Source organism: Battus philenor, unplaced genomic scaffold (genome assembly GCF_028537555.1).
Source record: "Battus philenor isolate CCGP_79_NKW_IND1 unplaced genomic scaffold, ilBatPhil1.0.hap1 SCAF_4, whole genome shotgun sequence".
Taxonomy (NCBI): Eukaryota; Metazoa; Arthropoda; class Insecta; order Lepidoptera; family Papilionidae; genus Battus; species Battus philenor.
In genome coordinates, this window is record NW_027181704.1 from 7,321,071 (window position 1) to 7,465,249 (window position 144,179).

Sequence of the window (144,179 nt, forward strand, 5' to 3'; positions counted from 1 at the left end):
CACGCAGAAACATGTTTTAATGGGAACAAGATAGGTTATTAACCCCAGCAACTATAATCAATTTAAAAATATCTTTATTCCAGTAGGCATTAACATGTAGTTTTAAATCTTCAATTAAATATTATTATTAAGAGTATATATAGGGTTGAAAGAATAATTATATTCTATTATTCAAGAAGGAACGTATGTTTATTCAAGAAGTAACTTAGTTATAAATTATTTTGGTCTTGGATCATTATTTCAAATAATGTACCGCTAGTTTCTGAAGTACTTATAATATTAGAAATGGAGATTTTAAATGTTTAACATTGTAACAAAATCTCGTGGATGTCAATCACAAATTAGTAAAACCGCTTAAAATATCTGTAATTATCGCCACAGTATGTTGTGCGTTCAAATCGCAATTTTTAGAGAAAAAAAATTTAATTTTTATTTTTATGGAAAATAATTAATAATTCAAAGGTTTGTGACCAGAAAGATTATTTAGACCATATTAAGTAAATTTTGTTAAATATATTTCATAAGTAATAAGATATTTTGTGTTTTCAGCTTAACTTGGAAGACGTCTTGTTCTTTGAAATAGAAATATCGATAGTTAAAAGCATTCCGTCGCTTGTTGTTTTATTACTTTGTTATTAAAAAAGGTAACGAATGACAACGAGTGATCCGAACCACGTTCATAATGGCGTGTTCTGTAACTTTTATTTTTATAAAGGATTAAACATTTTGTATTCTTTATAACTTTTGTTATCAGTTTCGTAAATAATAAAATTAGAAGGACTCGTGTCAATAATTATTCTATTTTTTTTTCCAAAAAATGGTTAACTTTTGTCTACCAATTACTAAAGGATATAAACTGTGAGGTAGTTTATATATACCTGACTATATTTAATTATATTATATATTACAGCGCTAAGTTTTGTTTTATATTACATAATAACAATAGTCCTCATTTCCGCCAAACATCCAATACTGAACATGACCCTCCCTGATTCAAATCTATCTTAGATTGAAAGAGCCAGTATACAACGTCATTATGTATTGTATAATATCTCTGATATATACCAAGTATTACTTATTTTTTTACACTGGCAGTAGCTAATGTTGTGACCATAGCCACAGATTGCATGCTATGTTAGAAAAAAAAAGAAAATAAAAATGGTTAAATATTTTCACGATTCGACCTCAATAGTAAGGTAGGTAAAAATGTACGTTAATTAAAACTGAAGGCAGCGTCTTAGCCAACGAAACAATTATGAATTTAATTGTACATGTATACTTATTACAGCGCCAACTTAAACAAAAGCTGAATCACAAACTGTTACAATTTGATCAAAGAATTTGAATGATTATTTTGTACGATAAGTTAAATTTCTAATTAACAAAAATGTAACTTCGCCGCAAGTCTTTTTTAATATTTTTTTTTCCATTTTATGACTAATACAATGACTGTTTGTACTATTTAGAAATTCATGTTAAAGCCATGAAGTGTTTGAAGAAGATGGTTGCTGATAAATATTACTAGGAAATAATATGTTAGCTTACTTGATCAAGATTAGAGCGAAAAATCTTTAATATAGAGATGGTCTTATTGGTAGAACTAAGAACCTAGGGTTACGAATTAAAATTGCATTTATGACTTTTATTAAATTAGTATAAATTAATATAACCACACCAACAGATAACATAAAAATTTTCACATATAAAGAACGAAGAGAAAAAGATCCGACAGAGTAAGCTAATACATATTCACAAATAATAAGAGTAATAGACATTAAATTTTGTTTCCTAGAAAAAATAAATAACTTAATACATAATAATGTTCATTTTTATTTTAATTTTAGCGGACTTTATGTTATATGTATAATTAATAAATTACGGCGATATTTTAAGAATACCAGATAATTTTTTTCGCGGTATAAAGATCAATTTGTTGCTAAATATTGGTGTGCAGACTTTAATTTTTTTTTTATTTTAGACCGCTGAAGTCAATAAAAGTTAGACCGAGAGACGTAGATAATGTTATCTTAAGTTACAATGGTTATGTTGCCATGGATAATGAATTAAAAAGTCAAATTGTTAATTTCATAAAAGCGAAATTTAAAGATGAAGCCCTTTTTGTTTCACGACTTTCTGCTATAAAGTTAGAAATAGTTTTAAACGGATTTCTTGATAACTTAATCTCGTGAATCTATATTTGTTAATCACTGTAAGTATATAAAAATAAGTATATAAAAAATTTAAAAATTTAAATTGGTGGCCACAGGTCCGTTTTATAAATGTTCAATACGACATCCCAAAAGATTATGTAGCTGATAGATTTGACAACAGTACTATTGTATCGAATATTTATTTAATTGTACAATTCTCAATAATCTATTTTTAACATAACGAAGTTAGAACTTTAGTTTTTTGTTTTTTTTAGAATAATCTAAAGGAATACTGAAAAAAAATTGAAAAGTAGCGTTTCATTATACTTTTTTATTATTTTTTTTTCTATTCGCTAGTTTGTCACTAAACTACACTACAATCCTTGAGCCTACTTCTTTTACAGTTTACACGTCACGACTATTGCAATTATTTACTATAAAAACAGAGCTTAGACGTAACAAATGTAACGGTACATTAATTAAGGCTTCATTTAAGTTTCGGGGCAAATGTACTAATGCCGAGTTAATATCACTAAGGTCGATATTTAGATTATGTAATATGTTAACATTTTGAGATCAAACCTGATGTTGTTAAGGATTTTGCAGCCCTGAATTGTTATGTGAAATTATATAACACTGTTCTTTGGAAAGAGATACGGGTCACACAAATAAAAAAAGTATTATTTTTATTGACCGTTATTTGTTGATACCTATTGAATTATCTTTTCCGCCAATATCTGAATACTTACTTAAAATATATTGACAGACAAATGATAAATACAAGAATCAAAAATAATCTCGTAAAGCATAATTTTTTTTTTAAAAAGTTAGTAAATCCTTCATCGATCTAAGTGTCAGCTTATATCATATAACAAAGTTTCAAATATTTTAGACCAACTTTTTCTTTGTTTTATATATACAATAAAAGTATTAAATAAAATTTATTATATCAATCAAGAGTTTTTAGTTGATCGAAATGAGTGGAATTTGGTTTCTTGACTCATAACATGGTTGATATTATTGTGTATATCAAAAATCGTTAAATTTCGTTTAAAAAGAGTAACTGTTGTGTTTCTTGCCGGTTCTTATCAGCATTCTGAACCGGTGGTAGCTTAGTACTTATAATGTTAAAATAATTGTCAACTCAAAAGTGCTTGTCAACGACTAATTTAATAAAGATATTTCGAATTTGATTTTGAATTTTTTACTTGAATTATGCGATACTCTCATTGAAATTTGTTGCAGGCTGTCATAGATGCCATATCGTAAAAGGGAAACATTAATTTATTTTTAATGTTCTTAATTTAAATCAAGTCCGAGAGAAGGTTATTTTTTTCTTTGCTAATGCGAAGCAAGTTCGCTTAATTTTATCGGATCAGTTTGACGCGTCGTCCGGCTTAGTTGCGTGCCCGTGGAGGAGTGGCCGTGGCGCTCCGCCCCTTGCGCGCCAACTGGGCGGCGCGTGTAACCATAATGCTCGTAGATACGCAATGTATAGTCACATCGTAATAGGATTCGAACACTTTTCTAAAACCACTTCCTTTACAATGAAGCTCGCCCGCTTTAGATATAAAAATGGACGAATTACATCGTGCTTACTTACCTTGCCTGTTGAAAAAGTGTGTTTAAAAAGAGCAAGAAATTTATTAATTTTTATTAGTGGTTAGATCCATTATTTAATGAATCGTAAAGGTTTTTTTCAATTACTGTGATTAATTAAAACGAAAACGAAGATATCTTTCTACATTTGTATTTCACTTATAATCTACTAGAAATTAATTCACATTCATTAATTTAAATCAGAAAATCATTTAAATATTTACTACAAAAGGTCGCTTTGTTACTGTTTTCATTGTTGCAATAAAGTATGGTACAAAATTATTAGGTGAACGATGATTTTGAAAAAATCTGAAAAGACATTTTTATTACAAAAATATTGCAAGTCAACAATAATTAATTTTATAACATTGGAATGTTACAATAAACGAAATTTACCGGTTTATTTTTCTTATCCGTTTTTTAGTTTTTCTATTTAGCGCTTTCACGAATATCTGTATTGCTATTTTAAATGTTTACTATAGAAGATTACTTTAACTGATGTTTAGTTTATTTAATTAAATTTGTAATAGTTAAGTTGAATCATCTTTTTTAGTGAATCTGACATCTTGGAAACACATAACACAGGTAACGTAGTTTCGATTTGAAACAGTGAACTCCCGTTGGAAGCGGTCACGTGAATAGACGTAGGGCAAGGGCTTTGTTCTATCAGGTAGAAGTCAGATCGTATGACACACCACTTGGGTGGTCTTTGATGGATAGCACAAATATTTTGAACACATTATAATGGAAATGGGCGATGTCTGTTCTGTTGGCACGGCTTTGTCGTATAGACCACGACTAATGTTGTGTGTCGCGCCTTCATTTAATACCAATGTAAGAAGAACTTAGAAGCTACAATGATAGGGTGATCATGTATGGAATAATTAGTTTCTATGCCTCGTAGAAGTGTCAAGTTATCCTGGTTGTGGAGAGCTGTACGGATGGTATGTTGAATCTCTATAGCAATGTGTTAGTGAGGCCACGTGCTGCTAATGTGGGAGACCCTTTGCTCTTTAGTTACGTGTGACTGGAACCCCAGAGACTATGCAAAAATGTACATTAAATATATATAATATTTCATGGTTATTTTTGTATATGGTTAAAATGATAATTTTGGAAGAGGTGCAAGAGAAAATAGGATTTTACAGCTCAGAGCTTGCAGTTTCGGATAATGCGAGCTTTTTAGCAAAAAGCTGATGACATGGGCATCACCAGGACGTTTATTTTTTAAACCAAACACCAGTGAATAAGTATTACAGTAGCCCGGCTATAATTTCGTACCAGGCTACAATGTGTTATCTGGGTATTTTATTTATTTCTATTAAAACAATAAATTACCAAACTACTCTATGCGTGTGATATAGCCAATCTAGTTGTTGTTAGTAATTTTAATTGTAAACGGTACAAAGAAGATATAAAAGTATTATTTGATTGAACAGAGCGTTAGGTGAGTGAAATGTAGAATGTCCCTAGACTGAATCAAAGCCTTTGCAATGGATTATCTTGAATACTCTGCCTCTTAAAACAACAATTTGTAGGCGTACACTTGCCTAACTTTAAAACTGATCTATCTTGTAATGCTTTAGAATAATTCTGCAATTGCTTTAAAGAAAATAAAGCAGAAAATAAAAGCTTGGGGACGAATTTATCAATGGTATTAATAATTTTTGCAAGAATGATCTCCGATCAGTCGGACTTTGCAACCTTCGTGCTGTAAAGTTTAAAGATATCATTATAATGGAATTCTATCAGATACTAGTTTTTGTCAATATAGACATTTATTCTTTAAATACAAGAGTACTCACTATATTACAAAGTGGAGAATAACGACAATGAAAACAAGTATCTTCTTTTATATACACAATGTATATAGAAAACAGAGACTATAATTTTAATGGTATGTATTTTTGTTTAACTACTAATGTAAAATAACTTTTAGGAAGGAATGGAGTATGATCGCACATTCATGCATCTTCGGGATTGATTCTAAAAGAAGATTAATTTACTATTAATAAATAGTATTGTTCAGACAATTTTATTAAGACTTACATAAGCATGTTCCCAAGTATTAAATAGGTTACTTAGATTTAGTTACACAAAATTACGTTTCATTATTACAAATACATGTTAGACATGTTATTATAATTGCACTTTCCAAATCTCCACACGCAATTAATAAACACTTTTGCTCACAAATTAAAAAAGATAACGCTAATTTTAGTATTAAGAGCGCCACAAAACCACTTAGAATTCCCCACAGTTTTATCGCGCGAACGAATTGATAGGAACAAAACCTACTCAAACTTGTCCAGTAATAGGGAGGCACCTTACGGCTCCCAGATAGGGACTTGTCTCCCGTTGGTGTCAGATAAAAGTCGGCGAGCGCGCCATCACAAATAAATATATTCATTAGGTTACACCCACGCCGTATCTCGGCACTAAATTCAGCCCGTGTCGGCGCCTGTCCAAGGAAGCTGGGCGACACAAGCCGGCTACAAAAAAAAGTATACACTCCAATAACGACCTTACTGATGTCATTAAATAATACTCCCTTTGAAAGTTGCCTACCTATTACCTTTGTAATTTAGAGAGGACGCGATAAAGTATCATTTAATTGAGTTTAAATTTGCTTACTAATAATTTAGATGTTTGTTTGTGATTTGCGTCATGTTTTTGTGCCTATAATTTTATTGGTCTTGATTGTAGAGCAACTTACAGTTATGGCGCAATGTACATGCACCTAGAGAGGTGTAATTACATTGGCAGTAAAATAATTGTATAATCGAGTCTCTTGTACATATTTGGTAACCCAACTCGCCATTAAGCTTAAACACTGTTGTAATTTATACTGGCAATATGCGTGATAGGATCTTCAATATTACTTTTCATAAAATAAATTAAAACAAAGAACAGTGATAGCTCAGCGCTAGAGAACTGAGACTTGGGATCATAAGCCGCGGGTTCGCTTCCCGCGATACACTATTGCAAACTTTGTGCATTTATAGCATAGGATTGTCATTGCTCACAAACAAGTTTCAAAAGAATGAGCAACTGCGTCTACTGCATACCCTAATATGACACTACGATTGCCAACCCGTCTGCCAAGCGTGGCGATTGTGGTATATTCCCTCTTAGATACCTATGGGAGAGGCGTCTATGGGCTCAAACAACGAATGTGTATTATAAATGCACAAATTGTGAATTATTTACAAGGCTGTATACTGGAAATTGAACTAACGACCTACGATCAGAAGGCTCAATCATTTACCGATGAGCTACCACTGCTTAAAACGAAGTAATGACTTTATATAGAGTATTATAATACATATTAAAGTCAGGTTATGACGTATGAGTGTATTATTATACAGTACACAGTAGTCCATAAAATAGTTACTTATTTTATGAAGCCTTATGAAATGCATAACAAGTTTATCTTTATTTTTAGTGCTAACCTTATTAATATATCTAATTTTTAAACATTAATTGATTTTTTGAAATTCATTTACATTTGGTGTAAAATATAATGTAGCCATAGGTATTTACTAGTTTCATAATATGTGGTTAGCAGGACATTGCAACTTACGTTAATTGAGACTAATAAATGCCATAGATATTAAGCGCTGGTTTATGAGTATTTTGAACATTTTAATGATGTGAATGTTTAGCAGGTATTAGAGAATACGTATCCTTGACAATGATTGGAAATTAACTGCTATAGTTTATATTTAAAGCTTGTGTGTACTGTGTAACCGTTTATTAGATGGATTCTGTAGACTCTGTAAATTTTTGTCTATAAAAATTAAAATCTTTTCTATTTGGTATCCCTTTTTCATAAAATGCAAAGATTTTTATTTAAATAATGCTTCTTAAAATGCAAATATTTAAATAATTCTCGGTTAATTGATAACAAAAATAATACTGGCCGGTAGCGAATATACAGTAATGAACGTAATAGACATAAAAGATAACGCAATGGTACGTCATATATTACAATTTACTTTAGAATCCAATAAAGGCGTTTTAGAATTGTGTAGAGATGACATGTTTAGGCAGATAGGCAATTTTGGAATAACTTGTAGAAATTATTTGCATAAAGGGATATCCTTTAAATAAAATTAGCACGATTCTTTTTTCTTATTGTACCTATTTTAGATTTTATTTTTTGTTGCGTGTCATGTAATAAATCCAGTATCGTTTTTTGCACGGTAATGAAATAAATTGTTATTATTATTAATTATTTTATTACTACCACCTTTTTAGCTTGCAGTGAATTTTTAAGACCTTTAAAACATACCACTATTTCCATGAGTCAACCGATTAATACTTTTCGCTTGTCAAAAGCTAAACATATTATTTGTCTCATCAGCTTATTTTTAAAAATAAAGGTATACGAGAAGTCATTGAAATTTTTAAAATACTGGTAGTTAGTCTTCGAAATCCCAAATGGGGTGAAGCAACGCTGTTTACTGGACCATAAGTTCGTCGACAATTCGTTTCATATTACATACGCATGTAGCTATTAAAAAAATAACAAGAATCTACTACGCATAAGGCCAGATACAGGTTAAAAATACATGTCGGTCCACTGGCTATTTTGAACGAGTGAACGACCACGCCGTACTGTTATCTGTATGCGAAATTATGAGTCGTACGTTAAATTTCTAGTCTCAACAAAGAATCTGTCAATAAAGCTATGCTAATATAAAACACCGCCTATTTTGTGCGCTATTATTTATTTCCTTGTATGATAATAGCTTAATAGCCTATTTACTGTAGGTTATTCTGAATAGTCAGATTTTTTTTTGTTAAAAACAAATATTTGACCATTAAAATTAAAACTTGATTTATCATCGATGGAGTTTACTTTTTATATAAAATAATATAAGCTTGTTAGTTATTTGGTACTAAACTATATATTTTATATATTAATACATTTATTGATACAGAAATGATCCTTCGGGTTATTTTGTCAATTTACTTAAGAATATAGAATTCTGATTATATTTTATGTAATATAACTATAATCAGGATACTCTAATCTATATCAATTTTGTTAAATTCCAATAATATTTTATAAAATGCTTTCTTATAGCAAAATACTTTAATGAAATCTAATACTTATCGTACACCAAATTGAGTAATATCACAAATATGCTTTAAAGATTGTTTTTAATAAAGTTTAACAGAAAATATCTATATGAGAGACAAAAATTGAGATATTAGTATTTTTTTAACAAAATAGATGTGTAGGCCGATAAAAGATAATTTCTCTCAGGCATAATAGTGTTGTGATATACAGATTTTTGGAAAAAAAAATACTGCGTAATGCTGCGTTTGTAAACGGTACATACAGACACAACATATAACGTCTCATTAGGCCCTTAATTTCAAACAGAAAAACAGTATTACTTACACAATACTGTTCAGCGGCGGAACAAGATGATACCGACTTAGACGGCCTCCTACAAAAGAACTTCGCCGCCAGTAATTATGTAATTAATTGAAATGAATTCTTGTAAATTAGTATACGATACCTTCTAATTGTTATAATTAATTTTTAATCACAGAGTTATTAAAAAACGTTAAAAACTTAAAAAACATGTTATAAGAAAAGTTTTAAAGAGAAATTATAAACTTAAAAATTTTATTTTGTATCTTCACATGTGAAATTTTTCTAAAGTAATTATATACGAAAACAAATGCTAGACACACTGTTTAACACTAAATTTATGATTAACGATTCATGATTATTTATATGTTTATATTTTGTTATAAATTACATAAACCAATATAATTTGTTTGTGATTATTTTCTTAATTTATATTAACTAAAAAAATTTTTCAACAACGAGAAAAAATGAGCAACTTATGGATCAAAAAGATTTGTGTTATGTTTATTTATAGATTCTATAAGCACTGTGGTAGATGCGAATCCATCTAAATGTTACTCGAAGAAGAAACAGTTAATTAACAAATGTACTATACAGAAATTAGTTATAATTTACGAACCCCAAAGGTATAATTATGTAAATCGTACTGCCGATATTGAACATTACTGTATAAGCAAGCGGAAACCACAAAGATCGAGATTGCTACAAATTAAAGAGCCACTACAAAGAAAGTGTATTTACGATTAAAAGGCTCGATTGAAAAGCCACTTCCTTGCATGGCAGTTGCATTTCGGTCGAGACCTTCCGGCGATCCTTTTTCCCTGTAATTATAAATAAAAACGCTGCACTGATAACGTCGGTGCTGTATTCTCGCTGTATTAATTATTGCTTTTAATATTTCCAGAATATTTAATTTGTAAATAAACCCTAGTTTAATCCTTAGCCATTATTGCAACAGATTGCGTATGAGAAACGCCATATGACTAGCCTTTTTTGTGTCTTTTAAATAGAGGGTTAAATGTTTGTGTATGAAAGATGAAAGATTTTTATTTTATACTGCCTCATTTCCATACAATACGACAAAATGTACACCTTAATAATAAACTTGGTACATAGGTAATGCATAAAATTTTATAACGATGTCTTTACTCTCCCACTTAATTAAAGTGGAACACGGCGTTACTTCAACTATTATAATGCTAAGCATGGTTAACTAGAGCCGATGTTAATTAGGTAACGAGTCATTATTATCTTTGTCCCTGTCTGCTGATGTAGTATTGAGTCAGAGAGAGTGAGAAAAATATACATTTACACCTCCGTTGTAAAGAAATGATAAAAGATCACCTGTGCTCACTACCGTAATTCTACCACGAAGCGATAGAGCACCTGTCCCTTTCATACGATTCAAGCTTAAGCTGAACCGAACGAGTGTGAGTAGGAGTAGTTCCCACTCGACTTACACCGAAAACATCTTATACATTTGAAATCTGCTGTTGTAAAATAGACTTAAAGTCGAAGAACTTAAGGTGAAATATTTATTAGCGAAAGGGAGGAAGACGACGGAAGGCTACAAATGAATCGAGCGTTGCTGTAGTTTTGACGCGTTCGGAAATCGAATTAAAAGCGTTAGAGTGAGAGGTATGTGGAGGTTCGAAACAGTGGAGGTAGTTCTTTGTTATTGTTCGACGGCGGAGATTTTTTTCAAGGCGTACTAATGGGAGAAGGCGCGCGAGTGGGCGCGTCGGCACAGCAAGCGCGCTCTTCAGTGTTCTGGCTGAGCTTCGAGCGAGCGCGTGCTAGGCAAGTGCCGTTCGTCACATGCTTCAAACGTTGACTTTAAAAAAGTTGCGGCTTCGCTACTGTGAACTGTATCATCTGAGTGAACTGTTTGTTGCGTATGCTGAGGTCGAATAGTTCAAAGACAGCGGACGTGGCTCTACCATGTTGATATCTGCGGGCAGCGGCCCAACGCCTGAGTTTTCGCCTGCCTCGTGCTGCGCCCCTTGGAAGATGGAGCCGGCGCCACCGGCGCCAGCGACCATCACGCAGCCGCTCAATATATCACCGAATGGTAAGTTACATTGCATAAAGTTGTCGAATGTAAACAGTTAATGTATTCGAAATGTTTCTAACATTGCCCCCTTTCAATAGTTTAACTGTTAATATCAAGTTTTATATTTAAAATGTAATCAAATAACAAAATAACAAAAACAAAATAATCAAATAACGCATTAGATATATACGCTTACACTTCATCAAAAACCTAAATAAAACTATTTGACTAATGTGAATTGGTTATAAAGTTTTATTTAGATTTTTTTTAGAAATACAGTTTTACTAAGAATTATTTCACAGATTATATTATTTTTTTCTCACAATATTTGTTAAGATTTTGAAATCCAAATGCCAAAAAATATCCCAGCACACTAGATATTTAATTTAATATTAAGTGTGATAGTATAATCAAAGCTGAAATTAACAGATCAAAAAGGATACGCGTATGTTCTTATAAGCATGAATTTTTTTGTAGAAAAAAAGGTAATACCACATTATTCACAATGTTTATAATCCAAATAATAAATAAGAAAATAAAAAGACTTCTACGATTTACACAAACTTAAGTTAAATTAAGTTGACTTTTCTAATCGGATGATGTCAGTTCCCGTCGCTAAATAGATATGATTTATAAATTACGGAGTTAACTTTACTGTATAGAATAGCTTGCTGTTCGTATTATCAATCCCGGTTTACTAATTAATAGAGGCATCGGAATAAAGTGTTCATAGAATAAAAGATTATGAATGTATGAGAACGGAAACAATATCAGCCGATTTTAAAAGACATTATATTGGTTCAAATATATACTGCAATTTACGGTACATGTACTATTTTTTTTTATTTCCTAACGTTTCTCGTTTTTTATAGTAATGTTTTTAATACGTATGATTAACACCGAAGCAATAAATATTTTGTAACTTTTTGAAATAATAATATTAATAAGTATACTAATATGATATAATTTAATTATATATACAGGATGATTGGTTGTATGTGTAAAGCTTTAAAGGAGTAAATAATTATCTGCTGTACGGTACACGTTTGGTGCTGTACGGTCAATGGTTTCAGAATTAATAAATATCGTTATGAAAATAAAGTAAAGAAGCGTTTTAAAAATGCGAAAGTAAAATAAATAAATAATTTCTTGTTTACTATCTGTCTCTGCAGATATTTTTCGGCCAGAAGTCATTGGCCTGTCGCATCTTAATAAAAAAATATTGTAATGTATTTACAAGTCATCACTTTACAAGGGGATTGGAAATAGTTGTCAAAGCTATAAAGTTTTTCGCCGACAAGTAAGCTAAATAAGCTAATGTGTGAATGTAATCATTTCAAGTTTCAACACCTATAAACAACATGATACAAATATAAACTAAAAAACAATAAAGGATCGAACACAAAATTATATGAAACAACAATAAAGCCAAATGTTACCATTATTAATATATAAACATTGTAAAAACAACTTTTCTTATCAGATAGATCTACAAAAAATATAACACTCACAAGTAAAAAAAAATTATTTAAACATTAAACCTATAAACCAAAATCTACGACATTTTACAGATTTGTTATCCCATATTTTCAACCCACTCAAAATTACCAAGCTTTATTAAAGCAGGAAACTGTGTCGGAAGATGCGGTAATGTGATTTATGTCTGGTTTGAACAACTTAAAAATATAGAATTTATTTTAAAGGAAATAAATTAATTCGTTAAGATCATAATTTTCATGCTCCTCGTGTTGTGTTCCACAAATTTAATGTCCATTTTATGCTCATATCGGACCGTTGTACCTATTAGGTCACATTAACGGATTAATATTTTAATTTGCTCATTTTTTATTAAAATTTAGACTGTTAATATAAAACCAGTAGCATAATGTAGTAAATGACGAATCTTTTTTTACTCATATATATGGGATAAACCATTATGTATTTAAAAGCCGTGATGATATATGGCAGCACAAGAAATGTATAACGCTAAAAGACGCTAGTTTGCGGTATCTATATAGTAAAAACATTTGGCCGCTGGGGTCTCAAGTTTATGGAATGGAGAACACAGACAGACAAGCGTAGCGTATGATGTCCAACTACAAGTTCAATAGACGGCAATGTTAAGGTCATCGAAGGTGTTAGATGCAGGCAACTTTCAACCGGTATTATTAAAATATTTGAGAAGGTTTATGTCAAGCAAAAAACGTAAAGAACGTTTACTGGCACACATATGGATAAAATGATGATATAGTTTAGAAAATATATTTTGTACATTTCAAAGAACTCAGAACAATAACAGGTCTTTCTAATTGTAGTGGATAGGTAACGCGGTGTCTAATTTTGATATTGTGTTACACACATCATCTTTTATGTTTCGCAGAATTTTTTGTACCAAACGATAGGGTTACACTACATTGTTTTTGGTAATGCGTAACGCATATCATCGGTCTTCACATTTAGTCACCTTATAAATGAAATATTACAACTTAAATTTTACAAAATTGCTTGTATAGAATATCATGTCATTTTTTAGCGTGTCATGTAAAGAAACAATTCTTTTTTATATACAATTACTGTAATAATTAAAAGCATAGACATAAGATATAGAATAACGAAGTTTGTACTATCATCATTACCGTAATTTTAAGATTATCGCAGGACCTCTTCTGCTAAACGTCCTACTTACCCACCCCCACATAGCTTCCCTCCAAAGTCCAATAGGAAGTGGCCAATGAAATATTTTCTGACGACCTGAATATTGTCGTTTATCTACCTTATCATCTCCGGCTCTCCTCATTCCTGAGTGGACTAGATCGACCAAATAGACAATATTATGACCCCAAGGTAAGCGCAAACCCAGCGCGACATGGAATTTTGTAAAGGTTAAAAGTTGATAATATCATTCTGACGTCTTGCAACTTATTGTACAAATACCAATTTATAACTTATAATTTTTTTTTATAATATTTCGAGGTAGCGGTGTTGTCTTTTGTTTCACAAAATTAAGCGGTTCATTACAGATATCTGAAATTGAAGAGACAAACAAAATTTCAATTTAAGCATTGACATCGAACTCTCTACTATTGTTTTCATTTACAAATACTATTTGCATGTTGGCATTTACAGATATACCTTATTACAGTTATTAAGCTTGAGGGTTCCCACAGGAACCTCGGCTTGGACTGTCACTCGAAACGCGTTTAGTGTTTATGTATATTTTAAAGTGCGCCAGAGGACTCAACATCGGCCAAATCGGTTGCTATTATTGTATACGAGAAGAAAGATAGGCGAACAGACCTAAGGAAGAATAATTGTGAAGAATTATTAATATATTAAAATATGAAGTAAGTTTCATGATCCTTTTGCTAGTTTTAACTATTTAAACTTTTTTGGTCGTTCTGAAATGTTTGGACCCCATTGGTAAACTCAGTCGCTTGGCAAGCCATGAATTGAACTATGTATGGAATTTCTACGAGATCAAATCAAAGATGAAGTGATCCGTCGACAAATGAAAGTGCGCAAAGTTTAGCGGATTTAAAAATTGAAGTAACAGTGGGCAGACCACATGGCATGCAGAACAGATAGCCACCGAGGCCTTAAGTTTCCGGAGTGGAGATCATGATAGGTAATCTCATTGAAGGACAGATCCACAAGACGCTGAGTGCAGGCTACTTTTAATGAGTCATTAATATTAAGAAATATTTGAAACTATTTTGACCTTATTAATAGTTTAAATTTTTCAGTTAAACAAAACCATCATATAACTTTAATTTTTAAGTACTAAATGAATTAAAAACTAAAAACCATGGTTTCTTTTAGATATTTAAGATAAGGTAAATACGTTGTACTCGAAAAACTTAAAATTCTTGTAAAATCGAATATATCTATTCTTTCTTAAATTTTCACAGCACATGAGAGAAATACTGAAAGGTTTCAGATACAAAATAAAAGAATCTTGTAGGCAACGTTCTTTTAATATTTTTAATGAACTGTCCATAACGTTAAAACGACAATTTCCAAATTAATTTTTTATGTGGCGCATTTTATTACGTTGGAATAGGACTGTTTTTTTTTTTTTGTAATTTAGGGAACATCATCACACGGTGCAAATTTAGGGCATGAAGTCGTCATCCGCCCAAAACTTTTACAGGTGCAGAGTTAAAGAAGCTTCTTTACCGCTGAATGCACGCGTGCTTTGATTTTATGGGGTGCACAATTCGATATATGTTTAACAAAGGTCCTTGAGTTAAATATGGTGGCTGCTACCCTATTTTATTTCATAATAGCAGTCAAAGGCTCATTACTTCTTTCTTCATCCTTCAATTAGCTTAAAGTCACCTTATTTAAGTTCGTTAAAGTACACGGTTGCTTTAGAAGGCGTCTTGTTTATAGAAGCTAATTGGAATCGCAGTTAAATAACTATTCATCAGGTTTTAATTTGGACTTGATGTAATTAATAATTTTTGCACAATATTCTTGATACATATTCATTTCTTCATTCTACGACTTACTATAGATTCATTACGCTATTTAAAAAATTACATGGAGATTAAAATTTGTAACAAAATTATTTTCTTATTTTAAATTCCCATTATGTACAAAGTTTTTTTTTCCAAAATTTCTGAGTGGCGTGGTATAGGAACTGTGGTAAAATTTGACTTTTAAAAATTTACTTTAATTTTTATGATACAAAGGATAGAGGGGTGTGACCTTGAGGCGCCTACGGCCTAGAATGATTGACTACACCGTCCTTTCCTTCACTTAAGAAAATAGCTGTTTACGTATATAGATAGCATTAACTTTGCGAATATAGGAAGAGTTTAGGCTTTTACAATTGTTACACACTTAATCAACATAAATTAGTTTGTGATTTTCTTTTTACAGCTATTGCGAAGTAAATTACCAGTTTTTGATGTACCACATATTTAGACACTGCAACGTTGATGAAAAGAGATAATAACTTCCAGTACGGATTTATAGGAAAGCATTTCCGTTATATATTTGTGACATAAAGCCTTTAATGTAAGAGTAACTATAAAAATTATACCGATTTATTAATCAATTTATTTATTTATTTCACTGTCTTAAAATTTAAATACACGGTATGAAATTAATCTTAGATATATAAAGACACCTTTGATTCTAACCGTGGACAAAAAAAATTAAAGAGATAAAAAGCAACATCCCATGCCACTTAGTAAGAATTAACTCGTATTATAGTTATATACACCTGAAGTATCTGGCCTCACCTTTAATATTCGGAAACCATAGAATTTGTAACTTATAACACAGTAAAAGTTTGTATTGCGAAGGTGTCAGTACAGGAACACGTTCATAATGATTACGATTTATATTTGAACGTCAATTTTTTTTTAACGGCAAATATAACACTATCCTTGTAAATAGTTTACACACCCAGAACAACTCTGCGTACGGTTGAATGAACTTTTAACTTATTTTGGCCTGTCTCTCACGGCTGCCCAAATGGCATTTGCAGATTCCGCAGTTTCCAGACGACAGGGAGCAGAGGGCGCCAAGCCGTTTTAAGGTAGTGAAGCTCGAGGGCTCACGCGGGAGTTTCGGTTCGGGTCACAACATACCATTATTTCACCGAATTGCTCAGATTGGGCAGATATATATTAACTAGAGATATTTATCGTTTCTGACGGCCACATATTAACAACCACTTCCTCGAAAGGCATTTTCGATAAACAGAGACAGTTCTTTGGACTGTTTCGAAACAACACAGCGAAGCTGTTTGTCATTTATTTCGTCGCGAAGCAGAGACAGCTGCCGCGATGAGTGAGCGAAAACCGCGATCTAACAGGACATTGTATGCATTGTATTGCCGATCGAAGTAATTAATCGATAGATCGGTCGCTAGATTGTCCGGTAGCGCTTCCGGTGAAGGTTGCTCGATATTCACTCGACTATTTTGTATGGCAATGATACGCATGAACATTTTTATTTTTAAACTGTACTAATAAGAACAACATATTTTATCTATCAAATTATCTTGTTCTTGTTAGGCATTGTTAAGCTTAAATTTATACAGAAACCATTAGATTAGTTATTTGATTTAACTACAATTTGAATTCGTCTTTTGAGAGGTTAGATTAATATATGTGATGAAAAAATTCAAGCAATTCAAGTCACCATATGAACAATTTGTTTTTTTTTTAACAAATGTTTAGGACGATAGCAGTTTGAGTTGAAGTTGTATAAGAAAAGTTGAATTACCGTATTAAACCCGAAAAAATTTATGAGTTTCTTTCATATGACAGAGTTCACATTTTTTACTTAATTCAAATGTTGTTTATCATTTTAAAACACTGGTTTAGTATTAAAAATATGTCCAAACGTAAAATATAATATTTTTTTAAGGAAATTAAGCGCTTATTGTTTAGTCTGTAAGAAAACTACCAATTTGAAATCAACAAAATTTCTTTAAAATTACTTAACGTGAAGAAAAATTATTATATTTATAATTAATGACTTCTAAGATTAATTTATTGAAATGATATTATTTTTAGAGGATAACATCGTAGTAAATGTCATTTTATTGCTTTGTCTATTATCGTCTCTAACGTTCTTTCCTCTCCATAATTAGGAGTACCACGCAAAATGTAATCTTTCGATATTCATAACAAATTTCATTTTATTAAAAAATGAAAAAAAACCTCCCAGAATATGTTTCAAGTACGTGGTAAAAAAGATACAAAAATATTTATAAAATTTATGTGACACACACTATTAAAAAAGACAAAACTTACTTATAATATAATAAACACATATATATATGTATATATATGTGTATGTATATATATATATGTGTATTTATATATATATATATATATATATATATATATTTCAACGAGAGCGTTAATTCTGTTTTTATTTTTAGCGCCGTTTGAAAAAATGTATCATCCTTACCCTTTGCAGAGAAGTAAATGGAATACTTTAATCCAATGAAACTTGTATTGCAAGCTAAAACAAAATGTATAGAGATTACCAATAGGACCCCTGGGATCCGGAAAATGAAATACTATTGGGATGCCTTGTAGCGTTGGTACACTACGGTTTGGTAACAGAAGTGAGTCAACATTTGTTTTTTAGCTATAGACATTAAGGAAAAACCACTTAGCTAGAAATGACTTCCTTAGTCCTTTCGGGAAATACTAAGTAGATTGATCACTTTTACAGGAAGGTATGCAATAACAGTTTTCACCACAAGATTTTGTAGTACAAAACTATGTATGGTACTAATGCATCTGCGCTTATCGCCTAAGGCCATCATATCGATAATACATCCTATTCCATTAATTTTACTGGGTATGTAGCTCTTAATATGAGATACAGTAATTGGTTTACAGCATCGTTTAGCGGCTTATAATAATGCTAAAGACACCTAACTGTATATCTTTTTGTAAATATAAGAAAAATATTTAATTTATGTGAAAGAAAAAATTATTTATGCTTAATAAATATAGTAAAGAATTAAAATAAAAAAAAAATTATGCAATGATGTTTTTGCCTTATAAAAAGAAAAGGATTTTAAAAAAATAACCCGTGTAAAGGTGAACCAAGTTTATAAAACTTTCAATATAGTATTATATAAAAGCTACAAACTACAAAAGCGTAACTAAAGTCCATTGATAGCCAGTGGCCGTCTTCGCTACGCGTGTTACATTGCTCAATTTTTTCCGTGAATTTAAAATGATTACGATTAGACGAACACAAAAAATAGTACTCAATGAAATACGTCGGGCTTAAGCAGAGTATTAAAGCCATTTAAAAATTCCGCAAGTCATTTTGTGAAGGAATCTTTTGCCGTAAGTTTTTCCACTAGTTTGCTTCCAGAAAACAGGTCTTAAAAACCGTTAAGACAGCAATGTTTTTTTTTAAGTTTCTGACATTAAGGTAAAATGTTCAATACCGTCGCAAATTTAAAGAGATAACGGATTACACTTTTCACTAGTTGAAAAATAAACTTTTTGTAATCAATCTATTTTGTGCAGGGGCTAAGAATCGTGAGAGCTCCTGTAATATACTACGTTTTGATGTAAATCATTTACATGCAAATTTTTCAATGATCCAGGCCACAAACAATTGTAAATATATATTTTGATAATATAGATATATATTTTTAGTACAACTTACTCCTTCAATATTCTATTTTCATCAACAACAAGATGTACCGCTTTATCTTAATGTCTTCTTTGTAATGACTGTTTACTAAGTAAAGTACACAAATTATGTAAGAAATACATGTAATAATATTTATTCATAATTGTCTGTGATCGATTTTTTTTCAAAATATTCCTTGTTCTACTTTAGTGTACGTTTCGTCATTTCTGAGTATAGCTTATATTATTTTAAATCCTAGTTGAGAACTACCCATTCATACTTTTACTTTACTTTTGATTACGACATGTTCTGGGTCAAAACCTTACACCAGCTAGAATAGACTTAACAAAAAGTTTAGTGTCTTTTTTAATACTAAAAAGTTACAATATGAACAGTGAGTTTACTTGTTGGTCAATAAAACTGCTCGTCAATAATGTTGTGATGCTAAATATTTTTTGTCATATGCATGTAAAGTAATAATTGATTTAAGCTTATCCATAAAGTGATACGAAGACTGTAAATATATTTTTAGTTTTTCTATCTAGTATCTTCTATACACATGCATATACTTCTGCTTAGTAGAATTTCGTACGTGCCTTAAACTCATGTCACCGTCTTTTCAAAACACACCTGTCCTACGTTACACTCCCGTTTGTTTTCGGAACCAGTAGTTTATAGTTTACCACTAGTCCGTTTAGCTTTTTCCACCTAAGGATACAACAATTTTGCTTTTATTCTTTATACGAAACAGTTCTTTGATTGCATAATTCTAATTGATGCTAAGTACACTGTGAAATATTTTTGTCCTACAATTTGGTTTGTTATTAATTTTTTATCAGTGTTTCTTACGTCGCTGTCTTTTCTCAGTGGTGATTGTTTTTGATTAATACGAGGGTTTCCTCTGGAGCCTGCGTACGGTCGATGTCACGTAGTGAATGTTCCTCCGGATTGCATATTTTATATAAATATAATTTTCTTGTAACTTGCTTATCTACAACTGCCTCATCGAAAAACCTACATAGTTATTGCTCTAAGATTAAAAAAAAATCTTACATGCTTCTATAATTAAAACATGCGACAATTCATTGAAATTTACTTAGAAAATACCTGCCGTTATTCAAAGAGCTTTAGACGCGCTTTGTAATGATATAGTTTTCTTTTTATAAATGACTTCAATAAATAATAGTAATAAATATTTCTCCAATATACTTATGTATGAATAAGTATTTATAGACTCGTTTGAGGATTTTCATGCGTGTCAAGATCCAGATTGAAAAAAGTTGTCTAGATGTTCACCAAAACAGGGTTTATTCCTCTCTTCGGGTCGTGAGTTCTCTTCATGGTTTGATTCGTTTATACTAGTACATCTTTTAAAGGGGATATTATTATAGATATCATTCCAGTCAGTTAAATGACTGGTTATTTATTGTACTTACTAATAATTTTAATCGTTTTACGTGCAACGATAAAGAAATAATTTTACAGTAACTTTAAAATAAAATGTAATACAAAATTTCTCTTATCTTTTTTTAATGTTACATATAACAATGATATTTTAATAATCTAATTAATGTGTTACATTTGTAAGTAATTATATATTTTATTTAATTATACAACTATTGTAAATATATTCTCCTTAACATCAAAATCCGCTCGCACTGTCAAACAGATTTGATCAGGTGCGCTAGTAAATCTAATTAGCATTTAAATGATGAACACGCATAATAATCAACCGGTTTTTTAAACAGCGACGAGCTTAATTAAATGAAAATTGCCTTGCGGGGCGTCAACTTGGCTAAAACATAAGTACGTTGCATACTTCAATAAACTAAAGAACACTTGTTAAAACTCAGCGGCAAATGTTTGAAGTGACGCAAGATAGTAAACGAACGCCTTCAATGTCGTCTTGACATGTTTATGATCGAGTTTATTTGAATACTATTAAACTAAAAATTTAGAGAATCGAATATTTATTGAAACTACTATGAAGTTTTTTTTATTCTTTTTATGCCTTTAAGTAACAAGTTGGGCAAGGTTTTCACCTATTGGTAAGTGATACGATCTGTTTATATCAGTGCGATGCTACAAATGTTATTTCAATACCATTCCTTGAGCTATAAAACCATACTTTTCTTCTTGAGACATCAGGTTATAGTTACAGTGATACTGTTGCGTGATTATAAATATTTTATGATAATTTTAAAATTGCAAAAATCAATAACAAAATAATTCTTTAAATATCTATAAATCACATGTGTATGCTTATTTTCCGTTTCGTTTCCATTTCTCTTTAACAGTTTGACAGGGAAATTAATGTAAATGTTGCTATCAACCAAACTTTTTTTTCTAGAAAACTTCTAAAGTAACCTGTTTACTTTAAAAGTTTAAGTCATATACATTCCAGATCGGATTTCAAATATGAGCAGATTTTTTTCTTTCCTTTCATTTATTATAATCACGATAACATGTCTCTTTTTATGAGTCCGAAGTGTTTTTATGATCGTACAACTGTAATAAATAAACCAAATTTCTTCTTACTCTAAACTTTATTGTCAAGTTGACATACTGGATGAGGAAATAAATAAGCTATAGTGAAAACCGTGAAGAAATTTTATTGGTTTTTTGCTATTAATATGTGACATGTTATTACTGACCAGAACACATATAATGTAAACAATGTTACAAATCTGTCAATAGTATCATGTTTTCGCAAATGTTAACTGTACCTTTGTACATTTTACGGCTATTATTCTAAAAACGTAATTTATTGAGGTCGTAGAAATTGTCAGGGCGTAATTGATAAACGATTTATAGCTGTTTATGTATTAAGATCCTAGATATATGATGGGCCGTTTATTTGAGATCCGGGGTAATATTATTTTAGCACGTGAAAGTTATAATAACGGATGTCTTGACTTTAAATGATTAGTAATGAAACAAGTCAATGTGAACCAGTTTGAGATGTTTTTGATAAATATGGATTTTTCGTATTACCAAGACATTTATTTTAGAAGATGTAACTGTTTCAGCTATTATATTATAAATGACAGAGTAACAAAAATGGAATGCGTTAAGGAAATTTTCATTTAGTATAGCAACGTGGTATGTACATTTGTCCATTACCATAACGAGCTTGCAAAAAGTGCAGTGCGGTAGGCAAGCTCGTTTGATTTACTTATTCAATACTCAGTTTCTCCGCAAATTTATAGACTGTTTTATATTTTTTCGAGTTTCATTTGCTTCAATTAATGAAAATTTAGAGCTTAGTCCTTGGTTTAGATGTACTTAGAATCTGCTTGCTTACCTGATTTTCAAATCAATCAGTACATTTGAGTTCATTGGATACTTTTCGGTGTACAGTTATTTTTTGACTGCATCTGTTCATATTCGATATATACTCTGACAAATGTACAGTGATCTTTAAGATTAACATTATAAACACCTACAGGATATGTTTCAGTTTAAAAAAATATATGGCTAGTACGTAGAAGGAATCTAATTGGTCTATCAACCACTAGTTCAAATCTATCCAAGGTATTCGGTACTTAAGAAATAATTTAGGCGTAAGTTTATTAGAATTATATCTTTAAATATCGGTTGAATAACTAGAAGTGGAGATAGGCAGTTATACTTTGAAATATAAAGTATATCAATCATATACTTATTTGTACTTTATTATATTTTTAACAAAGAAAAAGAAATATTTTTTCTTAGACGTAAGATTTTAAGCAATGTTAAGTTGTATAAAAAATAATTATGATAACGCATGAGTTAAACAAATAAACGTAGTAAGCTGCTAAAAGCTTGCTGTTAAAAGCACCTCCATTCTTCTAAGCATATTTCTATTAACAACAATCTAAATTAGGAATCCACTGCCACCAAGCATACTGTCATAGTTTTGGATTTGAGCCCCTACCTTTTTAAATAACATTATAGTTAAAAAGTAAGGTGAATTTGTTTATAAAATGTAAAATATTTTTTACTCTTCCAAATTTATTTCCCTTCGAAGTAATCCCCGTTCGATAAACGCACTTTTGCCAACGCTTTTTCAAAACAGTCGGAATAGTCTTTTTTCGGTATATAACTTCAAGATCTTCGATTTGGGTTTTATCTCCTCAATTGTGTCAAAACGGTTTCCCTGCATTGACCTTTTGAGTTCGCAGAATAGCCAAAAGTCGCACAGAGCCAAATTGAGCGAGTATGGTGGTTGCGGAATAATGTCGAGTTTTTGATTCCTTTTTTTTTTTCAAAAAATTATGCGCACGAAACGTTTGACAAAAATGCGAGTGAGTCAGAGATAAATAAACCTTTTGACAAAACGGCGCTTGGCAAATGTTATACATAATCCTACCAACTCAAGAAAAAAATTACCTGCTTTCCAAATTTACCTAATTTCCCCGGGAGTTTTAAATTACAAATTCGCCTTATTTTTTGCTCATAGTACACATGGTTTTTAAATAGATTAGATTATCGTATATCAATAAGAATTATTTCACAGAATTATATACTTCAGGAAATAACATATATTCCCCCACAAAGAAATGGCAACAAACTTACTATTTGTTTTCATTTTAGTCCTCTTTGATAAAAGATTACTCCAGGCCTAGTTCATTTCTCTCTACTTTTTTACGTTTTAGGAGTGTTCTGCTTGGGGAGTGAGAGTGCTATCCACCAGGTGGCGGGTAGCATTAAGTATATGTTGTGTTTGTAGTTTTCCTCCTTGTCTTTTCCGATTACTTGCTTTCCATTTAATCTTTTGATTGGTATTTGTACTCTTTTGATATTAATAAAAGTTATTTTATAGTTGCAATAATAGTGACACTACTATGAAAAACTGTATTCGAAATGAAGGTTAGTCAAATCTTTTTGGAAAAATAGTTTTAAAATTTATTTTAACATATATTACTATTTTCGTTTTGTCATATTTTTTTTCTTTTTTGGCCCCCGCTATAGGGGACCTCTCCTTCCACCCCTATTTAATTGGGAGCAGAGTTTTTGTATTTCTTAATTATTTTTTCACTTGAATTTTTATTTTCGTTCTCGTCTTCCATAGTTTTTCCTCCTTCTATCATTCTGCAATTCCATCTTCCTTTCTTAATCATTTCATTCCTTTCGTACATCCTAAAACACTTCAGTTATCTATTTCTATTACAGTATCACAGTTTTAATTGGTTTATTTATTTTCTCGTGTACATCAATTTTATCCTTTTCCATTATAATGGAGGTAAGTGTTGCCTCCTTTATCTTTTTGCCTAGCCGGCATTCGGTCTCATGTCGGAGTCCTTCAAATGCGGGACATCTGCTACCAGGTGGATCGCGGGCTGGTCTACGCCCGGTTCACATAAGCACGAGGGGTCCTCCTGTAAACCTATGAAGTTACTCAGAGAAATCCCGTGCCCCGTGAAGAGCTGGACCAAGACCGCGTCCGCCTAAATGCTACGGAGCGCGTGGTAGGCCGCGATGGCGTCCGGGTCGAACTTTCGCGTTGCCGATGCCGTCGTTTCCTTCATGTATCTGCTATTCCATTCGTCAAGCGTTCCCAGCCTAAGCTGTCGCTTGACAAATGACATAGGGCATTCGTCGTATTCTGGTCGTCTTTTACTTTTCAGGGCCGCGTCCTTGGCTAGTTGGTCCGCCCTCTTGTTTCCCTCTGTCCACGCGTGCGCTTTGACCCAATAGAAACTAACGCTCTTGACATTCTCTCTTGCTTTCATACTCGTACAATTCTCTTTTACTCTTACCACTAAGGGATGCAGGGTGTCCGATCTTACGACTGACTGTGTGTCTGTCCGCTAGCCGCGTACCCTGTTGCTTCCGCTAAAGCCAGCAGCTCTGCCTGGTATACCGTGCAGAAGCTGTCCAACTTGAGCTTCTTACTGTAAAGCTATGCGGCGTGTAGCATAACGCAGAACGCCGCACCCACCTTGTCCTCAATGCGGCTGCCGTCGGTTTGTCATATTGCAAATAAAATGAACGATTTTCTCAGTTTAAAAGCCGTGTATCCGTCAAGTTATTTAAATCGCATTTCATGAAATTAAAGGCGTCCGGTGAGCTACCACGATTCTGATCTACATATCGTTGTGAAATCTAATGAACGTGGATCAGGTTTTAGTATGGATTCAACAAAATCCTAGAGATCTGGAATAAATTGTCAGGTAAAAAGTGTACACGTTATTTTATTCAATTTCAAGAGAATTCTTGTGATATTATTATTTGTGCTCCCTGTACAACACTTATGTCAGCTTTAAAACGTGTTAAATTGCAAAAAATATTTGTTTTTAAAATACAAAAATTTAAAAAGAACATATTTTTTATGTCCTGTTAAGTATGTTATTGGCATTGTAATCATAGTAGAACTATATCAAAAAAAGTAAATAAAGTAGTAATAATGAAGCTTATGATATATAACGCTATTATTCTCCTATCGACATCAAATATTAATTCACCCACAAGGCTGCTGGCTCTCCTCAGTGGGAGCATAATAAAAATCTTCTTTTTGTTTGTGTTCTCTCGGATATACTCATTGAATATGCCTAAAACAGCAACATTCTTGTCATAGGTAGCATACACACTGCTCCACTTAGATAAATTCAAGCGTCGCCCCTACCGGTTGCTGAGACTTGTGCTTTAGCTACCGGATGATGCGACGTTTATACCGCGGGACCAAATTGAGCAGCTTCGTACCCAGATCGCACACCGACACATACCAGGAGGACCTATAACGAGCTCTCTTCATGGCGGCTATAGCGACCAGTCGGTACGGGGCAATAAATAAAGAATATAAAACTACAGAAGTCTAACAACCATATATACTAGGATCAAAAAATAATGTGGAAATTTGTCATTTAAAACTCTACAACATTCACATATTTTTCTTTCATGATTTTAAATAATACAAATCGAGCAGTGTTGTGGCAACATAGGCCTCCTTCTTACTATATGTTTGCGGTCCAACCCGTCGTTATAATAGTACACAGTTTTTTTATTGTTACCGTATCCGCTGTACCGCGTTTTAGGGATGCGTATAAAAACGGGGAGGCAGTATCGAGCTCTTCGTTCCGTCAGTCCTCCATCAACGCTTGCGACAGTGGCGCATAAGATTCTTTTGGGCCACCACCTCATCGTACTGAGGTACTGTACTGTGGTTTTGGTAAAATGATTTTATTTTGAATAATTGCTTAATTCATATTGATTATTTACTACCCGTATTTATAGAAGATCCCTATAATAAGCAATTAATAGTTAAAAATACGAAATGTGGAATTTTTTTAGAACGAAATTGTTCTGGCTTGTTAATAAAGACTAAATGTTAAAAATCAAAATACAAAACGGGGTTTCTTGTAGGAAATAAAAAGGTATAACTCATCACCTATTATCATTTAAGTTGTAATACATCCAAGGATGGAAATATGCACCCCCTATAGATTTCCGTGAAGACCAATAGGAAGCGACTTAGATCCAGCGTCTTCCGGCCACCCCAATAAGGACTAGACAGTCAACTTATGAATGAAAGCCCTAGCTGCGCCTGCAGATCCGTGATTTCCATTCCATAGCCTTGAAGCTCCAGCGGCTAAATGTTCTGTGCTTCTTACAGCCTGCACGTTACTACTTCTTCTTCTTCTTCGTTGTTTGCCTACATATCTCGTCATTAATGATTGAATCGGTAATAAAGAGGGATAAAATGGACTTAAAAACGAAGTAAACGTGATCTGATTTTGATAAAGAAATCTTCCAATGAAACCCTGTGCGTAATTATGAAAAGGAAAATTTGTATGCATAAGAGATTAAAATTATAACATCAGCAGGCGAATACTATAATTGTTTTGCTTCACGAAAATTCACATCGTTCTAAAACTCTACTTGAAACAAATATATTGCAAGAAACTCCAATAATAATAATTGATCCCAAATAATTTCATTATACTTTTTCTGTTTAACTGAGTTGGCACAGAAACAAATTCTTATAAGCTGTGTTCATAAGTTAAATATAATTATTAGCACGAAAAAAAATATATGATAGTTACCTAATTTAAAAACCTGGGGTCAAATTACAATCAGTGTTGTAAAGAAATCAGGGTAAGCGGTAATAAAATTTAAGCGTTGAAAGATCGTTCACAAGAGACATTCCGTAACTTCGCAATAACCAACTAAGGTAGAAATTTCGCAGTTCATTTATTGAGAGCTTGTTGGAAAATTTTATGACAACGAAAGGCGCTGATGTAAAATAATAAAATTAATACGTAAAACTATATTGCCGAGTAGGTACGTTTCCAATCTGTATAATAATAAACACTTAATAAGTTCAGCTTGTTAACCAATTCGAATTATTGAAGTCTTTCAAACAAACGCAAAATTCAGGTTAAATATTCAATAATCATAAGCTTATAAAGATAAAATTTACAACGTGTTCCGTATAAGCTGTATTGTAATCTCTTTAAAGCATCACATAAAAGAAAAAGTTCATGTAATGACTTCATAGGTGTTTTGTTTTTTGCTTTTATCATATATATTAAGTTTCCGGAGCTCAATATTGCCACTTTATTACTAATTAAACTGATTTCTTGTTAACAATTGACCAAAGAGTATACATACGTATATGAACAGAACAAAGCATATTGTCATTTTTTGTTAATTACGACTGGGCTAGCTGTCTTTATTCATTTGGTGATTTAATCTGAAATTATGATGCATAAATAGCCATGATATGTTCGTCTCATTCTATCCACATACACTTTCAACGGGCAATTAATTACAAATGCAAGTAAATACGTAATCGACTGTTAAGCGAAACTGCCAGTCTTCAATACGGATGATTCTGCAGACAAATTATTACTGCAGCTAATTCCTTTCCAGACAAAATAAATAAAATGTATTTAACACAAACAGAGATATAAGATTGTTGGTTAAAATCGACAGTTGATTTCACAGTATATTTCGTATAGCACAAATTACATATTAAAACTTTTAAACGCGGGAATTCACCACACTCATCATCATAATGCGTATGAATTTCATACAATGGTTTGGTTGAATGTTATTCGCAACGTTACAAGTGTATGCGCGACTGCACTTTCGATCTTACATTAAAATTTGCAAGAAGGGCAATAATTTTCCGGCCAGTGATGGCATTAACAGCGGCAAAACTGACGGCTAAAACACCGTTGTTTTTTTTTGCATAAAAGTGCTTAACATTCGGCCGAATGCATCCTGGTACGCTCCCCTCGCCGCACTGCATTTGTATATATGCATTTATAACTGCGCAAGTATCAGCATTACATTAAAAAAGCAAAGACGGCAAAAATATGTGAAGTTTTAATTTTATCTATCTATCTTCATTTACATAGATTTGCATTCCTGTAGAATTTTTTATTCCTGTACTCATTATTGCTCCAAGTATATAAATTTCATTATCTCTAATTAAAACTACCCTTTAAAGTTCATAATCCATAATTAATTAATGACTCACTCTCAACTCGAGAAACATTTATCGATCTGCATCTTATGTTAATTAAATGAATATCATTATTACTAGTTGAGGTGATCGAAGAAAAAAAAATTAAGTCATAAGAGCCTAAAAGCAGGCCGGTGTATAAATAAGAGAGAAGATCGTGCACCCGAGTCAACGCCAGTCAATACATTCTAATCAATGATTTATTGCCCCTAATCCTCAGCTCAGCACAAATAAGCTATCTTGTCGACTTAATGTTGTATCAGCTCAGGCGTGAAACTCCCGCGCACCACTAAGTGGTCCTTCCAGTTTCCACTCGAAATATTTTAATAAGGCCGCGTTGCTCACGCACCCAAATAAAAACAGGCACTCACGGACACGAACCATCTAAAACCCCGACATGTTCGTGCTCTCTTTATTTATAATAGTAGCGACACTAAGGATCTACATTTTTGCTCTAAACGGTGTTAATTTATTGACCGTGGGCAGATAATATCACTTTTTTTTTCTTTCATTACTAAAACGATTACACCAGAAATTATACGTTGAAGTCACTTCTGAGCGCTCGATCAATTGTACTCATCCATGCGAATCTACATTTTACTGCTAAGGATCTAAGTCGAAATTCGTTTGCTCGAAATTCAAAGGTACAACCAAATAATACCTTACTTGACGAAATCGCCGTATGGACTCGCTAATAAAAAGTGTTAAGTTATGAGCAAGTTATGCCACTTGCATTAATTTCGATGCTTAACCTGATAAACAAATTATGGTATATTAAGTTAATAGCTTAATTTATAATTGAAAGTATTACGATGCATTCATAAGAAGGTATTGTTACGATCGCCTTTAAGGTATCCGGTCGCAGTTAACGACAAATTGCCGGGATAAAAATATCTATATGCGTTAAGAACGCGACACCTTAAATGTTCGAGGATGTTTTAATTTTGTCTTTGAACCGTCTTAACGGACCGGATTGCGTATAAAATTTTATTGGTATAACCTTTTACTCGCGTATACAAAACAGTATTTGAGAGCATTATTTTAATGGTTTGAAATTTTAATATGTTTCGTTGTAAGTTTTAAATACCAATTTCAATTCTACTGAATAATGTCCATATTATAGCGAGTGTACGCTGTATTAAATCATCATCTGTGGTAAATTCACCATGTGAAATTTCCCACGTTGTTAATTTTTAAGGCTCCCTATTATTTGAACTTGTAATAAAGTTGTTACTCATATGCCATTGAAATAAATATTGGTCGAGCAAATACCTCCACGATTGACCATTACACAGTAATTTGACATAACATAATGCTATCCTGGAGGCATAATGTACAGAGAATAAAAAAGGTAATTGTACTAACATTTTTACAGATATAAAGTTAGAAATAAAATAACGTTACCATTCTCAACTTCTTGTATTTCGTCTGTTGAAATTTCTTTAATAAAATATTTTGTTTCAGGCACATTTTCACTTAATATTATAATAATGATATTCTATAAAATATCACTTGTATTAATGAAGTGAGTAGTGGCAGTCCAGCGGTAGAGGTCTGAGACTTGCGATTGAAGGTCACTGGTTTGATTCTCGGAATACAATCTTATACAATTCACACTATGTGCATTAATTATGGTGATTATGGTACATACTCCCATAAATATTTTTGGAGGAGGTTTGCAGTGGATAGCTATGGGCTGAAACAACTACGACAAGATTATAATAAATTACTTAAACTGGCAATAATAGCAAACCACGATTTTTTTGAATACAAGAATATGAAAAACCCTTTTTTCTCGTTTCTGGGTCGACCTGTATCTCTGTGTTTGCGATGATAGTGCGCTACAGGCGTTTAAATAAACTCGAGGGGTCCATTCATAACATCGACGCTTACAAAATTGGGAGGCTTCCAAGCACTTAGTTCACTTAGGCGGAGGGTTCATTCCTTGCCTGGGCGCTGTAACCAGATGTAAGATGGCACTTCAGTTTGAGCTATTCAAGTCGCTTTTATTAACCTACGCACCTGTTTAAAAGTGTGAAAGTTGTGTCCATTAGCCATTAGGTAAAGTTTAGGTTGATCAGTTCTTCTCAAGTTATTTATTTATATCATTATCTACATAGTACCACTTACAGTAAACACTAGTGTACGTAGAAGGCCAGAAGACGCCAATATGTTAAAAATGAAATAACTATTTATGAATAACAACTTAAATTTTAATTATTCTCCTTTAACTAATATTTTAAATCATCCCTATTCGAAAGTTTTTTTTTATTATTCCAAAACAAATTGCAATCTTGCCTACTTTTTTCATATGTTATTATCCACTAAGCGTCGTTAAATAGGATAATTTACACTGCCATTATTAAACAAGCAGAAAAGACCAATTTGTCAGAAACAGACGTAGCTACTCTTTAATGATTAATTCTTTCAACTTAAAACTATGAGGATTTCAAACGCGTCCTGATTTGACAAAAGCCGCCACAAACTCAGACGTGGTTTTTTATAATCACTTCCACAATATTTTTCATTTAGTAGTAGGGACATTTATTACCGAACTCTATTAATAAAAAATCTTTCAAACTACAACAGTTTTTTTTAAATCGTGTATAGTTAATCACATGTAACATGAGTTTTATCTTAAAATATCCTCTTAGATTTTTTAGTTATTAGTGTGCACACTGTATCATAGAGAGATCTAGGACTTGAGCGGCGGTGTCAGCGTTATCCTCAAAGTCAAACAAAACAAAAAAGTAAGCGTCATCAAGAAGTAGTGGTTTTCAAGATTTTCTTAGAAAAATTTGAGGTCACGTTCATAATATTAAATCATGATAAAATAAAATAAAATAAAATTGTCGCTGTGTTCTGATTGTTCATACATATTTCTAAATATTGCTTAAATAAAAAAATGTTATTTTTCTTTTTAAATCTTTATTGTCATTACATATAAATATTTAAAAAGAACGAAATATGTGTTGCTTTGACTACACACTAACTTGTGTTTGTGATTTTTGTAATGAAATAATTTTCAGTCGTATGACGTCTACTGCTGAAAATAGGCTTCCCCATAGATTGTCAATGAAATCTGTTGGAAGAGCCAGCGTTCAGCGTTTTCCGATATTCTTAACTAAGTCATATTTCGACCTTGTAGTTCGCCAAAAGTTGCATGTTAATTACCTGGCTGAACGTGAAATAATAAATTTCATGTTCCCAGTTGACGACTTCAGACTACCTTAAAACTCATTTTTTATTGTATCAAAACTAGTAGATTAAGATTAACAGTCTCTGTGCATTTGCTCTAGCACGCCGATTTTAAATGAACTTGTTAATCGTTAAAGAATCGTATGTACACACAAACCTATGTAAATCCAATGTAATATCCTATTTATTTAATACACTTTGACATGAGCGCTTCGTCTGTAATCCTATAACGTTGTTAGCTAACTACGCAGTGTATTCCAATTAATACGCATATAATTATTGTTACAATTTATATGTAGCACAAGTGTTGTTCATTTATGTCAGTAAACGGTTAAATATTTAAGATGCGCTTTGTATTAAATAGTTAAACTCTTATTGTAGATTACAGTAATATTTGATACTTTACAAACGCAAAATATGTTCAGGCATAGGAGGAATTTCTGTACTATTTAACTATTCTGTTTTTTATAACATTAATAAACTGCACAAAGACAAAGGCGCAAAATAATAAACATAAATCTTACTGGTGGATAACCAAACGTACTGTCATACTTTAGGTTGTCACGGTAAGGGTGAACAAACTGATCATGTTCTCATATTACGCTTTAAAAATTATATTACGCGCATCTTTATTGCAGAATACCTGAGCTTCACAGGCGTAAATCGTTCAATGTTTATATAGTCTTAAATTAAATTAAGATCGTAACCGACTTTAAGTTATTTGATGTTTAAACAAAAAAATTTCTTTGCAGTACCGGTGTCTCCGTCGTCAACTGGCGGCGCAGGCGGAGGTGCGGGTACTCCGTTGTACCCCGGTGCAGCCACTCACCCTCTGTCGTCCCTTCTCTCGCAGCAAAGATTGTTAGAGCTATCCCGATTTGGGTTGAGGCACTACGACATCGCACACCACGTACTATCCCAGCAAGGTGCTGTAACTAAATTGCTCGGTAAGAGTTAATTATAGATATAAGTGAACACGCAACGTCAAAAATTCTAAAAATGAAGAACAATAAAGTAATGTTCGATAATTTCATGTGCACAATTAAAAAGTTTTATTTTATATTGAAATTTCCTGATAAAATGTTTAATAAAATGTACTTCATTTTATCAAAATTTATTTTAATTAATATTGGCCATGTAGTATACATCTATCGGCTGATGATGATGATTTGTTTAAAATTAGACAATATTTTTTATTTGAAATAAACTTGTAAAATTTTTTAAATTTTGTTCGAAATTAGTGTAAATTCATATAAATTTAAAAAAGGAGTTTTGTTTTACGAAATGTATATTTTATGTGGACATGTATATGAGAAGTCTTTGAAATTTGTTCGTATTCATTAATTGATAAATCGACTTATTTCCACCGGGTATCGTTTCCACTGCAATTATCGCATATTTCATTTATACAGAAGACTAGGGGGCAGTTTCAATATTGTGTTGCGTTATATGCCTGATCTTTAAAGGACTGCGTCGTAGTACATAATTGTTTGCTATTAAGCTATCCAATAATTACTTAGTCGCCCATCTAGAAAGGTGTTTGAGTTTCAAGTTAACAGAGTTATCTTTTGCAAGAAGCTGTATTTTATTAAATGAATAAAGCTTATTTTGATTCTTGCTATCACTTGATGACCGTCTTCACTATATTTTCTAATTAACCGAATCCGTCCAATGGTTGTCAGGTAGATATTGCCGCCTGAGACAAGACCACCTTTTGTAATTCATATTTTGCTTATTTCAACTAATTCCCTTTAATATCTTATGTTGATGTATAAATAAAAGATAATCAAAAATGATTCATCTTTAATTGAATCAATTAATATATAATTTTAGTTACAAATGGTTAATGTGTTGAATTAACTGAAACTACCACTTTTTACATTTTGGTTAAACCCTTAAAGTTTTTCACATTAAAATTTTAGAGGACAAAAATTATTATTAAAGGGGAATTAATTTTTATTACTAGCCATCATTTGTCATTCCAAAAATAAATATTTATAACAATATTTTTAAACGTACGTTAAAATATATAAATGTTCAAACATGGAATCTTATTAAGTGCAAATACAAATGTGATCTACTAGTCGGTACATTATAACACAGTTGCGAATATTTTTAACCATTCCTTTTAAGTAGCAAAGATTAATGCTCACATTTAACATGTTTCAACTTATCAACCCACTCTCGAACAAGAAGAACCGATTATTAGAAGCAAATTATAATCGATACCTCAGATTCTCAGCATTCAATGACCACTCGGTGATTTGTCGAAAGCGACGTGGCTCGATGCTGCATTTAACTTTGTTCTAATTATACAGCTGCGGCAAAAATCTCAATCGCTATTAATCAACGATAAGCCATCGGCGTGCCCGCTACGAGAGCCCCCATTGACGAAAGCTTAGATCTTAATCGATACATAAAACTTGCAGCGTGTTAATTATAAGCCACTGGGCTGCGGACGGACCCGGCCGCCGCGAGCATTCACTCCGATCCCGAGCGATGTCAATCCTATCTGCACCAACATCGATGATTCCTCACATTCGTAATCGTTTGTTTGACCGCGTACTTTGTTATTATTGCTGTTGCATTTTGAAGCGATTGTTATCTTTATTTGTCTGTGATATCCGAGCAGATTCTGTTGCGGTTTTTGTTGTTTTAGGATGAATTTTAGCAAAATGAAAAACTTTTGAGCAAATATTTCTTATTGATTCAGTTTATTTCGAGCCTAGTATTAAACTATATCGAAATACGTAAACTGACAGGTTACTTTTGTTTTATGCATTTTTTTCTTTACGAGACCTTCCCAGATACGTTTTCTCTTTTCTTTTTAAATCTTTATAATTTGCTTTATCAATTATACAAAAACATTGTTTAATATGTCTACTACAGATATATTGTATGACAAAATTCAAAGGTTTACAGTTTGTGAGTTCCTAACAAAAGTTATTTAAATAAGCAGATATAAATGCGTTGCATGCCTAAGTTTTAACTCTGAACAGCAATCGTTGCTTGTCACTGTATATTTCAAGTTCAATATTGCCTTATGTTTTCAATGCACACGGGTTCTTCAATTCCAAATTATTTAGTCAAAAAAGTAGCTCGTGTTTCTACAAAACGCATTATTTGTAACACGCTCGACACGCAAGACTTGCAGCGGTACTATCTTGAATCAAATGTTTGTCATTAATTAACGTAATTATTTTATTGCTATTAATTGCTCTCACATTAACGTGAAAACTATGCTGATTAGAATTCATTTCTGTAAATTATTCTAACACTTATACTCAGTGAATAAATATTACAATACTATAGAATATATTTTATATTATAAAAATAATATGATCTGAAATGTTTACAATTGAATAGAATATAAAGCTCTATTTAATTGTCTTAGAAAAACTATTCATCTCTAATGATATCATAGTTTAGATGTGTTGATTCGTTTTTATTGATTTATTATATTAGCACTTTCTGTTAGGCTGATAAGTAAAATATGAAGTTGATATTTCGTGAAAAGAGTAGCCAAATCGAATAATTGAGTTGAGTAATCTTTTAGCACAAAATTAGAAAAATAAGAATAGCTACCAATTTTCTTAAACTAATCATAGTAACAGGATACTACACCCATCATTTGATTTGACACGTGGGAAATATTTTTCGTTAAAATTATTAACACTGTGTATATGTATGTATATTATTAGCACTGTATATAGTGGTTAAACACAACTATTTATAAAAGATTAATATTTGCAACGTTCCAAATCACATTTAGGATACTATACTACGTTAGGTATTTATGACAGTATTCAAATAATGAGTAGAAATTAACGCCCTCAAGATTTTTTACTGAAATTCAATTGATACATTACGTATAGTTCAAAACACAAAGAATAATCATATATTATTTTTCTTGTCCCAAACAAAAGGTATTGTGATATCTAAAAATTATTGTTGACACGCCTTCTCTGACTTATAGCAAATATATTGCTACCTACATTAAAAGTGATTGCGAAACAAAACTTTATCAAGATAACATACTTTAAGACACTCTGAGTGAATATTTAAACTGTTTGATATTTTGCGTAATAATTGTTAGCAAAATGTATATCTTTGGTATTGAAGGAAAAGGATATATTGTTCGTTAATAATTGTGAAGTGGATACAAATATCAAATGGAATAATTCAAATACCGCTGTCTTATAATTAGTTCAATAATAAAGGGAGATAGCAATTATTCCATTCAATTAAACCATTATAGTGTCGTTCCATGCAAACCATTCATTAGGTCTGACGTAGTCGCAAACACTTGGCCTTATTCGATTAATTTAAGGAATTAGATTCACAAGTTATATAATTAATGTACATGCTCGCTTTGTATTTGTTCATGAAACGTGAAAAGGCGATTTCAAAAGCACTGGTGCGTATGTAACTCAACGTATAATCATTTTGAACGTCGATCTCACTTGCGCAACTGAATGTGTAATTCGTAGTCCTGAGTTTCAATTAATTCCTTCCTGCGCGAAAACAAACATAAAAATAAAGTCTAACTCATGCATCGTTTTTTACTTAGCTTATGCCTTGACTCTGTTACCCCTTAAGGTTCAAGATAACAAATTTAAATTAATTTTACATCAAAAATATTATTTTTTAATTAATATTCAATATCCATATTCATTCTTAGAGGCCTAGCTTAAAAACGAAAACAATAGTTATATTGTTTTGATATTAAATAATGATATAATAAAACATAAGAAATTTTGGAAAAATAACTTAGTTGTTTAAGATCTCTAACAGTTCATTGGATTTTCGATCGACTTTATTTACTTAAGATAATTTAAATTATTATATTTTACAATAATTTACATCCTTATGTACAAAAATTATATTAAAATATAAGATTGTCGAATACTAATGTTAAAAAGAAAAAAAAACAATACCAGTTGCATAAGTGTGAGTTAGTAATGTCAATCAATTTTTGCCGATGGTGATTTCGTAACGTCACGTGTCGAGTTCCCACGGAAGCCGGGCTACGATGCGCCGTAGGCTGTCATGTCCAACCACTTACGTATTTAACGTAGGTACATAGCCTTAGCTTAAAAGTCATTATCTAGCTCAAACAAATTGCGAGTTGACGGCGTGGAAATGGGCACGCTTAATCATTATAATGTTCTTTCGTTTCACCTCAATTTTACGATATTTATACGACTTAGATTGAATAAATAAAATTTAAAAGACTCAAGTTTACGAACAGTGTGAAATTACAAGGATGTAATAATACGTTACCGATGGATACAAACAAAGCTCAAATTTGTGTAAAATTGATTTAAAAATTTAATAAATAAAGTTGTTTTTTAAACTTATTAAAACCAATAAGTTCACACTCAATATTTCCATTTTTTCACACTTAATATTTCCATTTAATTATTAGTAAAAGAGAAATCTGAAAATGATTATGAACATTATATATTTTGTAACATTTATTGTGTGTACAGTCAACTGATTTAAATACCTCTTTTACCGATTTAAAATTTATACTCTTCAAAATATTATTAGCTCTGAACGTAATTGAGAAAGATTGACCTATCTAACTCAAAGAAATTATTTACAGACGTACAAAGCAAATCAAAACCACGAAGTGAGTAATTTCACATTAAACCAGTCATTTTATTTTGATGTAACGAAATTTTTGTAGGTAGCTAATGATACCTACTCGAGAAGATTGTCCGCGGATCGCCGCGGCCGGTAATGAAGCCATATTTAGGCTTTGGTCCTATAATCAAAATTGAATTACCGGGGTTGACATTCTTGCTATACTTGTGACTATTTTTTCTTTTTCCGCTCCAATTCTCGTAGGTTGATTTTAAATTTATAATGTCCTTCGCTGTTGTTTGGGCGATATTTTTAGTAGTGTCGCATGGTTGAATACGTCTAATGATAGCATATTAAGCCTTTTGTTTTACGGTTTTAAAGACCTATCATTTTCTACTCCAGCTTGACAGGTAATAAGGTAGAAAGACATCGATGAAACATTTAAATTATGCTTTGATTTTAAATTTAGGTGGAAATATTAGTAACTTATACGCAAAGATTAAATATTTGTATTTACATTCACCTAAAGTTTATGTGTTGGTTATTATGAAAAGCACCTTGGTAATGAAAAAAATCCAGGTTTCAAATTGGATAGTGTAACGGATAACTACACCTATTTGTGCGAGTAAGGCGACAACCTGCACGTTTTTTCGCAAAAGGAAATTTCGACAACAGTTATTCTAGTTAATTCATCTATTATTACATCTAATTCATTGAATGCACCCCCAATCTAATTATAAAAAATAATTAAAAGACATAACTACACTAAATAATAATTAAATCTCAATAAACGATCGGTATAGGAAGCTCGCTTCGTTTTATTTAGAATTTTTAGGTTTACAATATAATAAAATTATTAATAAAACATATACTCAACATACATTCACCTACACTTACACACTGTCATAATACTATTTCCCATATTTCGTTTTTTAATCTTACTATCGTAATCTAGCTTACTGGCTTATCTTATACTACTGTTATAGATAATGAATGTATATAATAAATAAGTTACTTTAAACAAATATCCCAACCCTGATTATAATTTTTTATTTACTTCTGTGATGGGTTATTGCTTATCTAACAAAATACTGGACTCGGGGAACCGAAAAGGGAATGACTAAAAATGGTATGAACCCTTAACTTTTTTAATTACATTTAAAGTAATGACGTTTTGAAAGTTGGAGTAGTTTTAGATCCAAGTATGAAAATTAGAACCTATAAATAAAGTTATAGTTTAATACATAAATAGAGAAGATCGTGATAAATAACATTGTTACACAAAATTTATTTTTGATTTTGCTTTAATATCCATAACATTAATTTTTGGAAAACAGCACTGTCATCAGCAGCGGATACGTGATTGTAAGTGAAACTAAATGCTAATGAATAAAAAAGAATATTTGATTATTGATAAACCGCTTCCACAGAAGCACAGCGCTCTATATTTTTTAAAAAATCCATTAATCACTGAACCAGGCATCGTTAACACACGCGTTGCATTAACTTCTATAAATCAGGACCACTTTACCTTTAAGATTCTGATCTATTAGTTTCATGACGAGGCAGTTCCCGCTACAGTTAGCGCCGGCTAATATAAACCGTCACTTTTTAATACAAATTTAATCAACCGAAGTCGAACACTTTCTGCATCGTTTACAATGTTCTTGTTCTGCTGTACAGAATCACCGTATAATGACTTTAAGCGCCCATAAACCACTTTTGTATGGAAATTTATTGGCTGGCGTTTAACGTTATTAGGGTATTGTGCCGTTTGGGACCCATACTTCCTTCACCGCTTTGGTGTGATTAATCGTTTGACATTGTTTTGCACCAACATAATAGAATTAGATATATTTAGACAAGATATAATTTTATTATTTAATAGATATATTTACATATATATGTATATACACATAGGGTGATTTAAACTTATGTACTGACTCGTCACGATACCACTGGAAGCACAAGACTTGAAACTTAAAACATAGTAGGAATATTCCTTTTACTGAACAGTAGTCAATCAAGAATGGATTTTACAAAATTTCACCTGCAATGGAGAGATAATTGGACAGCTAGAAAACAAAATTTAAAGTCTTTTTTATCTTACTTTACGTAAAGCGCGCAGCCGACAGCTAATACTATCTAAAATGTTTACTGAATTTATACTTTTTAAACTTTATTTGATTAAATATAGTGTAGGTTTATAGTTATCGTAGTAAAAGAAGTATACAACAAAAGTGTGATGATGACCGCACGCTTTAACACTTTTAATATCTTTTATAACTGGAAAATTTATTATGTGAATACTAAGACATTTTATGAATATTAGAAAACGTGCATTGTGAGTCGTTCAACACGTAGCTGTGTAAGAGCACTCTGTCTGTAGCGGATTGAACGCGCCAGGAGCATTTGAGTTTCACGCAAATAATAACAATTTCAGAAGTACCTCACACGATCCGCCTGCCTAGCCAACTACGGGTAATTGGCTCTGGTCATGCGATTACGTTTCTAGCCGATTTAATTATCGCAAAATGATCAGTATGCCGGCCTCCCGCAATTTACCTATCAATCAAATAGAGAGTACGGTTCGCTTATTGGCGTTCAGACGCAAACAAAACCACGATATCGGTTTTCTATCACTCTTGCAAAATACAGACTGCGAACTCTAAAGCCGCGTTGCCGCGTTTCAAGCTAGAAAAGCAATATCGCCTTTTATACTGCATCGTAAATAATTACTTAAACACTTTTTACATAATTATATTAAGTTTGTGTGTGCAAATGAAAAGCCTTTGTAAGAATCAGTGACTGAATAGGCGATTTTTGGTGATTACATCGTGACTATGTATAAAAACTAGATGAAGCCAGTTGGCAAATGGAGCTGGATAGAAAAGGAAAAGCATGAATACTAAGCATATCGTAAAGGTCCCAAATAGTCTTATTAAAATTATAATAATTATAATCGGAAATTTTGTACGAATTTTCTACAAGCAAATCCATAAAGGTCGGGCATTTATCGTAATATATCAGGTCACAATAAAAGTAAAATATAACATATTATTCTAAAGGAATATAAAAGTAGAAGTTTTTGCTCTGAATTTTGCTTTTTTTCAAAATCCCGGAGGTGTATTAACATAAACTTAAATGTTTGATGCAATTCTGCGTAAATCTTCACCTATTTTGATTACTAATTGGAAATCATAACTTAATTTGAAGTCAGGTCCTTTGCAATATTTGAATAATATGTATGGTTATTTTTAAAATAATTTAGTGTTTGTGTTGAAAATGTGTTTGAAAATGTTCAATTTTTTAATTTTTTTTACTAAAATACAAATTAACATATTCATTTAACCAAATATATATGAACTACTAGATGAAACTTTTCTGTACATGTGATGAAGTAATTCATGTAATATTTGCGGAGATAAAAAATATTTTACTACTTGATTTAAACAAGAAATGAAATCTATAGACATTATTCAAAATCCTTTTGAAATTTCGGTAACTGTCTAGTTATTTATTTGCGGGGCCGTGAACCCGTCATAACAGAAGTGGCCTGCATCAACGTCTTACAACGACCTTACCAAATCTCCTCACTTCTGATAACATCTCTTTAAGAAATCACGAGCCTGGGAGAACGTTTTACGGCTGAAATGATGACGACGAAAGTGGTTAGTATTTATTTAATATATACAAATACGAAATTAAGCTCTACGAGAAATTTATTAGGGCATAGATGGCAAATCTTCTTTGAAAACATTGAAAAATCGAAATAATAATAATATTTAAACTATTATATAATATTTCTTCGATATCATCTCATGCTATTGCAAATATAAATGATATGCCTATTTACCGATCTCGTGTGTAATATACGTAAACACCAAAAAATATTTTTTTACTGCTAGGTAAAAAAATACTGTTATTGTTACCTTCATAATACATTGAAATTAAAAATGTTTAAATATGGGCGACACAGAAGTATGTGATAAATGTGACCTGTGATGTTTTTAGCAGCCAACGCCATTTACGGACTTAAGCATTACTTTTATCAAGACATAAAGACCTTTATGAATTTATCTCGGATGGCGTTGACAAAAATGAGAATATAAATAATGTTGAATTATTCAGCGTGATCTGTATGGAGGCCATCGGTTCCAGGACTGAACAAAAACATTTCGCGCGCCCGACTGCTGGAATGCAACGCACGATGCGTTTTTGTAAGATTGTCCCTGGGCACGCACTCATCCATTATCTAACTGAATTAGGAATTGCAGCGGTCTTCTTTATACTCAGCTGCTCGGTTACTTTACCAATAACCGCATAATTTTGAGCTCAAAGTTATTCATAGATCCCGAATTCTTGTCATGCCTGCTATGGATATCAATGAAGTTGAAAAGAAAAACAGCTTAATTTAACAACTCTATAAGTGGTCTGTGAGATTATTTTGCTAGGCGGCCTTGAAATGTTTCAAATAATAAACCGAACTTATTTTGTACCATTGGAAATCTTTGTTGAAAGTCATGTCCAACAGTGGACATCCTACCAAAAGTCCTACATTCCTTATCATGGTGAGGAATATATATAATTTTAAAAGTATGGTATTTGTCAGATAACGTGTTATTTATATATATATATATATATTTATGTATATATATATATATATACATATATATATTTATATATATATATATATATGTAAATATATATATTTATATTTATAAATATATATGTATGTATATATATACATACATTTTTATTTAAAATTTAACTTCTCAAGTTATGTTTTATCGGATTTTGTAGCATTATTTATAATTATGGAACAAATCAATCTGTTGTTTGACAGACGGTGATATAAAATATAACTTTGTATTATATGAGCCAAATAAGAAAAATGAATTATAAATTCTGCTCTCGCTGCTCCGACTTCATTTTGTCGATTTCATTGTTTCTGTAATTAATACTAATTTGCAGTTCCATTGTTATTCTATGCTGTCGTTCTGATTATCAATTTTTTTACCTTTGTTAGTCCACCTTCCCTTTGAATGTTGCGGTAGCCACAGTTAGCAGTAAGAACAATGCTATTGGAGTTTGAGCTCTGAGCCTAGAGTGATTAGTATTGACTGGTCAACGAGGTTATTTTTGTATTCTTAAGTTTTATTGCTTCGAGTCCCCATCGCATACTCACGTTTGGCGCTCAATGAAATTGCATCAATTGCTAACGTGTTGCAATTAGTGGCATCTTCTGGAAGGATTTTAAGTTGAATATAACGTTTAGTTTTGTGTGCACGAGAATGTCGCAGGTGTCACTTTTTTGGTCGTTGATATTTTTTTAAATATTTCTGGTTACATGTATTCCATTGACAAAGATGTAAGCCATTAAGTAATTTAAAACTAAAGATAACTCTATCCTAATTGTTTTAAACTTGAAGAAGGGTATTAGATATCCATTATTTACGATTTAAAGCATAAATACATAATAATCATGAATTGTTCAATTCGTTTTTTTTAATAGTGAAACTATATGTAGAACAGATCTATAGCGATGGCAAGGCAGTACCTAAATATTTTCATTCTTATTTGTATAAATAATACCCAAATTTTAATTAAGCGAATATAAATTTGTTTGTATTAAATAAATGGTTATATTTCAGGCACTCTTCGACCGCCGGGACTTATTGGCGGAAGCAAACCGAAAGTAGCGACTCCTGCCGTTGTGTCAAAGATAGAACAATACAAAAGGGAAAATCCGACGATATTCGCCTGGGAAATTCGTGAACGACTCATATCAGAAGGTAATAAATATAATATAATATAATATAATATAATATAATATAATATAATATAATATAATATAATATAATATAATATAATATAATATAATATAATATAATATAATATAATATAATATAGTATAATTTAATGAAAATATAGTCAAAAATAACATAAATATAACAATAAATAACGTGTCAAAATGGTGTGAAACCGGCCGATACCAATAGCCTTATTATCATGAACGAAATTTGCGTAATCAACCAACCTTTGAATATAATGACAAAAATTTGTTTATGCCTTAAATGTTTCCCCCGTTGAACACAACAAACGCCAAGAGCAATCACGACTGTCGAGATAATTATGAACAACTGTGCGTTCGTTTGCAGTTATGCACGTACGTTAAAGAAGTATTTACTCTTAAATATTTTAATATAAGTTTATTCAATACTAATTGTGATCGAACGTTTGATTTATTTTCATAAACAGTCAACAAATTATTTTTGTGTATTTTCACAACAGTAAGAATTAATACATATCTAAGGAAATAACGAAGACATGAAAATTAATTAGTGTCATCGGTAGTGGAGGTGAAAAACGCAATATACTTTATTGCGTTAAAAGTCTGATGCGGAGTTAAGAATGCCATAAATTTGATTATTTAGGGAACTGACGAAATATATTAGATGGAATTTCTTAATCATTGACAAATGCTATTTGACATTCGGAGATAAGATTTTTATGGGGTTGAAATGGTAGCGCGCTATAGATGTCAGGTTACTCTTTACAATTGCATATAAGCTATTATATTATTCATTTCAATTAACTTGTACATAGATCCATGTTTATAAATTTTAGGTTAACACTCCTGATCTCTGTTTTTCGATAGTTTTTTTCCAATTTATGGTGTCTTGAAAATAAAAAGACAGCAAGCCTTGCGTTTTGGGCCGGAAGTAGATACTGTACCATCAAAACAGTCTCTCGCAAAAAGATCCATCACGGGTAAACTTTTCTTCGTCAATTTCAATCAAAAGTATCAATTCTATAAAAATAAGGAAAAAGCTCGTTAAAGCGAAGCAGTAAATTGCATGCAAATACTTTTAGAATTTGTTTCTTAAAAAGGAGAATATCTGCGATCTCGTCTTTAACAGCTGCTGATCCCGCTATTAAATTTTTGCCCGCGTACAAAAACTTTGAGTAAAAAATTAAGTCGCGTAAACGAAATCAATAAAATGGCAAACTCGGACAATGACTTCGAAATTTTGTAGTAGTTTTTATTGTACATGCCTTTTTCTTATTTTGAGAAATGGTACTGTAAATTATAAATTTTATGAACTTTGGTTATAAGTAATGTTATAAATTATAGGAATAATCGCAATACTAACTGGTCATATGCATAAGTAATCGCTATATAATATAGCCGAGGTAGAAGAACAAAACTAGAAATGGAGAAATATTAGAGAAAGTGTTTTTGAGTAATTTGTACTTGTTAAATTCAACAAAGCTTTTTTAAGAATTTATGCAATTTAAAAGTTCATTAAACTATGAAGCTGGTGTTATACTTACGAGTTAATATATATTGATATAATAATTAGACTGAAATTGCTATAGTAAATAACTATGTACATTTTATGACTTTAGTAAATAAACTCATTTACTAAAGTCACATAAAAAAATATGTAACGATTTTTAAAAGTTTGCTCTTTATTCAAAATATAGGCGGCAAAGTTGCTACTTTGGATGCGGAAAAATTCTCCACTTGTGAGGGAGTAACACTTGCGTGGAATTAGTAATTTGTTCTAGTATTTATGCAGAGGAAGATAAAATAACTAGGTACAAGACAACACCGAAGCAAATTTCTAATTAAATTAAAACCAAAGTCCAACCAACTAATGAGATTTCTCGCGTAGTAGGCGTTAGTTTGCGAGCGTTTCCCTCAATACGCACATACGTAGTTAGGTAATCGGATTTAACTATTTGTTTAATGAACTTTATGTATTTAGTGTCAAATAGTTTTCGGGGAGGTCAGTAGGAAAAGCCGTTGAAGTGCAACCCCGAATATGGTCTAATAGTATCGTAAACGGCCGCCGGCTTACCGACAACGGATATCGTGTAACCTGAGAAGCTATATTGGTTTTAATGCTACTATGAGCAACAAAACTGCTTTGTCCGTTATTTAACGTTCTTTATATAAATCATTTACAGCGTGGTCTAAATTTGTCGCCAAGATACGTATAGTTGCCTAGACTCAAGCATCACAACAGCTGCATCCTGTTAAATTGTAATAGTGGACGGGAAATACTTGTAGGTATTCCTTATGAGCATTAATGTATTTATTAAAACCGGCGTATAGCCACATACTTTTAATACTGCAGATTAACTTCAACAGTTTATTGGAAAAAAAATCTATTAATTTATTTATTTATTAATTTATGTGGATTGAAAAATTTTTTACACGTTCATAATTTGCTAAATAACAATATATTGTTAATATTCAGTAATTAATATTTAAAGAGGAAAAAATAACAATTTCGCTTAAGGCTTTTTCAAATATTCTATCATCAGGTTAAAAATCATCTTGGCAGTTTTGTTAAATATAATAGCAAGTCTATTCTTCATCGGCTAAATATTCTACAATAGAATTTAATGTTTATCCTTATACCTAACATTGGAAATGGATTAGTAAGTTATCAATAAAATTATTACATTTTAATGAAAATTATAGCTTTAAATCAGTCATACTTTTTCGAGAATAATATTAAAAAAATTGTTTGGTAAATTAAAAATCTGCAAACTGTTTCTTTAAAGAAAATAAATAATGACATATGGCATGCGCGTTATAATATAGAGGTTCATCATTAATAAAGAATAGCGTTTTGTGGCAACTTACTCCAGGTCTGTTCAGTCGCAGAGCATGATGGGCGTCTTTAGCTCAGAGGCCAACGAGCCAATTGCGATAATTGCACCAATGACACCTCTTGTGCCCATGCGTGACAATAAACATCATATTTAAACTCGAAAAACAACTTAGTTGTTTAAAACTTTAAGATGTAATATTCGATCTTAAACATGTACCCTAAGGTTGAAATCACGTTGCGAGCGATGAACTAAATAGTTTATCTTTGTAAACTGCAACGTTTGCATTTACGTTTTCTCTAGTACCGAGGGACGGTGTGCGTGCGATGGCTTGTGGAACTGGTTTCGCTTACAAGACCATTTCTGGTTTACGATATCACTGGGAGACCGGATTAGGAGACGATAACGTTCACGATTGGAATACCTCGCTAAACAGAGTTGTTAAATTGGTCCATACTCATTAAACCCACAGGTGGCGAGGTATCTCTTGAGTTCACCACCGCATTAACATCCGTAAAAAAACACCTAATTCCTGTTTGAATTTTACTTAAATTTTAAGAATGCGTTTTTTGCAAGCGTTATTTATAAAAATGGAAAATAATTAAAACATTTCAGATTTATCATTCACAATATAATATTATTAATTCCGCTGATTTATAAGGTAATCGAGGATAATAAAAGTTTTCTAGCTGTGAGTATATAATAAGTAAATGATGATGATGATGATGATGTTGATTTTTTGTTTGTGTTTAATTAATGTTCGACAGTATGCACTGTGTTGTTCGTTTAATATGAGGCTGTAACATTAAAATGTTATGACTTGCTCTGAATACATGACTATATTTGCTATCTTGATTGGGCGTTTTCTTACTTTCCTATTAATTAAAACCTAAAATTATTATGTATATTAAATAATTGTTAGACTAGCCAAGTTAGAAGCTTGAATACTAGTTAAAAATATGAACTGCTGTAAATCATACAAAAAATAATCATACCGGTAAAACAGTAAATAAAAAGAATTAAAAGTGAAGCACTGAAGTGAGTCAAATAGACGCTTATGTAATACACTAACAATATTATTTTGTTCTTGTCTAAGACAGATTCAAAATCGCATTTGCGCTCTTCTTACGGTTGCATCAGATTATTTATTTAATTTTTTTTTTCAACATAGACTGGTAAAGCAATAGATAAAAGCACAGGAAAACAATAATACAGGAGACAGTTTAATCGAATGGCTTTGGTAAAATCATAATAGTCAATCAAAACCATTAATAAACAATTGATATTTTTTTTTATAAAAATAAAATTATTCGCTATGAGATGAAACTAATTAATTAGAGTTGTGAGCAATTACTATATCCAGACAACAGTTCACAGTTGGTAATTGTAAGCAGGTTTCATAAGCTTCGGGTCAAAGAATTATTGTACAGTGACTGGTTTAATTTTTTTTTTTCACTTATTTAAAAAGATGGGGTTCATTACCGTCATTTGTTGAAATGCATTTAAAATAATTGCACAACTGCAGTGCGCGCCCATGCATGCGTTGTATGCGAAAATTGCACGCGATTTCATGTCAGTTGTTTTGAACAAATGTTTAAATATTATTTTGGGTAGAAGACAATTCCTGTACCGCTGTCAGACAATGTTTTCAAATTTTCTTTATAAACTTTTATAAAGCTTAAGGCAAACCTAATCTCAGAACGCCAATGAGTTTAGTAATATGCTCGAAATTTCTCTAGGAAATCGAAACAAGAATGAATAGATTCGTAAACTAAGGAAAGTAACCTACATGGTCCACAGGATTGGCAAACTGGAGTCACACTCGGTGTGCAGAAAAGATAGCGTTTGGTGCCTTAACTTCTGCAAACTGCCAAGCGCAATGTAGCGTCCTACATCTATAAGTAAGACGAAGGACCTTGTTCATATCGTCAGAGGACGCTAGATGCGACAGCTTCCAGCCGATTCTGTTGAAAATACTACGTCATATCTCTCGCGGTGAACATCCTACGGCTTAGGAACAAGGTTAAGTGCTTTTAGCAGTATGCTTCATGCCTGGTGAAGCTATAAATGCAAATATGCAAACAGTAAAAACCCAACTAAAATATTAGTTTGTTATGTATATTGGAGCAAAGTAAATTTCTACCGCTTAACGTTATATTTTATCCGACAATCACAATTAACGGATAATTTTTGTAGTTACCGAGCCGCGGTTATGATTGATTCTATTAGATCATGAGATGGGTTCGGCTGATCAAAGCACGTTGACGGCTCTAGACCACCTGCTGACACGGCGCGCCGCACTACTGTTATTGTTAAGGAAATATGAATTTATATTAAGTGAATAAAATTTAATAATTATTTATTATTATTTTTTAAAAAAAATACAAATATCTTTATAATCACAAACGATATTTTTATATATAATGACGACGACGGTTACGCTGTGATTGTAATTTTTCTTTTCCTTTTCTTCCTATACAGTCTGATCTTCTCGGATTTCGTTTTATTGTATATTTAATACGGAAGACTTTAGCACTTCGAGTAGACTGCTAGTACCCAACTCATTTCAAACTTTTTTATCCACCAAATACTTGTGTATAATTACGAAATATAACTTATATTATTACTTACAACCAAGCTATTACTGCTATGTTCCGATTGCAATAAAACATAGTACGGCTTTTGCATTGCATAAAAGGTTTATAATAAAATCATCTTAACTGGCACGTCTCTAAAAATGTTTATGTCTATGGTATGTTGAAAATGTATGTAATAGAACTTTAATCAAATTTATAACAAAATGATTGATCTCACAATGCCAAGAGTTTTTATTGCAACGCGTGCCTCATTCTCAGCTCTCTTATGAAACTAGCTAAATTGATTAAATTTCATAACTTAAAAGCGGCGTACTTTCAATTTACATTTTTTATTTTGTTCTGTTCAAGTCTGCCTAACCGTGTATAACAAAATCAAAGAAAAGTCCCTAGGAATAATACATATTTAATGATCTAGCAAAAACATATTTTCTAATAAAGCTAATGAAATTACAATAAATGACCGATTCAATTTATTCTAATTTGGTTAGCTTTATTACAAGTGCCTATAAGTTCATTACTTTGAACGTAATAATAACGTATAGCACTTTATATATGAATATTTCTTTGTGGTTTTAATTTACTATTAAACAAACGTCAAAAGTGACATATATGATAAGTGTACTATAGATCAGACGCAATAGAATGCTTGGCATGAATAGCACATCATAGGATCTCTATCTTAATCTGTCATTAAATCGAGTTCCTATTCAGCGGCAGATACCTATGTGTTAATTGTCGATAGTCTTCAGGAGCGCTGTTATCAAAACAGAGCGGCTCATCGAAACCGTCCAAATTTTAATAAGGTGCCCACTACCGCCTTTGTTAGCGATGACTTGGCAGTTTTGTACAATGGCTTGCGCAACTTATCGACTAAATCGATATCGGTTTACGAAGCGTTACGGGCTGCCCCGGCTACTGACCACATTTTGATTAATTGCATTCTTAAGCCACAAATAGTGCCAGTATGTTGTCCAATGCAACCCAAATTATTTACTGGCGCCGATTAATTAGCGAAACCGATGACGTGTATTTTCAGTGTTAAATTTTTTTAACGATTTTTTGCTTGTCAATTTAAGTATTAAATTCTTTTTATGAATCTCCTGCGCTCTAAAAACGGAAAGGCTTCACAAGAAAGGACGAAATGCAATAGAAAGAATTGAAAGTTTTTGACATTTACTAACAAGCCACCGTTACGTTAACTTATATTGTTAGTTGGAAATAAATCAAATCGGTCTCTACACAGCTTCCAATAAACCGATACATTTATTGATTTGTTACAGCCTTAAATTGGTTCCCAGCAGAGAATCACACCCATCATTTTGTTCGTTGTTGTTGTTGGGTTCATGGTCATGATTTTGTGACAATCTTGTTTCTTTTTAATGGTTACGAGACTATAGGTTTAATTTGGAAGACGCCGTATTTTGTTAATTTTCAAGAATCAATCATTTTAATAACAACTTAAAACGCTTAAATGATATAATAATGGCGAAATTCTTAATCAATTTATTTAAAATAAAGACGCGAATGGAGATATTCAGTCAAAGTCAATTTCATACAGACCACCGCGCTGCATTTGTTACTTAGCTTATTCATTGCTAATTGAAACAGGACGTAAAGTCTGTGCGTGGAGTAGGCGTTTAGCTCAACGGTTGCTACGCATGGCCCCCTACCGACGCGAACACCTTTTTACTTGGTCCACGCCGCGGGTGCCGCTTGATTGCCTCCGATCTCATCGTTTTATGTTCCTCATAAAGCCAACAATAATTCATTTAGACGACGTGACGCCACTCACTCGTTAACTGGTTCCACTTGTTCAAATGAGACTCGGTTGCGACTCCAAACGGTTCTGAATCCGTAAGAAATGTTTATTACACTTTATCCACAATACTGTCAAAAAGAGTTATTGGAGTTGATCAGAGGAGAAATGCTTCTGTATGTAATATAATAACACAAATCTTCCAATTAAATTTTTAAACGTCACAAACTCTACTAGTGCAGTGCTTCGTAAAGTTGGTATTTAATGAATGTTGTATAATAATTATTAGCGGCAGATTAGTGACACCAACATTAAATGCGGTTGCCTATCTGAGTCGAGATTTTACGTTCAAGTTCAATATCCATTTACACTATAACGAGCCTAATCAAATTTTTCGGAGAATCCGACCGGTGTATAAAATAAATAAATTCATTCCGAACCATTAGGCACGAGATCCGACTGTTAATGTCTCAATTTAGAAGCGGACGTAAATCTTCAAAGGCGTGACAATTACTGTTACTTTCCACCAATACAAACAAAAAGGTTTTCCGTCAATTATCGATAAATTAACCCGATTAAACACTCCATAGCAGACGGCGCCGGACTGTCTTATCTTTGGACATGCCACGCTTTTAGGCAGGTACCAACTTAACAACACATCGGCACAGAAACATTAAGATTTTTTGAACGAATATGCTTTTTATTACAATTATACGAAGAAGACATCTTAACATTAGAGACAGATTATCAGTCGAACTTCATTAATGACGTCATAGTTTCTACTAAAGTATACTTCAAACAAATCTGTTTATTAAACTTATTATTTATATTTTGTAGAGCTTATTAGACGTAAAACAAGCCTGAGAGTTCTGTAACAATGCAAAACTTTTAAATAAAAATCAAAGGATGCTTTTGTGCATTATAAAACTTTAAAACACAATAATGTTCAGGCATTACAATTGAATTATGTTAATTTTATTTTTTTTACGAGTACGGTAATTTAAAGAACGTCTATCATGTAGTTAGTTACAGAGCCACGTAACGAGCTGTTCTTATTTGAAGTATCTAAACCTTTTAATAGAAGCGGACCCTGTTGTGACTAATCATGATTAAACGACTTTAGACAAATTGCATGACCGTGACTAGGCATTTAGGGACCCGGGTTCGATCCCAAATCATTAAAAGAACAATTATAGATATCGCATTCCCACCTGCAACTTGTTGAAGAATAGTAATCTTTTCAAAACAAATAGTTATATTAGCTAGTGTACTTTGCTTATTGCCCAAAATAATGATTTATATAAATAACCCATTCAAGTTCAAGAAATTAACTGCTCCATTCTCAACTAACTCAGTGATACAATTTGACGAAGGTTATTATTTATTCGACATATAATATATTTTTAAAACTATTATTTTGGTATATAACAAGTCCTTATAAATATTTTCGTAACTAACTCCGATTTAAAAGTTTTGTTAAAGCTTATTTTAGTTATTTTTTATAACTTAACTAACAAGAAACCCGATTAAATTCGACGAAGGCCTATGAAAACGTAACAGAATTTTAAACGGTTTTTCTCCTTTTAAAACGCACTATGTTCTCATTATAATTGAAGATTCCGTTCGTTAAATTATGACTCATCATCCATTGATTTATTTCTTTAGCGTTTTAATTCTTGATAGGTGCAGGACGCTCTGTGGGAGCAACCTATCGCGTCGATTACGAACAAACAAATTGTGTGGACCTTTTTGTGCTTTCGACGTGTTAACAATGAGCGATCCGGCGCAACTGATCATTACCATTATGCCTTATAAGGCTTTGTGTTTTGAGTAAATTATAACAGATCCGGTTTTGGCATATTTAGTCGATGTTCTTAAGCGCATTGTTAGGTGCGGCGGAGAACAATAGAGTTTTATAAAGTAAGCGTTTTTCTTTCGATAATCACAATCATATAATTTTAATGAAGACCTTTATTATTTCTTTGCCGCTTGTCGAAATACTTCAACTTGTAACCTGTATACCTATTTAAAAGTGGCAACTTTGTTGTACTTTATATACCTATTTAAAGTTGGCCAAAAAATTACGTGAATACAAAGTTTATCATTTGCTTATTGCAGTTTAATATTTATATCGCAATTAAGTACCAAGTTTTTAATTAAGTGGGATATCTCTCTATACTCAATTGCAAATTTCTTAGCAAAATGACTATAACAAGCGTCTAACCTCTTTGACATACACAAAGTCGTTTATTAAGCAATTATATTGCACTGTTTTCCATGGTTATAATTACTTCAAACAGAAAAGGCCATAAGTGGAAATAGATCTAATTTAAGTAAATACACACAAAGCATTTAGCAAAATTAAAGCCAAGGCACTTAAAGATAATAATTGTAATATCTATTTTCAATAGCAACATCATTGAAATGCAAAACCTATTTTTCTGATTTTCATGATTTATTTAAGTACGGATATTTCTTTTGATTCCAATAACTAATTACATGTTCAAATGATATGATCATTATTATCCTAAATATTTAAGTTAATGTATTCTTTAGTAACTACTTAATTAAATCATTATACTTTTATGTTAAAATTATATATGGGGGCATTTGTTATAAATTATGAACATGAATATTTTTAATTATGTATGATATGATATCATACATATTTAAAAATTCTGACATATCATAAATATAAGCTTACGATCTTTTTTACCTTCTTGTATGTCACAATCATAACTTTAAAAGTTAATCTACATTTTCAAATTACTACAAAAACATTTATATTTACGTATTATATAAACATAATATATGTATTATGTATTATTTGTATGTCGTCGTCGTATCAACTCATAGACGACCATTGGAAGGCATAGACGTCCCCAAAAGATACCTATAGGGAATATACTATGTGGTATTGTGGTACGCAGAGAACGTTGCTGCCAATCCTCTGAAAACCTTTATGTGACCAGCGGTAATTCCATTTAATTAATGCACAAAGTATGAATATATAAGACTATATCCCGGAAATCGTACTTGCGACCTTCGATCGCAAGCCTCTAGGATCTTATGCCGCTAGGTTCGTTAGGTAGTTTAGATTTACCGATTAAAATTAGTTAGTAAAAAAACGATACCCTGTAATCACCGATCGAGAGTATCGAAAAACTTAGGAGCATCCCCTGTATTTCAACTTAAATTCTTGATATCTACAAGTGAAAAGTTTTTATGTACATGGGGTAGATTACAATTTATACAAATTATAAAGTAAAAATGCGTAGAAAATCACATAAATTAATGTAACATATTTATACAGGATGAATAGAGATGAAAAAGGTTGAAAAAGCTTTAAAGCTTTTTGCTTATAAATAATATAAACATACACCCCTTTAAAGCTTTTATAGGTATCAAAGTATAAGCAGGTATAATTAGATTTTAATTTTTATTTTTATTAATATTTATACCAAAGTAAGATTCTTTCGTTACATTCTCTTTTTTCTATAGATGAGACCGTGTGACTAGTGTATAACTACTTTTATTTCTATTTTTTATCACAACACGTAAAAAGCTGTTTATAAATACAGACATTAATTAATTAACAAAAAAGAGCAATTTCCGATGACACTATGATGCACAGAAAATTTAACAGTATGTTATTGAATCGTATAGATCAAATTTCTGCATTTTTGTAGATGTAAATAAAAAAAATAAAGTATATACAGTTTGAACGTGAGTACTTGGATGTAAATAAAAAAAATAAAGTATATACAGTTTGAATGGGACCACTTGGAATATTTCCAGTTTAGCTTCTATGTTATTATCTTAAAGCGTTCTTAAATGGTATTCTCTTGGGCGAAGTAGAGGCGAGCATATGCGGGCTATTTGGAATAGTACCGGCATGGTTTACAGCGTGGCTGGTCAGTAGCTGAACATCGAATTCTACAACAATTACAAACGGACAGCCTATGATTAAATTATGGCACTTACTCCGAGTGTTTCCTGAAAATTACATAGGATGGCTCTCGCAAGGTTGCGTTGGCACGCGATCTCCACTGCACGCATTAGGCCGATAACGTACTGAGGAAAAAGTAATTCTTACTATTGACTTTAATAAGCTAATGCAATCAATTTTAAAACCCATGACTGCGCTTGTACAAAAATAAAGTATTTGTTAGATTTATTTTATTTTTCGTTATCTTCCCGTTCGCATAAAATGTAGAGAAAAGTATATGAAGTAAAAATTTCTTTGATTATTTATTTAATTATATATTATTTTATTTTATATATTGTATTTCGACTAGATTTTAATTTTATCTAATCCTTATGGTTTCAGAGAGAGCCCATGCCATCGGTAGGAATCTCTTATTTGTGAATTTATTGTATTTTATGTATACATACTTAAAACTTAATCGCCAAATGTGTTGTTAAGTGTAAAGCTCGAAAACGATCGATAGATTTGCTTATTTTTTTCAAATATTCGTTAAGGTTGTTTTTATATTTTGAAGTTTTTTTGTTTGATTAAATAAACTGCTACAATAAAATAGTTAACAGTAAACTAATTTTAAATGTAATACTTAGTAAGTCAATAAGATAGTAAATACAATAACCATTATGAATTACGTCTATATTTTTTGTTTAAAGTTACCGCGACAGGCCAATACGCACGGCGATGAGGCAGCTAGTTTAAAAATAAACAGAGGCCAGAGAGTGGCAAAGATTAAAACAAATAGAAAAAATAACCAATAAACATAAAGTGCCAATTCAATGGTAGTGTAGAAGTGGCTTTAAACGACATAATAGCTAGCGATTTTAAAACGCGACCAATGAATGACGCATCGGTTTTAACGCGCCGCTGGTCACTCGTTTTAAGCGCGCATTGCAATTATCTGTACTTTGCTTAAGGAATATCACTAACTACCGTAATTATTCCAACGTATCTTTTATACTCTAGAAACAGTCAATAAATTTAGCCTTAGATTTCAAGATCGACTAAAATGGAAACGAACGAACAAAACGACTACTGTGATATTAAATAATTAAAGTAATTATGTATAAACATTAGCGTAAAGCTGACATTACGACACCAGAAAATATAATTATTTTGTTTGGCGTTGATTTATGTTAATTCTAAACGACATCGCGAGCGGCTTGTTTTAATGTGATTATTAATAATACTAATTAATTTGTAGTCTCGTATAGGTCAAAGTAGAAATAATTAATTTTTTAAAATTATGTATTGGGTTTAACCTTAACTCAGAACATTTTTAATAATTTGTATATGTAGTTGCATAAATTTTATGAACTCTTGCCTGAGATCATCGAGATCAAACAGAATACCTGATTTTCTGAAGTAAATGTTTTGTAAAAATCATTTGATTCTTGTAAAAAAAGGCACCAAAAATAGATAAATTATCGAAATAACGGCGTAGTCCTATAGCCCTGAGTCTATGTGCACACAGTGCTTTGTATTTCAAACAAAAAACAATTATTCCTAAAATTTATTAATTTATTCGCATCGTTATCAACAAAGGGTCATTTACAGAGTCCACTTATGGATGTCACGAAATAAACGCCAAGAAAGTCCAATATGATTGAAACTAGAATCAGATTAGGCTCCTTTTAATGGCATCCTTAGATTTAAAACTATATGATCGTACCGAACGCATCAAGATTTGAGAAGGATCCGTTTTCATTGTTACTTTCACAATATCGTTAATTCAATAGTGGAACAATTCATTGTCAAGCTTGATTACTACTTAAAATCCTTTACACTGTACTAGGAGCAATAAGAGTTTTTGATCAATATTCTTTTGAATTTTTTTGATGATGATTTAAAGGCATTACATGAAAGTGCGTTGTAATATCTTAAACAGTTGTCCACAAATTCTGTTATAACACAAAAATATTTATTGAAATAAACATGACAAATGAGGTGGTATAACTTATTCGTAAATAAAATAAAAAAATGGATAAATGTAACCACATAAAGAGGAATTATTGCAGAAATTAATATTGTTATGTAATCTAACCTAATAAGTATGTATACAAATTTCGATAATAAGTATTGTTATCAAAATTTGTAAAGAGTTAATAAAAAATAAACTTAAATAAATTGAGCTCTAATGAAAATATGAAAATTAAGTTATTTGTTTAATCTCAATAAATAAAAAAATATAACATAAATATACTTAAAAAAATAAAACTTGCCACAATTATCATCATTCACAAACACATACTTTTTAAATCGAAAAATATTTAAAATAACTTATATGTTAGTCACATTAAAAAAAGTTTATATTTCTATTGCCCTCAGGTGTTTGTACAAATGCCACCGCACCCAGCGTGTCATCAATCAATAGAATATTAAGAAACAGAGCTGCAGAGCGAGCGGCTGCTGAATTCGCAAGAGCAGCTGGATATGGACTTTACGCGGCACCTCCGCCTTATGGTGGATTTCCTTGGGGAGGAGGTGGTGGTGTATGGCCCGCCGGAGGATTACCATTGCCTCCAGGAGTTCCTCCGCCTGCAGTTGGAATGCAACATCCTGATTCTGTGCAACAGGGATTTTTGTCATCATCAGGACGAGGTCTTATTGGTAAGGAAAAGTACTAATATTTTTATCCTGTTTTTTCTTATTTATTTGTTATTATTTTTTCCACTTTGGTTCGTTTATAGTCATCACATATTTATGATGTGAAACGAATGTCAGAAGAAGTCTAATTTAATAAAAATAAGAATCAAAGTATCAAATTTTAAAAAAAATCTTGCCTACGCAGGGGGCGTCTATCGGCTGAAAAGAATAACTATATTTTTTTTAATAATAAATAATTTCTTATTATAGATATAGTAGAACACTTTTTTGTCAATCTTCGTATGGATTTACTAAGAGGTAATATAGATAACACGTAATATGCAGTACATTTTTTAAATATTAACTGTATTATCGAATATGCCTCAAGAGCGATTTGCTATAATTATTGACATTTATTTTGGTAGAGTTATAAACTTGAGAAGAGATATACGTCTGCATAATCGTTAAGATTTCATTTTAGTAAGACTGGCTTTGTGATACTAACGTTACTTTCATTAAACACTGATGTTATATTCAGAAATAAAACAATATGCGTTAATATATTGTTTAGATGTCGACGGTGACGATTCCGGCTCCCTTGACGGCGAGCAACCGAAGTTCCGACGGAATCGAACCACTTTTAGTCCTGACCAGCTTGAAGAACTTGAAAAAGAATTCGAAAAATCTCATTACCCATGTGTCTCAACACGTGAACGTTTGGCATCCAAAACGTCTCTGTCAGAAGCTCGAGTGCAGGTAAAAATTTATTCATAATGTAAATCAAAAGCTAACGAGATGTTATAAAAGATCGGTCTTATAAACAGTCAATTATATATAATGTACGTGAAATGAAAAATTTAACTTGTCTTGACTTAATCGAATCAGAGCTATCATTTCATTTCCATTTACATATTTGAATTTGTTAACTCGGCGAGAACAGAATACTAATCATGCTTGTTTACCGTTACTGACAGGTTTGGTTTTCCAACAGACGAGCCAAGTGGAGACGCCACCAGCGCATGAACCTACTCAAGCGCGGTGGCGGCTCGCCCTCGCACCGCCTTCCACATTCACCCTCCCGCTCCCGTTCCCGTTCCTTATCCCCCACTCGGGGCTCATACCTCGCCCCCCAAATGGGTGGCGAAAATAGTGCTTTCAAAGCACTGTCCCACCAGGATGCAAATGCATTAAAGGCTCTATCTCATCAAGCTCAGTTAGAAAGTAACGCACTGAAAGCACTTTCGCAAACATCCTTCGAAGGCGGTGCATTTAAGCCACATCCCGCATTAGAGAACAGTGCATTTAAGGCGCTCGTACCCCATTCGGCCGCTGCAGCACTACTGGCCGCTCAGTCCATACAACTTGCTCGCGGATACGAATCTCATTCCGATTCCGATGAAGAGATAAACGTTCATGATGAAAGCGACGACGAAAGCGGTAAGCGAAAAAACCAGACCAGGTCCAGATCTCCCAGTCCTTGCCGACAACGACCATTGACCTCTAGTGACTTACCTTTACAACTTACGAAGCACGATCGTTGATGTTTTAGTCTGTATTTTTGGGTTCATTTACATTTGTGACACCATTAAAATCATTCTTGTTGAAATTAAATGTATTCAATTATTATACCATGGGTGTTAATTTGCTTGTAAATTTATGTAAATATGTAGAGAAATAAATTGTTGATTATTGTAATGAAGACAAATGGAAAGCAAAATAAGCAATGCACAAACGACGTCGCTTTATTTATAAACTCAGCTATGTATAGAAGCTATGTTATTGTTTTTTCTGCTGTTAAACATGTAGGTTTTATCATATTTTGTGCCGAATTAATTTGAAATACAGACTGTATTACAATTATATAGTTGTTTTTAGTATTAAATTCTAGATGGTTGAATGTATTATAATTGTTTATAAGGTATTACCAAAGTATTAAAATGGTAAAAGCACGGTTCAATCAACTTAATAGTTCCTACACACTATCGTGTAACCAGGGATAATTTATGTAATAATGAACAATAATAATGGTCGACAATTCGGAATGTTTTTATTATCTAATAATTCGTACTAAAAATATCTTTACACTCGTTACAAAAATAGGACCAATATAAATATGCAACGTAACATATTGTAAATAATTTAATTTAAGCTTCCTAGCACTGTGTATTATTTATTGTTTAAATAAACATATTTTATTGTAAAACATTGTAGAAAATTAACAAATGTACCAACAAAAATAAAAGAAATAACTGATTTTTGTTTTTAATTTAAATCCACCCTTAGTACAATTCTTATAGCAAAGCTATAAAAGAGGTTTGGGATACACTGGCATTGATGGTGACCGATATGACTAATGAACATAATTTGCCTTAAGGTGCGTTTATATTTGTTAGACACTTAATCAAAAATATCTCAGATAGCATTATTTGTATTTCAAACACAGCAAAAATTATGATATTTTTTATTTCCGTGTGCTCTTTTTTAAAAGTGTAGAATCATGATGGTTTTCTTTAAGAAATATAATGTGATATGCGCCTTTTAGTTTATTTCTCTGCGGCAGATATTTATAAATTTACTAGAAACGCGTGTTTTATCATTTGTATAGTTAGTAGTAAAAAAAATTATATTGTAATTGAAAACAACTTTTGCGGATGTGGTCCCCACATTGTCGAGAGACATCTAACGGCTTTATTTCCAAATGGAATTACTAATCTTATTTGTCGCACGGCTTTTATGGTTACGAATGGACTTCTTTCACTCTATTAACATGTATATCTACAAATAGATTGAATACAGCGAACTACTTAATGTACCGAATATTAGTTGTTTTGATCAGCCAGGATTCTTAGGAACTGCATTCACTAGTTCCTAAGAAACCTGGTTAATTGTGCCACCTTCTTCAATCTTACCTGTTTGTGCCACCTGCCAAAAGAAATTATGAAACAATTGTGATAGCCCTAGACAAAAGCTTAGAAGTGTGAATCAAAGAAATTCCATCCAGTGTTACACGGATTACAGTCCGCATGGTTTTTGGAAATATGAGCACAGTAGTAACATTAAAGAATTGATAATCATTATTAAGTTTGACCTCTATTGCGATCAGAACCTGGTAAGCAAAGGTCCTGTGTCCACATGTGTTTTTCTTTATTTTATATATTAACGAAATTATTTTTGCTTTATAATTGTTTCCTAAGTGTATGTTATATTTATTGTTGTGAAGTATCTCCCTGCCCTTTCTCCTCAAATATAACTCATTACGAGGCAGATTGAGTAAAAAAAATTGAGTTGAAAAAAAGTTGACGTTCGATACGAGTTCTGTTAAGTTCTAATATTTAATGAATGAATTTCCTATTTTATCTTCGTCTTATCTTATTTCCATCATCCTTGCACTTTAATTATTGATCGAATGTACTAAACTATTCATTACTCGTTTTTATTGCATTCAGATAATATAATTTGCTCTTACACAGCTGCGATTGAAATTAGATACAAACTAAATTGTATCATTTGTTAACAAGTGTGACGTTAAATGAAATAAAATAGGCTTTGATGACTATCGTAAACACATATTAAGATGTAATTACTTTTTATTTTCATTTTATGTGTTTCAAATAGTTTGAATTAAATCAAAAAATATACTGAGATTTTGTTTTAATCTTTAAAAACAATAAAAGCTTCTATTATTATGTGCTTATTAACATTTGTATAATATAAACGTCCATTTTAAGTTGTTGCAATCGTATCATCGAAAGCAATTATCCTTTTTTCCTCCATTGTTAATAATAAATTCCCGAATCGGTCTTCCCGGATATCGATAATCATGTCAGAGAAAGCCGAAGTCTGTACAAAAACAAGATCGGGGAACGAATCCCGACAGTAAATCTCTGTATGATTTTATTTTGTTGACTTCTCTGCTCTAAGCATTTATCAATTAGAAACGTGAGGGATTTTATGCCGGATCTTAATATGGTTGGTATTTTGTCAATGTCCTTTAACGTAATTATTAATTATGTGACCCCAAATGAGTAAGCGACAGTTGATTTGGCTTTATATAATTTACAACTTATATGAAATCCACGGATTATCTTAGAAATATATTTGCGAATTACATTGCAAAAATAACGATAAAAACAGAAAATTATTGTTACTCTGAGAAGCATATTATACCAACATTATAACATCTAATGCTCTTTAATACCTTAAGCTTACATTACGCATTGATGTGTACGCAGGTAAATTAAATTATCTTACGTCTGAGGTTTTTTAATCACGTTAGCTCATTAGCTTTAAAAAATTATTCAGGGTCTTCTTTAGACGTTTTAAATGCCTGCCAGGGCCAATGTAATTAAATATAGTATTCTTAATATAACCGTTATTAGGGAATCTTTGACGTATATAACGTTTTTATCATGTTCCATGTCTATTGTTGTTCCACAAATACATTTAACCTGCTAAACAACACCGACACAGTCGTTTAGATTACAGTTAAATTTTATAAGCCGTAAGATTAGAAGTATAAAGTAATATAATATATACATATATATAATCTATAGTTATATATATAATATATAATATATATATATATATAATCGTTTAAGTTTCTAGACTTTAGCTTAAACCATTATCCAGGCACCACCAATAGTAATAAAACATTATTTATTCGTTTTTTACAGCTTTCTTTATTTACTATTAACCTGTCTTCTTTTAAGCATCATCATATACACATATACAATACGACCGGTTGGACGTGGCCCGCATTCAGCATGTTCTGACGACTTTAACAAGGTCATCTTCCCACCTTGTGGGTGAACTTCCTGCGCTGCGCTTGCCGGGTCGTGGTTTCTGTAGTAGTCTTTAGTCTGTGTAGTAGTCTGTAGTGACAGAACCTTAAGGCTCCACCGCCCATCGCTTTGTTGTCTTCTTACTACCATTTCAACTTGCCAATTCGCTTTTTAATATTAGTGTCTGTATTAGGAGTCTTCGTTTTATCAATATTTTAAATATTATAATAAAATAAAACTTCTTTTACATTTTTAAACACAAAATCATAATAATTTAAGAAATCTTAATATCCCCTTATAATATATAATCGTAAATATTTCATTTCAAAGATTATTTTGCTATTTATTATAAACTATTAAATTCATTTTATTTCAAGGCAATGTTAGTGAATGTAACCTATCATCAACAAATTGCCGTCGGCTCTATGCGTAATAATATGGTCTTCTTTTGCAGAAGACAGTCTTATTCTGAAGCCATTGCAAGTTCATTTTATTGAAGCTGTATATAATATCAAACTAAACTGTTTAAGTTTTCCTGTTCTATAGCCTAAGATATGATATATATATTTACTTATTTATTAAGCGTTTTGAATTAAGTACCTTTTAATAATAAGCTTCATCATATTTCAATGAATATATATTTTCAAAGGCTTGTCAACAATAGAAAATAAAGAATTTATGCTAAATATTTCTAGCAGCGAAGGTGTACAACCAACGTGTGTACTACATACCAATGATGACATACAGCACAGATACGCAGACTTCAGAACTCATGAGCAAGCTCTCACTCGCTCAACGAGCCGTGGAGAGGGCTATGCTCGGGATTTCTCTACCAGATCGGATCAGAAATAAGATTCATAAACTAACGAAAGTAACCGACAAAGCCGAGCGTATTGGCAACTTGAAGTAGCGATGAGTAGGCAACACTGCGTGCAGAAGAGATGGCTGTTGGTACTTCAAATCTGGAGTAAGGATCGTAGACCGGCGAAAGTAGCACAGGACTTCCATCCACAAGATGCTGGATGTTGACTGTTTCAAACTTTTATTACTTGAAATTTTTAAGAGAGACCTTTGTCGTGCAATAAATATCTTGGGACTGATGATGATGACATCTTTCCCTTCTACTCTATATATAAAGTTTAAAAAATAAAAAAAATGTCGTTACAGAAATGAGTAATAAAAATAGTCAAAAAGGAAGGTGCTTTGTTTATTTTTTTCAGAATAGTGCGGCACTTCGATAAAGTTGTACGCTCGTGATAGCCGCGGAGTGTGGATGCATGTACGCGCGCCGATCCAATAACAATAAATTTTGTGTCGTTTGAAGCACCGAGGCAACAGCGCAATGCTGTTGCTGCTCAAATCAAGAACACGAGACGAATATACAGAGCATTATTTGAAGAAATCATAAAGAAAATCAGCTATTTGTAATCGATTTTGTAAAAGGATCGAAAGTCTCTTTAAATTATAAATAAAAGTAATTCCACAAGTACACAACTCGTACAAGCTTATGATTTTCATAATTTTTATTCTGTCAGTATAGTTGGAAATAGCGACAGAAGTCATTTTTCGATCTCCGCATTATTTGGACTAAAATTACAAAAAACTGAAGTAAAGGTGCTTCAGATGTAAGAAAATATTTTGTATACAATATTGTATTCATCTATTTAACAATTACACAATACCCTACACTACATAAAAAGCTAAGATAAAAAAGCACGTAATAATACGCAAGTTAACTGTTTCCTATGATTGTTGTTCTCTTTAAAATAATTGGTGTATCCCGGCTGTTTCAAAATAAATACAAAATGCATAGTCGTATAATTAGTCTAATGCGATATATTATAAATAAAAAAACTCTCAAAAACCTCTTTAGGTTTTCCTTAAAAAATACATAATCTTTTTTTCGTAATGATAGATAACTTAAATTTTCTTTTATCTTTTGTTTAAAAACTACGAAAATGGTGAATAATCAATTCATAACTACACTAAAAATAAAGTATGTCAAACGTTAAATTTAAATGTCACTTTAGAATCATATACTTAATAAAAATTATATAGAGTTAATTAAATTTCGTTGACTCAAAAACTGTGGTCAAAAAATTTAATTAAGCGTATAAGCAAGACGAAAACAGAATAAAAGCAATAATATTGTAGGTAGTTTCCCATAAAACCATGAGCAGATTCGAAATGTAAGCACATTAAGTTATCGGTCAAATTATCTCGATGTGTGTTACAATATTTATTTGTTTCTCACTCGGAACGGGGTCCGGTGATTGTGGGCAGAGTGTTCTCTCCCAATTAGGTGGTTATTGACGTTTTACTGTTATCAGGTAAATCTTGGAATGGTGGCTCTTATTCGTAGTGTTCCTTTATATTTAGGAATAAACATTGCTATTGAATCTAATTAGATAATATTCAAGAAATATATTTAAATAAATGCTTTATATAAAAGGCTAACGTAATTTTCGTCTAAATAAAATTAGCCCTTTATGAATTTAACACGTACAGTAGGCAGTATTACATCCCCTTGTCACATTACTAGTCAAATTTTAATTATAACATAGGATAACACTATAACTAATACTACTACACAGATCCAATAAAGAGCCAAAGATATATCCAATTCAGGAATTGTATTAAATCTTTTATAGTTTTAATCCGCACTATACATACGGAGAAACGTCGATACAGCCCAAAGTCGACATTTATCCCTAAAAGGGAAGCTGTTAATAGAGTCATTCAACGTTACCGGCCGAATTATCTACAAAGAGAGAAGTCGGTTCGGTGTCGGTCGGAAATATAAATTTATTTGGTGGTTGTCGCCGCGACACGGGCGCCCGCGCCTCTATCTTGCCGCGTAATCTTGAACATTGGCGTTAAAGAATTTAAATTATACGCCGATACAAATGAACAGGCGACCTCGTCTTATTTATTGCCCTAATCCAAATTATATCGACTAGGTTTTTCGGATTTTGAGAACATTGTCACGTAATTTGTAGTATTATATTGATTACGATATTTTGAATGCGCCTGTGCCTAAACAAGTTAAATTTTTATAAGTAATAATTTATTATTGCAATCGAACAAACTACTTTACAGATTTTTAGACGGACTGTGATGGAATATATTACCGAATAACAATAAATAACTCCAGAGACGCACAGTGAACCTAAATTAAGTCGTTGTTGCGCCATATATTATAGGAAGCGGCAGACTAGTACTATAAATTTAAATCACTAATATTTCTCTTGCCAGGTTCTAATTAAGTTTAGCAACCAATTCACGCATGCGCATCGATCGCGATTGCCCGAAGACACCATTAGTCTTATCATCATATTCGCATGCAATACAATATTCTTAACGTGTGCATTATTAAATCGTTTATAGTTCATTTAAATTACTTGTACGGAACTAAAAATTTCTGTGGAGTGCATGTTGATCAAAAGAGTCTTTAAAATAAAAGACATGTAAATATTCTTACATTTTGTTAGCGAAAATTATAAACAGAAACAATTAAACGTGTTAAAAATAACTTTATTTAAAATTTAAAATAATATCGCCTAAACAAATCGTTTAATGCAGGTTATTTAATTAGCTTAGTAATGTGGTACATTATAAGAATATAGGCCTTTTCTTAGAGAATAAGATAAAACCGTAACCTGCCATGTCGGTCCAGTGCCAATTGGAATTGTCACATAACATTCGGGTTTTTGATATACATTGATTTTTCGAATTCCTCTTACCATTTGTAGCCCGAGGTAATGTTATATAATATTTTAATAAACACGTTTGCGGCCGAACCCAACGCCTGCCGTACAAAGACTCATCTCTGATGATGCTCTAAGATTATAACGAATGAAAACCGGCGATGTATTTATAAGTCAAAAATAATAACAAATATACAAATTAGAAAAAAAAAACCATTTTAACTTGTTAATCGAAGACGCAATTCACGTTTTGCTTTTAAAACTGTTTTCAAATCATCTATTTCCTTTGAAGGTAATTTAGCTAAAGGTTTTATAGCATTTTTAAAGTTTTCTCTAAGACTTTTTCTCTCTTCTAAAAAATTTGAGATGGTTTTCCTGGTTTCATTTAGTGCATTTTTCTCAGCGATATTTTTTTCTTTAATGAGCTTGTGCTTTGTTTCTAATTCTTCTTTGAGTGAAATTTTCATTGAGCTTAATCTCTCTTGAAGTTCTGCAATAGACATTTCGCAAAGTAAACCTATGCCCGATGTTTCAGTTAAATCTATTATTTTTGGAAGCTTCGCTCTTTTGGCTATTATCGCTAAGATCTTGATTTCCTTAATCATTTGAATTTTGCGATTTAATTCCTCCTGTTTATTTTTCAGAGCTTCTAAAATAACGGCTTCACTTTCTTTTTTAACCATATCAGCGTCTTCTTTCTTTTTATTAGCAATTTTTTTTCTTGCTTCTACTATATTTAATTCTAACAATGAGAGTTTCTCAAAAATTTGACGGTTCACTTCCATTTGCTCTTTCTTCCACTTTTCAATTTCTTTATTCCAAATTTCTTTTTGTTTCAGAAGCTCTTCGCATTTTATTTTGTTATCTTCATGAACTTTTTTCTTTGCCAACACAGCTTCTTCAAAGGAAATTTGGCCAAGCAGATGTTTTTTTTCAATATCGAGAACTCTTTCCCTTTCTCTTTCTTCACGATCATACTCTTCTAATTCTTGGATTTTGCCGGTGTTTTTACAATCATTAAGTAAATCTTGCAGCCATTGTATCTCTTCTTCTTCAGTTAATTTAATTCTTTCTTTTAACCGTCTTAACGTAGCCACAGTATCCTTCACAGGCAATAAAGGTTCCTTTAAGACATTATTGTAATTTGATTTGGGGAAAGATTTTTGCCAACCTTTTTCCATCTCGTCGGGAACGTTGCAACATTTTTTTAATTTCTCATCGTATCCTTTTGGTGCATCGTGAGATGTTTCTTTCTTTACCTCGTTTAGCAGTTTCATCGCCTTTTGTTTATTTATTTCATGAGCATGTTTAAGTTTTTTGTCAATGGAATCTTTTGTTAGCATATGCATTATTGGTTTCTCTAGTACTGAATTTGGAGGAGTCGCTGGAAAGGATAATTTTTGTGAAATAGTTTCTCTACTTTTGCTTCTTACTTTTAGAACCTTTGGTTGAATAGGTATCGTAAGAGGTCGAATTTTAGAACATTCTCTCTTTTTTAAGTATTCAGTATACATTTGTGCCATTTTTGCCATGGACGGCTGCCAAGATAAAAGTGGTTCTATTATTCTTTCGGTAACATAGTTTGTGTCATAAATTGATTGAGCTATTTGAGATATGCAAGTTATAAATTCATCATTCTTTAAAGAATTGGAGAGAGCACTCAAAAGAGATTTACTTAAAGAGAATAAGCATTTGTAGAGCAAAAGCATATCAGACGACGACATTTGAAATATTATACCATGTATTGTTATCATGAGGTATTCTTGATTTTCGCTTTTCTGTTCGAAAGGTAAATGTGTAATAATTTCTGCTAGAAGCTCTTTATGTTTCATTATATCAAGATAAGTTTTTGCAATCCAACATCGTTTTAAATCGTCTATAGGATCGTCACAGTTTTCAATATATGTCTTGATGTATTCACACGGCGATAGATCAGAAGAATCCCCGTTTACAAGAACTGACTTCAATATTCTAAAATTATTACATGTGTAATTAAACACCATTGTTATGAATAAATATAACGCAAAACAGAATATTAGTAAATGACAGCAACACACAATGACACAATTTTTATTGACATACATAGTAGTAAATTATAAGTGGATAGTATTTTGCGACCAGTCTTTCTTAAATAATAATGTTATAATTATTTTTAAAGATAATGTGATTTTCCAATTGCTGACAACGGTTAATTTTATCTTTATATATATTGTGTAAAAATTATTACATAACAAAGCTGGCTTATTTAGCTGAGAAAAAATTTCAAGTCCTGTATTGTATATATTAATGCGATATGACCAGCGAGTCAATTCCTTGTAAATCATTCTTAGACTATCTCACATTTCGCTCCCGTCGCTCAGATTGGTACCGGCATCGGCAGTATTTAATTAGGTAGCCAGTCTGTTTTCGCCGGGCCTGTCATTAATCAATCATACCGACGCAAAGCTATTATTCGACAGTTCGACACCTCAAGCGGGATCGCTCCGATACGCACAAAGTGCAAGTCACATGAGACCTCTTTAAATATAATAATCGTGTTAAAGACAACCACAAAGGCCATATTCGATTAGAGGAATTTTAAACAGGTTCCTGTCTTGTTATCTTCACACTATTGTCGGCTCGTAACTTACTCGTCATCTTAGTGGATCTGCGCGTTTTCATTCCCTTTATAATTATTCTTCCTTTGGTCGGTAATCATTAATGAACACTCGCTTAGTATTGAATATATTATTCTTTTGCCTTTAGTATTACAGTTACAAAAGGTAAAAGACAATCCTTTTTGAATATTAATAATTATGTATTTTAATTGCCTATTCTTAACAGTTAAATTAAATATATTTTAGCTAGTTTTGACATACCATAACCTTGCTATTATGTTATAAGTTAATCAATGCGATTGGTTATATGTGCCTTTAATGGTTGCATGTATAACTCATTTTTCATCAAAAAGCTTTTTAGCTTTTACAACTATTTTCACTTACCTTGTATATAGTGAAATAAGTTACATTCATTTATTTTTTGTTTAGGAACGGGGCAGGCCAATAACTTCTGTCAGTACAAACTCTGCGGAAACAGAGAGTAAACAATAATTAATTTTAATATGTAATGATCTGAAATTTGATTATGCCACTTCTTGCCATATTATCATTACTTTTAAGAAAAGGTTTACGGTTTATCATACATTATTTGACTGCAAATGATAAATACATGCAACCATTAAAAGCATTAAAGCTTTTACATCTATAACCATTCACTATTTACATTTTTATCGACTGAACTTGTACGTGGGTTTGAGAAATAAGCTACATGTTTTAAATAAATGAAAAGTTAAAAAAATATGGCATTGAATTTATAGTATATACAGACCATAGTTTGCAAAAATTCTGAAAATTGTGTGACTCGTTAAAAGTGCCATCCGTTTTACAAATAGATAAAGGTTGAACACCATGTTTCACTTCAATATCATTTAAAATAAGCTGAAGTGCTGCGATGTCCAGAACGTCATTTGGATTGTAAGTGATATGTTAACTCGATATAACGATTCTAAAATACAGAATTACTTAACAATAACTTGAGAAAATATTACGTCTAGCTAACTTAGTAATTTTGAATTGATATTGTAATTCAAACTATTTAGAGAATGGCTGTACTCTTTGGTATCAAAAATTAGCGCTATAAGATGTGCAAGCTGACGTCCGACGCCAAGAACCGTCGCCTCCATTCTAGAATTTTAAGACCCCAGCGGCGATCTATTCTCAAGGATGTATACAAACTGAAATTATGTTATTATATTACTAAAGCTTGCACCGGAGTATCTTATCATTGCATCTTATTGCATATTAATATTATATTACATTGGAGACTATATCTAATTGATCTCGGTTACTTAGATAAATAACTTGATAATTATTTTTATAATTTGATATCCTCAACTTGTTTTTTTAATTATGTTTCTACGGCTTATAATAAAATACATTAAGTATGTGGCATTGAGATCTATGAGAAAGCGGTAGTTTATTGACTCTGTCAAAATTTATTCAACGTTGAACACAAATCAATTTCGACGTAATATTAGCTGTCAGTGCATGTCATATTATCGCCCTTAATTAACGACGCGGCAGTTCTCGCTTCTAATAATCATCTAGCTAGCGCGTTTTGTTAAATGGATATAGTGTACGTACGTTGTAGTATCATTTGATATATTTCCCGGTGATTATTCCAGCGAAAAATTAAATTGTCTCTAAAACTTACTCTAATACTTACTTATTTGATATAAAATTCTTTGCGTAATGAAAAAGATTAAAAAATATCAAAATATATCTGGGTGGTGAAAGTAACATATTAACATATTAATATTAAACATATTTTAATTAATAAAAACTTAGACTGATGTAAAATATTTAACGAACTAAACTATTTTGAACTGATATTGGATAAACATAAATTTAGATTATTATTAACGCAGCATATTAATTTCTTAAAAAAGGAAATACACTTGTAAAATGTTTATTACTCTAGAAATTTCTCAGGTTATATTCCTTTAAAGGCGAAGGTGGATTACCGAAAGCTTATTAACCAGGCCCACCTAAGGCGAGCCTTCATCAATCTCTGTGGCCAGTTACAAAGAAACCTAACAAAGAATTATGACTCTTTATGTATGCCCGCTACTATGTAGGAGAGTTATTACTTCGATTTAATGATCGTTCGGTGATTAGACATTGCTTTCCCCTAGACATATAGATTTGTTACATAAATCTTCAATGCGGCGGGCAATAAAGACTAAAATTTCTTAGTGATGTAATGCATATAGCTTCCATAAAAACTTTAGAGCATACTTTATAAGTTCTAGCAGATTCTTTAACAAAGATATAATGATATAGCTTATATTTAATATTACATTTTCAAGTTTTTTTCCGAAGTTCTTTTTATTATTTTTTATCATACAAAAGTAATGACGTTAATACAAGTAAATCTTGTGTGTTAAAAAATGGCGAGCTCCCAGATCTTCATATGTTTATTGCTCTCTGCAGTTCATTAACCTCATGGGAAAATTATTTCAAGAATGCCTATTATTCGTTTTAAATCAAATGTCTCTAAGATTGGTTGTATCGTTTTTTTTTTAAATGTCGTATTTTTAGTATTCTTGGAACTAAAAACTACAACTTATCTTGCATTGTTATATACACACGCACACACACACACAGTTATATATATATATATATATATATATAAGTGTGTGTGAATTTAGATAAAATAATTGACATTACATCGATTTGACGGGTAAAAGTAAAAAAAAATAGCGAATAAGGTATGTTAATGAACTTATTAAGAATAAAGTATTAATAATAGCAAAAACTTAAAAATAACTTAATCTTTAATCCACATATATACACATCAATCCTGTTTACGTGAATATGCCTAATTAGCGCGCAATAAAGTTTTTAAGACGCTACGTAATAATTATATAAATGTCACGACTCAACTACAAAATCAATGTACAATTTTGACGCAGCACGTTTGCGGTCTCAAATAAACTTTGATGACCACCGCTGTTATTTATTTGTTTAGTAATTTATATAAGGTTAGTTACTGTTTTATTGACCGCATTAAATCAAGCCCCAATAAGGCAACCATTCATGTTTATTTTTACGGAGTTTCTGCTTGGTATGTCCAATAAATTATTAACCTGGTCACTTTTATCACAGCCCGATGGAATCATTTATCAGACGTCAATAGATACGTGGATTGTCCCAATGATGTTAAGCAAGACCCATTTTGCACGGCGGCAATTTTTCAATTAAATTTATTAATGCCAGTTTACTCTTAGCTAACCCGATCCAATGTGTGACCTATGACCATGAATAAAGTCAATTCTTCGGATTTATAAATTAATAATTTCACTATTAAAATATTCTTTTCGTTTGCCGATGACAGCTAATCAATATGAAAATTAAAAACATGTCCCAATGCAAAATGTTAAAGCGATTTGCCGGGTCAAATTTGCTAAGAATATCTTGTAGGATTTCAAATAAAAGGTCATCATGTGTTACGGTGTATAATTACTTAGATAAGCATTAATAATATATTGGTTATCGGTTATGTTTTATCTAAAAGGTTGGCTTACGAATTGCCATGAATTTGGAAATGGAGAATATGAATAATTTAAAAATATTGGTAATTAAACAAAGGTTTTTACATTAACCACTAATGAAATAAACCGAAAGGAAACAAGCTTCAGATCAGGCGAACTGTATAAATAAATAAGCACTAAGCAAACAAGAAAATAAAGTTTTTGTTGGAAAGTATCGAAACGAAATCGAATATAGGGCCAATTTAATGAATCAACTAATAATTACACTTCGTTATTGGTATAAAAGAATAGTAATAAAATTAATAAAAGTTTCGAATATATAACTTTAAAAATAAATAATAGAAATACTTAAATAAAGTAGTTACGTTAACTGAGAGCTTATCCATATTAAGCTAGCTTTTATTTCAAAGTGGTCCATCGCGCTCGGTTTTATTGATTGACAAACGTAGACTTCGATTAAATTCTCGCGACTCTCAAGTCAAGCATTAGCTTTACGCGAACTCTAAAAAGATATCTCTACGAAATGTATATGCGATACAACGCAAGCCAATTATTTAATGTGATGAATAAATCTTCAACAGTAAGCCGGTAATAGCGGTTGTCATCGGACGTAAGCGTAGATAGTTGAGCGATAAAATCATTATTGCGCAATTAAAACTAGACGTGCACTAAATTAGTCTCCTTTTTTGTTTAATGCTTTTTGCAACAAAAATATATAGATAAAATCTGTTCTGTAATTAATCTTACCGATTGCAAATTACGTAATTTGTAAAATAATTACATCTTTATGGATACTACTCTAATTTTTTGTTCAAAGTTACTTTAGAATATAAACACTAAGATTTTGAATAATACCAAAAGTATTGATGTTGATAGATTTTATTAAAAATAGTATTAACAAATTAAAAGTCAAAAAATTAATGGTAATTTATTAAAATAAATTGAGATATAATTGAATTATCTGATTCGGGCAACTTGGTACAGTTTTTACGGTTCAATAAAAGTGCACGTATAAAATAATACAAAAGAAACTGATTGATTTGTGTCTTTAAATCTTTTTGCTCATTAATTAGTAAAAATTTATTATCGACTTGCAACGCTAATAAGACGAATTAGAATATGGACCTCAGCGTCCTAGTGAGCATATAAATCTTCCCATAAGTTTTTATTGGACCCCAAAAATCTCTGATCATGACGAACCATTCAAGTGTAATTGGGTTCAGCGGCTCCACATAAAATATGAGTTCATGGCTTAAGGTTTTATAGAGAACATAAATACTTTATTGTGTTTTTTTACGAAATGCCTCCAGATTCCTGTACGCAACTTCGTACAATCTGAAATAAAATGAATATAATACTGCTTCTGTTTAATTAAAATTAACTAACTATTTATATCACCCTTTCCTTAGTTATCAACCTAAAATTAAAAGTAAATTATTATTGTTCATGGAATTTGTGGAATATAGTGTGTTGACTTATTTACAACAGGTTGATATTATAATGAAAACATAATTAAATTTAAATCAAAAATAGTCTGTCGAGTTCAGTTGAGCACCTTATAAAGTTAAAATAGTTGACTATTCAAACGTGAAAAGCCTACATGTGTAAATAGATTTTGATTTTAATTTAAATATACTTATTTTCATAAAGAGTGTCTTCGTTACTACAATTAGGTTTGTTTTTTTACATGGCAGTGTAAATGCGTTACGCTTCTGTTCTTATATAAAGCATAACCGCAATTCGGCCTGTGGACAATAGTAAGACGTGGAACCTACGTAGCTATTGAAATTTTCCGAGCGAGTTCCACTCCAAATGAGGCTCATTTAAGCATAAAATTACATTGTTTCTCCGACATTGTCAGGTGGCAATGAACTGCACTTTGACATAAAATCCCTTTGGACGTTATAAATCCATTTCATTACCTTAATAAAGGATGATTGAGAGATTCGATAGAAGAGCCATCGTTTCCCTTGACTATTTTCTTAAGCCTGAGCCATTAACATGTTTATGCCTTAAGAACAATTTTATGTAGAAAATTCACTTCTTTATTATTGTTTCTTTTTAACGGAATATATTTGCTATGAGGTGGTAGATATTAGATTATTTATTAATTAATAAGTTCTAAAGTTATAAATTAAAGTTTATGAAGGATGTAGAGAACTTAGCTTACGAATATATTATTTCATGCAATCGGGTGACAGTGAAATCTATTACTATATATAGCACACATTAATATATTTTTAACCCTTTTATATACATTTTTATTATATATTATTAATTTTAATTACACTTTTCAGTAACTCTTCATCTTTAAGTACGTTACTTTTAATTTAATTTATTTATTATTCTCCGACATTCGAAAAGGGCGTGTTTACATTTTGCGGTTAAAAATAATAATCCTCGTTAAGTCTCCCAAGGAACCGGGAGATATGTAAATTTGTGAAAGGTTCGTGCACAAAAAACGTCGCATTATGCGTATAACAGGTGTATTCTGGATTTCTAATAATAGTTCCCTTGTTGTAATTATGATCGTGAATCTGGCATTAAACTTTTTGTCGAACTTTTACCCTCAAACAGCCGCAAACTTTCGATTTTACTTTTTAATGTTTGCATCTGAAGAATCTGTGTTATTATGATTTATTTAAAAAAAAACCACAATTGAAATTTATGACATCTGTGTAATTATTTGGGAAAAATACTTTAATGTATTATGTTAAAAAAGTGAAAACGTTTTTAGTTTTGTGAAATCTTAGGACGTTTTACGTCGGACACACGTAGTATGTAATAATATCACAAATAAACGGTAAATAACAGTAACTCTAGGTCACGTCAATGTGATATTTTCTTCTTACTAACCTTAGAAAGAAATATTTATGTAGCTCAATGCAATTGCAGCGTAATTAATTGTATTTAACGTTTAAGATTGAGAAAAATACTACACGATTTAAATGAATTTATGATTCAGGTATCTTACACCTTACAACGAAAAAATGTCAAGTTTTTTTTCTATCACTTTATCAGTGGTAATTTTAGAATCAACCCGTTGTTACGACGTAATTACTGCGTTTTAATTTTGCTTTTATCAGAAACTGACGAAATGAGCAAGACATTAACTACCTAATGTGATGTGCATATCAGACAAGCGATCATTATGCGAAGCTATTTAGAATACCAAGTTTAAAATCCAATGCAAGTACTCCACTCGAATCCTCGCATCAGCGTTTTTTTTGTTCACGGACTAGTTCCGATTGCTAGTTGTCATTTGTTGTTGTCTAATGGCTGTAATTGCTTGTGTAAGTTAAAAATAATGTCAGAAGATCCTAATTTGATACAAATTGAAATTGTATTGACCTTCTCTAATAATAAAAAAATTTAATGGGTCCTGATCTGAAAAAAGAAAAAAACTAAGCATTTTTAGTCATCACTTTCAAAAATACTTTTAGCATATTTGTTAGAACAAATCATTCCTAATCTGCATTATCAATTAAAAACTGATCCCGATGTAGTAGGATTTACTTACTAGTGAAAAATTCTATATGGCTCTGTTTTTAATGCATTATAAATCTGCAGCATTACAAGAAAGTTTATTGTCTCAGTCACAGTTGTCTACGAAGTTGGTACTAATTTTATAGCACTTTGAGATATATAGACTTAAACAAGCTTATTTTTATTTCTATGGTTGACCCGGAGTACATTAATCACACTTTTTATCGTCAAACGTAAAGACAAAATATTCATAAATAAATATTGATTACGTATTAACATGATTAATATTTCGGCAAACCTTTCTCTCAGAGAGTCATAAGGTCTTGTACATACGTATGTATTTACAAAATTGTATCAATTTCACCAAATACACCTTCATAAAATTTACCAATTAGGTATGATACTATGAAATAAATCAAAATATGGTATTCAATTTGTTGGATAAATGTTAAATAGGTATACCGTCTAAAATAAATTTTAAGTTTCGAAGAAATTTATTAAGTTGTAAGACTTTTAAGATTGCAGTCGCAGAGCATCGAAGACTTAGTTTCTAGAAACCTCTACTAGCACTGGCTAAGCTTGAGGATGTTCTGGCGAGCCACTGATCTGAAAAATTCATGAATAGCATCCTCCAATTTGAAAGGCCGTTAAACTCTTAGATCGCTTAAGCCGATAATCCATGATAGATGAACACAAGAAATCGCAGATCTCGCTTGGGGCACTCGTAACAATTTTAGCATTTATCACCCGTGCCCGAGAGTGTAACACGACTCGATTGGTAGCTGTTATCAGATTATACCAGAAGACACATACTATCAGTGTCAACATATGAAAGATTGTAGAAAAGAAATTCTAATTCAAGGATATTATAATAAATATAAATTAGTACAAAATGAAAATACAAATGTAATTCTTAAAAGCAATTTTACAAAGAAGAGTTTATAACCTGAGTCAATATTCTTTATTTAGTCTCTGTAAATAATAATGTAAGCAATAATTTGAAAATAAGCATGTCCGTAGAGATAATAGGGAAAGTAATAAACTGTCGTATCAGGCTGTATTATCAGGAGCTTCTGAGGTCCGCAACGTGGGCGCTACCTAGACGTCGGATTTACGATACCTCTACCAACTGCGCCTGCACCAAGTTCTGCTGTTATAGAGTTTTATACAATCGCTGTCGAAACTTTTATAAATATTATGAGTGTCTCTATTTCATATTAAGCTCTTTTATTATTTATTTATATATATTTATTATACTTTATTATATTGATAAGGTATCATTTTTATCGCCGCTGACCACTAATAATAAGCCGAAACGACTTAAGTAATAGTTTTAGCGAAGTTTGTTTTATGTGGGATTAGCTGTCATCTTTTTTAAATGAGTAACGAAACTTTTAAGTAACTTGTTTTTAGATTAGAAATTATTTGTGTAAGTTGGAGTAACGCCTCTTTCCATTGGATAATAAAGACAAAAAGATTACAATATTTATTAAATACGGCAATTTGCAATCACAGCGTAAGTACGCGAGTTTTGTTTTGTGAATTTTATTTTACAATAACTTCGCGCACGTTCGGAATAAAATAAATCACACAACGCTGATTGCCGCGTATTGTTCGCTGGTTGCGTACGGCGGTAGCGGCCACGCTTGAGTCCAGCCTGCGTCGGCAGGGTATAAGCCGATTGCTTACAGGGTTGCCGGGTACATTTTTACATTATTGTTTATACTAATTAAAAAGGTTTTGCTAACACACCTTGTGTTACGCTTTCAACCTCACGCGGGATGTTAACTTAGGACATGTTATATTTTACAATAATTTATCCTATCTGTGAGATCTTTTGATTTCTGGCTAAAGGTGTGATAGCATGTGATCGTCCGCTTATATGACGTCACACAGATTTTCAATTTTACGTCAACGGCACATTGGCGTTTACCTTGACATAAAATTGTCTCAGTAATCTATCAATCACGCTAGCTATGTATTTTTCAGAGCTTAACTTAGTTAAGCTCACATACAATAAAACAATATACAACAACGCATATACAATGTTTGTGTTGATAGGTTTACATGTATGTATGTGTTATATATAGGTTAGGGTAAATGTTAGACCAGCACCCTCATTACGTCCGGAGAACCTGCACTGCAGTTGGGAGCAGCATATATCTAGTGCTTTCCGTCGATCTTAAGAAGTTCATCGGTATACCTTGAACTACATAGTATAAAAAATTTTATAAAAGATTTCTATAGATTTGTTTTATGATTACGTAAGCAAAATTATTGAACAGGAAATAAATAAATTTTAGTAATCAAAATAAGAAAAAAAACTAAACTTATTAAAATACAAAAAATAAGTATGTTATATAAAAAAATAATTTCCAAAAAATATTTAGAGGTTTTAGTAATTTGTTTGGTATCCCGAAATTGTGGAAATTTCCGCAAGCGGCAATACAGGTTGCAAGTTTTTACACTTCACAGGTAGTATTATATTTCTTCTCTGGTAAAGCTTTGATTTATTTGCGTTGATGCAATTACACTACTTGTGCGTGCGAATTTGCATTGGACTCTCTTGTAATTTTATTATGCGTTAATATACTGCAACCGTCACGCAGTGTCCGCACGCACAAGATGTCTTAATCTCACCATACAACCATATATGCATACAAACGTATGTTTTTATAATTTGACTGCGCCAATTGGTTATGTTGTCTCTGCTAATTTAATTGTATAACATTTGATACGACAGGGTGTGGTTTGTATTCTTTGATTATATCCATATAACTTTAAAGAGCACAGATTTCTGTTTTTTTATTATTATTTTTTTTATAAACTATTCGTAATATGTACACCCACATTTATGATACTATCGTATATTATAAAATACGATAAAATACAGTTGTATTATACTGGCCTGTATTTACATTAAGGTAGACAGCGAGTTTTAGATTTAATAGGAAGGCATCGGTAGAATATCAAGAAATTTGCTTTGACTCTCATTATCTCTATCCTAATTTTAGCCCCAAGATGTGCACTGGTGTACAAGGGTTTCTTCCAATAAGACTTGCTTGAAATCGGCTTGCATCTAGTCCCTCCCAACAGCCCTAATAAGGTGGTCTGCCCACCACTGCTGGTTTAAGGATCTCAATATTCATGGTTTGATATCATAAAGAAATCCAGAGCATATTCATCTGCCAATGCCAATTTTTATAAGTAAGAAATTATTAAAAATGACAAGGTAATTAAAAAAATTCATTACTTTACTTCTGTATTAGCATATAACGGCTAAATGGCAAAGCCTGTTTTATAATTGACGTTAAAACGATCCCCTAACGATTTCCAAAAGGTGCGGTGTGCGGTCGCCTATCTCTGTGACGAGAGACGATTGATGGATGATTACGTCTTCATTCCGAACTTATGTCCTGAACCGTCGTAACGTAGTCGATTTAGTTCCAACCAATAATAGTCCGACACATCTTGATACTTGTATGATATTGATTATTTTAAATTAAGAATTGTTATACTTTATAAATCCTATATGACCTTGCCTATTTTAAATACATGAATGACATTTTCCATTGTTTTTACCATTATCGTGACTTAAAAGAAGGTGTTTATTTTCGTTCGCCTATTCCGCTCTATAAGTAAATCCACTATATATAAGTAATACAGAATTACTTGGGGTTATTAACATAAAAATCTGTTTTGTATCTCATCTGTTCTTATAACAGATGGACATGAGTTAATAAAACTAAACTAAACTCTTAGAAAAACAGAAGTTTAAATATATAGGTATCAAAAACAAGACTGCTGACTGCTGCAAAAAGTAATATGTTTATGCAAACATGTCATCCATTTATACTAGTTATTATTTACTGAAAAGATTATGTAAAAGCGTTTGTACGTTTAAAAATTGTTACCTTTTTTTTAATATAACAACTGATATATTTGATTTAACGTTGTAGAATTTTTTATTTAATATCTGAATATTATCAAAAACAATACATAGTATTTAAAAAATAATATAGTATACCTATTAAATAAAGTCTAACTTGATTTTTGTTACCGCGTGTAATAATTATAACTATTAATATGAAAAAAATTATCATGAAATATATGGTTTTAGAGTAATGAGCACAAGAGATGAGCTATAATTTTAAATATTTTTTTTAAATCTTACGATAAAAGTAAATCGTTTAAAACTTATTACAGATTACTTCAGTTTCTTATTATGATCAGTTATTTAACGAGGGTTATAATAGCGAGATCAAGATTTTCTAAATAAAAGTTTAATCCACTTTTATATACCTGTGTCACTCACCTTGTTGTTACAGATCGGTTCGCTTGACACAAAAAAACTCTTTTCAAATGGAAATCGGCACGAACCGACAAAGCAAATTGTCACAAATAAACACTGATACATTCGATTTTTTATAAAACCGTACAAAAAACAAGCGCATCACTAAAGGGTCAGACTGGGCCAATCAATCTCGGAATATTTCTTTTATTGATTTTTTGCTACCTCCCATTTTAAGGCTGCCCGTGCAACTGAACTTTGATTGTTATCCGTGAGACTTGATCAAATGCACGATAAATTCTGCTTTGAATAACTTAATCAGCTGTATTTGTTTAAAATAGAATCAACTTGTGTCGTTTTTTTTTACAAAATTAGAATTTTACGTCACTCTTTATTTTTGATATAAATATGTATTATTACCTTATCATTAAAGTATAGACATAAGTAAGAATTTTTTGGGAAAAGTAATTAAAATAAATTATAAATAGTGATAGTCTAGTGGTTAGGGACAGAAGATCCTAAGGCGTGGGATTCAATCCCTGGGAGGCCGCACATTTTGTGTGAATTATATTACAATACTCGCTGACGGTTATGGAAAACATCATGACAAAATTCGCGTATTTGAGGATTAAAACTTTTGTATAGGCTTGTGGGGTTAAAGGCCGAACCTTTACTTCGTTAAGAGGCTTGTGATCAACCAGTGAAATTATAAAGCTAATGCAAAGTAATAGATCAAAAGAATGTTAGAATAAATAACGTAATAATAGCTGTTATTAAAATCTACAGGCAACACAAATCGCTTGCTTTTACTACAGTGAAAATCATAAAATTCGTCAATAGTAAGTGCCGCTACTGATAAAAGAATCCCTTCTGATACTATCAAACGCCGCGCCGTGCGAAGACCGAGACCTGTGCTCTAGATGACGCGATGACATTACGACTAGCTTTGTACATAACAATGAACGTCAACTGTTTGTACCGATGCTGGAGCTTCCTCCGCTACTTTTTCTCCCAGCGCTATCATTTTCCCAAATGGAAGTAATGTAAGTCAGGTAGCAGCAACCGACAAAATCGAGATTCGGCCCCCTCACGCTCCTTTAAATAGGAATGCTAAGCGAGTATCGGATACCATGCCGAGGTCTCCGCCCAGAGGTCACCGTGCAAGGTCTCTCCATAGAGCATCCCCTTCTCTCTTAAACCCGCCGATCCTAAAAATGTTATTTGAGTAGCAGTGTATGTCAGGTCAGAAAAAGAATAAAAATCATAAAAGAAAGTCAGCTTCCATTCATTCATTTATATGTGGTGATGTTCGGTGTCGTTAATGACCCTTATAGCTTCGAAAAACCCGCTAATCCAAAATTTAGAAACTAAATGTATCCAATTTGAACAATAGTGACGAATCTAATAATATATGAAATGCTAACGGTTTTAATAAAACTTAGAAGCTAGCATAGCCAACAATTAGCTATGAGAATATAATATACTCTTTTAAAAATATCAATATACGTTTAAGTGTCGAGTTTGGAGGCCCATGGACTCAAATAGTGTACGTTACCTCATTTTCTTGTTGAGAATAGATGTACGTTTGTCTGTGAACCGCATAACTTTATAAATTATGTGTCTGTTATTAATCTATTTTTTTAAAGTGAGTGACTAACATTACTGCAATGTATTATGAACTGCCGATAATCATCTTCAAGATCAGAGAAATCCAGTAAATTCTAGACTGTGATAATATTACAATATCCGAGTTTTCGATTTTGTTAAACCAAACCTCTTCTTTCATATTTAAAGTAAAAATTTTATTAAACAGTCTCAAAGCAATGTGTAAGATTCACAAAATAAATAAAAATAAATTTGAATATTTTAACCCAAATATTGATTTAACCCCATCAGCGACGGAAGCAGGTGCTCAACACACGTGCCTCTTCACTCAGAATCAATGAGCGTTTCCTAACTATGAAATTAAATGATAATCAAGCTTTTTCACATTTGTCCAAAGAGTCTAATAAGTACGTTTTGTTTATTAAATCAGAAGTTCACAAGTTTAGGACTATTACTCAAATATTATTGCTTGAATTTAAAAAAAAATGTATTTGATTATATCTGTTTTATGGAAGAAATAAAAATGTACAAAATAATATAAAACTGGCCGCAGTCCGTTTCGATCCGAACTTATTTGAAATCCAAAAAAAAGACCTCTGTGTCGAAAAGTGAATATAGAATATGTTCTATATTCACTTTTTGACCAGCAGATTGAATAAAGAAGTTGAAGTAACAATGCGCAGGCCGCCTAGCATGCAGAACAGACGCCGCTGGGACCATAAGGTTTTTGAGCTTGCCTGCACTGTTTCGATCGACGGAAGACTCTAGATGTAGGCAGCTTCCAACTAGTCTAATGTGAAGTTTATAATAGAGACCTATGACCACCAGTGACCTATGTGGACTAACTAATACTAAAGTAATGAATTAATACTAAAGACATTTTTTTAAGCCCATACATTTGTTTATGTAAAAACTAATCATTTTTTTTCATTTAAGAAATATTGATTACAATTTTTTTTCATTATAATAATATATTGTACACGGGCTTTTGAATCCTCATTTCAATTCGATTAAATTATTTCTGACTTGCGGTTTAAAGGCATGGTAACGTAACTAAATTTATTACCTTATAGCACGCTTCTTGTGCAAACAAGAAATCACAAAAATTGTAAGAATTTAATTATGTTTTGTTTCCATCTTATCAATAAAATATCTTATAATCAGTGTAAAATAGTTTGTAAGAACAAAGGTTTAACACCTCTGAATTGTAGGCGTCATTACTCATTTTAACGGTTTGCTGGCACCCACGAGAGGGTTGTACGTCATGCTTTACTTTGATGTTACGGATAGATATGGGATAAGGTGTTTTAGGCAGATGTGTAAACTACTAATTTCACCGTATCAAAATATTAGACGTGTGATGCTACAAAAATTAACCGGCATGATGATTTTAAAACATTTTATTAATAAAAAGTAATGTCGTCACATATTGCTTACATTCGGTCATAAAATATAATAAAATAACCAAAGCAAATAAAAAATAAAATTACGTATAGAAATTGCATAATAAACGTTTAGTAACTTAGAACTAATATTATAATATCATAGTAAAAACAAAGCAAGCTTTCTTCTACTAGGCCTGATAAAAAATAACTTCAATTTCACCTGGAAATTTTATTATTGCATAGATTTAAAACTAATGCATGGTATAACAAAACTTTTACGTAAAATTTGGAACAGCTCAATCAATTTACTCGAATGTGTTAAACACAAATAACGAGGTGAGAGTGAAACTATAAAAAAGGTGATAATATCCCGTAAAGCAGGCCGATTGAGTATTAAATAACAGTGAAGTTTTTTGACCTTATATTTACTTTGTAGCCGACAATTAACAAGTTTTAATAAAGCAAGCCAATATGATCAGCTTCCGTTACATTAAGAACGAAGTAGATAATTAATGTTATATGTATGTATATACATAGGTTGACTGATTAGTACAGCTCATTTGAACTCTATCCAAATATCTATTTGGTTTCAGAAATATTAAATGCGTAAAAAACGTTTTACAAGTTCGGATTACTAAAAAATAATGATTGTTTACTTACTGTTGCTACAGACTTTGTACTGCTAAAAATTATTGACCTATCGCATTCTAATAGAAAAAATAAATTGGTTATATATTTCGGAGAGATAAGTTTACACAGGGTTATTGGAAATATGTGTAAAGGCTTTAATGATTCTTGCTAAAATATGAGCTACATGTTCATCCCTTTAAAGCTTTTGCACCTATAAACAATCACTTTTTGTACGTGTAAACTTAGTCTGGCCATACTGTTAAAATAGAAAAAAATAATATTACATTTCATTTTGTCATTGTTATACGAATATATATTGTGTTTTCTCATTTCACGCTAACTGTTCTTAAATATTTTTGTAGTGTTAATATGGAGTAAGACGCTAAAGAGACCAGAATTACTGCAACAGCAATAAACATAGTAGATAAGGAGCCTTATGCAATTTTCCAAGCTTTCCGGTCATTTCCTTGCTTTCGTTTCCATAACTGGAATATTTGTATACCGGACTATTAGTCTATTAATACGCACAACGAAACTTGTTCGGTTTATGGCAATAAAAGTAAAGAAAGCAAGCAGCAAATCAAGGACAATAAATAAAAAGATTCGAATCAATTCAGTCGGCAAGTAAAATATTTAATGGGGATATAAAGAACATAGCAGCTAGTTCCTTGTAGCGTATTACATAAGATGCATAAGGACCTATATGATAAAGGACGCGTTTGCTTATTGTTTAAGCGATAAATTAAAAATTAATAAGGGGATTAAATCAAAACACTTACACAAGTAGCAGCCACGTAAAGTGAGGTTGTAGAAAAAAACTTTTCTGACCAGAATTTTTTATTACTGTGCCATGCTTTAACAAGCAGAGATATTGAACCAGTAACTCGGTCTAAGTTTTCGCTCAAGGCTTAAGACTGGCCGTCATCAGTTCGCGAACATAATACGCTGGATTATGATTTATTACCAATTTTAGATAGTATGGTAGGTTCTAATGTAGTAGTAAAGGCCAAAGTTTATTACTTATTATAAAAGGACTTTTGGTTGTTGTAATAGATGTCCAATAGTATTCCAAAATTAATTCGGTATGAAGACAGTACAATGCGATCTTATGTTGCTGTGGTTTCGAGAAAATGTGAAGGGTTTTGTGCCATGCACTAAGATATGCATGGTATGTATAGCATTGTATGGAAGGGTATAGAAGTGCTATCTATGAGTTATCGGGAGGATTTTACAAATTATTGGGAGTGTCGTTAGTAAATAAAGAATAAAAACTCTATCCTCTTCGCCCGATGAATGCCAGATATATCAAGAAAATTTATTTTCTTTGAGTCAAAAATAAAATTCACATTTCTGAAAATAATGTAATTAATTGAAATTTAATTTTAACGTCTAGATCGCTTGAGGCTCTAATACCAGTTCGGCTATATTTTCTTTTATATTTCGTTAAGACCCAATTTTCGAAAAGCGAATATTAAAAAATTACACTTAAATATGAAAATAGTAGAATCAGCACTTTTATTTTTTTGTAAAAATCATAAAGTAAAATAAAATGCTTTTATTATTTACAGATTGAAAAGTTGGCCGCCGAGCTCTTAAATCGCTTAAAGGGCACTTCATGAACTAGCACAAGGAACCCCGAGAAGTTACTTCGACTTGGACTGTCACTAGTGTTACTAAAGTATTTAATTTTTCAACTCAATCTCATTTATATTAATTTTAAAATTAAATGTTTAGTAATTTGGTTCAGATTCACAGATCCATTCAAACCGAAGCCTGCTTTATTTTTCAATACCTTTACATTGTTTAATTATGGTAAATGACAACCATTTATTTTATTTACAGCCTGTTTGTATGTTCTTCGGTAGTGCAGCACAGAGGATCGGCAAGTTAAAGTTACAATGGGCGAACCACAAGTCGTGCTAAAGAGAAGGTTGCCAGGGTAAAACTGAAACCATGGAGTGGTGACCACAGCGTAGGAATACCAACCACAAGGTGAACTAGAACCTAGTTAAGGTCGTCGGAAGAAATTGGTTGCAGGCTGCATTCAACCGGTCATGTTCATCAGCATTGGACAAAATACGGCTGAAAAGGGGATGAACATGATCTTTATATTATAAACATTTAATCATATAAAGTCAAGAGCAGTCTCATCGTTTTTTGCTCGTGCTGTTTAGTCGTTGGTACTTTTAGGTCCATTAAGATTGAAGTGACATGAAGGCGCTTAGCCTAAACCTCTTCGCATTAACTATGCTCTGAGACACCCTCATGAACCTCTGCACGGATTGTTATATTATTTATTTCACTTGAATAAGAAACCTCCAAGCTCTTATGTTACTTATATCAAGGCATCAAGGAGTAACCGCGAGCGCAAGGTCTCTGAGACCTTTAGATAGCAGGCAACCCCATGTCTTAATACTGGCTCTAAAATCCTTCACAATCAAAAAGATATAATATAATATTTTTAAAAACAACACTTACTTCTTTGATAAACCGTTTGGATTCTGTCTGATAAGAATAGGTTTATCGTAACACTTATATAAGTCTAATCCCTTTTTAATATTGTAACTCACTCCTGCTTCCTGCCTTAAGCTCCATGTTATAATAACTTGAATGTCATATTAGTTTTTGTATCTTAGTGTTCTATTTTTAATATATTTTCTGGTAGTCTTTTTGTTAATTTTTATTGTGTTTTTATTTATCTTTCTCAGATAGTATTCTATTCTCCTTTCATCTACCCGATATACGATTTTTTGTATTTGTTGTCAATGTTAAAAAATGCATTTTAATTTATTTTTTATCTCTGTGGGAGTCATTTTCTTCATAAAGCCTTTCTGAGAAACTCGAATGATTGCGTCATTCGTGGTTATAATTAGAATAAATTAACAATAAATATTATTGTCGAGTACAACATTTAACAAAAGAAAATGTTTACTTTTGATTCCCAATATATTTATTAAAACTTGGAGAAGAAACAATGTTCTGATTATTTAATTACTTATACTTAAACTTATTTCAAAATGAATTACTTTCTACGCGTTTTGAAGTCTCAGCATCTTTTTACTCCTCGTATATAATGCGCCATCATTTAAATTGACGATGAGGCGAAAATCTCTACCATTCCTGTCAAATGTTAAAATAATACGCCAATTTATCAGAGTAAACCATTTTGCATAAGAAATCCCTTATCAGGTTGAGGGTGGCGTATGCTATTCACGTATGGAAAACATGTGTTCTTAAGGGTTTGAAACTGATGTCTATAAAATCCAATTTTTAACAACCACGAATTCTGTACATATATTTTTCAATAAAATGCCTGTTTTTGTTATAAATAATATATTCAGTAGTAATAATAAATTCATTGTTTGTTTAATTAATTCATGTTTCACTGTCGAATCAAGCAAAGCTATAGGAAGTTTCAATGCGGTGAGAGTTGGATACCCATACCTGTGATGAAGAATGATGTAATGCCATCTGAAAGGTTAATAACGACCAGTGGGAGGGCTTAATGCTCGTCCGAAATGCAGTTCCATTCTCTAAATAGTCTTGTGTGACATTTATTACGTAGAACCGTAAAACGTAAACCGAAATTTTAGATTATTATTTCGTCAGTTTTATGGACACGTTAACATTAAAATGGAGTAGAAATTTGAATATTATTTTAAAATACAACAACTTCATTAATTAAGAATAGTTATATTAAATAGAACATAAAAATTCAAGAATTAGCACAATATTGTTAGATCGTTTTTACATCGCCTTTACTAATTAAATCAATGCATCCAATGATAATATTCAAGATCATTAAGTATAATTATACTTTTAATTAAAAGTTATAATTATTTCAGAACCTTATAGTGATTAAAAATGTTGTAATTTTAAAAAATAACTCCCTGTTAACAGACCGTCACATTATTATAAACAATTTAAACGTTTAAATTTTTGAAGACTTATTTTAAAAAGATATTATTATGTCGAAATAACGTTTCAACAGTTTGTAATCAGCGCTATCTAGTAGTACATATTTAATACCTGGTTTGTTTTTGTCTCTTTTTTAAACTGCGCAGGGAATACAGTTGTACAAAATTACCGCTAGGTAGCGACTTCTGTCATTTTTTAACTACTGCATTATTTAAGGCTTTGGTAGTGTTTACGAGAATAAATGGATGGCTCTTTCTAAAACTTCCAGGAATTAGTGAAATTGCCATCTCTTAGTTTTACTGGAAGAATAATTCATAACAATTAATTTATTGGAAGGATAATTAAATTGTACAAATAAGTTTACAGAGATAGCGTCAAACAAAAATATTATTTTACTTTAACTGACATTTCAGAAGTGTCATGATTAGTATTATTATATCTGTATATTTTTCCCGTAATAATTAAAAATATGTTTATTAAATTTCGTAAGATTAAATTGTCATAATGGAACATAGTAAGAGATGAAGATACGGGATTATAATTATCTACATTAAATACCAAGTGATGTTGATATGGGAAGTAATCGTTTCCAAAATACAAACAAATACATAAATAAAATAAATAGTGAACAATTATACAAATATTACAAACAAAATCAGTCACTAAGTTGCTTGGTACAAGTGTTCGACTAATGATGTTGTAATTAAAATAAGTATTCATTAGTGCTTTATATGCATTTCCGTTTTCACATTTTAAGCATTTGCAGTTAGTGACTGACTATAAGAGATAACTATTAACTGTGCAAGTACAGAGACATCTAGCGAGTTTAAGTCACACTATCACAAAACACTATTAACTACAAAGTTCTTACTTTTATTATAACACTTAAGTAACCTTCATAGTGGTGTTATCAGTCACTACGAGATGGCGTTAAAGTGCTTAGAAGCTCCAATGGGATAGAAGAGAATACTTGACATGTCATGAATGTAAAAACATTTACTGCACAAACGTCTCAAGCCCGCAGCACGCAGTTATGTCACTGATTTGTAAATAAAAAATGAGCATGCAAAGCTATTGCATGCAGGGACGCAGACAATGTTTGTCCAGTTTAAGGGGTTAAGATTAGGGGTTATGTCCTTTGAATGCTAGAAATCGTGTTCGTCAATTGATATCCGCACTTGGCGTTCGCTTTCAGGTACAAAGGTTGTTTCTCAACTAATGGTAGACCTACTTATGTCTCGTAACACCTACTCGACTATTTCTGTTTATAGGAATAGACTACGCAGGCCCATTATCCGTAAAGGTAGCACACGTAAGAAAACCGCTAATAACAAAATGTTACATATGTTTAATTGATTGCATTCGCACAAAGGCAATTCATATTGAACTAGTATCTAATCTAACTACTAAAGAATTTTTTTAACGCAATACGTTGATTCATTTAGAAGAGGTAAATGCTTTCAAATATATAGTGACAATGGAACTATTAATAATGGAACTATTAAATTAAGCAAATAATTTGCTTCGTTAACGATAACCACATGTTCATAGATGTATTTGTACAAATTTTAGATTTTGTAAATACAGAAACAATTGAATGGCGTTTCAAAATTCCTCACGCAGCTTATTTGGGGGAGTTACATAGTAGCTCTGTAAAATTTGTTTAATGTCATTATGAACATTTGTATACATTTTTAACGCAAGATGGTGTGGACCTATAACACCACTTAATGATTTAGCTGGTGAAGAACAATTTCTTTCAACTACGCATTTCTTTATTGGCAGCAGTCTGACATCATTTCGCAAAGGAAATTTTTCTGAAGAACCTGATAACAGACTAAATATCTATCGCGAAATATATGAACTTCGTCAGAACTTTTGGAAGCAAAGGTAGGCTGATTATTTGAATACATTTCAAAAGAGATATAAGTGGCACAAAGAAAAACCAAACGTAAAATTGAACTCTATGTTATTGTTGAAATAGGATAGCCAGCCTCAGTCTTGGCCTTTAGGTTGTATGATTAAATTGTAAATGACTATTATCATATTCGAGCTATTATTGTAAAAACTTAATCTGATGTATACTCTAGGCCTATTATGAAAATTGTTCTTTTATCTAGAGTAATTAATTTTTAAATTTAGCTATTGTGTGAATAATCTAATTGTTTTCATTTCAAAATACTTTATTTCATAAACTAAACGATTGTAACTATCTATTTCGTTAACTTTAAGTTTTAAATTTTTAAAATATCTTTCTACAATAACTTGTAATACTTCTAAGAGTACTTTAGATTATGTATTATAATTATTATTTTTTGGTAACCAAGACCAATATGGTAGCTTAATCTTCTCTTAAACAATTTTCTATAGAGATGTGGAAAAGTGTATTATCTATAGATTTAATTACTTGCTGTACTTACTCTTAAGTTTTAAATTATTTTTTTTCTTTTCCAAAAACTATGTCCTTTGCGTATTTAAAACGTATCTATACGCTTTTAACAACTTTTGAAATATTTCATTTAATTGTATTCTCTTTTTTTTCGTTTAATTCGTACCTCTCATCTTTTAAAACGCATGGTAAATAGACAGACCTCTTTTAAAACATTTCCCTAAAACCTACTAGATGGCGCTAATCAGTAAGTGTCATAGACGTGGTACTAATTTACCGACGCGCACTTTAAAACCACTGTATTCGTGTTATACTTGCTCTAAAAAATAAATAATTATGTATCAAAAAATTGTGTATCTTTCTTTCTGGACCTGGCAGAGCGGCTTGCCGTCGTCTGCAGATTCAGTTACCAATATTGGAGAAATTAGTAAATAGATTTGGCGTAAGCCTTTAGTTGTATACATTTATGTGACTTAAATGCAAGCACACAGTTACAACAATAAACACAATATCGTTTAGAGTTATAAAGTGACATGGATAGAGAATATAAAGATGTGAGACTGATAGATGATTATATTGATGTTATAAAAAATTGCAGTTGGAGTTTAATTTAAATCTTATATCCACTTCATTTTGTTGTTATTTTTGGTTGTGGGTTGACGATACAAACCGAATGCTAAAAATTTATTTAATTTTTTTGATTCAAAACGAGCTTATTTTTTTATTGAAAATTCAAAATATATGGGGAATGGGGCTCAATTTGAGCAACACAATCTTTAACTACGGAAAATGCTTCATTTTCTTTTTACAAATAACATGACATCTGTCCTTCATCACATCGCGCATACACCTTACCTGACGTACAACGTTTTTTGACAATCGTAGAGATACCACTCTCATAAAAATAAATCTTACTAACCTATTACAAAGTAATGAACTATAAACTTCAATATTCCCACATATATATTCATGATATTCAATTGTTTAAATTGTACTATGGTATAACACAATATTAAATATTAAAAAAAAAAGGCTTGTTCTAATGTTTCTAGTTAATATTTGTGTTTACGTTATTGATGTGGGATTAAAATAAACGAAAAATAAAAACCTTACGTGAAAGCTTTTTCAGTTGTTCGAATAATGCCGCGAAAAATACGAGTAAGTTTATTTATTTTCAGTATCGAAAGAGACGACTGATTGGAATTGCAGACTCAGCAATTCACAAACACGCTCGTTTATCAAACATTAAAGGCCTGAAAAGTAAAAACCTACGTTATGTACACACGTTCGCTTCGGTTGGGTTTTTATTCTAGGATGTTATGCAATACTCTCTGAAAATAATTACTTAAGTAACAGATTTAACAACGCCTGCCACAAGGATTCGATATTATCAATTTCATTCTAATTTTTTTTGTTTTGTACAAATACAACATGATGTTTAACAAATGAATATGATTATAGTTATAAGCGGAAAATGTAACAATTAATGTAACTTTTAAAATTAATTTAATATATATAACTTTTAAAATTAATTTAATAATTTAAAATTAATTTTATTACTTGTTGAAACTTCTAATGCCTATAATAACTGTGTAAAGTGCTATACGCTAAATTTTAAGAACGATTTAGTTTTTAATTGATTGATTATTCGAATTATTTACCCTTTATTATGATTATAATGTATATTGTGGTTCCTTTTATTTCAAAAGATAAGATGAAATGCGCATAAAGAATAAATCAACAATATGCATTTCCACTTACCGTGAAAAAAGAGTAGAATGCGGTTTTAATCTTTTGTGTTCGACTATTACGGTAAGCATAGCATGGAATATCCACTTGTAAAGTGGACAGATGACGAAAAATTCTGGATGCGGTTGCTTCGAACCAGTCTTTCCGGAAATCTATGGAGGAGGTCTAAGGCCAGTAGCAAAAATCTTGCGCTTTAAATGATGCTGATGATGATACGATTATACTTACCTACCTAAACTCAGATGAATGTCATGTCATGGAGTTTAGTATCAGAATTTCTTGTACATATATTAATATGCACATAGATTCGATACAGGAGTTGAACCCTAGGATTTGACTATAAATTCAGGTCTTAACAAACTACATTTAGGATGGGAACGAGCATTCAGAAGCCGGAAGGCTTTTAGCGTGCCTTCGTCGTTAAGTGCTATCGTTATTTATTTTTGTTGTAACATGTTCACTTTCTGACTAACCTAAACTGTTGTTTAGGGTAGACGTCTTTGTTACAGTAACTTACACGTTGCGGAACTTATTTTCGAGTGACGTTTCGTTGATAAAAAATATATATAAAAAGTTTCAATTATTCAGATGTCCTTATTGGCTTTCGAGTCTTTATCAGAGTGAAATGTAAATTTATATTTGTTTAATTAAATTTTTAGGGGAAGTTGTCGAATTCATTTTACCGTTCACACACAGACCTATGGGCGCCACAGTTTTTAGGTAAATTGCTAAACTTTCCCGAACAATTGGAGTTTTTGTGGAATTTAAGTCGTTATGTGCCCGTACAGTTTATTTATTGGCCCGCGTGTGAATTGTGGAGAAGTCGAATGATTTAGTTGTCATATAATTTATTTATTTGTTTTAGTAGAGGAATAGTAAAATATCTTTGTACCATCTAATCGACTAATTGGCTCTTAAACAAAAACAGAAATGTTTTCATATATAAAAGGATGTATGTTAAAAACACACTTTTACAGGTTGATTATCGTATTTCCAAAAAAATATTCAAGATTGATCACTTTATACTGGGTGATTGGAACAAATGGGCTATAAATTAACCTACTTCAAGCTTTTACAACTATAACAAATCACACTATATTCGAAGCCAACGTGGTATAGGAGCTTTCTCTAATTAATAAATAGCGATAATTGTACAAATCTCATAAATATATTTTTCTTTCAATAACTGAAGTACTCTGACATACACATAAAGTGACTGCATAATGGTTCTGGTAATGAAGTAATAATAAATGCTTTATTCATAAAAGATATAACTGCAGGAAATCCCCTTTTCCATAGTTGCAGTGGAAATAAATAATGATAGCACTCGACAAAGACGGTGTGCTGAAAGCCTTTCGACGTCCGAATGGCCATTACACTAAATGTTGTTTGTAAGCCTGGAATAAGGGCACTGAATTTATTACAGAATGCGTCTTCTAAGCACGAGAAATAGATTAAAACTAAAATTTTATACATAAATAAGCTTATCTATGTATAAAATTTTAATTTATACTACTTGCTACCTAGCAAATTACCTTTATTATTATAATCAAACATAAATTACTCTATAAATTGTACATACATAAACAACCTCTCAAATAACTCGTTACTTACATCTCGTCTCATTGTATTTTCTGTTATTGCTAATAGTAGATACTTTTTTGACAAGTCACTTTTGCCTTTGTTGGTATATGAAGTAGATGTCAGAATGACAGACTCTAGTCAGACTGAAAAGGCAAATTTGAAAAGGCAGGGTGCAGAAGCGATTTAGCCTAGACATGGTTGGACGCTGCAAGAGTTCAGCTGGAGTATCAGCTCGGCCTGTTACACAGAGCTATTACGGTCGGAGCCGACACCTTACTCCATTAGTTTTAGGCTATGTCAGCTTTTCCATATTTTATGACTTCGATAGGGCTGACACCACCTAGTGATGTAATTTTTTACGACCACTTGAATCGAATGATATTGTGGGGTAATCGACCACTAGTACCATCTATTGGCATCGTCCGAAGTTAAAGCGACTTGATTGCTGTTTCAGTGCGTCTCGCCTTATATATTTTATTATTGAGTGCGTATTTCAAGAACGTCGATAGTATTTTCTCTCTTTTTTTAACTACGCTTTGATTCTGTATCAGCTTAGAAATATCCTCCCAAAAAATATTAAATGAGAGATCTATTATGTCAGTGTTAGTCGTATTTGTTTTTTTTTTAGGTTTTTATCATAATTAATTATTGACATTACCTTCGTTCAAAATTTACTACAATTTGGTCATGAATTAATTACAATTTTAAATAGATGAGCACTATTTCTAACGATAAAATCAGACTATGTAATAGAATAAGATTACAAATATATTCCAGTATCGTGGAAAGAAAGATACAGTTAGATCTCTTTCACGGGTGTGTAGTTAACATCTCTCACGGGAACCATATAAATAAATTGTTTCAGTTTTCGCGATTTACCTATTCAATATCACGCTTCCGCCATTGTGTTATTTCTAAGGTCACATGAAAACATTGTTAAATGTATTCACTCGTTTCTAGTTTAGATTTATCGAAAGTAATTTACAACTCCATGTACTTATGAGATTAAACGAAGAATTAATAAAAATGCTAAGCAAATTAATGGACGTCATTAAGAACGCTAGGTCAGCTGATAGATCTCTTTTATAAGAATCCGACATATTATACAGAGTGATTGGTTACAGGTGTAAATCTGTAAAAGCTTAAATATATAACTCAATTGTTGTACATCAATGTAAGGTATAACCTCTCCAAAATCAATTTATGTTAAGGTTTGGCCGCACTGCAATATTTTGATACTTGGAATACTCTTACTATTATTCGCATTCATTTATCCAGATATCAAAAATTAAAGACGTTAGTTTACTAATTCGAAGTATGTACATTTTTATAGTCAAGGTAACATCGAGGCGAACAGGTTTTTCCTTCACTTGACGGACATGTGTAGGAGTTTTAATATCAAAAACCTAACTTGGTTTTTGATATTAAAACTCCTACACAGTTCTTCATAAGTACTGATATTGTTCATTTAGATATGGCGTCTTTTAAACTAAAACAGTTTAGTTATTGTGCACTGCTATTGCGGGAACAAAGGAAATATAAAATAATCATTAGCCTTAACTTATTTTTAGAATAACATTTATAGAAAAATGAATACTTTCATATCACGCTTATTAACTTGGGTTCAAAAGCCGTGTTCACTAGAATTATGAAGTCGAAGAAAGAAGTTTAATTACATTTTCAACGAGTTAACTCCTTTTAGCAAAAGTTCGCTCTCGCTTCACTGCGGTTTAGGAAAGTTTGTTTACTGTATTATTTAGATTACCTTCCGTTCTTATAAATTAACTTTTTCCGTAGAAAGAATTTAGCATTGCCATAATTACTGATTCGTAATCGCTGGATTCAGCATTTAAATTTGATTAAAATAATTTTTATAATCTTTTATAAAATTACAAAAGTAACATTAAAAATCAATGTACATTAAAATATTACATTTATTACTATACATCTAGTTTTAGTTCACCGATATTGTTCAACATTACGGAAAATTAACGTGGAAATTCGTCGGAGTAACCATTTTCTGTTAAAATTACGACTCTAGGGGTTTCACTAGGGTTCTGCGTATATAAGCTGTACTAAAACCAACAGTAAAATTAATTCAAAAATAATTGCAAATTATTTGATTTCTAATGAAACTACTGTGTAAGAATATGTTACACAGTGTTAATAAAAAATTAAAAAAAATTTAAAACGCAATTCATTATCTATTGCTGTTTATAGGTATCTCCAATAGATTTCCAATAAAACCGTTTGGATGAGGTTTGAATTCATCGTCTTCAAACGACCTTAATAAAGTCATCTTTCATCCGGTGGACGCAACTTTTTCGCTGCGTTCGCTCTCCATGGTCTCCAATGAAGAAACTTCTATCCAATACGCTGGGTTACATTCCTTCGTTCATTTACGGATTTTTTCGTCTCCTAAATTCACTTTCGATTATTTACGTTTTTACGTGACAAAGAAAAGAAAAAGGGAAAAATTGGTGATTGTCGTTTGGCAAAGCGCTTCCTATGCTAAATCTGAACACTACATCTGATATTTTTGTGTGTGTACGACACATAAAAATATTTATATCTTTCATTTCATACGATTGTGTATTTCTTGTTATTTATTTTATAATAATGTTACCTGCGATAATCTTTCAATGTAATAAGTAAATTTTTAATGTTTAAAATAAACCGTCATTATTAAGCCGCAAGAAGTTCGTTGTACTATTAATCCATATACATATGTTAAACGTTCTCATTAATAAGTAGCAATGTTTATAGAAATATTTTAAGCGAAAATTTCGTTCATAACAGCTCCAAAGCAATTAAAACTTTAAACGATGCTGCACTGATATGGATCGTCTCGTATTACTAAAACGGGTTTATTAGAGCATAAAACCGACTAACTTCTCCGAATAACTGTTTTTAGTAAACTTTTTAATAAATGATTCGGACTATATTGTTTGTTTGCCGCTCTATTCGCTTAGAAACCCATTTTGGCATGTTCTTGTTTGGAAAATATTGTATGAATTCAGTAATTTATACATTAAACTATGAAAAACAATGGCATTTTTATGGAGAGTAACGATATGAAATAATCATTTAAATTGACAATTTTAACTTCATCATTTATAATTTATGTAATACAATACAATTAACGTACTCATATTCACTAACAATCATTTACTAATAGTGGTAATTACTTGTATATATCATGAGAGGAATGTCAGAAGGGTTCAATTTGATAGAAACTAAAAATAGATGGGGTTCCAAACGCGCCTTGACCACTTTTAGATTTAGTAAGGGTTATTATTACAGTGGAGCAATTAATTCCGACGTTTTATTACCACTTAAAATCTAACTCTATAATTAATTTTTCTTTTGTTTAAAAAAATTACGGAAACTATTTGTCTTTCAATCATTTATTTTATTTTTACTAGCTTATGAAATAAGCTGACAGAAAGAGTACTTCTGCTTTGTTAGTTTCTGCTTCTACTATCTAACAATATTGCGCTTAATAAATAGCCAGTGGGTTAAAACTGTCTATGAGCTGGTAATCTCATTGATTTACTTGGGAAATGAGATTTTCTACATTTTATGATAGTACATAGCATAATATTGACGTATCGATAACGTGTTTCAAAAGACGGGTAGTGCCACACACGAAAACAGACATTCTCTGATTAAAATCTCCCCCAAAACAGTAACCTTGATTATATGTTCCGTCCACTTTTACTTTCACTTAAACAAACAGTATTCGCACAACTCACATCATCGTTTCAACCTATAAACGCCAGATATCTATGGAGGGATGTCCCATAATCGCTACGCTTGGCAGGCTGGTTGGTGTTCGCAGTATTGTATTATGGTAGACACAGTAGATTGCTGCTCATTCTCTTAAAACTTGTTTGTCACCAGTGGAAATCCTGTACATTGATCGTGACGGATGTTTAATGAAGATATTTCGTATTTTTCCTAGCGTTACCCAGTTTTGGTAAAATATAACACTGAACACAAATCAGTAACGGTTTCAATTCACTTGGTAATGCATAAATTACCGAAAAAAACACCTTGCGGCCGCAAAAACTCCGAAGGTCGGGGAAAGTTCGGCGATTAAGAGGTGAGGTGTCGCGGGAGCAGCTCTGTTTGCGACAGCTAGAGAGCCCACTTGTTTAAATCCTTAAAACTTTTCACCCTTGCTAAGGTATCCAAAGATTAAGTGGTTATAAGTTCGATTTAATTTTATCACTTTTCCTTTAGGAACTTTTTAACAGAATTTCTTGGTGAATTTATCGGGCTTATCGATAATATTTCTTTTAGTCAAACATTGAACTTAGTATGAATATACACAATTTTTTGTTTCGTATCTTGTATCCAATATAATATCTTCAGACCACTTTATCAAGGAAGTCTGTTCACCTTGGGAGGGGACATCTTACGCTGCGCTTGCCGTTCCGTCACAACTCCAGAACGTACATGCCAAAGCGGTTGTCTATATCTGTTCTGCGCGTTGTGTGGCCTGCCAACTGCCACTGCAACTTGCCAATAGCCGTGGTTACACGCAGCAATCTGATATCGACTTGTATCATTCATCAACGCATTTAAGTAGGCTGTATATCTTATCCCTCAGTAAGATTTCGTAATCCACTTTGTAAATATATCAAGATATTCCGAATGACATTGAAACACGTTGCAACTGCATATGTAATTCTAGAACGATGAGGAATAAATAACGACATCACTTACCGATGGCAGACTGAAAGCCTTCCGAAGTTAAAATGGACATTTCTATACTGAATTTGTAAGCATGAAAAATGAACAATATATCAAAAATTTTATCCAGACTTATATGCAAATAAATGAAAAAAGGTTGAAAAAAACGTAACAAAAATGATCGTAAAAAGCGTTTTATTATTACCATATAGCGTAAGTTATTGTATATTGCAGTCACCGTTTCCACATTTTATCCAATACATGACTCTTTAATCATTATTAACTACTTTAAAGATTTATACTATATTACGATCGGGTTCACGCAATGTTTACAATTTCACTTTTTGGAAAAATTACGCTAGTCTGACTTGGGTTTATGGAACAGAAGTTATCTTAGAAACAATTTTTAATAATACGATATTATCAGTATCTTCCATGCAACGTAGACCAACGAGCTTTATGAGTGACAATTGTTTTAAGAAAATGTATTTATCCAATAAATAGAAATAGAGTCAAATAATTTCTTTTTAATTGTATTATGATGACGCCATACCAGAGTTTAGAAACAATTACTTGAAGGTGGTAGCTACGTACAGTCTAGTCTCGAGCAAAGAATTTTGTTATTAAATTGCTTAATTTTATCGTTATGAGTCTTCTTTTACTTTACCAGAGATTGCTATTAAAATTTAATATTGTAAAAAAGCGTGTGTCTCGACAAAAGATAATGTAGAACTTGGTTACTTTGCATACCGTAGCCCGGTATTACATTTGCCGTCCCACCGGGGTTTCCTCAGAGAAAAAAGGTCAAAACACAAAATAGAAAAATGAAGAAAAATCTCAATAACAAATTCTGTGAGACAGCGTAATCGCCTTGTCATGTTAAGTACATGAAAAATAATTTATTACCAAAAGAATTTAAAACGTAAGCATTGTGCGATAAACCCTTTTAGATGTGTGTGAATTACTTCAGCTGCTTTGAATAAGATAATGTGAGGTGGTGTATATACAGACAAATTTATCATGTTTTTAACTATTCAAAATAGAACGTTTGTTTAATGTTGATATATTTTTCAAATAAGCATTTAAATAGAAGTTATACACAATTTCGTCGTTTATAGTTTTGTGGGGGTCAAAAACGGTGCTTAGGGCTAACGGCCTGCTCTACAGATTCAAGGCCTCCTTGCAATGCATTGAAATCCACGTTCTGCGATTTAATTCTTTTTCCTGTGAAATTTAATTTTAAGTGATTCTACCAATGCTTTGGAAGCACGTTCTAGAAGAATGTTTATGTTCGTACTTGAAGAGCTAAACCCTTCAACATTGGCTCATACCTCCATTACATACAACATATTTTTACAGCCTTATTTTCAAATATTTTGGGATTTTTTCAGCTTTCTAACTGAGTACTATCGTGGTACACAGACTTTTGATACTTTTAGTATAATTACTGACAAGATGTTCCATTTCACATGTGACTAATTTCAGCATTCGGTGTAGCACTGCATTATAATATCAGGACGTCTCTATCTGGTAAGTATGTACTGGCACCAGCCGAGGCTGACCGGGAAGCCAAGAGGTTCAATACCTTAAAGGGAGTCTTTGGCACTCTCTGCGCCCTCAAGCCTAAGGAATCTATAAATGCAGTTTGAGCAATAGTGAAAGTTCGGTCCCAGAAGCTGGACTTATCTTGTACTATTAAGTAAAGGCTTTATCGAATAAAAATCTTAAAATCGTAATTTTTTCATATGTATGTATAATAAATAATTCATAGTACTCGGAAGAAGAAAAGAAAGCAATGTATAAAATAACGTTAATCATTTTTTTTCGTTTAAGTTGGCAATGCACGGCTGGGTTTATTTTGAGAAATAGATTAAATAAAGTTTATAAAATAATGTGAATATGAAACAATGAATCCTAGTCTGTAATTCATTTATTTGTAATAATTATTTCATTTAATAATAAAGTTGCGATTCTAGGAGCAGTCTATTGGTTATTTTTTATGAGCACTGGATGTAGACCTCTTTGATTAACAGAGGTCGTCTAGGTAAAATAGTAATGCGAAAGAATTACTCTGATACGACTTCGTTTTCATAATGATATATCTAGTAAAAAGTACAAATCGTCATTCTGTATTTAGATGCAAAAATGATCACTGATGTACCCTGCGGTGACCTGTGCTATCCTCATTCACCTACTTCTGATCCCTGTTCGGAGGTTGGTCTATCTGAAAGAAAGGCGCTCTATATACTTGTTATTTCTATATGGATCCTTTACACCAAGACTTCCCTCCTCCATCTGCCGATATTGGTACCACGTGGCGGGCTACTACAGCTTGCAGATTTTAAAAGTTACGTCCTATGTTGCTATGCACGATCGCACTGTCAAGTGTAAATGGTATCACTTATAGTCAAGTGAACGTCTTCAATATCTATATCGAAATTTTACAGTATAGCAAATTATTTATATGAAGAAGATTATTGAAGTGATATTGGGTACAAATAAATTCAACGAAGAAAAATCATTACGATTATACTTCTGTGAACAGTCACATTCAGATATTGTCTTACTGTTTTTTAATTAAATGAGCTATATGACAATAATGTTATCATACATTATAAAATACGCTATAAATACATTATCCCAAATAATTATATAAACATTTACTGTAAGACGCACTTCCATTTACTGCGAAGGTAAAATAACAGAAAATCTCTGGATTTTACTCGAGATATTGTTAGAAAACATACACTTTGCACGGGGCGAAGATACTTCCCTCGTGAGAACAATGTGTATAAATTGTTTCAGTCTCCCTGACTTGCAATTCAATAACACGTCTGATTTTGAGCGCTGTTTTCTCTAGTATAGTCTTTTTGTGTTACAATTTTTTTATTCAGTAAATACGTGACAGCAATATTTTTAGATTAATTTAAAAAAATCTTTAATAATCGAATATACAATATGTATTATGAAATGAATATAATATAACTATACACTTTAAAATTTTTCTTTATTTAAATTAGCATTTCATGATGCAAACTCATTCAAATCGTAAGAAACCACTTGCATGTTGCTCTGGAGAATTCATTTAATGAAAGAAATAATAATGCTTGCCGCAATTGTACGTAATTTTTTATTTCATATTCCGTTTATTATTCATTAATTTTTTGTGGATTTTCAAAATACTGGCCCGTAAAAATAACAGGTCACAAAAATATGATATGAAATGTTCGAGATTTCTCTACGATATCGAATCAGAACTGAAGAGGTCAAAGTTAAGTTAAACAATAGTAATGTTTGGCAAGTTGGAGATGCCGTGGTTTGCGCTATTTGGCCTGTGGCCGTAGAACAGATTGCCGTTGAGGCCTTAATATTCTTGAGTATAGACCACTGACCGATAAGCGCAGCGTCTGACGTCTTGTGAACATATGACCTTCCTTACATGGAATTCAGGCTTCTTCCAATCAGTCCAATCCATGACCAGCGGTGGACGTTACATGGCTGAAATAATTTTATGAAAATACTTTTACAAAATTTATATTTACGAGCCTCTATAACTTAAGATAATGTGGTATCCTGTAAATAACTTCGACAAAAGAGTAATAGTTGTGAAGAGCGACGAGGTGTCAGGGAAAGAACTATTCAAGTTCAAAGTTCAAGACAAAGTGCCTTCTGACTTAATAAACTAAAAGTTTTAATCTCAGTTAATGTATCTAGTATAAACGGCTACAGGTTTCTTTAAAATTTATTGCCTTTAGTAAATTTATTCAACAGACCTCTAACTTCGATATTAATTTATTTGTTATAATAAAGTTGCGGTTTCCATTTATAAGTAACAAAGTTTTCAAATGTTCTTTTCTTTGTTTTATGAATAATTATTATGGAATTTAAATTGCTTTAAATTTTATGTACAATGTTATAAACAGATATAAAGATTTCCTGGCTATTATTTATTGATCGTTACTTTTAACAATTTATTTATATCTTTTACACCACTAGCATACTTTATTTGTGCAGCGATAGGCAGGTGGATTTTCAATTTGGATCCGTGACAGATATGTAATTATCTCGAAATAAACTTACAGCTGCTTATCAACTGTTGAAAGAAAACATTTTGAGGAAAGCTGTCGGGAAGCTATGTAATATAACCCGTATATGTACTTGTGTCATCGTCCAGTAACTTTTTTGAGAGTTAAGCAGAAACTTAATAGTGGATACGTTAAAAATAAAGAAATAATTTTAATTCCCTTCGGTTTTATTAAAGAAGAAAATGTTATTTAGAATTTCTAATTGCTATCTACTTTTTCTTTTTTGGCACCATAAGTCTTGAAAAGTTTCTGGATGTGAAGGTATTCATTTATTGATTAGTATATTCATTGTTATAAACCCAATATATTCAGAAACGTTTTAAAGCGTTGATACAAATAAACAAATTTTCGTAATCAACAAGTCTACGAATATAGCTCAAAGTATCCACAAAAACCGTTTGTATCGACAATTTGTGGCGCTATTTATATAAAATCATGTATTTTTTAAATTATTGCTTATGATGCTTTCTAGTTTGTTTTTGATGGTCATACTTTAATTATAATATTTTATCTAAATAAAATAGCTGCGTTTTCAACAACGACATGAAGTTGCACAGCGTAGTATAATTAAAATTGATATCAGTAGGAAAATATATATTTGTATGTATCCTGCAATCATCTTTACATTAAAAATTGCATTTTACAATAATTCCAAACTTAACGAGTTCTACAATGAATAAGGCAAATAAAAATTTAGCAATGTTTGCCCGACTTTCTTGCCTGTATTTATTAACAATATATTTAGATAGAATATATGGTCCATGTTGAAATTTGTTTTTTTATATATATATAATATTATTTCATCTTTTGATGTAATCATATTTAGTTTTACAATATGTATTTACTTTAAAACGTCTTACACAATGTATGTATTACGGCGATCTTAATGCCGACGACATTTTATTCCAGTAAACCGTTTGGACGGTGTAAAGATAAATTATTAAAGGTAGGAGAAATAAGTATATAACAGAAAGAAGAAAAAAAATCAAAATGACAAGGAAAATATAATGAAAATAATAAATCATCTTATATATACAAATGACTACTACTAATTATAATAAATGTAATATACTACATAAGTTTCAAATTTTTTTAACCATAAAATATACTAATTATAAAAAATAATAAAATCCAATTATCGAGATAAGTCCGTAAGCATTGCATGCAGTAAGATTTTTTTTTTTTATAAAATAACTTTTATGCTTATTTCGAAGTGTAAATAAATTAATGAACGTGTGTATTTCACGTTGAAAAATTTCTGAATTCCGTAAACGACGGAAGACTTCCCTCTGTAACGTATGAAAAGAATAATTTATTACGGAAAGAACTTAAAACATATGAGTTAAGGTAACCCCTTTAAGAACAATGCGTGAGAATCGTTACACATGGTGCTGAATATAGCGATAAAAGATTAATTATTTATGTTTAAATGTCATTTTAAATATTTGAAGTATTCAAATATTTCAGTAAAATAAAATTAAAAGAAAATGTCTGAATTAGGAAGAACTTAGATAAGTTTTATTAAGGCTTGTAGTTTATTGATATCAGTTTAAATATTTTTTTAACCATTTATAATAAAAGTGTAAAAAGGTTATGAAAATAATCAGAGATAAACTCGAAATAGCTTTATTATAAATGAATATTCATTTCTAATTGGCAACCTAAATTAACTGGGAATTAACAAGAAACTCACTGGGGTTGATAGCTTATTTGATGATTATTTTAATATTTTTTTTCCTTAACATGACAATTTATTTTCAAACAACTTTATTGTGAACTACTTTGTTGTAGAGTAATGCGCCTTTTGAAAGACCCTGAGCTTCAAAAATTTCTTGATATTACAAAGAAATAAATTTACCACGTCCTATTGTAGTATGTTATAAAATCGTATACATTATTGACCTACGAATGAAAGAGACACTTTATGGAGTTTATTTGCGGGTACAAATCATTAATTATTATTAGTATTTATTTTTGTATTAATTTATGTGAAAAGTTATTTTCGGGTAAGTATAACTAGAGCAAATCTGTAAATAAAACAGGTTCAATAAAAAGCTTAATAAAAATCATTTTTGCGAGTGTTTTTATTTTTCATATCCTAACTTTATGCAATATTTTTAAATAGTCATCTACTACTTTGTCATGAAATCATTTTATTTACAAAATATAAAAAAAAATTCAATCGTGTTCTAATTTGTTTCAAAGTAAATGTCTTCCTAGAATTCTTTTACCTGAACGAAGAAAAATAATTTTAAACAAATTTGTAGTTTAATATTATATGTGACTAATAACTTTTATTTTCAGTAGTACAGAAAAGCGTCTAGCTTTTCTCTTTGTTGTAAGAGCTTGCTGCTCTTGGGTGCCATTTTAGAGCAGCTGCATAATTTCATGGCCAGTTTGTTTTCATGGCACGTACCACGCCACTACGCTTGATAATTGAGAATCTGCAATATCCTTCATGGTTCTGTTTGAGAAATAACTTCACTAAATAATTTCATCGTGCAATACATCAGAAAATGTCGTAATAAATTTAGGAAATGTTTATATATAAAGCAAACGTTTATTCTACAGTATTTCGATACGTACTGTCTACTATAAAGAAGATGTGAACGAATTTTAGTTTTAGATGAAACAATATTTTTTATATATTGTTTCACTTAAAACTATATTTCACTACTACTTATTCACAACTATATTATAGTATATATATAATATAGGTAATTATATATACTATATATGTATTGTATGCTACATACTTTATATTATATAACCGGAATCATTAATCAAACATACACCCCGCACATACTCCACAGACATATATTTGTTATTAATAGCGTGTAGAGAGGGCTCTACACCCTATCAATATAAAAACACACTCCTTGGTCAGGTTTTTCTTCTTCTTTTAATATCATATTCTTGATTTTTAAATCGAATTGATAATGACATGTATTTCATAAATTGCGGTCATGAATAAAAGAAACCTTATGATAGTAAGATTTAATAACAAGGGTTACTATTTTTGCTTTGAATGCATAACCTCTTATTGAAAAAAAAAACTACCGTATTACCCTTGGGTATAATAACTGAAAAACAACATGGCAGTTCGTGCATAAAAAATCCTAAAGGAATTGTTTTATGTCACAGGCCACGAGTCGTAACGGGTACATGGTTTTATGGTTTAGTGTTTTTTATTTTATAAAGCGTGCGTCACATTTTGAAATTTTAAATCCACGTCTTTTAATTTTATAAATACAACTTCAAAATAATTGTATTTCAATACGCATTTACATGCGCTTATTTTAACGTTATAAGTAGTAAGCTACCACCGGCTCGAAACACTGATATGCTGAAAAGAGCCGAACACAAACTCAACAGTTGCTCTTTTAAATGAAATTTAACAATTTTGGATAACCATGTGACCAAATGAGTTATCAACCTAAATTCAACATATTTCGTTTAATTAAAAAATTTTGAAATCTGTAATAAGATTTATTTAATAGCGTAGTTTAATTTTAGATTTAAAGCTAAAAACTGGAAGGTCTAAGATATCTCGTGGAACTTTATTATATATGCGTCCACTCAAACCAATGTAGGACTTCTTAACTTTTTGAAGACGAAATTTAGATAATTTTTTTTAGCACTAAATCAAATCTAAAATAAAAATGGTATTAAAAATGTTTGCAAAGCCATCGTATACCGTATACGTATATTACATTCTTATCGTAGGGAAAGTTTGTGTAAATTTATTCTAACGGTTCAAATAAATTTATATAATAGAGAATGTATCTGTTTTTAGCGGGAAGTTTAAACGTAAACGTAAGTTTGTATATGCCGTAAGAGTGTGGCTATTAGTAAAATAACCAATAACAACGAACCAATGCGAAAAAGAAGAGTTGTCTTTTTGATCTCTGAGGACATTGTTGTAGAAAACAAGAACATTATGCGAAACTGTGTTGTATTGGAAATACTTTGTGATAGCCAAAATTATAATTGTGACGTCAGCAAAATGATATCAGATTCTAAAACGCACTGCCGGGGAATTACTCCGGAATATTTATGTATAATGGCGATTAGTTGTGAACAGTTTTTCAATAAATCAGTCTACTGTTGACCATCGGCCCGGACAAGCTAAACTGGCCACAAGTATAGTATTTAATTTTGATTTCGTACAAATCTTTGCGCTGTTATAATTTCAAAAATATCATTCGAATGTATAGGATATTCGAATCGGGAAATATTCGAATATATAACCTTAGGTTAGAGATGTAGAAACTTGTACGGGATAAATTTATAGCTCATTTGCTAGGAGCTGTATCGCCTTTAAAGTGTGAAGTGATCACTCAGACATATTTTATTTTCTATTGGCACACTTTCACATACTATATTAACATTTCATTATATATTATTTCCAAAACTATTGATTATTGGTTGGGATGCACCGTATAATAATTTACAGTAAGAGAGCATTCACACCTTAAAAGCTTTAGTATATTTACATCGATGGCAGTCAGCCTGTATTTTCATTCGGATCTATAATATTTTGTAGTTTAATGATTCAGTAAAACGGTTTATCTTCTAAGCAGTAAAATAGTTTTGTTAGTTCCACATGTACATAACGGAGTGAGCTACTTCGCCTGGGGGAAGCCGAAGCGTGGTCGAGAATTAGTTTGATTGGATGTTATTTGTTACTTTAGCAGGAAACATTAGTATAACTAAGCGCCTTTATACCAAACAGAAAACACTATTTAAATAGACAAATCGTTTTAAGAGTAAAACGTTTACAAACAAGAAAGGTTATTTGAAAGATATTTTTTTGTACACAAGTATAAACAGGCTGATTGGTTTTAAGTGTAAAATCTTAAAATGGGAGAATGGATAGCTAATTTATTTACAAAAAGTTACAAAGCTTTTACGCCTACTTTAAAATCAACTGTATAAAATAATTACTCCGAAATATATAACTTTTACTTTTATAAAACGAAGCAACGTAATGTTAGAAACGTTAATTATTCTGTATAATTATTTTTGAATCTTCTCCAATGAAGTTGAAAAAGCCCCCAGGACTAACAGCATTATGTTCATCCGAAACAATTGTAGTAGTAGTAGATATTATAATTATTAGTTATTTCGAAAACGGAAGAGATGACTTTCTAGATAAGTATATAGCTCACCAATTTTTAAACAAATTAAAAGCTTTTAACAATACAATGAGGAATATTCAAGATTCTCAATTTGCAAACTTAGTAGCTTTGTACGTGCTGTGAAAACAAACCGGCCATGAAATTAAACGCTTCCTTTAAAACGACATCCGGGAGCAGCAATAAACAGACGAACAAGTCGCCGTCCCATCAATAGAAATATTCTCGATACCGTTTCTATGCCGTAACTATTTACATGTCCTAAGAAATTCTTATGTTGAAACTTAAGCCTTTAAGCTGGTGATCGGTTTAAATGAAAATAGAGTATCACAAGAAAAATAAGCCGTGGTGACGAGTAATAATATAGTACGCTTAGTAATAAGCTTACATAATTATGGCCAGGATTGTGATGATCACTACGATGAACGATCTAGCGCTGCTCGTATCGTCTTAACTAATTTGTCGATCTACCTAGTGAACTTACGACTTAATCAAGGACACGCGCGGTGCGTCTTACCCGCGCCATATCTACCGGCTCGTGGCTGTCAATCAAGAACCTTTTGTCCCCTACGAACGTCAGCTGCTTGAGTGATTTGCCTCGCACTTTGCCAGAGGAGCAATTACTCGAGCCACGTCCATTACTTTGGTCCTTCTGCCAGTCTCCTCATTTCTGTTTTGATCTCGTAGAAACACCCCGAGAATAGCCCTCTCCGTTGCTTTCTGAGCAACCTTGTGCTTTCATATGAGGTTCATCGTAATCGACCACGTCTCACACACTTTGGTTAAAGACCTTCGTTTTCAGATACTGTGGTATTTATAACACGCCTACAATAGTTAAAATTGTTTAAATTTATTTTTTGTTTGAAACTTACGTAAACACGTATTAGGTTTTTTGTTAACGTGCTTAATAATAAATTAATAATAATAGTGAAATGATTCTCACTTACTGATTACAGACAAATTCTGTTTTACGATTGACAAATTTTGCAAAAAAATTATTTTTATGTCCTTCTGATCTAGTAATAAAGTTATTTTCTGATTAACCAAAAATTATAGGATATTATTTAATATTTCATTGAAAAAATTTTGTGCAAACGCGTTTTCATTTCCGTAACTTTTAAAGAATATCGTAGTGTAATGCCTTAATATTAGGAAATTAGGCAGTCGAACTAGGCTAATGAAATTTCCAAATCCAATTTCCTTTTCAATCCGAGACTAATCTGGAGCTTGAAATAAACAATATATTCTCATGCAGAAACAAGTATTAACCTCGTTTTAAAATTTTTAACCCAAAACTCATCGTCGTGCAACCGGGCACATTACAATGACTACAAAAAACAATGTTTTTCGTTAAATTTTCTTTAAGAGAAGACAAACAATCAAAATGTTGGGAACTCCTTCAAAACGTGCATAGAAAGGCGGCCAGGAATTGTACAGAATGTAATGTTCATTTCTGATTCCATAGGCAAAAGGTAACCAGAGGGTGAACTTTAATGAACAAAACATATTTAATAAATGAATGTCTTTTCAGATATTTTTATGAAGAATAAAGTTAAAGCTCTGAGTAAGAATAAAGAACGCGTAAAAGATTAAAAAATGTAGAAGGAATATATGACGAAAGCTGTTGTATTCGTCTATACGTTATAATTATACCGTGCAAGTACAGTATATGTTAAATATTATAGAACACCTCTGAAAATCCTACAAGGTATGACAATAAATATACAATATTTAAGTAGGAAAAGCGAAACGAGAGCATTAGAATGCAGTTATTAATTTGAAATATAATATGTTAGTAAAAAAATATAGCATCCTGTACAATATATTAATGTGTATTATCTGAAATTTGATTTTGAGAATCGGAATAATTTGTCGGAATTATTAACGAGTAACATTCGTAGATATACAGGATATAGCGATAACGATGCATTGATTATCAAAGGGACTCATTTAAAAAGTTTTATTTCCGACGTCAAATCATATGAACATTAAGATAAAGAGCACCTGGAAATAATTCCGCTTATTTTAATAATTCCCAATTGGGTTAAATAATTCAGTGTTTTTTTATAATTTACATAACGATGGAAGTGTCACTATAAATCTATTTATTCCGAGTAAAAACTTATTTTGTTTATTTAATATAGCTGCTTGATATGATTATTAAAAAATATTTAAATTGTATCCTTAAATAAAATGACGAAATATACTCGCGTTAAAAAAACGCGTGATATTTTTTATGTATTTTAAGGTAATTTTAGCCGTAACCTGTAATGCACCTGACCACAACAATGTCAGAACAAGTTAACATATGAAGTTTGACATATGCAGAAATTTGAAAAAAAAAATAATAAATACAATAAAATGATTGGATTGTTAAATATAATAATAGAAAATGTTCTTCTAGTATACTAAAATACTTAGAGGAATATGAAGAAAACACCAATGTTTATTTAAAAAAAAATTAAGCACCGCTGACTGCTGATTTCCAACTGTGGAGCTGTCAAAGTGATTACGCAAATCGTTTGGAAATTTAATCCTTTCGTATAACAAACTTATACAGCATTAAAGTTTGCTATACATTTAAATGAAATGAGAGATGCCGTAACTCCTTTATAATCCTTTTTATTTTCGGTAATGCTGTGTACTTATGATCTCAAGCGCTGTCAATTTAAAAAAAAATATTTTAACATCTTTTTATAACCTTTAATCATAAAATTTCAGAGTCACATTTCACAGTCAGTATGTATTTAAATTATTTTGTATTATGGAAATGAAAATTTAAACTATTTTTAAAAGTTTAAAGTCAAAATGTGTTTGAAATTGTATTAAGAGTTTACGTACGTCAGTCATTTTTTGTATTTTCGCCTTTAAATTTTTTTTATTATAATATCAATTGTAATAATTACCACTCATTAAGCTCTGTTTTATCCCTTAATAAATTCAAGCTCCATATCTGCCGTTTTCAATTTTAATTAACACGAACACAGAGACCCGTAGCGTTGCTTTTACGTTCAAAGCCCAGCTTTGATGATTATGCAACTATCGAATCTGAGCAACGCTCTGCACAATCATCTATCGCATAAATGCTTTAAGCGCAAATCTTTAAAAGATTTCTGTACTTCAAAACTAAAGTTCAGTATTAATTAAAAAATCAAATCCGATTTATGTTTTAACAAACTTTTACTATATAATTTATTTATTACTTCTAATCTTAAAAACCTTTGCAACACCGTACTGTTATAATTAGATCGCAGCAATAAAAAACGAAAGTCTTCTTCGAACTAAATCATCATCATTTCAATCTTAAAAAGTCAATAATGGTCAATTAAAATACTTTCCCACTCTGTGATTTTATATATTATCTTAGTTTTTATTTAATTTATCGCAAGTAATTTAAAAAAAATTGTGTTGCTATGTCTAACAGCATTTACTGTTGACAACCTTAACGTTTAACTTATGATTCGACGTAAAATTCTTATTTTCAAATTAATTGTGGGTGCGACAACGATCCTCACTAACCCAACCCTTATCAAAGTAATGTATTATAATGGTTAAACGGAACTATTCTTGTACAGCATTCTACAAATGTAACTAATTGTTCACAATTATTAGGAACGAGGGAGTCCCCGAGTCCAATGTTTTGGTTATCCTTAACAAAATAACTTTGTAGTGATTTTTTCGAATTATGTTTTAATATCAATCACATTATTTTGTTTTTAAGTATTCACAAAATGCTGTTTGTTAGATTAGTTTAGATAATCATTAGGAAAAATGCATAAGATAAGTAAAAACGGACGATAACGAAGTGATAAACAGTTTTTATTAAATGTATTTTCTGTTTACTAGCAGCCATAATAATATTCTGATATCTAGAGTTTTAAGGTCACGTCTATGCTATTTTTTGGATTCCTAAGGTATGAGATTGCATATAAGAGACACGCCAATTCATTCATTAACAATTTTACTTCCGAATTGATTCACTTGCTACTACATCTCTCGAATCAAAGCAAAGTAATGCTTATACTCAATGCGTGGAACGGTTATAAAAACCAGGTAACAGACAAACCAAAAAAATCAAGACAAAAAAGATTAGACAGTGAAAAAATTACTTATTGTACTATATTTAATTACTGTATTACATCGCATTTGAGAATGGATTGAGAATAATAAACTTAAACCGGGATTGACAAATAAACAGAATCACGATGCTTGATCTAAAATTCTAGAAATCTTAAAAAGGATTTTACGTCATCGATGAAAATCTCATACTTACAACTGTTTTCTTCTATCATAAATGGTTTTCGATTTTCTTCCAAGCTTTATGTGAACGCTAGAGCCTTTGGCAAACATAATAGCGAGTACAAAAGCTCTCGAATGGAGCCAATCAAATCGAAGACAAGTGTCGGGTAAACAATAACTGTCTTGTTACACAATGTAAAGGAAAAATGTTATTTACACGATCATTTCCTGATTCTTCTATCGAATTATTAGTAAAAATATCAGATATCATGTTCTTTTAAGTTTCTTATTGATTTGATTGAAATATTTTAGTATGTATACAATAATACACACAATAATTGAAAATATTATTATTTTAAATTTTTTGTGTCTCTAGACATATACGAGAATGTGGTTGCTCGATAAATTGATAAATACATTACACTAATTTGTATAGTTTTTATTTAATAATATAACAAGATTTAGATCAGGAATCCTATTTAGGAAACCTTAATTCAGTGCAACGCATTGTTTATGCTTTCATGCTTTCTTAGTAATACATAATGTGTATAGAAGGAATGACACGAATGATAAACCAGTCTCATTTTGTACATACGTTGACAACTTTTGTGCTATAAATTGTATATATATTATTAATAAATTATTGAAATATGTAAAAATTAAAATTATGTATCAAATATTTACTCTAGTACAAATAAACGGTGCTTGCAGAAAATTGATTAAATAAATATAGGGATATAAATATAGACAGCTATAATTTTTTATTTTGCCCTCTTTTTATGTAAAAGTTCTTTTGTAGAAAACGATGAATGTTAAACGAATAAACATACCAACAAAGAGTGCAGGACACGACTCGATAATAAAAAAATGTTCTGTTTTTCATGCAGACTGACATGTAAGTTATTGTTTCCTCGGTTTTCAATTTTGTTCGCGGTTCGGTTTCCTCCATTCAAGTCTCTTTGCAATCCCTCTTATATTTACAAAAGACTCCAACGATCACGTTGATTAAAATAGGATGAAAGAAAAGTAGTTTCCGGTTATTGAAAATGAAAATTTTCTATCTTACTCATATCAAGCAGTTATCAATTTTTATAGTATTTTAAGTAATATACTCACTTCACTTTCAGTTTTACCAAATTAAACATGTTTAATACGTTTAAATAACTTATTATGATATAACACGCTTTCAAAGCAACGGTTTTATATGTAGCTCTTCGACAAGAGATCTCTAACGACAAAATTTTACAAACGAAAAATCTTGAACAAATTTTATGGAACTGTTTTAAACACTTCGTTATGTTGTCTAAAAGTTCGATCATGAACATCGTAATTTTTTTTGTAAATGTGTAGAATGTATGTAATGTATCAAAACCAGCCAGTTAGACACCGTAGAATAAAAATCTACAGCAATGTTTCATTACTAATACAAAAAAAAAAGTTACAAATTTATTTATTTTTGAATATTGAGTACCTGTTAATGGTCTTGCATTTATTTTTTTATAGTTTTGAGAAAATAATTTATAATGATTTGGTATTTCATCAGTAAATTCTTTTTTCTTGGCGCGACGCCATTTTCCAATACCATTTTGCGCTTAACAAAGCTATCCAGCATAGCCTCAAGCATATTCCTCGCGTTACCGGTATTGAATTTGTAGAATTGAAAAATACGTCAAAATGTTTTTTTATCAAACGTGTTAACAACATACTAACGATAACTTATAATAACACAGGCTTAAATACCTTGCTGTTATAAGGTAACATTTAGGGTTATTAGTTATAGGTGTAAGAGCTTTATGATTGAATTCATTGACTGTCAATTATTGTATGTTACAATCTAATCGATTTCGGAATTAATGAAAAACGTAATGCTCTTTGAGAATTCGGATTACTACGTATAAAATTAACAATTATTTACTATCTGTTCCTGTATACTTTGTATAGTCAAAAGTTGATAACTTGTCATTTCCAATAGAATAAAACAAATTAATGTAACTAATTTTAGTGTTTTCACATTATACTATTTGAAAATAGGCGCAGAAGCTATTAAGCTTTTTGCTGACAAATGAGCTTTACGTAATATCTTTCAAGTTTTGACACCTATAACAGATCATAAATACTACAGTATCTAAATTCATCGTGGTGAAGATCAAGTTAAATAGTAAGTCCTATGTATGGTGTGTGTCACATATTTGAATGCTAGCTTCTTTTATTTGTAAAAAGATTTATAAAGACCCAGGTCTAGCGATCCCGAAGCTTGCTAAAGAGAAAGCTAAAATATATCTAAATCAAGCGAGCTTTAAGTCTGTTTTAGAATCTAATCTCGAGAAAAACTCTTAGAAAACCTTAGTTCAATGTCGTCGTCATCGTCGTTTGAGTCCATAGACGCCTACTGCAAGGCATAGGCCTTCCCCAAAGGTATTTATGGGGGTATATTCCATAATCACTGCAATTGGTGATCGTGATGGCGGTTGGTACGCAGAGGATACTGCTGCCCATCCCCTGGAAATTTGTTTGTAAGCGGCAGAAGTCCTTTATAATGTAATAATATTGAATCCCGGTAATCGAACCCGCGACCTACAAATGCAATTCCCAGCCGTCTACCGCCGGGCTAACACTGCTTACTACTAGTTCAATGTGCAGGTATATTATTATCAACGGACGTAATCGGTTTCGACCGCTGCTGTATCACCTCTTAGAAATACTCGCGGTGAGACGGAAGGAAGTATAATGAAGCATTTCACGCTTCCTTGAAATCCACTTTTAAACCACACTGACGCATTATTGATAGTTTCATTTTATATTGAAGAGTTTTCATAGAATCGGAAGTATTTGTCAATTATCTGGTTTTATATCTAGCTTTTATCAATTGCCGTTAATATTCCAATATACTACGTTTACAAAATTTATATTTTGGTGACATTGCTTCAAAATTTTGCTTCATTCTTTGCGTTGTCATTTATTCCACCGTAATTGCGCTGTGTTTGGTGGTAATTTACAGAGCCAACCGAATTCCAAACTAGGAGATTTCGATTTCTTTGAAAGCTAATATTACGCTCAAATGCAACTTGCAGTTCTTAACTCATTTGAGCGGCATTAACTTGTAGGTCTCGAACAATAGCAGATGTTGAATAATTTTAAGTACATTTCTACCTTGGAAATAACGAAAACAGTCATATTATAAACTTTTTTGAAAATAATGTAGTTAAATACCCCATGTATTGTTTTTTCTTTCTTAATAACTTTGTATCTATAATTAAATAAAATTAAATTAATTTGTTAAAACTCCTGTCATATTTTTTATCTATGTTGATTTAATAAATCTGTACCACAACAGTCTGCTATATCATCGCGTTCCCTTCTGGAAACATTGGATAAATTCATTTGAAACTGGCAATTCGATAGCTGCACAAAGCAACGAGAATGACAGCACAGACACCAAAACAAATAGCGGCCATTTCGTTCCTCGGATCGGTTACGGGTGCGGTGCCAGTAAGTGCCATATGAGATTGATTGAAATGAAACAGGCATGCTAGTCGCAACTTATGACGTCGGATACCCTCTTAAATCTCAGAATTTTTGAAAACAAAAAAAAGTAAAAGTTTTACTTCAATATTATATGATGAATGAGAAGTATGCATGCTTTTTACAATAAAATGGTAAGTCACATATTTAAAATGCAAGATACAAACGCATATAGTCTCCAAGGATTAACGTGACCGCTGTTGCCTTACCTGTTAATATTAGCTCTTGTAAATAGTACGCTCTATTTGTCCGCGGAAAATTTTGTTTGAATTAGGGCAAATTTATAAATAAAACTTTTGTACAAACAATTATTTTTGATACAAAATATTAAAGCTAACAAAGTTTTTCAATGTACCATAAAATTTAAACATAAGCCCGTGAATTTAGGTACTTAGTTTATTTTTTCATTATCAGTTGTTGTTTACATTAACCGACAGAATAGCGACTTTAAACATTTGGTCGTTTCAGCCTATAGACGCCCACTGAAAGGCTTAGGCCTCCCAAAAGATATCTATTAGGGGATATACTATAATCGCCACGCTTGAAAGCATGTTAGCGATCGCAGTGTATTATGGGTACATAGAGAACGCTGCTGCCTAGCCTCTGGAAACTTGTAAGTGAGCAACGGTATAATTAATGCACCAAGTCAAAAATCATATAATCAATACAATTGCAAATCTCAGTCCTCTAATACTGGACTACCACTGCTTTTAAAACTTAACTAAACATTTATTTCATTTTCATTAATTTTAATTAAATATATAAAATTTTTCATTGTAATTAAATAAGTGTGTCGTTATAATTAATTTCAATTACCCATGTGGCCTGTATCTATTATTTTAGTAAAATTTATACTGATACTATGTATACGTATATACTATAAAATTAGGTTCATATGCCTTTTGCTTTTTATTTCAAGTGTACGGACAAAATAAAAATAATAAAATAACTGTGCCATGTCTTGAAATAAAAAAGACGTTAATATGTTTCGTCAGAATGCCATTTTTCATCCTGAATAATTTAAACTTCCGTTTCAAAAATTATGCCCGTCCTTTATTGTACAAATTAAAAACTGTTAACCGTCAAGAAGGGATAATAATATGAAAAATAAATAGGAAGTTTCAAGTAGCCAAGCGGATTGGCAAGTTGAAGTGGCAGTGAGCAGGTCACACAACGCGCAGAATAGATCGCCTCTCTGGAGTGGACACCACGGACCGGCAAGGTCAGCGAAGTACGATATGGTTGAGATCGTCGGAAGACGCTGGATATAGGCCTTTTACTACCAGTCTTTTTAGGAAACAAAGGGGAGGTCTATGTCCATCAGAGGATGTCTTCCAGCTGAAACAAGGGAAAAGGAATACCAATTATTTTTTAGCAAGAATTTCAATTTACTTGTTTTTCTACTCAAAATTAATGAATAATTATGTATCTCATCAACATGTTTGATCCCAACACGGGGCTTGCGCAGGGCGGTGGACATTGTGCCGTCAGGGAGCAGTCAATTTCACGGCATATTAACCTGCTTAACTAATCTACCTTACGTAAAACTTAACGTTGTTATTTAAATTCTCATGTTAATTTTAATTTCTGTAACAAAAGATTATTAAATATAAACGATCTTTATTTCATGCATACCAAAAATAAAAAGTTGTGTGTGGAATTTAAATTGGTTCGTTTCAAATATGATTAAAACGTTAATTTATTGTTCATCCATGATGATATTTAAATTTTAAGAGTATTAATATATGTGTAAAAAACATCAAAAGAACATTCGACTAATATAGAGATGAGCAAATTGAAAGTTCTAAATATAATATCCACTTACAAATTATTTGTATGACTAACCCTTAACTCTTTCTAATAATTTATGATACATAACAGATTTGTTCTCATACGAAGAGTATGAAATGTTTTTATGAACATGATATGTAGAATAACAACTACGTATTGTCAGACTCCCACAGAAAGCCGTACATACAAGTTATTGGACAGGACAATGTTTACTAGTATAATCTTTTAAATATGCAAACTCGAATGGCATTGTGCTCGTGGCGTCGATTGATAGAGCGACGAAACTACAAGTTACGCTATAGAGAGAAGCTACGTTTAGACAAAATATGGCAAAGGATCCGGTGAGTCAACCCATGAGACGTAGTCTTTACTTCAGCTTGTGGCAGCTCTGCATTCAACTACGATTATTATGGTGTTGTAAGATTAGATAATCATATAATCATTTATAATTTAATCAGTAAGCTAAGAAAACTAGATTGCAGTATTCAAATATTTTGTCTGAAAATTGTTTCGTAGTTTTATTAAAATCCGATTTTTACCCAAAATTAAAAACTTGTTTTAAATTATTAATCTTAACTGTTACACTCTTTAAAATATTTCCAAATTACAACTACATACTTAATTTATTATCTCTTCGAATAATTATTCAGTGTTTTAAGGACACTCAAAGCAATAATAAATAATGTTTCCACACAAAATGTTAACAAATGTTGTACATTTAAAAATAAAGATAATAACACATTTAATATCAAAACGATAGCTTTATGATTTTCTTCCCCTTTCGATTCTGTTTATTTCACCCAACGGTATCATAGCTAGGAAATTGCCTATTGGTAAAAGATCTCTATGTGAAAAGAAGGCATCTTCGAGGGATAAAAATTTACTTAGCTTTATGTTATCGCACTTGTTTACAAGCCGATATCTAAAAAAATCTTTTATCAGAACACAAATATAAAATAATTGAAAAAAAAAACAACCTTTTTTTTACATTTACGATTAGCATTCGATCTGAAGCTTCTTTCTACCCTCAATAAATGACCACAGCATCGCCGCTATTTCCATTTTTAATCAACATGAACGCAAGAGCCTTTTGTAAATATAAGCGGGATTGCAACGGGACTTCAATGGAGGTAATCGAACCGCGAATGAAGAAGCGATCCGAGCGATTAATAACCTACATGTCGGTTTAAATGAAATGACTGGATCATAAAAACTCATAAAAAGGGCATCATGATAAATTCCTTGTTAGGGAAAAATAGATATTTTCTCAGATCGAAATAATACAAATACTTATGTATACCTATCACGCGATAACTACATGTTTATTAATTTAAAGTATAATTGCTTTTAAGATGTACAGGCGATCTTGTTAAAGTCCTCTGGAGAAGTTGGATATGAGCTGCTTCTGAAAGCTGGTTATATTCGCAAGATACCGGTATCCAGCAATCTTATGGATTGCAATGATGATCATGATGATGATGAAATTTCTAATTGATGCATGTACGCTTGGCCGAATATTAGTTTACATTACAATTTTATATTTACGTTGTATAAATAAAAATGGAGTAATTTAAATTTTGTGTAATTATAAATATCGCCTAATTACATAGAGATTAAATAAGGGTATTTTAAATTCTAACATAATTTTGATTTTAAAAGTTGTGCTCTCACAAAACTTTTGTACTGTGGCCACTTTGTTAAGTTAAAAGTGAAGTTACAAGGAGGCCGGAAACCGCTTGGCACCGCGACACGTTATTGCACTTCGGGCAATGAAGAAGTGCATTAAAGAGTTCTTGCAAAAATAAGCCTTGATAGATAGGTAGGTAGATTATTAAGATCTTTCTACCTCCTCTCTTAAAAGAAAAAAAAAGTTTTTATCCAAAAATTATTTAATTAATTTAGAATAACACATGAATAAAAACCAGAATTAACACGAAGGAGCATTGTATATGAGTAAATTGAAGGAAAAAATGACAGATGAAATTTTTTCTTAATTTATATTTGTTCGAATAGAAGCAACTAACCATACACCATCGAATTTAATTTAGGACGTGATTATACTCTGAGGAGGGAAGATTTTTTCCTTTATATATTTCTAATCACCATGTTTTTTCGAAATTATACCTGATTATTTACAATATCACTAAAAGCCATTGAATATATAGATTTTATAATCATCTTGCGGTTTTTTATAATGTTAATTTTTAAATATATATATATATAAAATATAATTGTTTATTTTATTGTGTCCTCTGAAATTTATAAATTTATACCAACAAATTGGTCTACATGTGCAGAAAAATTGAATTACCACATCACACAATATTACAGTATATTCAATGTCTAGATATATAGTAATGATTATAATCAAATTTAAAAATACTCGAATCTTGTATAAAATACGATAAGCGCTCTTAATATTCATGAAAATATTTGGCGGCGAATTGCCTTAGTAATTATGCGGCGAGATTAAACTCAATTAAAATTTGCTTATCACGGCTATAAAGTGATTAAAACTTTTAAACGATGCAGCGTCGATGAAGATCATGTAATTTAAATGAATATATTTACATTGAAAGTTCTTGGATTTCCTTATGGAAATAACTATATAAAATTGATATTTTTGAGATTTTTATAAAAGTTGTTGGTTCTTTTGTTATATATAAATAGAAATTTCATGAATTTTCTTATAATGAACCTAAAATGTTAGAATTTTGTCGAATTATTTAAGCGATAGGACGTCCGCAGCTAGACATAGGTCTTCCTCATATATTTTCAACCAGACCGGTTGCAAGCGGTTTGCATCCAGTGTCTTCCTACGGCCGTAATAAGGTCCTCTGTGCACCTTGTGAGTGAATGTTTTTCCCTGCGCTTGCGTGAGAAAAACGTTCGTCGTTTTTTATTTCTTTTTTTCACTGTTTTTTATCATTAATTATATTTTATTATTTATTATCATTCGTCAATTCAGAATTTTTAAGGCCCAGTGGTCATCAGCGCGCTCGCTTTGTAGCCCGCCTACTGCCATTTAAACTTGACAATCCGGTTGTGTCGGTCAAAATAACGGTCGACGATTATACCGACGATAATGTTTTTGCCAGTACTTCATGTCTCATCTATGAGAAAGCTGTTTTGAAAATTTCTTGTAATTTATATATTGTAACTGCTTGTTGCTTTAATTTGTTTATTAATATCTTCCGAACATTAAGATAAGGGTCCGTTAAATTGATTCTAACAAATTTATAGCAACATCGCAAACATGCTAAAAATGTTCACGAGGCGCCTCTAAGTAAACCGGCACTGAATACAGTGTTCCGTAATTATCTTAGCGCAAACAACGTTCATCGTAATAGAATTAATTTGCATCCTTTTCTGTATTAAGCTCGCTAACAAGCTTACAAAATATTTCTCACTTTGAAATTTTAATACACAGACTTAAAAATCTTTGTTTATTATCATTGCAGCCGCGAAAATTTATAAACAAAAAGAGCTCTAAAATAAATTTGCATAGTTTAAAAAATATGTTACTAATTTCAATTTAAAATGGACAAAAATACTTTTATACGTAAACGGTAACTTATAAAAGAAGGTGTCCTCGACTCTTATTTTCATTACAACTTTGGACGGAGATCATGTTATGTTACTTTTATATTTAAAAATTTGTTATTACAAGTGTTGATGGTGGGTAAAAACACGACGGTTTTTTTTTTTTTCTATTGAACGTTTTACAGTACGAGATCGATCGAAGCAGCTAGTTCTTATATATAACTATCGAAATTTGGTATCTAAAACTGTCTAATATATAGATATTTTAGATTATCGTTACCTATAATTCGTATACGGCATTGATATAGAACATGTTTGGGTCAATTTATTTTAAACACATTTTCTAATAATTTATATTTATTTTTACACATACAATAAAGTGATATGACTGATATTAGTGTAGTAGGTGATCGCCAGCGGGTTTGTAGTTTTCAATTCCGCGCAGCAAAGCCTCTGTTCTAGCCAACTTAAGAAATAATACGGTATGTTTCGTTAGTGGAGTAAATTTATACTCTGGTGGCACTATACCTCAAATATTTTCTCAAATATCAAATAATATTTGATCTTTTATAGCAGGTGTTGGCTTATTTATTGTTTCAGCACAGATCAAATTTAATATTAATTTATATTATATTAAATCTTCACATTGTTTTTAATTATTAATTAATAATATTTAAAGTCATTCGCAGCGATAACTTGGGTACTTTATAAGAAAAATAACAAAAGAAGCTTAGAGTAGAATCAAATTGAGTGATATTAATATGTTTCTGTATGTTCACATACCTTTTGTAGAGTGGATAGAGACGCAAATAAATAGTTAAAATATTTACTCTTTAATCTTATTAAAACAAAATTTACGACTACAAAAATCACATTTTAGCAGGTAAATTGTACGCGAAGATATTTTTTATTACAAACATATAATTGTATTATTTCAATTCTAGTAAACAAATATGGAAACAAATAAATAATAAAAGAAGAATTGACTAAAATCGGAGAAAATTAAAATCTTTTTTGTCGTATTAAAATTCCACTCCATTCCCCATCATTGCTCCTAGTGCAAAGGCATGTCAAGCCGTCGGGCATTTTCCGGTCTTCGAGAAACTTTGCCGTCAACTGGTCAAAATGGCCGCTGATTAAAGTTCCTTTTCAGATATATTTTTCGTTACTGTAAATATCATTTCCAAATAAAGAAACGAATCAGATGTACCTTTATAATAATAGAAAACATGTTTCCATTTTACTTACTTTTCAAATAAATTAAGCTTGCACTCTAAAATTCACAGGGCATAAAACTTTAGTAATATATTAAGAAATGTGAAATGTGTGTGTATATACACATTTATTTCCTAGATAAGAATTTTATAAATTTGTATATTGAAAACGAATTTACTTTATGTTCTTAGGCTAGTATAAATAAGTAAGAAAAAGCTTTAGGACTACGTCATGACGAAGATCACCACGTCTTTTCTTCAGATTTCGGTAACCTCTTCTTTATGTAGTGTTTTAAATTGATAGTCGAAATTTTATTATAGTAAAAGTAATCTTTTTTGTAATACTAAAATGTAAAGTTGATGTCTAATCGGAACTAAAAATTTATTTGGTAATTTATAATCTGTTTACGTAGACTGAACTACATTACCAGATTTGACTGAGTAAAAACTTTCAGGTAATATAAAGCATAGATTTATGTATATACAATATTATTTTAAGGATGACACCATTTTCTCATTTCGCTTGTAGCACATATCAAGTTGATTTCATCTTGTTCACTGAATGGATCTACGAATAAGTTTTCCCCGACGTATCATATAAATAAATTGTTTTCAGTCTTTATTACATCCACTGTACGGATTACATTCTCTCGCGCTTTTTCTTCACAGCTATGCGTGACTTTTGTGTTTGATTTAAAAAAATATCAACTCAGTTAATGAAAAGATTATACAATGTCACCTATGTAGTAACTTTGTACATCGTTGATTTGTTTAAAGTATTATTTAAATATATGAAACAACTTTGTTTTTGTAGTAACTTGCTCTATTTCTTATAATAAATATTATTCTTTGTTAAGAACTTTACAAAAAATAATTTTGCGCCGTAATTGTTTATTTACAAAAAAAAGGTAGTTATCAAACAACTTACATATAATTGTCCATGCTGGGACTGAACCCATATGGATATTTTTCTTCAATTTTCTTTAATCTTAACTTCTTTAAAAAAGATTATTCCATACTGTCCTTAAAACATAAACACCGATAAATTATTAAAATTTTAGATTAAGAATGCGACGAAATATGTTATTGGAAGTACGAACGGAAGGTTTTATTTCGCCTTCATTTGTCCAGTGCAAAATGTGGAGTCCAATTTGTCAGGCGTACAGGGAGATTAAGCGGTTACAGAGAAATGAATACGAGAGGGATTATTTCCTAGAGCTGGAGTTTCTATTACCGCTGTACATGAAACTAATTACAAAAAAGTTTCATAATATCTGTCAACACAAATTTTAATAGAAATTTTTTTGTATTTTTTAAAATAATATTAGTGTTAACGTTTTAACAATAAGATTGTACGAGAAACTTTCACCGTGAAGTTCAAAATTCTTTTGTTACTTAAGATATTGTTAAGGTCATCAATAATACAATATATAAGAAATATTACAATTACATTTACCTACTAGTTTTATTAGGATATATTCAATTGTAGCTAAGTAAGTCATCAATTTCAGTTTATCTTCTAGTTTTCAAAAATTTAGATTATAAATAAAGCATCACATAAAGAATTTAAGCCATAGAACAATCATGGAGTAAAAATTATTAACAAACGATGCGTATTGCATGCAGAGAGTCTAGATTTAACCATTTGGAAATACCGCAGCGTTAGCATTCATTTGAATCTAGTGAAATCGGATTCACATTGGACAATGTGTTTTCAATACTCGCACAAAATATCATGGATTTATTGGATTGGTATTGAAATTGTCAAGAGAGAATAATTCTGAACATTCTCGACATGCGTCGTTACTGTACATCACAAAAATATTAACTTTCTTAATAATATCAAATACAATAATAAATTTAGGATAATATAATAGAAATAAATTTTCTTACAATTAATTTCCCGACACAGTATTATAGTCTTAAATTACTTCATAGAATCCAACGTACATATACTCATTTGTTTTTAATTTCGTTTTGTAGCTGTACAAATATTATAGCTGATTTAAGAAAAGCATTTATAAGAAGTGCGAAACGAAAATATAGAATCCATATATCAGAAACCTATTACTGTCATTCATATGATAGATGCGACAGAAATGTGAATAATATTTTGTTGGAAAATGTGATATAACTAAATTTTTGAATGCCATTTTACAGCTTTATCTATTAGCAATTTTATTGAGTCTTATTCTGTAAATTACTTTGTAGCTTTGATAACCAAATTTAGTTTGTATTTTCTATGTTCATAGTTATTAATTCATTGTTTTCTAAGGTAATATGGTAGCGATTTGAAAACAAGCAATGACTTTTGATAGATATACTATATAGACATTACTAAATAAAGTTACAGACTTTTGTGACTATTATGGAATTGTGATGTAACTTCTCAGCATATCACGGATTCACAGTGAGGATTTCAGTGCGCGGAACTGAGTACTCACGAAGCAAATTTAGTAAGGCCTTCTTTAAATCTTCATTAATCAGAATCCTCTCCATAAATGAGCGAACTCTATTACTATTTCTTTCCAAATTTCCTTAATTGAGATTGCGTGAAGTTACCACCGGCCATAACAAATAGAAAAAACCGGGTCTTTTATTCTGCGTAAATCAGCGCTTTAGTACGGGTTGAGTTGCGGTACATAATTCTGTAAGGGTTCCCATTATTGGTACTTTTACTTTTTTGTAATATTTTGTTTGTTATAATTATAATATTTTTTAGTAATTTTATTGTGATTTACTTGTAATTATTGCAAGCAAAGAATAAAAATTCTCATCTTTTTCTTTTATTTCTTTCTTTCAGATTATTTATTGTTGTTCAACTTAGTCTGGAAAATTGGACTGGACGTTTTAGTAGCGTAGTGGTTAAGGTTGGCAAACTACGATCGAAAGTATCGAGCTTTTTTAGAAAATCAGAACCAAAAATTCTAACGTAACATCGATTTAAATTTTTTTTTATCGAGTTTCATCCCGAAAATAGTGTAATGAAAAATTCAAATACATATAGCCGGCTACCGTATCTACGATCCATCATTACGAGAGTTCTTTTCCTTGTCACATATATGATTAATGTCCGGAAATGAAGATGATATCCTTCAAAGCGTACATGTTGCGATTAAGGCAAGATATCACCTTTCCTTCTGTGCAATCTAAGCAATTTTATAAAATCAGTTGTCTCCATAGAGATTCTAAATATGTAGTTATAACCAAGCATTCGTTGCTTTATTATATTTCCTCTTAATAATATTTTTACATGAAGAAAAAATAAAGTTAAAATATAAATGTCTACTTTTTCTGACGGTCTTAATTAAAATTAAAATTAGGATGATGAGTTCAATTTGTAGACTGATAACATTTCTTGGAATAAAGTGTTCATTCTTATATTTTTTTATTATTTCGTGATCTGTCAAAGTATGTTTACATTTGTACATATATAAAGGTAAACATAATTTTTAATAATTGACAAAAATTAATTAATTGTGACATATTTTTACAAATGTACATTAAAACTGCTATTGATTAATAAAATTCTTAATGCACCGAATAGTTAATATAATAATGACATACTCTAGTATTTCGCATGTGATTTTTTCTGAACGATACCTTTAGTGTCATAAAGCGTCACTGTTTGCGAAGAAGCCATAAAACTGATTTCGGCAAAATGAACTCCGTGAAAACGTTTCGTATATGCTTTTATTATCCTTGTAAATAAATATTTGACGTCACATTGCGGTATTAGTTTATTCCCGTAAAATATTTTGCAGCTAGCGATGTTCTACTGATTTTTGTATAAAAAAGGGATATTTAAACAACGGCAAGCTACGTATACGTATTTAGATAAAAAATCCTTTGAGTAAAAGATACAAATATCACTTATTTTTTTCAATGTTAGCAGTAGCGATTAAAAAATTATTTTGTCAGTCAGTTGAAGATAAACTTAGGACTTTTAATTACATTAAACTGTATAACTTATTACTAAATATTGTATTAAATGTTCACAGTTGCAATGTTCATTAATATTATGATAGGTTTGTATATTAGTCCACATTTTTATATAATCTTTGATTATATTTGTCGGTACAGCTATTATAGTTCCAGATTCAAAACCATTTTTTTATAAGTTCTTTAAGTGTATACATAATAGGCCCTAAAGAACGGTTCACGACAGGACATGGTTTTGCCTGTTTTATTATTATTATATTAACAGAAGTTACATACATTAGCCATGCTACCGATAATCGTTATTAATTCGGACATATTATTATTTTAATTTTAAATATGGGTCAAATGAAAAAGTGAAATGAAAAAAAATCTTATAGAACGTACGGGTGCTTGGTACTCTATCCGAATACTGATTTTTAAACTAGATTGACATATATATATTCTCGAATATACCTTAGTATGTGTCGTATGAATAATTTAAAACACGTGGACTTATTAACATTTAATTACAGTTACAGTAAGCAGTGCATTTATTGCTAGTCATATTAATTACATACAAAAGGAGAATATCACACATATAAAGGCCATACAACTAAAGGTATGTATAAAAGTAGCTATCCCCCGTCCGCTTCGCGTGGCCCGCACTGCCTCTTGTAAATGTTATTTCATAAAATACATTGTTAGTAATTTTTAAGACGCCGTAAATTTATTTTACTTTACTTTTTTACTCCTATAAAAGTGTGGTGGTTTCATCTATTCCGGTTTTAGTACATATCTACCCAGTGAAAAAAAAATATATAATATTTCAAAAGTCTCTGTGCCTTATGGTTGCAAAGATATAATTATAAGTCAGTACATAGAAACCTTTCGAAAATATGACGATTTACAAACGGAAAATTATATTAATAATGTTGTTAATTAAAATTTCCTTGTAATTAACAAAATTACATGTGCTTAAAATTATGTACGGTCTCTATGTTCACATCCAGCGTGTTTGAATTTGGTCCGATACACTACCATCCGAATATTTCACTGACTGATTTCAATGCGTATTTATTGCGATAGAGGTTCAGCCACTTCCGATTCGGCTGCTCTTTTACATTTTCAATCTGCAATACCCAGTGATTATTTTAGGACTAATTAGATTTTCGTTTACTAATTTATGTCCTTAGAGACAAACTTAGGGAAGAAAATACTATGATGGTACACAGTAGATATAAAGTGTTTTGTGTCTTATTAAAAGACGTTTGTAACACTATCAATTTATTTAACACACGAACAAATTTTTATTAGCGCTTGAGTGCGAGCAAAAAGGACGTGCATTCGTCGTAGGACTCTGGGGCGCAATGTGCTCTGCGACCGAGTGAAAGGGGGCAATAGAACAAAGGCGCAAAAGAAATAAAAGAAACAAAAGAAGCAAAAGTAACAAAAGGTCTGCGCCCGCGTCACCGGTGCGTGCATGTGCTCGCTGCACTAATTCGGCACACTAAGTTCGCCCGTCGGCTACGCTCGCCTACAAAATCTTACACCTATTATTCATTCAGACATCACATCAGTGTATATACGACTCCCACAGATATATATACTGCAGAAAAACAGTGATGTACATAAAATTAGCACCTGAAAAAAAGAAATAAGGTTTATACCTTTCTCTAAGTTTCACAAAGATAATTTTATTGTGGGCAGCTGCTTACGATATTTCAAAACACTTCCACATAATGCTTGCAAATTATCTTGTAGTAAAAGGAAATTTATAGAACAAAATCTTGTAGAATATTTCTATTACAGCGTGTGGGGATTTTAAAATGATAATATAACTTGTTAATTAATTGTTATGACTACTGTAATAAGAATATTGTAAAAGTGACCACAAAAAAATCTGTCTGAATTTGTAGTGGGCTTTTCACGAATCAGGACGCTTATGTTACTCTTACAGTTTTAAAGGGAAAAATTTAAAGGGAAATTGGGTTCTTCGGAAATTCTTCTCATGATGTACACAAGTGGTCACTTTTTTGGTCCTATGTGGACAATAATATATATAAATAAGTCAAGGACTCTTTTAGTCAATGTTCACTTGATATGAATTAATTCATAGGGAAAAAACCTACGTTGACTAACATTCATTTTAATACACACAGTAACTAATGAAAAAAATAGCACTCAGTTACTTGTAATTCAATTCGTAGTTACTAACTCGAAGTTGAACAGCAAATTTACTTATATTTACCATACTTCTTGGCATCGCCAACTTATTAATTTATGAGTTTATTTCAAAACTACTAAATAAATAGAGAACAATAATGTTGTACGTTCCATTCGAAAACAATTTTGAAATACTGTACAATTTTTATTTTACTAGTATTAAAAACCATCGATTTAATAAAAATAGTTTGTTGGCTACATTTCTTAGATAAACATTGTAGCTAAGAATTGTTTGTTTCGTTTTATAAATTCTGTTACCGTTGAATATATGAAGAGTAAACAGTAAATGTAGGAAATTTCCTTTAAAGCATATTGTTCTATTTATTTGCGAAACGTTTAATGGTTCATATTACCTTATTCAAAAACTGCAATGATATAATCTTCGGAGAAATGAAAGTTACGAGTGATATGCAAAGTAATCATTTTCCGAGCGAGTCTAAATTTCTTCTGAAATAGTTGTCATAAATTTATATTAATACTTTTTTTAAATTTATTAATGAAACTACTGCAATAAATACAAAACTTTTCGTATTTGAAAACTTATTTTACTTATTAATACACGTTGATTACAAACTTTAAATATTTGAATAAAAATAAAGTATCTTTCGAAAAGAAAACAATGTGTCTTTTATTATTATTACATTCTATTTTAAATAAAGCAATAAATTATAAGTGAAGTATTTATCACCGATTGTAAAATATAATCATATAAATATCGATAAACTAATAGAAGCAGCGATATATTATTTAAACGCTGTCTTCAAGGTGGTACAGTGATTTATCGTAGTTGGTCTCGACCGCTAACGACGGCCGACGTAACCCAAGCACCCGCTGATTGATGCTCTACATTTGTTTTAACTGATTTACTTAGGAATTCGCACACATTTGTACAGGTCAACGTTGAAAACGTGCCAGCGAAATGTAGCAGATGTTTTTACTTAAAACTCTATATGCATATCCACTTGTACGGCGAAACTTTTTAAATTAAAATCTTAAGACACATATCAAGCCCACCACATAGTAAACTACGACTATTGTTTTAAGGTCGACGGAAGATGCTGGATGCAAGCCGTCTCCGCACGGTCTTGTTTGAATTCTATGGGAGAGGCATATATCCTTATATGCCTCTCCCATAGAGGGCAATATATATAGGCATATAGGATATATTGCAGGAGCAATGAACGCCCTATGACTAAAGTGATAATTATATATTTTTCATTACCAAGCCTTAAGAATATTATCATTTATTCCCAGAATATTTATCAATACATTTAATTTTTATTTAGGCCGATGATCAAATTACTGTCCGCGCTAATAAATACTGTTTGTTATAATTTAAGTATATAAGATTACTTTAGAACAGCAATTTATTATGTAATACTGAAAATGATATATTTCGATATGTTTACAAGAACAAAATTACTGAAAAATCTAGAAATGCTATTTATTTTTGTAACGAAAGAGAAAAGTTCAGCAAACTGAACCGGTATTAGTGTTTGACATGGCATGCAACTAGTAACGCCCCAGAACGCTCAGGATCGCTAACAGGCTTGTAGAAATTTAAAAACTCAATGTCATATACACGTTAATTAATTATAAAATAAAGTTTTTTTTTAAATGAGACTAGTAAAAGAAAATACGGTTATATTTTACAATCATTTATATCGTGTTTTATTACAAAAAGAGAAGTAAATGAAAAAGATTTTTCTTAAAATGCCATGGTTTATTTAAATAATTTTTTTTAATATAGCATTTACTCGGATGAGTCTGTTAATTGTAATGCATTTTTTTTTAAAAAAACAACGTAGTTACCAACAGTTGATCTTTAACTAACGTGTATAAATAACATAAAATTTATTACAACGTATTGTATATGGTTAAAAGTAAACAACCCCCACTCATATTACAAATATTTGATATTTGATTTAGTCATAACAAATGTATGTGAAACATCGAAGTTATTCATGCCATTGCCAAAGGGGATCGAGGTAAATTTTCACGATCTTGCGGTTTGAGTTGCTTACTTGTTAATATTAGTTTGCTACCCTTGCAAACCGTTTACTATTTATTATATTCAATCGCTTGTTAATATATACAATCGTATAAAAATAATAGTGTAATAATTGTAGATAATTTTTCAGAAAAGATTTGTTAAGACAATTTTACCGCTTGTAGTATCACTAAATTAATTATTAGTGTTCTAGTCTATTTATATTCTAGTCAAAAACGTGTTACTAACAAAACTTATTAATTAGAATGAGTCGCCATTTAAAATTACCTCTCGTACATTACCGGGAGTACGACCAACCGGACAGACGTGACGTGTGACTGACATATCGGAAATGATTTCTGCTCCCATCGTGCTGATTGTTATCTTTTCGAAATATACTTCCTTGATTTGTGAAAAAATTTACGCTCTCTCAACCTCGTTATTAATCTATTAATTTTCTATCTAAACAGATTATGTGAGCATGTTTAACAGTTCAAATTAATTCTTTAACATTATGCTTATTGTTGTATTCTGTCTCTTGTGTATGATTAATAATATCTTCTCATGCTTTAGCGATAGCTTCTAATATTAATTTACCAAAAAATTTGGGCTTATTTTCTGGTCGGTTAGACATAAATTGTATAATAAGTAATTAATCTACATGAATGGTCATAAAAAATTGAGATTAGTCGCATAAATAAAAGGCAAGTCGAAATCGGGCGATAAAGCAGTCACTAACCCCAGAGATTTTTTCAACACTTTCAGTTAAATTTTAAGAACATGATTTGAAAAAAAAATGCTATTTTCTCATACTTCTGCAATATTTTTTAATTAAAATTGTAGCATTGAGTTATGAGTCATCCGTCATGTAATGATGTAATAAACGCTTTAATAATTTTTACAAACAACGTTACGCCAGATTATTTAATTTATTATTTGAAATTATGTTTTGTCATTGGAAATATTAAAGCATATGAACGGTATTATTTTAAAACAAATAAACAACCAAAACAAACGCTCTCAATGCTCACCCATGCATATACATGCCAATTCCTTTGTAAATCTGTTTCACAACATACATGTGTAGTTATCGGCCTAACCGTACATTAGTGGTCTAAACTAAATTACATTTTTGGTCAGGATTAAGCATTAATGAAACGTTAAAGCTATTATATTATTTTAGTATTAGTAACGCAAAATAACGTGTAAAGTTATTTTTTGAAAATTACGATGCTCACAAATTATATGACGCCGCTATTTTTAAATAGTTACATTTTCTTTCCCAAAGATTTATTGCAAAAAGTTTTACATATGTTTATTTTTAACAATTAATCAACGTTGTCTAATATGACATTTATTGATTTTTTATGAAAGTTGAAACTGCCGAACGTGTCAATGATTCCAATAAACCTAATGCGGCCTTGATTCTGCATCTTCCGACGCAAACTAAGCGCGTGCCGCTTGACTGCGGCTGGTTTCCACTCCTAAACCTTAAAGCACGGGCGACCATAAGTTCTGCCTTCCACCTGCCTGCCGACTGTCACTTCAAGTTACCAATCTACTTGGCTATGGCCATTACTTTCGTTGGTTGACTTATCTCCTGAATACTGATTCAATCTTCAGGAGAAATTCCAAGAACAGCCCTCTTCATGGTTAGTTTATTTACTGTGAGCTGTAAATCATCACCGGAAACACGTGTATATAATATTGGAGCAGGAAGTGTTCAATAGTTCACCGAATTATATTTTATTCAGATTTTCAAAACCTTATACATAGTAAATAAATTTGAAACGGTCTAGTTTCAAAAAAATGTGTTATAAAGTTTATCATTTTTTTTCCAATATTTTATGCTAATTTAATGATGGTACGTGCAACAATTTTGAAATTTTTCACAATGTAAAATTTGCTAATTTGCGGTTTTCTTGTCGAAGTAAAACATTACAGAGTTGTATTGCTTCTACAATGTACTAGATGCTATCCAATTTAATATTATTACTATTATTAATACGAACAGAGGTAGAAGAATAATATATAAAACTTATCCTTCAATTAATGCAAAGAAAGAGGGACCTTTTAGGTTGAATAGAGATAACAAGGTTTTGTATTTACGTTGTTAACGGATAGAGAACATTATATAGGAGTCAATAATATTAGACGTTATTCAAAAATAAATATAATACAATCGTTAAGGACATGCTCCATCTTGTTAGGAAAACTTCGACATAGGCTTGAGTGGGTTAGATCTGTGTAGTTGATTATATTAAGGGCAAGTGATTTCATAATATCGACCTACAAATGAAAGATAACTACGCGTAAACGTCGCCTATTTACGGAAGATATACATATAATGATATGTGATTTTTTGATACGTGATTGTACGTTACGTTTATTTCTATTATAGTTTGGGCAATATAATACATTAATATAAAAACATGAGAAATATATAAAACTTATTCGAAGTGGTAACCATTGGCTACAATACAGTCCTTTAAACGTTGAGGCCAGTTATCAATAGCAACTCGCACTCTTTCTATGGGAAAGTTCTTCATTGCGAATTGTATGAATTGTTTTAGTGATTCCGGATTACCGTGGCGTTTAAAGCAAACTTTACTCTCTATAACTTACCATAAATCATAAACCAGTGGATTAAGATCGCTACTAAGTGACGGCCAGTCTTCAGCCTTGATGAAGTCCGAAACGTTCGATTCTTAATAAGATTGGATCGATCGAACTTTATGACCCGGCGCCGAGTCTTGCTGGTTATTTCAGCATTCTTGGTAATTAAACATCGTGTTATTGTAGGGCTTAACTGTCTTCTCTATAATGGTGTCTTGATACACTTGTACCGATGTTTTGGTACTTTTTTTCACAAAAATATGACTCAGTTACTAGTTATAGCATCTCATTAAACAATCAATGAAGTCGGATAATGCCCACTGTTAGGTAATTGGGAAGGTACCTTCTTAACAGTATTCAGTTTTAAATTTAATACCCTATTCTTTTTTAAATTATCATTTGAGAAATGGTCAGTGCGTCTCTTATAAGCTCTACGTCCTGTCATCTTTTAAAATACGTGACACAGGTCTAGGTGCTATCTTCATCTCCCTTTATTTTTTGCTTTTGGATAGAATTTCTTTGAATTCTTTCCCTTACTGCTTTGGTCACCTTTATCGTAAGAACACTATGTAGTCGGCCACATCTTAGTCTGTCACAAACATAGGAGGTGTCATCGTACCTATCAATGGCCCGGTACATAATCATTTGACTAATACCAACCGTATAGTGGATTTTAAAAATTGAATTTGGCACCATACCTACTTTGTGTAAATAAAAATTGCAATCAAAGCGATTGGGTTCTTTTTATCACCTACTCCATTTTAATAACACGAAACATTTTAGTACATATATTAGCGCGAATGTAAGAAAACACCATAAATGATCATATAAAAATGACATTCCAAATTCAAAAGTATAATTAACACAAGTAAAACTTTGTTCCTTTTTAATTATAACAGTACTTATGCCCAGGCTAAGTAAAAGAATTATTATCGGCTCGTCGTTATCTTATCTAGATAAAAACTTTACATGATTTTAATGAATTGATCGGAATTCAAATGCAATTCCAGTTAACCCGTGTAAAAAGTGTGTAGTTATTTTGCAAAAATCAGTATTTTCTTTCCAACTTTTTCAAAAGCATATTAAAATTGCAAAATATCCGCGAAAACCATTTTTATAGATCTCCCGCTCTGAATACCAAGATTAAATTTATGCCCCGGGGTTTCATTCGTACAGAATAGCTCCACAACGTCTGCGCTCCGATGAAGAATGAAGAATGGTATCATTTGAATCTTACTTGTCCAGTGAATCCTGAACTTTGCAATAATTGTAAGTAAAAGTATTGTTCAAAGTTACGCACATTTCTTATCAATGTGTTGTTATGTTTTATAATATCATACTTAATATTTTTAAGTTAGCTGTTGTCATTTTAACAAATATTTAGTTGAATAAAAATTTATACTTTCTGGTACTATATCTCACACACAAGGACGCAATATTAAATCTTCAGTGTAGATGGACGTTTCCGCTTGATGTTTTTTTGATGTTTTTCTGATGTAGGTCTCTAACTATTTCTGCTAAATCGAGGAAAGCGTTCATACGATAGTTCTATAAGGACGAAAAATTTTCTTCTATTTTTTAATTTTGAGTTTGGAACAACGAAAATGAAAAAAATAGTCATAGTTATATATATTTTTTAATTTTAAGTATAAATATGTAACTCCACTGAAAAAGTTTATACTGTCAAATAAATACAATCAATTCAAAGTGTTTGTTTTAATTAGTATCGTTATTATTTATTTAATGTTTTAAAATACACAGTGATCACTTATCACGTGTTATTATTTCATCGTAATGCTTTATGGTACACGATATTTATTTAATTTTAATACGCTTTGATTTGGTTTGTGGTATGTTTGGGAAAGGAAAATTGTAGTTTTTACTTTATTCTCAAGTTTTTTTTTAAAATATTCTCCCAATTGAAACCTTTTTTCATAACTTAGTGAAAATTTAAATATTTAAGTTAACCGAATTAATTGAGACATACCCGAATTTTCCGCATAGTAATTTATTTTATATTTATATATGGATTATTGCTTTCAATTAGGTCAGTTACTTGGACACACAAATTATTAAATTTAATAGTTGTGTTTTTTAGTATTTTTTTATTTTCTGGATGATGATTTTCAGTGAACATAATGAACAGATTATTTTAACTCAAATTTCTGGTAGGTACAAATATTTGTATTATATTATTAAGCAAGGTTATACAACCAGAATTGGGGAGGTCGTTTTGCACAGCGAACCGAGACAACAAACAGAGCACACAAAGGAGCGGTGCATTCAAAACACGGGAAATCAAGAGCTAAGTCAACTATCCATCGCTCTCTATTTGCACGCTATGAATCCGAAAGGTCCCTTCGCAGCCATAGCCGAGATAGTAGACTTAATTAATTAACTCAAAATTGTTATGGAACTGGAAAATTTCTTAATTTTTAGCGCATCATAATCTTTTACTATTAATTAACATTTTTGAAATTAAACATATTTAAGTATGCTATTATGATTATAGAGAATTATATATTAATTCTCTAAAGATAATTTCATAAAAAGTACTGTCTATAATCACCATAAATCGAACATTAAAAAAAAGTATGTAATTTTTTAATCATACTATTAAAAACTATGCTTCGAATATTAGTTTATCACTGTTATACTTTATTTGTAATTTCTTAAAAAGCATTGGGGTCCAACCCTGCTGTAACACTCTATCTGTTAGTTTTCCAGAATATTAAAACGAAGAAACATGGTTACGTTTTAAAAATTAATATTAAAGCTTAGATTATATTTTTAGAAAGAATAATAAAACATTAATATACAGTTTTTTAATATTATCTCGACAAATTGTCAAGATATGAATACAGATGGCGCAGCTGCCAAATTAACTTCTTGCTATTGCTGGAAATGAGTTCGGTTCTACTATTAGGTATGAAGTTGTTTGTTTTCAATCCTATAAGCACAAAGTATTTGACGAAATTAGTATCTACATAATTTTTATTAATATAATTTAAAATAAAAGTTATTTACGAATACATAATTAACAAATACGTAATTAACAAATGATCTTAAAACATAAATACAGTTTAAGAACTTTATTTATGATTTAAAATAATTTGTTAGATAAAAATAAACAAGCTGATAGAGAATGCGATCAGCATGTCTCTTTTATCCTTGTGATTATACGCCGGCACGTAGCTGGGATTTTCTGTTAAAGCGTAGAAATTTTATAAAATTGAATTTATCCTTATAAAAATGCCTTACTTTAAAAGCACCAGACATTATAGTGTGAACTTTATGCTCTTATATGTAAGATTACTGATTACATCAACATCTACAACACTGTGCTTCTAGAAGAAACAAAACAGTTATATAACAATAAACAGCAAGGCCTAATGTATCTTCACAAAACACTTCACCGTTTCTCATGTTCCCCACCATTACTATAATCGCCGAAGATCAAAACCAACTATACTCTACATAAATCTTATGTTAGAGGTTTGTAGAATATATATAACGAGGCTTAGGCTTTTTAGGCTTGCTATGTAGGCTTTACAATAACTTCAAAAAGCAAGAGTCTTTAAAAAAGCAAATTATTTTAAATTTTATTTCGCAATAATATAAAATAGTGTAACGACTAAAATAAAATGATGTAATGTTGTTTCTCTAAAATACACAGCATGTACAAACAGAATGGATATGGATACAATAATTGAATTAATCTAAACTGCATCATAGATTCACTCGTTAATCGTAAAGAAACTATAAAATTTTCATTGGCTGTTGTGTGTAACCTGTTAATAAATACAACACTCTGGAGCATAGAATGCTGCTTTATTCCTTATAGATTATGTCAATTTCATATTTTATATACTTAAAAAATAAAAACCTAATCAAAAAATTACTAATCGTCGTCGTAGTTTAAACACAAAGACGCATACTGCAAGGCGTAGGCTTCCCCCAAAGATATCTATGGGGAATACGGGACGGGTTGGCGCTCGCAATGTTGCATTATGGTACGCAGAGGACGCTTTTACCCTACCGTTGGAAACTTGTTTGTAAGCAATGGCAATCCAAATTCAAGAAATATTAAAAAAAAATAATTTCTAGTGTGAATTATGTAGGTTTGTATCCTAGGAATAGAACACATGGCCTCGATGGTAAGTGACAGTTCGCTATCGCTAAGCTACGACTTATCATTAAATATATCTATCCATTGCGAATATAGTAATAATATTATAGGGCACTAAATTGAACAAGAATTCGTAACATTTTATAAGATATTTGCCTAAATTTTGCTGAGCACGCCACTTCAGTACAAAGTGCGCTCCTTCAAAAGGTCGTCTTAGTGATAAAAATTCAGCACTTTTACTAATAACCTTAAAAATAATGAGAATTTAACAGATCATTAACAGGATTGCTCTTAACGTAGGAATTACTTCAAACTTCAAATGTACTAACATTGGACTTACTCCCGATTTTTTGCACCAGTTTCATTAACATAAAAATAAGAGTGGAAAAACTCATCTGTATAACAACTTGAGCTTTTTCAGTATTTAATGGATTAATTTATGGGACCATAAAATAATATATATACTCAAAATATTTTTAAACATTTTTTATTTATTTAATACTGTGTCGTTCATCTTATAAGTATTATGTACAATTAAAATATTGTTAATAATAGCAATGAATCAGGATAGTTGGCATTTTTAACGCATTTCTTATAGACAACCTTAGGATGAATTAGGAAAAAATATATTTTAACAAAGTAGTGTAGACTGACATGAAAAAAAATTAAATAGTGATTAATAATTGTTAATACGACGCATATATACACCAATATAAAATTAAACTTATAATAATATTTATATATCCACTGATATAAACACATAAAACATTAAAGTAATACAGACATGTCAAAGGAAAACAGAATTCTAAGTCAAATATTTATTTATATTCAATTTGTATCCTTGAAAACGTAATAAGGTTAGAATAATAATAATTTTATTTAGCGCAGCAAGCATAAATACGATACATGTGTAAAATTCTATTCTATGTGCTTATTGCAGTGTTAGGCAAAAGACGCAGGAAGGGGAAGCGTTTTATCTGTGCTCCGGAACCCGGGTAAGAGTAGCTAGCTTCTGTCTCGACTTCCGTTAAATTCCTTTAGGCGCTACATACATGTTAAGTGTATTTAAAGTTTGTCTTGCTTTTGGGTACAGCATTAATTTATTTTATAAAATCTGTGCTTAGATTTTAGACGATTATAGTATGAAAGTAAATAAATAATATTAAAAATTAAAATTATGCAATGTTAAAAATTATAAATTTTGAGACATAAAATTAAAATCAAATTATATTTTAAGTATGTTAAAGAATTAACATTGTTTTGATTTTTTATTTACCATACATATTAATTAAATATTGGTCTATTCAATACAACTTTAGATAAATTATTATTTTAAAGGAATTTTATTTGTAAAGAAGAAATAAAAACGTACCAGAATTAAATAATACACATTTTGTTTTTATACCTTACTGGTACTCGAAAATACTCCTTTAGTTGAAAGCGTTTATGATTCACTGCACATTCATATTTCATTGAATAATTTGACAGACATATTTTGGGGTAACTCAAGTGTACCAAACTGATGGTAAGCATAAGGAAGTTAAAAAATATTAAATATTTAACATGGAAACATTATTTATAAATGTTAAAAATTAGAATATCCTATATATTTCTGAATATGCCTGTAAATTAGGTTGATGTATGCATGCATCGCTATATTTTATATTTATACTTTTTATATAGTCCCCTAACAATATCTACTTATTTATTATTAAAAATTTTGAATTTTATAATTAAGAAATGTTAATAAAGAAGATATGATAGCTCTATTAAAATTGACTTTGTAAGATTTTTCAATTATTCTTAACTGTTTCTGTGGCGATAAAATGGCATATATGAAATGTATTTGAGAAATAAATGTTTTTTTGTTTTAACTTTAATAACAGTTTGCCTGGAAATACTTTTAAAAGTTTATGGATATGCTATAGTTATATGATTTAATTACACTCTTCTTTTAACAAAATATTAAGAAAAAAAAATTAAACTTTCCTTAAGTTCGGAAATAATTTTAATAAAATTTGAAAACTTGAAAATTGAGTAGGTATATAATACGACATGTAAATGGCAAAAAAATTGTAATAGGTGGTTTGTCATTTTCATTCTTGGTGACGGCAATATTCTTTTGAGAATGTAAATGCCGTGTATATTTTCTCTTTATATTGAATAAATTTATGCATGTTTTTCTAGTTTTAACTGACGACACGAATAAAATTCTGTAAAGGATTTCAAGAAATTTTTAGTGTATGGTTAAGATAAAGCTATTCCCAAAGATACTTTGCTAAATAAAAATTATCAAAAAAGATAATCAGTTATTAAGCCATGTATAATTATTCATCAAGAGGTGAATTTATTTGACCGAGACTAGCTAAATGTTAAAAGAATGTACGTGCTTAACGAACTATTAAATGCAACGAGACACTGAATTGCAATAGTCGTCGTACTTTAACATTCATCCCAACTTCAGTTTCGATTAAGGTTTATGGAACTGTAACCATATCTCATTTTATATTCTTTAAAAATTTTGAATCTATGGTACTCGTATTTCTTACATTATGTTTTACATATTCAAGTGATTCACGTTTCAAAATTTTTCAATAGAAACTATTTTTATTTTCACAATGAATCTCTAGATATAAGCGTTATGACATGTCGTAATTTTTATTCGTTTCAACTGTCCGACTTCTGTGATCCTGTTTTAGCCATGGATTAATTTTTAAATGGTTATTTAACAAGCCCGAAAATAAATTATTTCCAAAATTTAATAAAATTTTTGAATTATGTCATTAAATATCCTTTTTTTTCAGGCGATTAGCCGCTTACTGTAAAGCATAGGCCTCCTTCAAAATTCCTCATGATGATTGGTCTAAGACTGCTCTTTTCCAGCACCTTCCCGCGACGTTAACTATGTCGACGGTTTACCCAGTGGAGGGCTTACCCACGCCGCATCTGCCGGCTCGTGGTTGCCACTTGAGAACTTTTCGTGCCCAAAGGCCTTCAGCTGCACCGTGCATGAGCGATGTGCCCAGCCCATTACAATTTCAGACGAACAACTCTTCGAGCTATGTTGATGACTTGATTCTTCTGCGTTTCTAATTCGATCTCGCAGCGAATTTTCGATCATAGCCCTCTTCATAACATAGCAATATCCCTCTCTGGGCATTTAATAGTATTCAATCATAATTTACTCTCTTAATTAATCATCGGTAACTTATAATTAGCCAATAGAATTTATTTTATATTTTGTATTATATTTATAATTTTATACTCATCGAATTTTTTTCATTTGTATATTTCCTTTGAAATTTTATTGAATAAATATTTTATAAACATGGTTACACTTAATAGTAACACTGTGGGCATGATTTTTTCAAATATTTTCTGTAGAACTAATTCAGTCATAGAAATCATTGAATTTTTATAATAAATAAAAAAAGTTTAAAATACTCTTCGCAGTTAAGAATAAAACCCATTATAAAGATTTATAAACATAAATTTAATCGACGGTATCTGAACTTTTTTATCCTTAAAACAGAAATTATATGATATATTTATATAAAGATTTATATAAAAACTTTATATATTTATATAAAGTAAAATAATGTAGCTTTTGTTTCAAAATTAAACGTAGTGCGGATTTGATTTTGCCGACGGTTTATACGAGTAACCTAATTCAAATGAAATTAGTCTAAACGCGACGTAAGTCAAACTCTCACTTTAGAATTATTTAAATGTAAATATTAGTTATTTGCATAACATTTTTTAAGATTATTATTTAAATACAAAATACTTAAGATAAAATACTTTACTATCGTATAAATTTTACCTTGGCGAAGCCATAAATCATGCTAAGTAACGGTAGCCCATTACTATAACTGTTACAATTTATGGCTTACCTATCGTTAACAAACCGGTTTGTAGCTCGTATTTAGAGACCGAATCTGCATTGCTGTTGTTGTGAAAGGAAATTACGTCATTAAATTTCTACGAGATTCTTTTATTTGATTTTGAAACTTTAATCTATTTAGATAATAAAAGCAAGCCTCAGACTATAGCAGAGCACCTCAAGACAGGAAGCATCCCTTAAAACACGCCATATCTAAAAAGAAAAACATAAAAACCATCCAAAAAGTCATTATTTAAAAATGCCTATTTAAACATCCAATTACGTAAAGGCACTTATTTTACTTTTCGTGAATGATACTTATCCGATGACTGTTAGAACTTAGACGAAGCCCGATCGTCAGGTTTATAAGCTAAAAATAATCAAGAAATTTCCATAAACACTCGACTTATGTCTCTATGAAAATAAAATTACAAATATAGACAAATCATTCATATCTTAATTTAAAATGAATATTTACCGGGTTTGATGAATAAAATATGTAGATCAATAAGAGAGTAGTTGTACCATACTATATGTATGTCCGTAAATATATGTTTATAAACATACTTAAATCAAAATAAATCCAAAAAAAAATTGTTGTTTCTGTTGCTTAATTGTAGAAAGTTGAGTAATGTAAAGTTTTCACGAATTTTGTAAACACCTGTTCAATAAAAATGAATTATTGCGTATTATAGAAGGGAGGTCTGTTGTAATCAGCGAAATAATGTTAGTGATATTACAAAAGCTGACATATCTTTTTTTTAAGACACTTTTTACTTATATAGTATTTTTTGCCTCAAAACATAATTAATATGTAGTTAAAAAATTATTTTTATATTAATATTTTAAATGAAGACTGGAAAAATTTTGACTTGGTGAAAATTAAGTAAATTTTCTTTCACTATGCCATCATGACGTTGATATAATCTATGATAAATTTATTTTTTAGTTTACTAAGACAAATTCTCGACTGAGCAACTTAATAAAAAAAAAACACAAATTATGTTGAAAGAAAATGTAGGTATTTTTAAACGTACGTAGAGAGGTTGGAATCAATTAGCATGATTGCCTATTCCTGAGTGACTGCCGCTGGAAATGAGGGTTTTATATTAAAGTCTCCGTGGAAAAGATTTTGTATTATTAAAAAATATACTAAATATTACAATTTTCTACATAAGTCAATTAAAAAAAAATCATTATCCTTTATCCCGTTCCCCGTTTTATCCCGTGAAGAAGAATTACGTTTTACCGTTCAAATTTTAATTCAAGTATGCTTGGATTATTACTTCAAGTATACTCAGGTTACTTATTAATTAAGTTAGAATGTTTACTTACGTCACATTAATTTACTGTAGGTACTTCAATCAATGAGACTATCTCACACTTATACATGTTTTTTATTAAGTTATATTAATAGCATAAAAATAATTATTGAAAAACTTACAACGTTACCAAAAGCAGCCGTAAAAATTATTTAAAAATCTAGTTTCATAAAATGTGTAAAAATAATTATGATATTCTTGGAATTAATGCGTCTAACTTACAAATGCGTACCTTTTAAATTTAAAATAAATTGAAAAAAGTGTCAATAATATAATTGCGTGTCTTTTATATTTATTAACCGTAAATAGCTGCTCATTTCAATACATATAACATGCTGAACTTAGTTTTTTTGTCAATAGCTGTTTAGTTTTTTGAAGTCGCTCTTGTATCTTATACCTACGACAAGTTTTATGCGAAGAGAGAGCAAACTACTTGATGACAGACGACGCACGTCAAGTAACGACAGTAAGGACACCGTGGTGACAAACGTCGCCAGAACGAGCTTCCCACACGCCTCGCGACTATGGGAACCCTGTACGATATTATTCCCGCAGATGTATAAATAGCCATGTAATTCTGTTATGTAAAAACCTTAATCCTGTTAAGTTAAAGCGTTAGCCCTTAAGGCTAACAGCAAATACTTCTACAGAGAAAATGCAATGCAAATAATACAATCATTCCCTATGGGACAGCCATGAGGTTTACTTAATTATAGTCCTTCATTTCAGTTATGATACAGAACCTCTCAACTTCTTAATTTTTTAGCCCTCAACACTATTCGCACAGCTTGACTTAGGAATCAAAGAATATGCATTCATAACTAGCTAGATATGGCGCGCAATATGATTGATTTTTTTCTCTTTCCACCAAAAAATATGAGAAAGAGTCACGGCGAAAAATGATAAATTAATTAATCCTTTTCAATTTTTAGTTTTCGTATATGTCATATATTCTTTTGTTTATTTCCCTACGGCACAAATAAGTAAAAATAGAAACAATAGTTTGTAGCAATTGTAGGCGCAGCTAGGGGCGAGTTTCATGATTTTTATTTCTACAGCAATCTGTGAAAAGGTAGGCAGCATTGCGCCAGGTATTGTATGCGTTCAAACTGCCAGCGGATCATTAAAAATTAAGGTGAATATAATCTCAAGTTTCTTAATAAAAACGGAGTTTGAAAACGGAGATTACTGATTTTACTACAGACAGCATATGGGATTTTATTTGCACCTAGATTACAGGTGCAAGCTATTTATATAACAAATTTCATCAAAATCATTATGATAAGAGCCGTATGACGTCCACTATTGTTTATAGACTTCCCTCAATCATCTCCAATAAGGCTTTTATTCAGCAGCGCTGGAGTAAAAATAACAGTAGACGGGCGATATAGCGATGTACCCTGTCTACTGTTATTTCTATCTGCCACTACGCTGAGCTATATTCATAGTCGATTCTTTTAAGCGGTGTAAAGTAATCGGTTAAGCTTTGTCTCTTACTTGTCACTTTCGATATAGTGTTACGCCACAATAACAATTTAGAATAATCATAAATCTTACTTTAGAAAATATTTGTGTACTTGTAATTGTAATAGATAGAATTTAATTTCTTTCAGTTCTTCAGGACCATGGCTATTTTATATCGAAATAATTTTCCCCCATAGCTACATGTAGAAACGATTTGAAATCCGTAAGTGTGTTTTTACTGTTCCATCGTATGTATATTTAAACGTTAGTATCACATTTACCTCAATGGATGCAATAATTCTTATTCCAAATGTAAATATTCGCTTGAAATATGTTCCGCGTATAAACAAACATTTATTATTAAACATTATTATTCTGTTACATATCCACTTCACATTTTCAGGTTATAATGATCAACAAGAAATTGTATTATATAATAATATACATCAGTAAAGTGTAGAAAATTTCTCGCGAAGTCTACGTCCAGTCGTCGTCGTCATAATGATAACGATGATGACTGGGAAGCAGATTTTAAGATTCTTTATATCTCCTCACTGCCGAAGGACACCCTCACAGATTTCTTATATGAGAGGTGGGTTGCGGCATGTGGCGTCTATCAACGACTTTAACAAGACAGTATCTTCGCTTTGTGGGTTGGACATAATATACTGTTTTTACCTGTCCGTGGTCTCCACTCCAAAATCCCTCTGTCAATCTGCTAGGCTATATCTGTTACTATATCTAATCTTCTTCTCCCGCTTCTTTTCTGTCGATAGACTTTAGGAAAGTTTTTGGGTATGCGGAAACAAATAAAATAATGTAACGTTGACGTAAATTGTCAAAATGTTAATTTTAATTACATGTTATTATGAAATCATATAGATTTAATAATTAATTATTATTTAGATTTAGCTGGGACTTTAGAAAGGCTTTTAATTTTTTTCTGTTTGCTACGCTATGCATGTAGTGCTGACACCACCGTACCGCGATATACGTATACGTATGGTATACCATTTTCAGTAGCATTTTAATAGTTAATATGTTTTATAGTTATCTCGAAAATTATCATATGTTAAGTTTAAATCGTCAATAGCAGTAAACAAAAAGAAAGAAGGATTGGTTGGAGGTAGCGATTATAATTAAGAGATATTTTAAATTACAATTATATTGATTAGGTGTCAGTTATAGTTCATTGATATTTATATCTAGTTCCAATGCAAACACATTCGAGTTTGTCCTACCCGCTACGATGGGATGTGAATATTTAAAACAGGTTTATTTTGTTTGAATGATTTTGATCGAATGTGTGACGAACTTTTCAATACCATCATAAATGTTTAATTTGTAAAGGAAACATATCTAAAGCGACGTTTAAATTTAAAAAAAAAAAAAAACTTTGACATAGTATAATGAAATTATGATTTCAGAAACTATAGTTATGAAATTATATATAAATTAATCGTTAGCGATGTAATTCTTTTGCACAGATAATGACTCTTTAACTCTTAAAATAAATGAAGACAGAACACATTTATTAATTAACATATATTATTAATATATTTTGTATGAAGTAATTTGTAGTCTACATACGCAAATATTAAATAAGCTTACAAAAAATTGACATTATTATTTTAAATACTTTTTCTTTTAATAATTCATACATTGTAACAGCACGCTTAG

General features: G+C 31.1%; 2 protein-coding genes across 2 annotated transcripts; one reads left to right on the forward strand and one right to left on the reverse strand.

The window, feature by feature from the left end:
* Window positions 1–11,079: 11,079 nt before the first annotated feature.
* Window positions 11,080–58,887, forward strand: LOC137928755 (paired box protein Pax-6-like). Its single transcript, XM_068771717.1, has 6 exons — window positions 11,080–11,209; window positions 32,720–32,914; window positions 43,211–43,351; window positions 56,848–57,129; window positions 57,677–57,861; window positions 58,080–58,887. Exons 1-6 carry the CDS (start codon window positions 11,080–11,082, stop codon window positions 58,644–58,646), a joined length of 1,500 nt encoding a protein of 499 aa, XP_068627818.1. The 3' UTR covers window positions 58,647–58,887.
* Window positions 58,888–65,811: 6,924 nt separating this feature from the next.
* Window positions 65,812–67,596, reverse strand: LOC137929039 (cilia- and flagella-associated protein 99-like). Its single transcript, XM_068772091.1, has one exon. It carries the CDS (start codon window positions 67,594–67,596, stop codon window positions 65,812–65,814), a length of 1,785 nt encoding a protein of 594 aa, XP_068628192.1.
* Between the last annotated feature and the right edge of the window lie 76,583 nt (window positions 67,597–144,179).

Bases quoted from the DNA above. Each gene is read 5' to 3' on its own strand.
- LOC137928755 (XM_068771717.1), top strand. From the start codon at position 11,080: ATGTTGATATCTGCGGGCAGCGGCCCAACGCCTGAGTTTTCGCCTGCC. The intron at 43,352-56,847 runs GTAATAAATATA...TATTGCCCTCAG, and splicing joins TGAACGACTCATATCAGAAG to GTGTTTGTACAAATGCCACC. The intron at 57,130-57,676 runs GTAAGGAAAAGT...TATATTGTTTAG, and splicing joins ATCAGGACGAGGTCTTATTG to ATGTCGACGGTGACGATTCC.
- LOC137929039 (XM_068772091.1), bottom strand. From the start codon at position 67,596: ATGGTGTTTAATTACACATGTAATAATTTTAGAATATTGAAGTCAGTT.